Genomic DNA, 135,612 nt, shown 5'->3' with positions numbered 1-135,612 from the left:
TTTTCATTTAATTTTTGGTAATATTTTTAAAGTAGGAAAAGGCTGAAGAATTGTTCCGAAAGTCCTTCAGGACAAAGTGCTGTCATTCCTCCTAATTCTCTTATAGTTTTGTTACAGAGATAAACATATTCATGGGAATAGACTGAGGGTATCCTTAAGAAGTCATTCATTACTTAATAAGGTCATTTAATTGCCTTTTGTTAAGAAGTCAGTTTCCTAATTCCAGGTTTAAAAGGCCATTTCAGGAAACAAGTTAGGATTTTATTATTTTGGAATTACACATCAGACTTTTCACTTGAAAGAATCCTGAAATAGTTCCCTATAGTTTATTTGGATGTTGTTATCCAAATAAACTCATCAACCTGAATTTAATTCAGACGAGGAATAAAAGAAAACTTAACTCTTATGCTACAACTCGAACCACATGAACTTGTAATTTTATTGCCCTACATTGTAACTATTTTATGTTAGTTTTGCTCCCAAAGTAGGTTTCAGGAAGGAACAGGTAATTGGATGCCTAGTCAGCACCTGTGTGCCAGGTGCAGGGGAACAAGAAGACTGAAACAGAAGTAAACAAGCAATTGCAATACAAATTGAAGAGTGTTATAAGGATAAATCCAGAAAGCTAGCAATGGCAACAAATCAAGCTGCAGGTGTTCAACCACCTTCTTTACAGAAACCATTTGACCAGTTGTGGTGGCTTAAAAAAATTGGCTAAAAAATTATGTTACTCTTCCCATCATAAGGTGTGTGTGGGGGGCGGTGTTGTTCCCTCCCCATGAGACTGGGTGGGCTTCTGGCTGCTTCTAACAATCCAGTACAGCAGAGGTTGGGTCATAAGAGGAAAGGTGGTCCTTGTTCACTGGAACGCTTCCACTTGGAGCCCCAAGTCACCATGTGAGCAGTCTGACTACCTGAGAGTCATGTTGTAGAGGGGCCAGGATGCAGGGAGGGCCATGGTTCAGCACTCTGGCCTGCCCTGATCCTCACATCCTCCTGGTACAGGTGCCTGTTAGGAGTGAAAAACCTACTGTGATTGGTTATTATTTCTTTTCGGGTAGTTAACACTGTATACGTTTACTTATTTGTAGCTGATTGGCTAGGAAGCTGTAAGGCCATATGAAGAAAACTTAAGTTTCCTTTAATGTCAGAGTCAGCATTTTAGAGAAATCAGGACACTTTAAATTTTTGTTATGTGACTATGAATGTTTAGTTCAGGGGTATATTCAAATTGTGGTCTCCAATTTGTTTTTTTAACAGTACAAACGTAACAGAATGGTGTCAAGCTGCTGAGTTTTGGTATATGTTGTCATGCATCAATAGTAACCAGAACAATGATTAAGCTGTGGTCATGACAATGAGCCAAACTGACCAAAGGTTCCAACTGCTGCTATCTGAAAACCCAGTGCAGACACAAGGCTTCGGAAGGGCTGCTTCCAGGCCACGGCTGAGTTCTGTAGGAGACAAGGGACTCCTCAGATGGTTTGTCTTGGTTTGAGGACTTGATGGCCTTGTTGAGTGTCCCTTAAACTGTAACCACAAGCTTCCACTCAAACTTCCTTCTATCTCTTCCTCCCTCAGGTCAGATTTGCCCATGTGTCAGCTCTTCTAGTCTGTTCCATCTCCCTCATCATTTTTTACCCTACAGGCATTTTCTCTAATAAAATTATTTTATGTTTGGCAGTCTTGGTTTCTTATTCTCAGAGAACTCAAACAAACACCAGTGGTACCAGGAACGGTCCGAAAAACAGGCAGCAAAATGGGGAGTTAGTACTGGCTCTCCTGCTACCAGGCAAACTGAGGACTCCGTCCTCTTTGGTAGGTAGAACACACACAGTTCTGGCAAAAGGTAATGACAAAATCGCTAGATTTCATGACCACTCATGTGTGTGTTCCCAATGGCCTTGGTGAATGGTGTACTCTCTGGACAACATTCCAGTGGGGGGTGAATATTGTGACATGTGGAGATAATATTGGCATTTGAAAAATATGATGAAAACAATGCTTACAAAGATAGGGGACCTGGCTGGTTAGCACTAAGTTGTATGGACACCCTGCAGAGGGATAATAGCCGATGAGGGCTATAAACAAACAGAAGATAAATATGAGGGCCAGAAAGCCTACGTAATAGCTGACAAAGAGGCCCATCTCCTGCTGAGAGGCCAGGCACAGTTGAACAATAGACTGAAGACTTGGTTGTTCAAGTCCCAGGGTCCTGAAACATTTTAATTCTCAGCCAAGGAAGGTCGGTTGTGTGAAGGTCAGGGCCCTGGTGGGGAAAACCTGGAACCCTGAAACAGGATAGGGACATCTACTAGATGTCCTGAGGATATTGACTCTGTAAACTTCTAGACTCTCAAGGACTGCAAAAGTAGCATACCCTTTCCCAGTACGAACTAGCATTTCTGCAGCATCTCCCAGCACTGCAGGAGTTTTATCCTGACAAGGCAACACATGATACCCAGGAAGATCATCCCTACTACCTCTCTCCTGGCTGTGAGGCCAATAACTAGTGTTAAATCCCAGCTTAACACAGCTGGGGACATGCTGAGCCTTATAGGGAAGGAAAGGACTATGCACCTAAGGAATTATATAAATGAGCTGTCATGTATCAGCAGGAGTCAGGAAATTACTCCTGGAGGTGGATTTTGAAAGTGCCTGATCAATGGGGACAGAATGTACAACTGAATAATCCTAAATTCATTGACTTGGAGATACTTTATTAGGCCCCAGGGTTTAACACCCTAGCAAAGACCCTAGAGGATAGGTAAACTCACAGCTGGGGTAACTCTTAGAAGCCTGGCTAACTCTCAATACAGCAGAAATGTCAAGTTGCCCTAGCAGAAGGCACATGAAAGAATTAAGTAGCTAAGGGAAGTGGGAATGCGGTATGGATATATAAGGCCAGAAGCCCCACCAGAAGACTATGTTCCACAGGAGGAACACCATTCTCCAAGGCCATTGGGATGCACTGGTGAGAAGGGTACCAGCACCGCTAAGGTGTTATATGATTGCTTTCTTCCCCAGGCCAAGGATGTTGATACTAGAAGCAGACACATAGCTGGAATGGTTAATATCCTTGGAGATGATGGGGCATTGGAGTAATAGAGGCCAGATGGCAGCACCTGTCTGTCAGGAGCCAGGAGGCTATAATTACCATGACTGGAAAGGCCAGAGGGAAGTCAAGTTTGCCTGACCCACAGGGAATTGTAGAGATGGTTAATACAGCATGGTGTCTCTAGGGGCAAAACAGATGGGCAGCTAACAAGGGTGGTGTTGTTTAACATCACAACCAAAGAAAGAATGAAGGAGCAGGATGCTGAGAATGGTTGTCCAATCACTTGCTCAGTTCCCAGACCAGAACAAATTTTTACATCTGTAACTCATTAACTAAAGAAGGGGTTGGGGCCATAGGAGGAAAGACTCTGCTACACTATGGCAAGTATGTTCTATGACAACACTGTGTCTGGATACGTGATTTAAACTGATACACTTGGCAGCTGGGGCAACTCCACATTATGCCCCTGGACTCTGCAGTAAGAGCTATCATAATGGGAACAATCAAATGAAAACCTCTGAAACTGCCTCCAACAGGAGAGTAAATAAAATACATTATCAAATCCCGTGGAAAGGTGCAACAAAGACAAGTATCAGCATTAAACACTGGAAGGATGTAGCAATGGTGACCCCTATCATATCTTCACTTAATTTAATACTCTGGCCTCTTTAAAATCCAGGAGGATCCTGGAGAATTACTGTAGACTATCACAATGTCAGCCAAGATGTATCCTAATTGTAGCTACTATACCAGGCATAGTATTGTTGATAGAGCAAATTAATATAGCATCAGGTATACAATAATACAGCATTAATCTAGTGAATACATTCTATTCAGTCCCAACCCAGAAAGAGGATCAGAAACAGTTTCCATCCATATGGATGGATGACAGTATCCATTTATAATTTTCTGTCAGAAAATTATAACTATGTTAACTCTTTTGTCCTCTGTTAGCTCAAAGAGATCTACACCTTTGGCACATCCCACAGAACGTCATACCTGTCCGTCACATCCATGATATAATGGTGATTGATCAGAAGCAAGAGCAGGTTAGCATGCTGGAGGCCTTGGTAAATTGCATGCATGCTGGGACAGCCACAATTTAGATGCCAATCCCTTTGGTGAAGCTTTGAGAATCCAGTGATCAGGGGTGTGCTGGGACATGCTCCAAAGTGAAAGATGAACAACTGTTATCTTGCATGCTTATACAATAAAGGAAGTAAAGCATTTGGAAGGCCTCTGGAGGTGATATATTCCAAATCTGGGCATATTTATCCCACTCATATACTGGGTGTCATAAAGGCTTTGGGTGGGGTGCTGAGACTGCGTGGCAATGTAGACTGAGCTCTTCCATCCCTTTATTCTTCACTTGGGGTCAGTCTTGCACCCCAGCCTTTGCAAGCTCCCTTCCCATTTTCCATCCCAGGCATGTAACCTAATACAATTCTTGCATATCTAACCCCATTTTGGCCTCTGATTCTTGGAAGACTTGTACTAACACAAGTGCTTTGGAGAAGAGTTACCTAAAGAAAATATTACCATCTTTAAAGAGGCTCTAGAGGAAACAAAAGAGAGGAACCAAATTTGTAAAGTAAGTAGAGAGAGAATGCTTACATGGGGTAAGAAAAAATGAAAAAGTATATGTGGCCATTCTTATTATTCTTCCCTCTCCAGTCTCCAGTAAGTGGAAACCAGGACACTGTCTGGTGTGAGGAAGTGTTACTCATAGGTGTCATTAGCATGACTTTGGTGGTGTTAACTACAAAGCCAGACAAAGGTATGAGAAATACAGAATTCAACCAGCCATTATTAAGATATCATTAAGAACTGTGGCTCCGCCAGACAGGAAGACTGTTAAATAGGTATTTCAACCAGGTAGTTAGAATTAGTGAAGGAAGTTAGTTACTACCATGTAAAGAGTTGCAGTCTCAAATCATGGTTACATAATTTAACTAACCTTATTTAATTTAGTAATTTAAGAGTCAACCAAACTAATCTGAAAACTATGGACTCAATATTCTCCTTATTGTAGTGACTATAAAAGGTATCAACATGTCTGTTCCCATGTTGGAAAGAACCACCCTGGTCATAGCGAGCCACATGATTTTCTGTTCTTATCAGACATCTCTACACTAAAAGGGATCAGAATGTGCCATTTTGGCATAAGAATTATTTTGGGCTGAAGACAATTGAGAAATAGCAGATATCCCCCGCCCTGCAAAAAACACCTCTGTCCTCTTTTCAGCCAGAACTGCCATCTCCCAGTAATTCACCAAAATGACAAATACAAAGGGAAAGAGGAGAGACCCCCGCTGTATGTTCTCCAGGCCTTTTTGGGAAACAGAGTTGTGCCTTTGGCCACATACGTGCGAACCTACAAGAAAGGTGATATTGTAGACATCAAGGGAGCGGGCAGTGTTCAAGAAGGAACGTCCCTCCAATGTTCTTGTGGCAGAACCGGAAGGGTCTACAATGTCACCCAGCATGCAGTGGGCATCCTTGTAATGTACTAAGCATGCTAAGAGCTGAGATAGCTTCCTGAAACATGTGAAGGAAGTGATCAGAAAAAGAAGGAAGCCCAAGAGAAAGGCACCTGCGCCCCTCAGAGAAGCATAGTGTGAGAACCAATGGAAAGGGGCCTGAGCTGCCGCTGGGCCCATTCCCTATACATTGATGACATGGTAAGTATACAAAAAATAAAAGACCTCTATACTGTTTAAAAAAACAAATAACTCTCTGCCCTCCCTCACATTTGTTTAAAATCAAACTTAGACTCTTAATCACGAGACTCTTGCCTGCCCAGAGACAGCACTGAGAGAAACCTATATAATATGCCTTCCCCAAACAATCTTTATCTTCCATTAGTTTCTCCTATATATTTACCTCAGAAGCCTAAAACCCTTTTCCTTTGTTTTATCACTTCTTTACAAATGTATTGTTCTTAAGATGCTATGGTGTATAAGCCCAAGTCCTAATCACCCTTTTGAGTTACTACGCATCACTGAGTATGCCTCCCATATAATCTCTCTGCAGTTGTTAATAAACTGTTTTCCTCTTGTTAATCTGTCCTTTGTCAGTTTAATTTGCAGGGCCCCAGCTAGAAAATGTATAAAGTGTTTTGGGTTTTTTTTTTCAATTTCAGCAGGTCGGATACTTTATCCTGGTCATTATTTACTGACCCAGGAACCTTATCTCACTTGCAATAAAATAATTCCCTTAGTAGAGGCAGATATACCAGGAAATTAGTGAAAGTTATGCTCCAAGGAGCCTCACTTGCATTGTCCTTTCACAGGCCCTGTAGCTGATTTTGCATTCAAAATTTTATATTTCTTATTAAAAAGGACCCCCACGCCTAATTGAGTGTCAGGTCCCCCAAAGCCTGGGTCTATCCCTAGAGGTTTGTATAGCAGGATAAAAAAAATTGGATGTTCTCTCAAATGATGTGTGTTGGGGAGGGGGTCCATATATGAATGTCGGGTAGGCCAATGATGTGTCCATATTTGCATTTTAGAAAGATTACTCTGGGAACAATGTAGATAAAAGTACAAAAGAGGACCAGATCTGCAGGGAAAACTGTAAGGAAGCTGTCACCGTACTCCAAGAGAAAAGGCCATTTTCTTTTTATCTCATAAAAAGACTTGGTGTTTTCTTTGAAAGAGCAAGATCCTCTGGGGCAGTTCTAATTTTACTTACAGAAGTTCCCACCTCCCATTTCGGAAGTATTGTTCTTCCTCCAAGAGGCTGAAGAGATTCAAATCTTTTACAATGTAATAATCTGTCCTTGCCTTCAAAAAGTAAAATATGGAGTTTTCATACTCAATAGTGCTAATTTACTAGCATAAGAAAAATAGCAAGAGTTTGTTTTAAAATTTACTGTCAAATTAAAAAATGAAAAGAGAACAATTTTTCAGAGTCCTTTTTACCCCAAAAAGAGATTCAAATAGAGTACATGCTATCCCTGGAGGGTAAACTCAATATTACAAAACGTATTCTAAGAGTACATATTTTAACATTACATAAATTCAGAGTTCTTCTGGAGGAACAAATATAATCAAGAAGATTGAGAGAATTAGAGAGGTGGTTGTTCTACATGAGAATAAATCTTATTTTAAAGCCATGCAAACAAAAATAATTTAACAGGCATGAGAATAAGCAAACAGAAGTCTGTTAAAGGTTGAAGTCTAGAAATGGTCTAGATAAGTATAAACACTTCACATTTATAGGGAAAGAATGTGCTGGTGGATGGTTAGTCACTTTTTCACAGCACCATACAGTGAAAGGAAAACCATCAATTCCTAGTCTCAGGGGGGACAGTGGGAACGATTTTCCCTTCTTCATGTGGGCTTAAGTCAACCACACAGTCTATGTACCAACAATTGTGTACTCTTCCTCAGAAAGTTACTTTGACAAGTCCACACTCTGCCTTGGGATACTGGGGAGAATAAATCAAACTTTTTTTTTAAAGAATTTATTTATTTATGTTTAGAGAGGGAAGGGAGGGAGAGAGGGAGAGGGAGAGAGAGAGAGAGAGAGAGAGAGAGAGAGAGAGAGAGAGAGGCATCAATGTGCGGTTGCTGGGGGCTGTGGCCTGCAACCCAGGAATGTGCCCTGACTGGGAATCGAACCTGTGACACTTTGGTTCGCAGCCCACGCTCAATTCACTGAGCTATGCCAGCCAGGGCCGAATAAATCAAACTTTTACGCAGAGTTTATGAATATTCCTCTGACCTCTGAAGCCACAATTTCAAAAAATGTATACAGGGCATACAGGTCAAGCACAAAGACTTACTGAAAATGGCAAGTTATTATGAAGTAGTAAAACAAGTTTTCAATTTATGCTCTTGATTTAGGACTATATTAGGGTGAATATAATAAACACATTCTATCAAATTCTTAGTAGATGGCCCTCAGGTGCATATTCTTCTTCAGATTCTAGAAATATCTGACTATATATAAGGTCTGTCTGGAAAAATTCCAATCATTCTCAATATAATGAGAATGGTTTGTGCCATTCTCATCAATATAACCTGGCAGCTAACAAGAGTGGACTGGAATGTGCATTTGTGAACAATGATGACTTCACTGTACTAGTCAGTGGGGGTGGTAGATGCTGTTGAGCGAGCACATGTACTGTGTGGGCATTGCATTTGAAATGATTGAGTCATGAACTGCATCAAATTTTGCACTAAGCTTGAACATTGCTCTGTGGAAACTATTTGGGTGACTTACAAAGCTGCAGCGATGGGCAACTGATGATTGGCAGCTTCATGACAACAACCTGCCTGCTCATGAATCATGTCCTGTGTAGAGTTTCTTGGTGAAACATCCAACCACCCATAGGTGACTCAGCCCTGATACAGCCCAGATTTGGGACCCTGTAACTTCTGGCTTTTCCCAAAACTGAAATCACCTTTGAAAGGGAAGAGATTTCAGACCGTTGATGAGATTCAGGGAATATATAACAAGTTTATGGCAATTGGGAGAGCTGTGTGAGGTCCCAAGGTGTCTACTTTGAAGGGGACTGAGGTATCATTGTCCTACGTACAATGTTTCTTGTACCTTTTTCAGTAAATGTTTTTCATAATATGTGGCTGGATACTTTATGGGCAGACCTGCTATGCAGACCCCTTGCTAAAGTTCCTAGGCAGAGTGATTTATTTAGCTCATGCCCCTGCATACTATGCAGAAAGCTAAAGGGAATCAGCCCTACATTCGATATAAAGAAGAGGAGTCAACATCTTTGCTCTGAATCTTGGCTTTCCAGGCAAGAGATCTACCTTAATACAATAATATTGGTTCCTCTACTAATTTCCCCTAATTTTCCCAACCCTTCAGGCCCTAGGAGAACAAGGGGACCCAAGAAAGAGAATGTTATCGAGGGTATGGGGGTACAGGAGAGGCACAAGCAACTCTGTCTTATGTAAGGGTAGGATAAAAGAAATCTAGAGAGCCTTCTTCCAAAGACACTCTACTTCTCTACATCCTAGGTTGGACTTGCAGTTTACATGTATATCCTGCATTAGAATATATTTGAGCACAGACACCAGGCTCAACCATAGTGCTGAACACATTAAGTAGACTTAAATATTATCTGTGCAAAAAAAGTCTAGAAACTATTCTGTGGCTGTCAAAAGCAAAACACCGATCTCCAAATCTATTAGTTTGGGCTTTCACATTCACACTTTCAGAAAGAAAATAAGTTCTCTCATTGTCAAAATCTCACTAGATGCAAACAAAGGCAGGATGGTTTCCTTGTTCTATTCATGAAGCAAAATGTAAGTATGGAGTACGAAATCATTTCCACTAAATAGCTAGGAATAAAAACAAGACATTTGAATTTAATGTTTTATTACCATGTAATGGTTTGTGCAACAAGTTCCAAAGCCTCAAGATAAGGTGCCAATAAGCATTTGGGTAACAGGCTGTCAGAAAGCCTGGTATACTGTGCTGAGATGCAAGGCTGTATCAGGAAAGTGTTGCATTGAGCAGATTTTGCTTTTGTTAGGTTCTAGGAAGCCCCATTAAAAAATCTTTTTCTTGTAACATTTATTGTTTACTTTCCATCTTGAATTTAATTCTCCTTTGGGGGGAAAATGCCATCCCAGACAGTGAAATAAATTGAATTTTTTTGTAATCTAGACCTTAAAGAATAAACCTATTTCTATTTAATCTTCAAAAGTCTGACAAATAAGATCAATTCTTGTTAGTACCTGATACGTATCAAATCAAAGTGTTACTAACATACAAGATGGAACAGACCTCATCCAGAAACTGGACTAAATGTTTCAATATTTGCAGTTACTTATCTGTTATTTCCCCATCTGACATTTTGTGCAGTAACTGATGAATGGTTTATACTTTTACCAACTTTACTTTTTTTCCAAAAAGCTTATTTGAAGATCACCTTCATTATTTCAGCACACATCCCACATAAAGAAATTCAGAAGTACTGCAGTTTAATGTCAGCTATTGTAGTGAAAGCTGCTGGTGCCCACCCAGATCCCTTTTTACCAGGCTGAGGTACCAGTTCCTCAGATGCTATGAGTACTGGCTGCTCAGAGTTCACAGCTGTATCCATCTCCCAGAAATTACCATTGGCCAACAGAAGCCACCTCACACAGAGCCATCCCACAGCCAATGACCAAGTCAGATGGGGAATAAGGGCTAGCTTTCTTTGTGGTGCCATCAGTGCTTCAGAGAACATCTCATGGTGCCCATCACGAAGTTCTGTTGAATTTCCTTTCTAATATCTATCATTTTTTTCACCATTCCAATTGCTACTTTCCCTAGTCCTTCTGAATCAATTTCCACATTATAGTCCTTTCTCTACAATACTGTCAGAACACACTAAGATACAAATTTAATAATCTTCCACCCTCCTTCCCAACTCACACACCCCTACTTGAAATCCTTCATAACCATCTAGGACCACTTATCAGTAGCAGTAAACTGAATTCAGCTCACACATGCACTTTGCTTCTCTCCTTTTTCAAAAAATGAGACCATGAAGCAAAGCAAAGCCTTGAAATATGTACAATATAATTAAATGGCATTTATCTGCCATGAGTACTAGTTAGCTGAAGCAATTAACTATAATCTTAGTGGAGTTAGAAGACTTCCATTAGTAGAGAGGAACTACAAAACAAAGTAAACCCAGGAGAATGGGTTACAAAACCACTTTCCTTTCTAAGTTAAGGGATTTGTTATAGCAAATTAAGACTTAGCGTGTCTTATTAGTATTTTTGGCAAGAATCTCTTCTACCTCTGGTCCAGGAATCTCTTGTTACATTGGATGGAAAACTTCACACCTTCAGGTTGGGATGGTGATTGGTGTCCAGGTGGGTGACTACATTTTAATCCTGGAAAATTGTAATACTAAGTACAGTAATGATACAGTCAAACCCATAGTAGTCATAATTATGTTAAAGAATAATTGGTGCATATTTGATACTTAGCTATCTAATGTTTGAAAATTTGACCTATTAGAGAAGCAGACTGACTTGGAATACTTTATAATATGTAACTGAGTAACTGATTTCATTTTATATTGAGCTCTATGTTTACAAACAATGTTTGAATACTTGAATAGAATTTACTCCTCTCTCCTCCCACCTTTTTTTTTTAAGTCTTATATTAAGGAGACTAACAGCATCTAGAATGGTTTGTCAACAATATTAAAACAATTATAATAACCTTATGAACAGTTTAATACCTCTATAGGAATTTAACTTCTAAATCCCACCCCCCAGCCCAAACTTGACTGTAACAACGTTACAACAGTTACAAGTTTAATAAGCTTTTAACATAAAAAGAACAAGGTTTCTCAAGTTTGAACTGCAGTATTTTAATAAATCAAATACCTTTAACAACTAAAGTAGCACCTGAAATAATATTTTCTGTGTAGAAATGTTACCCTCAAGAATGTTAGAATCTTACATTGATGTACAAATCTAGGTTTAAATCCTTACAAAATCATGACACATGACAACACTGGGCCGAATTCTTGAATGGCAAAAATGTCCCCTCCTTGAGATGGTGCATACATTTTCTAGTTCACCATAGTCACTCCCCACACCTCCCCACCCCCACCCACAGGAGGGCAGTCACTCATTTACCTTTACATTCCTAGTCCTCATAAAGGCATTTGCAACTCATGCATCTAGTACAGTGATTCTCAACCAGCGGTAATAATGTCCTCAGGGGCCAGTTGGCAATGCCTGGAGATGTTTTTGGTTGTTACACCTATGGATGGGTGCTATGGGCATCTAGTGGGTAAAGGCCAGGAATGCTGTTAAACATCCTACAATGCACAGAATAGACCCTAGCAACAAAAATCATTTAGCCTAAAATATCAATAGTGCTAATGTTAAGTAATGCTCATATAGAAAAACACATCTAAAATCCTTCATCATGGCACAGAGATCTTGCAATGACCTACTACCTTTGTGTCCTGGAGAGTAATCCACTGGTATTTTATGGGTCACAAATAACTTCTTTTTTTATTGTTTATAGCACCCTCGTTTGTACCTAAGTTCTTAAATTTGGTGAGTTTCTTTTCTTCAAAATTTGTTCTTTATTTCCTTCAAGAAATTCTTCCCTTTAAAATAATCTGTTTTGTTCCCTTCTAAATATCCTACCGGTATTTCACATTTATGTCTTCAATCCATCTGGAATTTATGTGCTGAAATTCAGAGATGAAATTTGGTTTCCACACGAATAATCCATAGTTTTTTCTTTTTAATTTTTTTATTTTAATCATTGTTCATATACAGTTTTCTCCTTTTTACTCCCAATCCAGTCCCCCCTCCCACCCTCCCCACAAATAATCCATAGTTTTCAATAGCATTTATTAAATAGTTTATCTTTCTCTACTAACTGATAACACCAACTTTGTCATATACTGATTTTTCATATAAATTTTCATCTGTTTCTAGGCTATTTTCTGTTTATTCCTGTGATGTCATTCTAAGTTATACTTCTATCAGGAAAATTACCATATGACATGATTCCTTCCTCATGCTCCTTTAAATTTACTCTTACATATTAATTTCAGTAATAGCCCTCTTGGACTTTTAGTTGAAATTGCACTGAATTTACAGATCAGCTAAAGATAACTGACTTTTCTCACTCATGAACATTGTTTCCCTATTTGGATTTTTCCATGACTTTCAGGGAAGTTAAACACTTTCTCCATAATTATGACAGACTTATTCCTGGATGCTATATATGGTTTGTTTTGAGTTTTCTGTTTTTCTCGTAGCTTTAATTTGGATTTCATATACAGCACACTTGCTGAGGTATCTTAACAGCTTGTCTGTAGATTTTCTTGTATTTTTACTTAATCTTATCACCTACAATATTTTCTTCTCCAATATTTATTCTCAATTTTTTGCCTCAGTGTACTGGCTCTGATCTCTAGTTCAATTTCAGAGTGCATGTCTTCACCTTATTCATGGCTTTATAAGGTATTGCCTCTATGCTTCACATTTAAATGACTTTTTCTTTCTGTATTTTTGGCAGATACTTTTTATTAGGTTAAGGAAGTTTTATTCAGTTAGTGGTTTTCTAAATTTTTAACATACCAAATATATGGTACTAAGCCATTTATACAAAAAAAAACCCAGCTTTCTTCTTTAAGCCTGCCCAGACTTCTTGGAGAACTTGTCCTTATATTTGGAAATGCAGCTGGAAAGCCTTTCTCCACCTTTGACTTGTAGTAGGTAAACAACATTATTTATTTAAAAAGTAATTCTCAATGGCCTTCCCCTATGGGTTGTTTCTATACAAATCAGTTATTTTATGTATTATTTCCTTTCCTTGGTAAATAGAAAAGTATTTGTCTGTTTTTTCACTTTGATACCTTTGTTAGTATCAAAAATAAGTTAGGTCTAAACTGATAATGAAATGTGCTCATTTGCCCATTTTCCTAACAAAAACAAAAGATATTACAGATAAACTTCAAACCAGTTATGTCAAAAAATGTGACTCTTCTACACTGCCTAGTAGCAGATATGAAATCAGAGATCCCTCAGAAATTACACTATAAACACAAACACATGCTCAACCTCTTACCCTAAGTTTTCTTCTCCCAGGAAACTTCCATGCAACTATCACTTACCTCATTTTTTATATAGCTGTTACATAAACCTCTTAATACACAAGACTTTTTTTTTTTTTGAAAAGTCTGTGTTTTGTTTCCTTACTTGCATTTTCCAGGTCAATAGCTGCAGAGTACAGTAATAATACTGTCTTTAGCCACACTATAGCGCAGGCAAATAAATCCTTCCAGATTGTCACCTTTGTTTTGATTTTAACAAGGAACCCCAAAACGTTATACTACATGTAATGGGCTTGAAACAGATTATGAGCAGGATGTGAGTAGAATTCTTTTTTATGAGGCAGAACAGATCCTTCCCAATGCCTCCTTTTTGCTCATCCTCCCATTCTTTTCCCCCACACCTTCCCAACAAATAACATCTTTTGTAGCCCTGGTGTAATAACAGGAAATTATAATACTTCTACTCCGATAGTAATACTGTTAAATCAAACACAGCATTTCCTAATTAAAGATTAAGTTTCAGGGGGATAAAAAGACCCTCCCTTTAGAAAGTTGCTGAGGTAAGGGGAAACCTCAGGATATTGACTGTCTTTACAACTGTGAAAACTTTCAAATTTGCGAAAAAAGATAAAAAGAAATCAGTAGGCTAGCATAGCCTTCAATACCGCTCGTCTTCCTTCTTCCTTACTCCTGGAGGCTGCTAACAGCTGACTCAGAGGTCCCGCTCAGGTGCCCTTAACACCCAACCCACCCAGCCCACTTCTTGTCAAAGACCAGCAGCGCACCCTCCTCCGCCTTTAAGCGGCAGCGGTAGGAGGGCCGGCCCTAGTGGGGCACCGGACGCCACGCCTCCAGGGTGGGCGGGGCTGTATCCCCAGAGGCAGGGGAAGGGGCGGGCACTATGACGTAATCCGAAAAGCCAGATCTGGTTGGAGGAAATTCAGGAGAGATTGGGGGCGGGAAGGAGGCGGAGTCTAGTTTCCCTGGTGACCGGTTGCCTGGCGGTCGCCTGGTAACCGGTCGCGGCAGTCCTGGCGGTGGCAAAGCAGGGCGCGTAAATCTGTGGGCTGGACCCCACGTTGGGCTGTTTCTGTTTGTTCCGCGATGGCGGCCGCGGCGGCAGTGGTCACGCTGTCGGGTTTAGAGGATGGGGTGTCTCGGTCGCGTGGCGAAGGGGCTGGGGAGGTAGTCGTAGAGCGTGGCCCCGGCGCGGCCTACCATATGTTCGTAGTGATGGAGGACCTGGTGGAGAAGCTGAAGTTGCTCCGCTATGAGGAGGAACTCCTACGGAAGAACAACCTGAAGCCCCCGTCCAGGTGGGTGCACTAGTCCCCGGAGCTCGGGTGCCGGCTGAGCCCTGGGAAGATGCTTTCCTCCTGCCTCTCGGGGAACGCCGAGGGCGGGTTAGCAAGCACTTGCCTCCATCTGCCTGTCCAGGAAAGGCCACTTGGCGACGGAGGGCTGCCGTGGAGCTCACAGAGTTTTGTCTTGGTATTTTAGTAAAGAGAATGAACTTTTGAAACAGCAGAAAGCACTGGAAGACAGCTTCCCTGGTCTTTAAAGCACAAACGCACTCCCACAAATCACACTTTTTTTCTTTCTAATTATAAAAGTAATAAAATACTTATTGTAGAGAACTCAGAAAAGTACAAAGAAAAGTACAAGAGAATGTGTAGAAAAATACTAAAATCACCCATAACCTTATTCCCAAAGATGAATGTCATTATCATTTTAGATCTATCTTCCCGTTTTTGTTTTCCTCTGCAAGAACCCGCTCCTGCATCAGGTAACCCTGGGTATCTCGGACCTTGCAGAGCACTTTATATGAAGTTAGTAAACTTGTTGATTAATTGCTATGTTTCAAAGGACTTTTGCCTTTGCAATAAGAGTACTCAGATAAATTGAGAAATGGAAAAGACAAATGAAATGACAACTGCTGGAATTGTCTGTATCATAGAACCTAAAGTTCTGCTCCTCTGGTGGTGAAAAGTTCATCATATCCCAAAGCCAGTGCCTCTTTTGTTGTTTGCTGTGTCGTGTAAGAAACAATGTAGGTTAAAAATCTGTAGTACTTTCTCTTAATGGTTATAGCTAGGCTCAAATAGTTTCCCTCCACGGTTTTGATCCTATTCCCTGTTCTCTTTCTGTGACTTGAATTATAATATATGTAGGCTTTATGTAACTTGTCCATATTGTTAAGGCAGTCCACAATAGGAGAAAAGTTAGAGGAGAAAGTAGTGTTGCTTGATCCATGATAGAAATTGCAGGATTGGGAGTTACTACTTAAATGAACTGATCAGAATAATATAAACAAACAACATTTTCTATGTTAAAAAATGCATTTTTTTCTAAATATATTTTTCAAATTAAAAGAAAATGACCTAAAGAGTCTACTTATATAGCTTCTGTACTATTTCATCAGGAGCTTGGTAGAATACTTTGGATCATGGATTTGGATGGAGATATCCTAGTTTAATGGTTTTTAAAGTGTGGTCATCAGCATCACCTGGAAACTTCTTAAAAATGCAATCCACAGGTCCCTTCCCTGGTCTACTGTATCAGAAATTCTATGGGTGGGGCCTGGAAGTCTATCTTTTAACAAGACTACCAAGTGATACTGATGCTTGCTGAAGTTTGAGATACAATGTCATAGGTCTACAGAGTGTGTCAGTATCCATTCCTCTGTCCTGGAGTTCTTAGTCATTAAGGAAAAGATTAGTTGTTACCAGTACGTGCTTAAAGGGTTGTGAACATATACCTGCAAGGACTTCATGGCCTTTATTTCATCCCAGATTTCTGCTACCTTCCAGGACATTTATACTTATCCTGCAGGGAAAAACATGGGAAACATGGAGTGCTGATTTTTATTTAAAAATAGCTATGGCTATAATTATAAACATGATAATAGCTACACATAAAAAAGCAAAATAAAGTCTTTAATCAAACTGAATTGAATGTTATATTACTAGCAAATTTTATTCCTAACAAGTTTAGGTAAAAATCATATTCGTCCTTCCTCATAGGACTATTTTTAGTAGGCTAGGGGATTTAGCAAAGGTTAAGAAATGCAAATATTTGTTATACTGGGGGTGTTATATTTAGTAGTTCTCAATCCTGGCTGTATCTTAGATCTATCTAGGAAGATTTTGAAACATACTCCTACTGGGGCTTCACTCCCAGAAGTTCTTATTTACTTCATGAGGGAAGAAATGTTGATCAGGTGGCAATAGTTTGATGAGTTCCTCAGGTGATTCAAATATGCAGCCAAGATAAGAACAACTTTAACATAGCTGATAGACTATAAACAGTAAGTAAAGATACCAGTGACTTTGAAAAAAAAAAAGTAAAGATGCATAATGAAAAATCAATAAGGTCTTTTCTCTAACTTTTGAGAGTCTCTTAAATCCAAATTACCACTTTTAGAAAGTACTTTCTTATTTCTGACACATAAATTATTTTGGCAAGAGTTTATATGCTCAGTTTTTTTAACATATCCTGCATTTTCCAGGTGTAAGGTCTTTGATCTAATATTTCTTGTACAGTAGTTATTGCCCTAATCCTGTTGATTAAAAACTTTCATGTGAGTGCTGCGGATTACTAGAAACTTCAAACAGTGAATTATCAATGTCATGTTACTTTGAAGCTATTTTTAAAAAGAGTCTTTTGGCAATTTTGGACTTAACTCTCGGTTACTATAGACTTTGCAATGCTTCATATTCCACTCTCCCCTCTTGTTTTGAACAGACACTATTTTGCACTGCCTACCAACCCTGGTGAACAGTTCTACATGTTTTGCACTCTTGCTGCTTGGTTGATTAACAAAGCAGGACGGCCCTTTGAGCAGCCTCAGGAATATGATGACCCTAATGCAACAATATCTAACATATTATCTGAGCTCCGATCATTTGTAAGTGTAAACAACTCTCTTCTTTCTGTATGCTCTCAAGTTATGAATTTTAATATTGCTAATTAAACAACAGAAGTGCTAGCCTTTTAGATGAATCCACTGTTAATAACTATCTTTACATATATACATACACACATACACTTATACACACACATACGTATATATAGAAATATATATATATATAAAACTACAATTATATCGGTATTTATTTTAAGGTAAAACCTCAGAATGGTTGATATTTAACAATAATGCCACTTATAAAAATGCTTAGTATACACTCTTTATAGCCCAAAGTAATACTTTTCTTAATCTTGATCTATTTCAGAGGTAAATTTGTGGATATTTAGTTTTCCTTCTTAAAAATGATATAAAAAAACTACAAAGCTGAAACACTATGTTGAAAGAGAACTTTGATTTAATACTTTCATGTCTGCCTGTTCCTGGGTACTTTTTATTTTTTATTTTTTCTGGAGATAGGCAGTAAGAATTTTTTGACACACATATTATGTATGTTTGACAAGCGAATCACTCTGTCCTTCATACGGTTATTTGAAAATACAATACCAAGCTAGTAGTTTTATTGGTTTTTACCCTAACAATATCAACAATTTGTTCTGCTGTCATGACATGTTATTTCTTTTTAACTTGATACTTTTGACAATAAAATGTCTTTATTTTCCATTTTCTTTAGTTTTTTATGCATCAATGAATTAAAAAAACTAGAGATAGACTTTTAAGAAGCAATGTAATTACTGTTATTTTAAATCTTATTTGAAAAGTAGAAAAGTGATAAATTTATTTAGCAGTACTTCGATTAAAATATTTTGACATTGGAATATAAATAACAAATAATAATACCATGTTTATCTTTTGTATTTCAGGGGAGAACTGCGGATTTTCCTCCTTCAAAATTAAAGTCAGGTTGTGGAGAGCATGTATGCTATGTTCTTGACTGTTTAGCTGATGAAGCATTAAAATATATTGGTTTCACTTGGAAAAGGTAAACATTACCCAACAATAGTAGTTTTATGTGTATAGCGTTTTCCTGTATGAGTATAGAGCTATTTAATTGAACAGATAGGAAGTATTTCTTCTTGACTTTTCTAAATTGGAAATACCACAGGTGATTAGAAAAGCCAGTATGGACAAAATTAGAATATCTGGGATCTTCAGAGCCAGTTTTGATATTAATCATCCCTTTCCAGTTCAAATATATAATTACTAAAAGTTAACCGTGTTTATCCTTGTCAATTAGGAAATTTTTTAAAAGTCTGTTTGTGTGTGTATATATATATGTTTATATACACAAACATAATCTATACACACAGATAACTGATAGCTGCAGATTCAAGGAAAAAAAATGGAAAATAATATAGTACTTTAAATGGGATTTTTTTCCTTTGCTTAAAGTGACTGGGCAAGAAAAATACTGAAGAAGCCTGCTGACACTCTCTTAGGCATTGTTCATTGCTTTCTTATCTGACTTGACAATGCTATGTTTATATTTCTATTATTTATCAAATGTGTTAAAGTCATTTGTTTACAGGTCTGGTTTTCTTGCTAGAAGTTATGAAATCTTAATGTGCACTCTGGCTGTTAGCATTGTGTATTGGTGTATTATAGATGCTCAATAGATGGATGAAGGAATCAAGTATTCAGAAACTATTAATTTATATAGGTTATATAGGTTATAATTAGAAAATACAGATTTGGTCCTTTGAAGATTGAGATTATTGATAGGTTGGAGACTGTAGAAGGTTTTATTCAGGTAAAACATGAGCAACAGTGATTTTGGTTAGAACTAGCTTCAGCGAATAGTTTAATGTGTATTCAGCTACATTCTCCCAGGTACATTATATATTCTGCATTAATAGGAACTTTTAAAAACTTACTTGACTTGGGAATGTGGTTGAACCATAAGAAATTACTGTTATTCACTTATTTTAAACTAAAAAATGGCAATGTTAATGCTTCAACCAAAACATTACCACTTGTATGATATATAAAGAATGACTATGTAATGCACATTATTTTTTTATTAGATTCCAAGAAGTTACGTGTTGTGTTGCTCCATTGAGCACTTTTTGAAAGGATGAAATCTATTGCCCAGTATATTCTAAAGTCAACAGAAGCTATTGGTTTCCCAGCCATAATTCAATTTTGTACTTCCTTTGCTTCTGGGCACATCTTATTCTTGGCCCTGTATTGTGATATGGATAGTGTATAAGGACTGTATAGTATACATACGGAAAAGAAAAAGGGAAGAAATTGAAAATAGGCAGTAGAAAATATATCAGCTAGGTAATATGTAAATTACATATAATTTACATATTTATAGATTATTTAATATATTTAAATCTAACAAAATAAATCCTAGACTTATTTTTATATAGATATTATCATGAGATATTATCTAATTCTAATTAATAAAAATGTAGGAAATTTATTCTTTTTTTCCCATTGCCATCTAGTCCCTTTGTACTCCCCTGCCTCCCACAATCACCACACTGTTGTTCATGTCCATGAGTCCTTTTCCTTTTTGCTTGATCCTTCTAACCCCTAATTTCTCCACCAGAGCTGTCGTCTTGCTATCTATGAGTCGGTCTCTATTTTGCTTGTTAGTTCACTCTGTTCTTTAGATGCCACATGTAAGTGAAATCATGTGGTATTTGTCTTTCTCTAACTGGCTTATTTCACTTAGCATAATTCTCTCCAGGTTTTTACAGCCGAGTAGTATTCCATTGTGTAAATGTCCCATAGTTGTTTCAGCCACTCATCTATTGATGGACACTTTGGCAGCTACCAAACCTTGGCAGTTGAAAATAGTGCTATAATGAACAAACAGTGCTTATGTACTTTCGAATTAGTGTTTTGGGTTTGGATAAAAAGGCAGATCCATTTTTCATTTTTTGAGGTTTCTCGGTACTGCTTTCCATAGTGGTTGCACCAATCTACATTGCTACCAATGGTGCAAAAGGGTTCCCCATTCTCCACATCCTCACCAGCACTTGTTGTTTATTTATTGAGGATAGCCATTCTGACAGGTGTGAGATAATATCTCACCGTGTTTTTAATTTTCATTTCTCTGATGATTAATGACATTGAGCATCTTTATTATCTATTTGGCATCAGTATGTCCTCTTTGGAGAAGTGTCTATTCAGGTCATTTGCCCATTTTTTAATTGGATTGTTTGTTTTTTTGGTGTTGAGTTTTGTAATTTCTTTATATTTTGGGCCCTGACTAGTGTAGCTCAGTGGATTGAGCACAGGCTGTGAACCAAAGGGTTACCAGTTCGATTCTCAGTCAGGGCACATGTCTGGGTTGTGGGCCAGGTCCCCAGTTGGGGCTATGTGAGAGGCAATCACACATTGCTGTTTATCTCCCTTTCTTTCTCACTCCCTTCCTCTCTCTCTAAAAAAACAAAATCTTTAAAAATTTTTTGGATATTAACCTCTTATCATATGTATTGACAAGTATGTTCTCCCATTTTGTGAGTTGTCTTTTTATTTTGTTGATGGTTTCCTTTGCTGTGCAAAACCTTTTTAGTTTGATGTGGTCCCATTTGTTTATTTTTTCTTTTGTTTCCCTTGCATAGGCAGATATAGCTGATAAAATATTGCTACAAGCAGTATCCAAGATTTTACTGCCTATGTTTTCTTCTAGGATTTTTATGGTTTCGGGTCTAATATTTAAGTCTTTATTCCACGTTGAATTTATTCTTGTGTGTGCTGTAAGAAGGTGGTCTAGTTTCATTTTTCTGCATGTATCTACCCAATTTTCCCAACACCATTTATTGAGTAAACTATCTTTAGCTCATTTTATGTGCTTGCTTCTCTGTCAAATACTAATTGACTATACAGGTGTGGGTTTATTTCTGGCCTCTATATTCTGTTCCATTGATATGTGTCTGTTTTTATGCCAATATCATGCTGATTTGATTACCGTGGCCTTATAGTGTAATTTGATATGGGTAGTGTAATTCCTCCAACTTTGTTCTTCTTCTCAGGATACTTTTGCTATGCAGGTCCATTTGTGGTTCCATATAAATTTTTGAGATATTTGTTCTAGTTCTGTGAAATACATCGTTGGAATCTTGATAGGAATTTTGCTGAATCTATAGATTGCTTAGGGTAGTACAGACATTTTAATGATGTTAGTTCTTCCTATCCATGAAGATGGTATGTACTTCCACTTATTTGTATCTTCTTCAATTTCTTTCTTTAGTGTCTTAGAATTTTCTGAGTACAGGTCTTTTTCATCCTTGGTTAGATTTATATCTAGGTATTTTATTCCTTTTGAAGCAATTGTGAATGGGATTGTTTTCTTAATTTCTCTTTCTGTTCATTATGGGCATATAAAAATGCAACTGATTTCTGGATATTAATTTTGTATCCTTCTACTTTGCTGAATTAATTCATGAGTTCTCGTAGTTTTTTGGTGTAATCATTGGGGTTCTCTATATATAATATCATGAAATCTACAAATAAAGACAGTTTTACTTCTTCCTTTCCAATTTGGATGCCTTTTATTTCTTCTTCTTGTCTGAATGATATGGCTAAGATTTGTAGTAGTATGTTGAATAAGAGAGGTAAAAGTGGACATCGCTGTCTTGTGCCCAGTCTTAAGGGGAATGCTTGTAGTTTTTGCCCATTGAGTATGGTGCTGTCAGTGGGTTTGTCATATATGGCCTTTATTATGTTTATGTATATTCCCTCTATTCCTGCTTTGCTGATGGTTTTTATCATAAATGGGTGCTAGATTTTATCAAATGCTTTTTCAGTATCTATTAATATGATCATGTGGTTTTTGTCCTTCATTTTGTTTATTGGTGAATCACATTTATTGATTTGCAAATGTACCAACCTTGAATTCCCAGAATAAATCACACTTGATCATGGTGTATGATCTTTTGATGTATTGCTGTATTTGGTTTGCTAATATCTTGTTGAGGATTTTAGCATCTATGTTCATTAGGGATATTGGCCTATAATTTTCTTTTTTTGTACTTTCGGTATCTGGTTTTGGAATTAGGATGCTGCTGGTCTCATAAAATGAGCTTGGGAGCCTTCCCTCTCCTTAAATTTTTTGAATAGTTTGAGAAGGAGAGGTGTTAGTTCTTCTCAGAAAGTTTGGTAAAATTCACCTGTGAAGCCATCCAGTCCAGGGCTTTTGTTTGTTGGGAATTTTTTGATTACTGCTTCACTTTCACTAGGTATAATCTGTCTCGTCAGATTCTCTGATTCTTCCTGATTTAGTTTTATAAGATTATATGTTTCTAGGATTTATCCATTTCTTCAGGTTGTCCAGTTTGTTGGCATTTAGTTGTTCATATTATTTTCTTAAAATCCTTTGTAATTCTTTGGTGTCAGTTGTTATTTCACCTCTTTAATTTCTGGCTTTATTTATTAGGGTCCTCTCTCTTTTTCTTGATGTGTCTGGTTAAAGTATTGTCAATCTTGTTTATCTTTTCAGAGATCCAGCTCTTGGATTAATTGATCTTTTGTATCTTTTTTTTTTAAGTCTCTATTTCATTTATTTCTGCTCTGATCTTTGTTATTTCCTTCCTTCAACTCACTTTGGGCTTGTTCTTTTTCTAGTTCCTTTATGTGTAAAGTTGGATTGTTTATTTAAACTTTTTGTTGTTTTTTTGAGATAGGCCTATAATGTTATGAATTTCCATCTTTGGATTGTTTTCCCAGTGTCCCACCAATTTTGGATTGTTGTGTCCTCGTTTTCATTTGTTTCATGGTATCTTTGATTTCTTCCTTGATCTCATTGTTGACTCATTCGTTGGTTATAACATGTTATTTAGCTTCCATGTCTTTGTGTGTTTTTCAGTGTTCTTGTTGTTGATTTCTAGTTTCATAGCATTGTGGTCACAGAAAAATGGTTGATATGATTTCAGTCTTTTTAAATTTATTGTGACTTGATTTGTGTCCTAACATGTGGTCTATCCTAGAAAACGTTCCATGTGTACTTGAAAAGTATATGTACTCTGCTGCTTTGGGGTAAAATGCTCTGAAGACATCAATTAAATCCATTTGATCTAGTGTGTTGTTTAAGGTTGCTGTCTCCTTGTTGACTTTCTGTCTAGAAGATCTATCCGTTGAAGTCAATGTGATATTAAAATCCCTGACTATCACTGTATGTATGTTACTCTCTCTTTTTGTGTCATTCAAGATTTGTTTCACATATTTAGGTGCCCCTATGTTTGATGCATAAATGTTTACTAGGGTTATATCCTTTTCTTGGATTCTTCCCTTTATCGTTACGTAGTGTCTTTCTTTGTCTCTTCCTATAGCCTTAGTTTTAAAGTCTGTTTTGTTGGATATAAGTACTGCTACCCCAGCTTTTTTTTTCCATTTGCATGAAATATCTTTGTCCATCCCTTTAGTTTTAGTGTGTGTGTATCTTTCAACCTGAGATGGGTCTTTTGGAGGTGGCATGCATACAGGTCTTGTTTTCTTATCCATCCAACTGCCCTCTGTCTTTTAATTGGAGCATTTAAGCCATTTACATTTAAGGTGATTATTGATTGATATATATTTAAACTATTTTCCTCTTTTTTTTTCTTTTTTTGTTTTTTTTCTTTCATCTTAAAGCAAGCTTTTTAACATTTGTTGCAGTACTGGTTTAGAATTAACAAACTCCTTTAGCTTTTTCTTGTCTGGGAAGCTCCGTATTTCTCCTTCTATTTTAAATGATAGCCTTACTGTGTAAAATAGCCTTGTTTGTTGGTCCTTACTTTTCATCACTTTGAGTATTTCATGCTAGTCCCTTCTGATCTGAAATGTTTCTGTTGAGATATTGGGTGACAGTCTAATCCACAGGTGGCAAACACAAGGCCCGCGGGCTGAATCTGGCCCTCCACTTTGTTTTATCTGGCCCAGCACCTTGTTTATACCCGCAGCAGCATCGAGCTCTCACTTAACTGTTAAGGAGTAGTTACATTTATAGAGTCCTAAAATTACATTCAGCCCTTTGAAGGCAACCACAAGGCTGATGTGTGGCCCCTGGTGAAAATGAGCTTGACACCCCTGGTCTAATTGGAGCTTCCTGCTTTTCTCTTGTACCTTTTAGGATTCTCTCCTAAAAGGTACAAGTCTTTAAACTTTGTCGTTTTAATTATGATGTTTCTTGGTGTGGACCTCTTTGGATCCATTGTATTTGGAACCCTGTGTGTTTCCTGAATTTGTGTGTCTTTTTACTTCACCAGACTAGAATTTGGTCATTATCACTGTCCTTCTGGTATTCCCAAGATGTGGATGTTATTATGCTTCATGTTGTCCCAAATGTTTATTAAGCTCTCCTCATTTTTTTAAATTCTTTTTTCTTTTTGCTGCTGTGCCTGGGTGTTTTTTTCTGTCTTTTCTTCCAAATAGCTGATACAGTCCTCTGCTTTATCTGATTTACTGTTCCTTCCAGTCTATTATTTATCTTAGATATTCCATTCTTTCTTTATTTCTGACTGGTACTTTTTTATGGTTTCTATGTCTTCTTTTTTTTTCATGCTGTTGAGTATCCTTATAATCATTACTCGAAACTCTCTATCTGATAAATGGGTTGCCTCCATTTCATTTAGTTCTTCTCTAGAATTCTCTTGTTCTTTCATCTGGGGCCTGCTTTTTTTTTCTTTTTTTTTTTTGTCTTCCCATTTTGGCTGCTTCTTTCTATTTATTTCTATTAGGTAGATCTGCACAGACTCTGGTGCAGACCTAGCCAGATGCTGACTGTGAGTGGCCTTGGGCAACTTCTTTGGAGCTATCAGTGATCCATAGTTTGTGGCTCCCTCTGCTGGGCCTGTTTGTGTGCTGAAAGAACCAGGCTGTGCACCAAGGCCTGCTTTTACCAGTACTTGGACCAGGGGAGGGTCAGAGGTCCCAGAGATCTGCCTCAGTTGTTATACTTAATCACTGAGATAACAACCTCCAGCTATATTCAGCAGCTTGTGGAGTCACAAGGAGGTGCTATTGCTTTCCTTCAGGCTGATGCCACTTGGAGGAGATTGTTCTGCCTGAGAAAGAGCTTATGCAGTATGTGGGATGACTCAGTACAGGGATCCTGGTGGCTCTTCCTCCAGTTCTCTCCCCAGAACTACCAACCCCAGACTCTCATGCATCGCTAGTTCACTCTGCCCTCTGTCTGCCAGGGCCCAGGGTAAATGGCTGCAAATGAAATTTTGTGCATTAGCCCTTTAAGAGGCTCTCTGCTGCTCTAGCCATCTCACCCTGGCATACAGAAACCCTGCTGCTTTTCACAGCCAGATTTATGTTCCTTTCCCAGTTCTGGTGCGGTAGGATGGGGACCCCACACTTCTCAGGGGGAACCCCAGGCCACTGCAATATCCCTCCACAACTTCAGCTGTTGCCAGTTCCCAGCCAGCCCTCTCACATCTCCCCCTCAGTCATGTTGTGGTGATGTAGTTTCTTCTGTCCATGGTTATAAGGCTTCTTTCCAGCTAATGTTCAATTGGTTATTTAAGATGATTTCTCTACAGATTGGTTGTAATTCCAGTTGGGTCCTGGGAGTAATTCTGTGCAACTTCCACTTGATCCTCCATCATCTTGTCCAATATCAGAAATTTTTCTCTCCCTTCCTTCCTCCCTCCCTCCCTCCTTTCTTTCCTTTCTTTTTCCTTTCTTTCTTTCTCTTTCTTTCTTTCTTTCTTTCTTTCTTTCTTTCTTTCTTTCTTTCTTTCTTTCTTTCTTTCATTTCTACTCATCCTTATGCTACTAGTTAACTGTGTGCTTTTTTAAAAGATTCTATTTATTTTTAGAGAGAGGGGAAGGGAAAGAGAAAGAGAGGGAGAGAAACAGCAATGTGTCGTTGCCTCTTGCTCACCCCCTACTGGGGACCTGGCAGGCAACCTAGGCATGTGGCCTGACTTGGAATCAAACCAGCAGCCCTTTGGTTCACAGGCCTGCACTAATCCTCTGAGCCACACCAGCCAGGGCTGGAAATTTATTCTTTAAAAAAATTGGTTTTGTTTGCATTAGTTTTCTTTCTAAATATTGAATGTTGATTTTCATATTTTGTTAACTTGACTCAGGTATGGGTGTTTTAAACAAGTTTCCAGAAATGAATTAAATACTTCTGGTATTTTTAATATGGGAAATATATGTTCTTAATATTTTTTAAATATATTTTATTGATTATGCTATTACAGTTGTCCCATTTCCCCCCCTTTATTCCCTTTCTCCCTGCACACATCCTCCCACCCGCATTCCCCGCCTTTAGTTTATGTCCATGGGTCATACATATAAGTTCTTTGGCTTCTACATTTCCCATACTATTCCTAACCTCCCCCTGTCTATTTTCTACCTACCATTTATGCTACTTATTCTCTGTACCTTTTCTCCCTCCTTCCCCCTCCCACTCCCTCACTGATATGATAACCCTCCATGTGATCTCCACTTCTGTGATTCTGTTCCTGTTCTAGTTGTTTGCCTAGTTCCTTTTTGGTTTTGTTTTTGTTTTAGGTTCGGTTGTTAATAACTGTGAGTTTGTTGTCATTTTACTGTTCATGTTTTTTATCTTCTTTTTCTTGGATAAATCCCTTTAACATTTTATATAATAAGGGCTTGGTGACGATGAACTCCTTTAACTTGACCTTATTTGGGAAACACTTTATCTGTCCTTCCATTCTAAATGATAGCTTTGCTGGATAGAGTAATCTTGGATGTAGGTCCTTACCTTTCATGACTTCAAATATTTCTTTCCAGCCCCTTCTTATGTGCAATGTTTCTTATCAGAAATTAGCTGATGGTCTTATGGGAACTCCTTTGTAGGTAACTGTCTCCATTTCTCTTGCTGCTTTTAAGATTCTGTCCTCTCTTTAATCTTGGGTAATGTAATTATGATGTGCCTTTGTGTGTGCTTCCTTGTGTCTGATTTCTTTGGGACTCTCTGAGCTTCCTGTCTAGACTTCCTGGAAGTCTATTTCCTTTACCAGATTGGAGCAGTTTTCCTTTATTATTTTTTCAAATAAATTTTTCATTCCTTGCTCTTCCTCTTCTCCTTCTGACACCCCTATGATTCAGATGTTGGAATGTTTAAAGATGTCCTGGAGGTTCCTAAGCCTCTCCTCATTTTTTTGAAGTCTTATTTCCTCATTCTGTTCTGGTTGAATGTTTCTTCCTCCTGGTCCAAACCATTGATTTGAGTCCTGGTTTCCTTCCCATCACTGTTGGTTCCCTGTACGTTTTTCTTTATTTCATTTAGCATAGCCTTCATTTTTCCCTCTAATTTGCGACCATATTCAACCAGTCGTATGAGCATCCTGATTGCCAGTGTTTTGAACTATGTACCTGATAGATTGGCTATCTCTTCATCACTTAGTTGTATTTTTTCTGGAGCTTTGATCTGTTCTTTCATTTGGGCCTTTTTTTTTTGTCTCAGTGTGCCTGTTATGTAGTGAGGGGCAGAGTCTTAGATGTTCACCAGGGCGGGGCAACCCAAGTCACTGTGTTGTGACGCTGTATGTAGGGGAGAGGTCTGAGAGGGAACAGTGCCTCCTGCTCTACTCTCTGCCAGTTTCCAGTCACTTTACTTTACCCACAAGCAAATTGGGTGCTTCTGGTGCTGATTCCCAGGTGGGTAGGTTTGTATACATTCTAGGACTCTGTGGGTCTCTCCGATGGACTCTCCTGTGAGGTTGGGAGTTTCTTCCACTGCCTCAACCCCCACAGGTGTTTTCAGTCAGAGGCTTTGAGTCTTTATTTCACCATGCTGTAACCCTGGGTTGCTCAGTTTATTTCACTCCCCAGTTGTTCCTCTCAGTTTATCTGCACGAGAATGTGAGTCCACCCTGTCCGAAATCTGCCTTGCCCTCCCCGGTCCTCCAGCCACTGCTTTGCCACCCGTCCTCACCCCATTTGGCTGCCTGTCTCTATCCCTCTTACTCATCTGGATGAATGTTTCTTCTTTAACTCCTTGAGTGTCAGACTTCCATACCGTTCGATTTTCTGTCAGTCCTGGTGTTTTTTTGTTTTTAAATTTGTTGTTGTCCTTCATTTGGTTGTGCAAGGAGGTAATGGTGTGTCTACCTGCATCTCTGTCTTGGCCAGAAGACCACATGTTCTTAATCTTGATGGAGGAATGATTGTTCAATACTTAGTGTTAGGACCTCTGATTAGATTTTGGTAATTAGAATAAAGTTGGAGCTCTTCTTATTACTTCTACAGAAATAAATTTCAGATTGATCAAAGATATAAATATGAAAAATGAAACTGCAGTGGTACTAAAAAGCCAAAGGGGTATGGGATATGTTGTATGATGTTAAAATTATGATGGATGCATGAAAAGGTTGTAAAATCAATGTAATAAAAATTGTAACAGTCCTGAATAGCCAAGATTATAAGTAATAAACTAAGAAATTATTTTTAACACAGGTTAGGCCAATTAGTTTTCTTAATATACAGAAGGCCAAAGAATGTGAATAGTCATTTTCCTGAAAAAGAAACACAGATAACTATTTAAAACATGAAAAGGTATTCAGTCAATTCCATGTGAAGGAAATACAGTTAAAACAAAAATGAGAAATTTTCACGTAAATGATTGGCAAACATTAAAGTTTGTATACCATATTGGTGAATATGTGGAAATGGAGTCAGTGTTGCTGGAAGTGTAACATAATAGAAGTTAGTTTTGGCAATAGCTAGCAAAACAATAAAATGTACAAAGTTCTTGAACCAGCCATTGTAATGTTATACATAATGCTAAATATTCAGTGATGACCTCTGTAATATTGTCTAGTAAAAAAACTAGAAATAACCTCAATGTTCAGCCATAGATTACTAGTTAAGTCATATGATATTATTGTTAAATGTAATGCATGCAGGTGATAGAGAGGGGAGAGATGTATGTATAGGTACTTGAATGTGGTATATTAGTAAATGAAGAAAGTATATAGGGCAATGTGCATGATATTAGCCTATTTATGTAAATTCATTCTTTAAATTTGGAGATAAATATTTTTGCTTCTTTATACAGAAAATTTTAAGAATACGTGAAACATTTAACTGATTATTGAAGAGGGATGGAATAGGACAAGATCTGTTGTAGAGGAGATCCTTAATATTCACACCATATATACTTTTTTGTCCTACTAAAATGTTTTGTTTTGTTTTGTTTTGTTTTCAACTCTAATCTCATATTAAGCTTTATTCTCTTAGACCAACATATCCAGTGGAAGAATTAGAAGAAGAAACTATTCCAGAAGATGATGCAGAATTAATGTTAAATAAAGTGGATGAAGAATTTGTGGTATGAGTGTTACTGAATTTATTGTTGATTTTCACCTGTGGATTTTTTCCTTCTTTTAATTCTCCCAGACTTCTATTTTCTGGAATATAATTTATTGCATTATTCTAGAGATGAAAAGTTTTTAGAGTACCTACCATGTTCAGTTGTTTAAACCTTCAGTTAAGTTAGTGTTCATGTTCTATATATAATGATTGAGGTTTGGATTTTAGCAGAGGTTCTTTAATTGTGGACAGGAGGTAGTAGATTACTACTTATATGAGCAAACATTTTATTAACAACTATTCATGACCTTAAATAGTCATAAATAATACACAATTTAAACAGAATAATAGAATTTAGGATTAATGCATTCTGCTTCATAAGAACACCATTCATTTCTCAGGAACTACATTATGCTTCCAAACTGAGGATAAATACTAATTTTAAAACTTAAAAATTTTAAATGCAGGAACTTTAAAAATACTTGTAAACATCAGTATTATTTAAATTGTTTGGCAACATCTGAGCTTTCCCGTTCTTAACATTCTATTAATAGTGTAACTCTAAATGATCAAGTCTCGACAACAGATTAGACTAGTCAAGTCGCAGAAACAGAGAGCTTTTTCTCAGAACCAGAGATGGATTAACTGTGGTGTTTTAGGAAGTATTGCTATGATCTGAAATCAAAATGACGGTGTATTTTACTCTCATAAGTCAGTTAAATTTTCCAGGTGATTTTAAAAATTAATGTAGAATAAGTATTATATTTCAGCTTAAAGTAATTTATTAAGCTACTATATGATACAAAGACATTAATCACTGCATTGTTTTATAGCAAGTGCTGAAAATAACCATTAAGGAACTTAAGCTATATTCAAGTAGTAGGGTATGGTATATCCATGAAAAATTGTTTTTTAATTGTTGTTTGTAAGAAGCACACAGTTACATCTATAAGTTACAAGGGTGTAATGTACAACATAGAGAATATAGTGAATAATATAAATATATATGGTGACAGATGATTCCTAGACTTACTACGGTGATCACTTCCTAAGGTATATAAATGTTGAATCACTATATCATTCATCTGAAACTAATATAATATTTTATGTCAACTATAATTAAAAATACATTTTAAAAAACTGACTCTGCCCCCCTACACCAAATATATACCACTGGGTACATATTGTCAAATTACTAGGTTTTAAAGTCATGTGAAATGAAATACTTCTTCATAGAATGACTATGCCCCAAACCAAATATACATTTTTCTAATAAATAAATACTATTTAAGTAAAATAAAATTGTTGACAGAAAAATGTTAGTGACATGGGCATGGTAACATACTATATGCATAAACTCAACTATGTAAAATGTTCAAAAAAAGAAAAATAATGTTAACATGTTAACATTAGTTATATATAGGTAGCAGGATTGTGAGTAATTGTTTTTTTTCTATGCTTTGTATTTTCAAAATATTTAACATGTTTTACTGAAGGAAAAACACCATTGTAAAATAAATCAATTTAAAAGATTCTTTTTTGACAGAATATAAATTTAAAGTTAAGGTAAAAATTCATTCATTCTGTGTGTGTTTATTGAGCACCTGTTATGTAGCAGACAGTGGGTAAGACCCTGGTGGTACACAAGCTCTGAGGCAGAAAGGAACTTAACCATGATCAAGGCGCTGAGAAAAAACCCTTGTGGTCAGATCTCCTGAGTGAGGAGGAAGGTGGCTTAAGATGAACTGGGAAGATAGGCCAGGTACTTACCATTTGGGGCATTTTAGGAATTTAGATGTTATTGTTTGCGTAATAGATCTTTCCATTCAGGCTCAGAAAATTTTAAGATCTCACATTTTCCTAGGTGTTACTTCATTTTTTTTACTCTGATATATTTCTCATCTTGTCTTTGTAATAGCTGTTTATTAGTTACTAGTTTATTGACAGATACCTGGTCCCAGTGCATCAACATTTAGCTTTAAAGAGATATAACTTGAAACTGCCAGTTCAGAAAAAAAGTATAAAAACATACTAGTCAGAAAAATAACCCTATGAGGGCAGAAACAATTTTGTGCTTTTTTTTCATCTCCAGCTTATTGTTCAGGGCATGGTGCACAGTAGGTGTTTATTAAATATTTGGCCACAAAATCATCTGTCAGCATATTGCTGTGTAATTTTAGAAATTATAGCTAATTTTTTTCTGAGAACCTTTTAAAGTTGAAAGCAGCATTATGAGGCATGTAAATTAGAGAAATAAACTAGAAAGCAGTCTCATCACACATTTTTTCCCAACTGTGAGGTAAACACCTTCTGCTGTCATAACACCAAACTCAAAGACCTTCCTCAAAAGGTTGCCTCTGAAGCTATTAGTTCCCTTAGTCATGTCTCAGGAGGTTTTTTCCTTCCTTTCTTTTCTTATTGTCATTATATTCTAAGGAGTCCTCTTACCTCTCCCATTGCTCAGGTTAAGGAGAACTGGATCAATGCTAAAAAGCATTTGGATGATTAGATATTACTTCATTTTGTTGCCACAGTTTGTGGAGTGGCTCAAGGGTGAATGATAAAGATAATTTCTGACAAAGTTCTGCTATAATCATCTAGGAACTAGAAACCTTCAGTTTTAGACTGGCCAAATCATGATAGGATACAGTAACTGTCAAAAAAAAAAGTAAGTATTGGTCCTGACAGAATATTCTCACCTACTGTATTTAATCATGTCCTTAGTAATTGGCAGTAACAGAAGTATGAGGGTGCATATAAGGCAAAGAAATGATAGGAAATTGTTGAGTGCCTTCTAAATTACTGAGATTAGAATTCTCAGTTTATTTTAAAACTTTTTTCCTCTAAGTCTGTTTATATTCAAATTCCTTTTGAATGCTCTCTTAATAATGTTTAGTAACTTAAATACTTATCCTAGTACCTACTATGAAAGCTTTTTGCCTATTAATGTTCAATCCAGTACAATTCAACAAGTATTTATTGATCACCTATGTAAACAGTACTCATTAGGTTATTGCAAAAGCATTATAAACTTGTCTCTTCTCCCATGAGCATTTTTAGTCATTGACGTTTCAATCATTTACTCTCCTTGTTAAGTAGACTGTCATTAGTGCAAACACAGAATAGACCGAGCTACTTTTCAAATGTATGCATCTGCATATAGGCTTAGGATTTAAGATGTAAACAGATCAGTTTTGTCTGCAGTTCTATGCCCCACTGCCCTCTCCCTAAAAAAAGCAAACATTAGCATAGTTCTCACATCTTGCTCTAGTGGCCCCACCACCAGAGATTCTGAGTAGATCTAGGATGGAGCCATAGACTTTGCACTCTTACAGGCTCCCATGTCATGCTGATGATGTTCATCTTAAAACGACTTGGAATCTACCTGAACTGCTTTTTTAGATAGTTAATATCTAAGACACAAAGTTAATGTCTTAAATTATATATTTCATATCTTTAAATAGATTTGATATTTGCTATCTTTAAATAGATTTAGGAACCATGGGCCAGGCACTACTGGTGACTTAACTTATTAATTGATTAAACTTCAATATATAAGGTGAAATATCAAAAATATTCATTAATGTGATTGGTCTGTGGAGTATTCTGTCTGTCAACCTCTCATTTTTGTCTATTTTAGTCATGTTACTCAAAATTTGTTAACTTTTTCCACTATTTTAGATATGCTACTTGGGACTGTTTCTTGTTTTTATGTTTATTTATCTGTAGATTTACAGTAATTGCACCTCCCTCCTTCCCTTCCCCCCACCACCTTCTTTCTGTAACTGCTAAAAAAAGGCCTATTTTAAATGGCACCATCAAAACCTCAGAGACAGATGAGCTGCTAATAAGTTTACACACATTACTAGGCTTTCAAATACCCTTTCCTGCATTAGTCTGTATATAGAACTTGTATATGTGAAAGTTGGAAATACATTTTTAAATGGTACCTTTTATAATTATTAACTTTTAAAACTCTTTATTTTTCTAAGGAAGAAGAGACAGACAATGAAGAAAACTTTATTGATCTTAATGTTTTAAAAGCCCAGACCTATCGCTTGGTAAGTGGCATGGTATATATACAGGAACAACAAGCAATCGGTACACTTTTTCTGCTGGAAATTGAAACAAGTACCAACCATTGTTGGCCATTGCTTAGTGTGTCATTTGAAAAGTTGATTTCAAAACTGCTTTTCTAGATATAAAATAAAATAGCAAATATAAAAATCCAAGGGTGCAAGGAGGGCAGTTAGCCTCCTGTCTATACCATGAAAATTAACACAGTGCTTCTCTGTAAACTGAAAATAATTTATTTGCCTTATTATGTCATGGGTATTAAACTCATTTTCAGTGGAGACCACATTAGCTTCATGGTTGACTCCAAAGGCCCGAATGTCATTTTAGGACTGTATACATGTAACTCTAGGGAGCAAGGCGCTCTACATTAGGCCCTTTGAAAGCAGCTGCAAAGCTGATGTGGCCCCCCCCGCAGTGAAAATGAGTTTCACACCCGTGCCTTATGTCATTTTTTATTGTGGAAACATACAAGGTCTGTCCAGAAAAGGTCCAGCCATTGTTAATATAACAAGAACAGTTTGTGCAGCATTGATGTAACTTTGCAGCCAAAGAGAGTGGATTAGAATATGCACAAGTAAACAATGACAACTTCACTGTACTAGTCACTGGGGATGGTAGACACCATTGAGTGAGCATGTGTACTGTGTTGCCATGGCATTAAAGTGACTGAATGAGTAGAGCATGAATCGGCATCAATTTTGCATTAAGCTTGAACATTACTCCACTGAAACTATTCAGATGATTCAGAAGGCCTTCGGGGATGATGTAATGTGTGCAGTGTGAACAAAAATGGCACAAACACCTCAAAGAGGGTCAAAAATCTGTTGAAAGTGATCCATGTTCTGGAAAGCCTGCAACAAGCAGAACACCTGAGAATGTTGAACATATATGGCCATCAGTCAACAAAGATCGGCGACTGACAGTGCGAGAACTTGAAACTGATCTGGGAATTCAAAAGCTACTGTTTCTGAGATTTGACACAGGACCATGGCCTGAAACATGTCATGGCAAAACTTGTTCTGTGGCTTCTGCTACCAGAGCAGAAGGAACATCATGCAGTTGCTAATGACTTGATTCAAACCATTACCAATGAACAAGATTTTCTCAAGAAGGTCATAACAAGAGATGAATTGTGGTCTACAGCTGTGATCCAGAAACAAAGGTCCAGTCATCCTAGTGGAAGTCACCTGGTTCTCCACACCCAAACCAGACTCAGCAAAGTCGCAACAAGATCAAGATCACATTAACTGTGTTTTTTGATTAGGAAGGTGTTGTCATCACAAGTTCGCCCCTGTTGGCCAGACAATAAGTAGTACAACCTCAATGTTCTTTGTCAGTTGAGGGATGCAATACGATGAAAATGGCCACAGATACGGGAAATGAGTGATTGGCAGGGTCATCACAACAATGCACCTGTTCATGCATCACATCTCACATAGATTTTTTTGGCAAAACATCAAATCACCCAGGAGACTCAACCCCTCTACAGCTCAAATTTGGTGCCCTGTGACTTCCGGCTTTTCCCAAGCTAAAACCACCTTTCAAAGGGAAGAGATTTCAGGACTTTGATGAAATTCAGGAAAATACAACAGGGCAGCAGATGGTGATTCCAACAAAGGATTTTGTAGAATGTTTTAAACAGTGGAAGAGACCCTGGAGAACTGTGTGAGGTCCCAAGGTACCTACTTTGAAGGGAACTGAGGTGCCATTGTCCTATGTACAGTGTTTCTTGTATCTTGGGTCTTCTTCAATAAATGTCTCTATCTTTTGTACTACATGGCTAGATACCTTCTGTACAGACCTCAGTATATTATTTGATTTCAACTTATTTTTCTTAATAATGGGCTAGTGCTGAAGTGTTCAGTGGTCTTGATATGGGATAATGGCAATTGGTAATTAAATTAAATATAATTCTCTGAAATAAATGGATTAAGATTGGTATGTGGATAGACAGGCATTGCCGTAAGTCAGTTTTTGCTGTTTCAATTAGGAAATACAGTATTTTGCCATGTAATATGTTCCCATGTATCATACACCCCAATTTTTTACCCAAACTTACAGGAAAAAAATCTTCCTTTTCAATTTTCTAACTCAATTTTTATTTATTTATATTTAGATACTTGTTTTCTGTATTATAAAGGAATTTTATAACTTTTTGTATTAGAATTTTAAAGGAGTTATACTTTTAACACATAAGCATAAATAAAAATTAAAAACATTTATATACTACCCATGTGTAATGTACACCCTTATTTTTCTTTCACTCAAAAGTTTGGGCAAAAAAAATGTGCATTATACACAGCAAAATACAGTAAATCTAGTCTATAGAAGAGAACCCACTGAATGAGATATTTCCCAAGTTAATATGGGACTTTTGTATTTTTTTATATATGTGATATTTCAACAAGGTGGTACCTATTGCATGCTCAAAAAAGTACATTCAGTAAATATTATTTGTATTTTTTTTTGGTCTAAACTTTTCAAATGAGTTTGAATCTAGTTTTGAGTTCATATCATAAAGACTTCGCCAGTCACCCCACCCCAGGATAATCTTTTCATTTATCACTTCCTCCTTTAGTATTTTTAGTCAGCATTAGTTACTATCAATGATATATGTACTTTTTCTGCCCACTTGAGGTACAATATAACTAAATGATACAGCTAACTTGCCTGAATCTGTGAGTTGACTTGAATACTTTTAATACTTAATAGGTGTCTGAACTTGCACAGGTTTCCATGCTTCTTGTGCTTATCTTTCTCATCTGTAAAATGAGGATTAAAATATTCCCTTTTCACAGGGTTTTTACAGATTAAAAGAGTTACTATGTGTATAGTGTTTAGAACAATATCTGGCATCTAAAAAGTCCTGAATAAGTATTGGCAGAAACCAAAACCATATCTCTCCCCAGTTTCCCCTCTCTCATAACAGAGATAACTATCATTTTTTATTGTCTTCGTAGTATAACACAGAAGATACTGAATAAATAATTCTTAAATGAATGAATATTTTTTATTGCTCAATTGAAAATTTTATCAGGAGAGAGGATCCAAGATAGAGGCACAGGTGGTCGCACTGTACCTCCTCGCTAAACCAAAACTAAGGACAACAAGAATTTACAAACAAAAAACAACCAGAACAGAGAGAAATGAACCGAATGGAAATCTGAATACCATAAATCCAGTCCGGTAAGGAGAGGCAGAATCAGAGGTCTACGAAGAGGGATCGAGGGGTACCAGCAGGAAAAATCAGTGGCTGGCAGATGTGCGCGCAGGGTGCAGACCTCAGACCGAAGACTGAAGCTGACGGACTGGTGGCAAACCCTGGGCATGGAGGCAACCAGCAGACCCAGTGAGGCGCGCAAGGCAGCTGTCTGCGGCTGCATTTTCGTGTGCAGAACTTAGCGAAAACGTGCGGTGCAACACAGACCACACATCCCAGGGACCCAGAGCCGGGAAACAAAGCCTGAAGGCACCGATTGAAAACACCTGTGAAAGTTGAAGCTGGGAGATTCTCTCAGCCTCACAGGAGGCTCCTTGGAGAAACCCACAGAGTCCGAGAGAGTGCACAAACCCACCCGCCCGGGAGCTAGCACCAGAGGGGACCAATTTGCTTGTGGGAAGCAGCAAGGGGGACTGGAGTCCTGGTGAGAGCGGAGCAGGCGCTATTGTTCCCTCTCGGACCCCGCCCCCACATACAACGTCACAACCCAGCGACTGAGGTACCCTGCCCTGGTGAACACCTAAGACTCCACCCCTCATATGTAACAGGTGCAACCAGACTAAAGGAAAAAAATTAAATTAAATTAAAAAGATGGCTCAAAAACAGAGTTAAAAGTCCCAGAGCCATTTTTTTAAGCGACCGAGAAATAGCCAACCTATCAGATGCACAGTTCAAAGTACTGGTGATCAGGATGCTCACAGAATTGGTGGACTTTGGTCATAAATTACATGAAAAAATGCACATTACAGTAAGTGAAATGAAGAAAAATGCACATGGAACCAATAGTGATGGAAAAAAAAAAACTGGGTTTCAAATCAATGGAAGGGACCAGAAGGAGGAAAGGAACAACCAAACAGAAAAGAATGAAGAAACAAGAATTCAGAAAAATGAGGAGAGGCTTAGGGACTTCCAGGACACCTTTAAACGTTCCAATATCCGAATTATAGGGGTACCAGAAGGGGAAGAGGAAACATAACAAGTGGAAAAGTTACTTGAACAAATAATAAAGGAGAACTTCCCTAATCTGGCAAGGGAAATAGACTTCCAGGAAGTCCAGGAAGATCAGAGAGTCCCAAAGAGGTTGGACCCAAGGAGGAACACACCAAGGCACATCATAATTACATTGCCCAAGATAAAAATGAAGGAGAGAATTCTAGAAGCAGCAAGAGATAAGGGGACAGTTACCTACAAAGGAGTTCCCATTAGAATGTCAGCTGATTTCTCAAAAGAGACCTTGCAGGCAAGAAGGGGCTGGAAAGAAATATTCCAAGTCATGAAAGGCAAGGACCTACATCCAAGATTACTCTGTCCAACAAAGCTTTCACTTAGAATGGAAGGGGAAATAAAGTGCTTCTCAGATAAGGCCAAGTTAAAGGAGTTCATCATCACCAAGCCCTTATTATATGAAATGTTAAAGGGACTTATCTAAAAAAAAAAGATAAAAAATATGGACAGTAAAAAAAGACAACAAACTCACAGTTAGTAACAAGCACACCTAAAACAAAAGCAAACTAAGCAAACAAAGAGAACAGGAGTGGAACCACAGAAATGGAGATCACATGGAGGGTTAGCAACAGGGAAGCGGGAGGAGGGGGGGAAGATATAGAGAATAAGTAGCATAGACAATAGGTAGAAAATAGGGGGAGGGCAGGAATGGTATGAGAAATGTGGAAGCGAAAGAACTTATGACACATGGACATGAACTAAAGAGGGGGAATGTGGGTGGGAGGGGGTGGGCAGGGGGTAGGGGAGTGAAGGGGGAGAATGGGACAACTGTAATAGCATAATCAATAAAATATATTTAAAAAATTTTTATCAGAATAGTATGTTAACATTTACATCTAAACAAACTCCAATTGTAACAATACACTTACAGATTGCTTTATAGTTTTCAAAGTAGTTTATTTACTAATTTTTTTAATTGTTATTCTATTATAGTTTTCCCAATTTTTTCCCCTTTGCCCTCCTCTGCCCAGCCCATCCCCTGCTCCAACAGTCAATTCCCATGCTGTTGTACATGTCCATGGGTCATTCGTGTTCTTTGGCTAGTCCCTTTCCCTATCCACTATTTTCCTCCCCCCCCTCTTGCCTCATTAACTACCCATCTGTTTTCATATTTCCATGTCTCTGATTCTATTTTGCTCATTAGTTTATTTTGTTCATTAGATTCCTCTTATAGATGAGATCATATGGTATTAGTCCTTCACCAACTGGCCTATTTCACTTAGCATAATGTTCTGCAGTTCCATCCATGCTGTCGTGAAAGGTAGGAATTCCTTCTTTCTTTCTGCTGCATGGTATTCCATTATGTCAATGTACCATAGTTTTTTGATCCACTCATTTATTGTTAGGCGCCTAGTCTCTTTCCAGCACTTAGCTATTGTAAATGGCTATTGTAAATGGCTGTAAGTTCTTTTGAATTAGTGTTTCAGGATTCTTAGAGTATGATCCCAGCAGCAGAATCACTGAGTCAAAAGTTAGGTCCATTTTTAGTTTTTTGAGGAAATTCCATACTGTTTCCCATAGCAGTGTGCCAGTCTGCACTCCCACCAACAGTGCACTAGGGTTCCCTTTTCTCCACATCCTTGCCAGCACTTGTTTGTTGATTTATTAATGATGGCCATTCTGACAGGTGTGAGGTGATATCTTATTGTGGCTTTAATTTGCATCTCTCTGATGGCCAATGATGTTGAGCATTTTTTCATGTGTCTTTGAGCCATCTGTATGTCCTCCTTATAAAAGTGTGTATTTAAGACCTTTGCCCATTTTTTAATTGGATTGTTTGTCTTTCTGGTATTGAGCCAGGTAAGTTCTTATGTATTTTGGAAATTAAACCTTTGTCTGTTATATCATTGGCAAATATGTTCTCCCATATGTTAGGTTCCCTTTTCATTTTTATAATTGTTTCTTTAGGCGTGCAGAAGCTTTTTAATTTAATGTATTCCCTTTTGCTTATTTTTTTCCTTTAGTTCCCTTGCCCTACAAGATATATCAGCAAAAATATTGCTACGTGGGATATCTGAGATTTTACTGCCTGTGTTTTCCTCTAGGACTTTTATGGTGTCACGACTTATATTTAAGTCTTTTATCCATTTTGAGTTTATTCTGGTTTATGGTGTAAGTTGGTAGTCTGGTGTCATTTTTTTTTTTTTTTTTGCATGTACCAGCCCAGTTCTCCTAACGTCACTTATTAAAGAAGTTATTTTTAGTACATTGTATGTTCATGCCCCCTTCGTCAAATATTAATTGACCATGGAGACATGGCTTTATTTCTAGGCTCTCTGTTCTGTTCCATTGATCTAGGTTTCTGTTCTTATGCCAGTACCAGACTGTTTTGATTATAGAGGCCCTAGGTATACTTTGATATCAGGTATTGTGATCCCTCCTACTTTGTTATTCTTTCTTAAGATTGCTGAGGCTATTTGGGAACTTTTTTGGTTCCATATAAATTTTTGAAATATTTGTTCTAGATCTGTGAAACATGCCATTGGTATTTTAGTAGGAATTGCATTGAACCTGTAGATTACTTTGGGTAGTATGGACATTTTAATTATGTTACTTCTTCCAATCCATGAACACAGTTTATGCTTCCATTTATTTGTATCTTCCTCAATTTTTGTCATCAGTATTCTATACTTTTCTGAGTACAGATCTTTTGCCTCCTTGGTTAGGTTTATTCCTTGGTTAGGTTTATTCCTAGGTACTTTATTTTTCTTTCTTTTTTTTAAAGAGTTTTTAAAAAAGATTTTATTTATTTTTAGAGAGAGGGGAAGGTAGAAAGAAAGAGAGGAAGAGAAACACCAATGTGTGGTTGCCCCCCACATGCCTCCCCACTGGAGACCTAGCCTGCAATCCAGGCATGTGCCTTGACTGGGAATCGAACCAGCAACCCTTTGCTTCGCAGTCCAGTGCTCAATCCACTGAGCCACACCAGCCAGGGCTACTTTATTTTTCTTGTTGCTATAGTTAATGGGATTTTTTTCCCTAGTTTCCCTTTCTGATATTTCAATGTTGGTGTACAAAAATGCCCTTGATTTTTAATATTGACTTTGTATACTGCTATTTTGCCAAATTCATTTATTAGGTCAAGTATTTTTTTGGTGGAGAGTATAGGATTTTTTATGTAGACTATCATGTTATCTGCAGATGAGTTTTACTTCCTCCTTTCCAATTTGGATGCCTTTTTTTCTTTTTCTTGTCTGGTCACTGTGGGTAGAACTTCCAGTACTATGTTGAATAAGAGTGATGAAAGCAGATACTCATGTCTTGTTCCTGATCTTAACGGGAAAGCTTTTTAGTTTTTGCCCATTGACCATGATGTTGGCTGTAGGTCTCTCATATATGGCCTTTATTATGTTGAGGTATGCTTCCTCTACCTCTACTTTGTTGTTTGTTTGTTCTTTAATCATAAGTCGGTTCTGGATTTTTATCAAATGCTTTTCAACATCTGTTGATATGATCATGGGGTTGTTGTCCTTTATTTTGTCTTTGTGTTGTGTTATATTTATTGATTTGTAAATATTGTACCATCCTTGCATCCCTGGGATGAATCCCACTTCATTGTGGTGTATGACCGTTTTAATGTATTGTTGTATCTGGATTGCCAATATTTTGTTGAGGATTCTGGCATCTACATTCATCAGAGATATTGGCCTGTAGTTTTCTTTCTTTGTTGTATCTTTACCTAATTTTGGAATTAGGATGATACTGGCCTCATAAAAAGAGTTTGGGAGTCTTTCCTGTGCTTGAATTTTTTTGAATAGTTTGAGAAGGATAGGGGTTAGCTCTCCTTTAAATGTTTGGTTAAATTTGCCTCAGAAGCCATCTGGTCCAGGGCTTTTGTGTGCCTGGAGTTTCTTGATTACCGCTTCAATTTCACTAATTATTTTCCATTTCTTCAGGCTTTCTGCTTCTTCCTGATTCAGTTTTGGAAGATGGTATGTTTCTAGAAATTTGTTCATTTCTCCCAGGTTGTCCAATTTCTTGGCATATAGTTGTTCATAGTAATTTCTTACAATTCTCTATATTTCTGTGGTATCAGTTGTAACTTCTCCTCTTTTGTTTCTAAGTTATCTATTTGGGTCCTTTCTCTTTTTTTCTTGATGAGTCTGGTCAAAGGTTTGTCAGTTTTGTTTATCTTTTCTAGCTCTTGGATTCACTGATCCTTTGAATTGTTTTTTTAGTCTCTATGTCATTTCATTCTCTAATCTTGATTATTTCTTTTCTTCTACTCACCCGGCCCTTGTTTGTTGTTGTTCCTCTAGTTCTTGTAGATACAGGATTAGGTTGCTTATGTGTATCTTCTTTAGGTAGGCCTGTATTGCTATGAACTTTCCTCTCAGGACTGCCTTCACTGGGTCTGATAGTTTTGGGGTTTGTTCTGTGTTTGTTTTCATTTGTTTCCAGATACTTTTTGATTTCTTCCTTGATCTTATTGTTAACCCATTCATTATTTAATAGCATGTTATTCAGTCTCCTTGAATTTGAATGTTTTTGAGTTTTTTTTTTCTTGAGGTTGGTTTCTACTTTCAAGCCATTGTGATCCAAGAAGATGCTTGATATGATTTTAATTTTCTTGAGTTTGTTGAGGTTTGTTTTGTGTTCTACCATGTGGTCTATCTGAAAATGTCCCATGTGCATTTGAAAAGAATGTATATGTTGCTTCTTTGGGATGAAAGGTTCTGTATATATCAATTCCATTTGACCAACAGTGTCATTCAGTGATACAATATTCTTACAATTCTTTATATTCTTTGCTTGAAAGATCTATCCATTGTTGACAGTGGGGTGTTAAAATCCCCAATGATGTCCTATGATGACTACGTTGCTGTTGATATCTTTCTTGAAGTCCTCCAAGATATTTCTTTTATATTTAGGTACTCCTATGTTGTGTGCATATATATTTACAAGGGTCATATCCTCTTGTTGGACTACTCCCTTGAATATTATGTAATGACCTTCTTTGTCTCTTGTTATGGCCTTTGTTTTGAAGTCTGTTTTTTTCTAATGTAAGTATTGCTACCTCAGCTTTTCTTTCATGTCCATTTGCTTACAATATATTTTTCCATCCCTTCACTTTCAGCCTGTGTAGATTTTTTGTTCTGAGGTAGTATCTTTTAGAAAGCTTATGTATTGATAGTGTTTTCTTATCGACTCAGCTATCCTGTGTCCTTTGATTGGAGCATTTAATCCATTCATATTTAAGGTTATTATTGATAGGTACTTATTCATTGTCATTTTTTCCCTTTGTACCTCTGTTCCTCTCTCTCTCTTTTTCTTCATCTTCTTAAAACAATCCCTTTAGCATGTCTTCCCGTTCTAGTTTGGTGGAGTTGTACTCTATTAGCCTTTTTTTTTTTTGTCTGGGAATCTCCTTATTTCCCCTTCATTTTAATTGAGAGCCTTGCTGGGTAAATTAGCCTTTGTTGCAGGCCTTTGCTTTTCATTACTTGGATTATTTCATGCCATTCCCTTCTGGCTTTTACTGTTTCTGTTGAGAAATCAGTTGATAGCCTTAGTAGAGCTCTTTTATATGTTACTAGCTGTTTCTTTCTTTTTGCCTTTAAGATTCTCTCTTGTCTTTAAATTTTACCATTTTAATTATGATATGCCTTAGAATGGGCCTCTTTCAGTTCATCTTGATTGGGATCTTCTGTGCTTCCCAGACTTGCATGACTTTTTCTCTCATCAAGTTAGGGAAGTTTTCAGCCATTTTTCACTTGATCTTATCCAAAAGACCTAGAAGTGATAGCCATTACTTTTTCAAACAGATTTTCTATCCCTTCCTCCTTTTCTTCTCCCTCTGTTTTCCTGTGATGCAGATATGATTATGCTTCATATTATCCTGCAGCTCCCTTAAACTATCTTTTTTTTTGGTCTCTGTTTGTTTTGTTGCTCTGCCTAGGTGTTTTTTTTCCTACCCAGTCCTCCAACTTGCTGATTTAACCTTTTGCTTCATGTAGCCTACTTTTAATTCCTTCTAGTGTATTCTTTAGTTCAGATATTGTATTCTGTATTTCCTCCTGGTTCTTATTCATAGTTTCTATGTCCTTTTTCATGCTGATGTGGTTTCCACTAAGTTCCTTGTAGTTTCCATAGAGTTCCTTGTAGTTCTCCCTGAGTTTCTTGAGCATCCTTATAACCATTATTTTGAATTCTATGCCTGATAGATTGCTTGCCTCAATTTCATTTAGCACCCTTTTGAGGTATTTCTTCTTTTCTTTCAATTGGGGGTGGTTTCTTTGTCTCCCTATTTTAGGTGGCTTTTTGTGTCTGCGTATTAGATTGATCTGCTTTGACTCCCTGTCTTTGTGGTGTGGCCTTATGTGGTAGGAGACCTGTGGCACTCAGTGATACAGTCTCCTTGATCTCCTGAGTTGGATGCTCTTGGGACGCCCTTTATGCCATTTATGTGGGCTCTCTTATTGTAATTGGATTTTGGTTTTTGTCCCATGATTCTTTGGTGAGCTCTTCTCTATGGCTGCCTGACTGAGAGTCACACCACCCACAACTTCTTGTATACTGTTGTAGGGGTGCAGATGGTGCAGAGCATCCTCTATACTCCTTGGCTTCAAAAATTTGTATCAGCCCTGGCTGGCGTAGCTCAGTGGATTGAGCTCAGGCTGCTAACCAAAGTGTCGCAGGTTCGATTCCCAGCCAGGGTACATGCCTGGGTTGCAGGCCATAACTCCCAGCAACCGCACATTGATGTTTCTCTCTCTCGCTCTCGTTCTCTCTCCTTCTCTAAAAATAAATAAATAAAATCTTTAAAAAAATTTGTATCAGCTGAGATGCTGTTGATTGTTCAGGTCACTTTTCGGAAGATAGCTGAAAGTTCATGCTGGGGGCACAAGCAAGTGGGCTCAGCTTCCACCTACTTGGCTGCTATCTTCTGAATTATTCAAGGTACTTTAAAATACATATTTCACTGACCTTGTAGGGTAGTTAGATAGGTGTTATCTCCATTTCACATGTACAAAAACTGAAAATTATAACCCTAGGACAGTTACTCTTTTAAAAAGCTAACAAATTAAAGAAGCTAAATTTGAACTTAGTTTCTTCAAACTCTCAAGTCTATTGTTTTTTCCCCCCTTTACATCGCTACAAGAGTTCAACAGGGTAAGTATGGTTTGATTCCTGACTTAAGCAAGGACATAGTGGCACTTGGTATTCGTGTGTGTGTGTGTTGAAGATGATGATGAGAAAGTTCTCCTAAAGTATGAGGGAGAAAAGAAAAGTAGAGATGCATACATAGTTATTCTCAGGAAGAAACTGGCATTTGTGTTATTTATTCTTATACTGATGACATAAAGGCTATCTGGGATTCACTTTGGACCAAGTAGTTTTGAGTGTTGGGAACAAAGTAATTTAATTTGCCTCTACCACTACTCTTAAGTCCCTGTTAGTCCTAATTTCAATTTTTCACTTCAATTAAGCTATGTAAGGAAAGGTTTTCCCCCTACCTGAACCTTTATAAATTAATTGTCTATGTATTATACTCTTTGGATAAAGATTATAAAATGTATACCCTTTCAAACTAAGACTTTGTATGGTTGCATTTTCACAAGAGGAAGTCTGAACACAGGTGTTTGTGAGTGGTCAGCCATGAAATACTAATGAGACAGAAAACCCCTTCATAGTTTAAAAAGTGTGGCAAGCTTTTGATGTTGCCCATAAAGCCATCTGCCTGAGACAGTTGTATCTGACCCTAGCTTATGATGGCTCAGGTTGCTCTTTCTCCAAGACGGAATTGCTGTTAGGTTAGTAACATAGATCTCAGATTTATGTTACATGCAGCAGGTGGACTCATAATGCAGAAGAAATATTATTTTAGTAAAGTTGAATGTGATGAAGTCTTCACTAGAACGGGAATGATATGGACTGTCTAGGAAATTGATGTACTAAATGTACTCGTGCATGTGACTGTGCCAGCCCTGCAGTGTATGGGTTACAGTAGTCCCTCTCCACCTGTGGTTTTGAAATAATAGATGCTGCTCCAGTCATTCTCCAGTCCCTCACCCTGCTTTATTTTTCTTCACAGGCCCTGGCATTATATTAATTTCTGATTTGTTTATTATCTATTCAAACTACTAGAATGCAAACTCCTCAAGAGTGGCAGCTTTTTAACTTCCTTTTCACCTGTGCCTGGTGTTTAGAAAGTGCTCAATATTGAAAAATACTGGATGAATACAAATATGCATGAATGCTATTTTATATTTAGAATTTTATAGGCAATCTATAGTTTAATCTTCATGGAAAAAAGAAACCTCTTAATAATAATTATAAGAAAAACCTACTTATATTCCTTTCTTTCATTAAAGTGAAGTCTGGACCCTGGAAAGTATGCTTTTAAGTATCATGATAATTCCAGAAAATGGGGGGGTATGCACAGGCATTTTTCTGAGATTTGTAGAAAATGGATCAAGAGAGAATGTAAATGAAAAAGATGTGTTGCAGATTGTGTTCTCTAGAAGTAGACACTGAGACAGAGTTTGGGGTGTGAGACATTTACTGTGATAGGAAGGGGGGAGGCAGTGGCATTGGGCCAAGGGAGAAGTCTAGCTGTGATTTGGGCCTGACAAACCCTAGGCCAATCTGGTAAGGAACTCTGGAGCAAGTGTTGCCTTCTTGGCTCAGTGGAGACTGCTCTAGGAAGGACATAGCTCGTAGGAAGGACAAGGTGGCTGTCTACAAGTGAGGCAGAGCTTGAGGGAGCTGATGGCAGGAACCTTTTTGCTGGCCACCTTTCCTGCAGCTGAGCAGGAAGTTCTTCCTTGAGAGGTGACCTGATGGTCTGTCTTCCTGACTTCCACAACATATTTAAAGCCTGTAAACTGCTAATTTTAGCAATTTTAAAGGGAGTGTGTGGCCATTGACTAAACTTCGTACTGTCTCCCTAACTGGATCCAGTTAGGAAGACACAGGCTTGTCTTCCTACTGGAAGCATTGACACAGCAGCGATGTTTCATGAATGTTGGAAAATGTGTCCTAAGAAAGCAGTTCCTTCCACCAATGGCGAATGCTTACAGTGATGAAATTGATTTGTTTTGGAAGCAGGTGGTTTTCAGAACATTTATTTACTTTAAAAACTACAAGGTGGGGCAAAGGTAGGTTTACAGTTTTTTGTATGGAAATTAATACAATAATTAGTAAATAATAATACAAGAATGAACTCTATGTTTTGCATACTCACAACTGTAAACCTACTTTTGCCCCACCTTGTATTTTTAAAGCCATTCTCACTGTGTGCTTTCCCCCTCTTTACTCTCTTATCCCAGTTATGGTTTTACCAAATCTAATTTTCAAGAAGATAATTCCTACAATTAGTAAGAGATTGTTTTATGTTCCAAATTTCATTTTCAGGTTAGTTATTCAAATTTCGATACAACTTTTCTTAGAAGGAAAAAAATTATCGATGGATATAAGGCTTTAAGGCTAGCCCACAAATTTTTACATTCTCTCTGTTCCTCTGATTCCTGGATGTTTTTGAAGTGTGAACTTTAGCCAAAGCCTCTCTCAGAGTGATCCTGGGGGAGGACACTGGTGCTGTATTAAAGCTCTGACAGTTGGGTGGGGCCCCCGATGGGTAGGGTGTCATAGAATGTTCAGAGATGTAAGGGGTGGGGGTAGGAAAGGGAGGACCTGGTGGCAAGGTGTTAGGGGGTGTTCTAGTCATTTCTGTTTCTATCTTGAGTGTGTCTACTAGAAACTGCCTGCATGTTTGTGGAAGTGATGCTGTGATTATGAGTGGTCTTTGTAGCTCCCCTCCATTCTGAAGCTCAATAGAATCATAGCAACAGTGTTCTGGCAGCATAACACAGATGCGTCATTCTCCTCCCCCAGTGAAAAAAGATGGGAGGGAAGCTGTGCACTCCCTGAATTCTATTTTTAAATGCCCATCACTTCATTTCAAAACATTTTTTAAGCATGCCATAGATACCATTCTTCCTTGAGGTGCTAAATTTGAGGTTTTAGAGACCAACTCCTGAGTTAGACAGCATAAAACCAACTATCTCAAAAGATTTGAACACAATCGGTTTTTAATTACTTAGCAAAAAATTTATTGTACCAAGAATGAGAGAATTTTTAGCTTAAAAAAGCAAAAGCTGTAAGGAAGTAAAAATCTGGGCTTAGAATAAAAGGTGTCATCATGGCAGGTCTGCAATATTGTAATCAAAAGGGGGAAAAGATGGATACTTTGCTTAATATCTTAAATACTTTAAATTTTCTTCATTTTACATATTACTTACAATTCTTAGCAAAATGTCTTTTCCAAGTAATATAGGGGAAAAATACTGTTCTACAATATAACTTGCCCCATGGTACCACTGGTTCCGATTCCTGCTTGAGGAAAATGTTTTTACTCCTCCTTCCCTAAAACATTTGAATGTTAGTCCTACTTTCTGTATTGGGACTATGAAAAGTCTATTATTTCACAGGAGAAACAATGAAAACACCACATGTTTAAGTGTGATGGAACACACTCTGACTGAGTAAATGCTTTTATTTTCCTGGTAATTAACCTGCACCACCCTATCAGTTTTATATCTGGAGATGAATAGGAAATGTAGGTTAGAGAAGAAAGCTGTAGTGCTTCCTGCACAGAGGAGGCTCAAACAGCAGTTCTTGCTGGGTGTTAAAGAGAATTTTGCTTGATCTTTGTATAGTTTTGAACCTACACTTGAAATAAGATAGATCCTTATTTTCATCCTGGTATTATTGTGAGCCTATCAAGAACTAGGGCAAGGACTTTTCAAGGTCCCTTCCAAATCTGAATCCATAACTTCAAAATAGTTGCTGTGGCTGAAATAGCAGCCATAGGTAAAATCCAGGCTGCACAACTGTAGCCACATCACAATAGCAAATTAACCTCTCTGTGACTCTGCTTTCTTCTCTGTAAAATGGGGACACAGTCCTTCCCAGGGTTGTTTTGAGATAACCATAACAACTTGTGCACAGCACCTAGCATGATGCTGGCATAGATTATGCCCTTGATGCATTTCTTAAAAATTTTTCACCATTCTTGGAGACTGGGATTAGTTACATTATTTATTATGTGCTGTATAGCAGAACAGAATAAAGAAGCCCTCATCTCTCAATACTTACTAGTTTTTAGGTTGCCATGATTATTTTTGAGTAAGAAGCTTTGATGTAAATTAGTAAGCCCTGGTGATGTCATGGTTTTATTTCATAATCAGTAACATGGATTGTTATTGAAGGCCCACTAGAGTAAATCCGCTGTCACATAAGGTCTCCCCTACAGAAATAACTAAGGGTAATTTGAAGAAAAGTGATATAATGATTTTTCCAGCAATTATTTAAGAGTTATCATTTTATAAATAGATAGGCTATATTTCCTGAATCAACACAGTAGATATTTCTTATGTAATTTAATATGCTAGATGGGTACCCAGACTATGTGCTTTTTTTCAGTTCTTTATAAACCTATAATCTTGAAGCCCGTGCATACCTATTGCCACCCACCCCTACCAGTGTCAGTGCTTTGAATATGTGCCTGGTGGATGATTCATTTTTATCCAGGACATCTAGTTAGTCACTGAGACCTGTGGATGCAGCCTTTATAATACCTCTCATACCCATCCCTTCAGCTGTCCGTCAAAGTCAGGCCTTCTTCCTCTCTGTCTGGACTGTGTGACAATAACAGTCCTAAATGGTCTTTGGTCCTTATCCTTTAATCCCACCCCACCCTTTTTAAAAATAGTTTTACTATACTCTTCTATCTTACCAAAACATGACTTTTATCAGGTCATTCTGACTTCAGTAACTTTTGATAGCTTTTCAGTGTCTACAGGCTCATTTAGATAGATTATAAAATGGTACCTCTTACGTCTGGCCTTCAAGATCCTTTGCAGTTGGGTAACTGTTCACATAACCAACCTTATGGTTTTCCACTGGTATAACTTTGTTCCAGGTAAACAGGTCCTCTCAGTTTCCAAACAACTCACAACCACATGGGCTTCCATTCCATCATCCTCTTTTCCTTTGTCTTTTCTCTAAAATGCCTTGCCATCATCTTTCTACCTGACTTAAAATGCTCAAGTTTTAGTTCAAATTCTGCGTCTTAAGTGATATCTTACTTTATCACCCAACCCGTTTTAATTCTATGACCCACAAATTTTCATAAAACATCACTAGAATGTTCTTTTGTAAGGATTTTTATCATCTTATTCCCTCTTCCTAGAACAAAACAGTACCTGGCATATAGTAGGCACTAAATAAAGATCTGTTGGATAACAAAGTCATTGTACCTTGCTTGCAACTCTTCTTTGCCTCCCCTCTGGCTTCGAGGACAATATTCACATTCTTTAGCCTAGTTTTAAGGCATTTCACAAGCTATTCAACTCTTTTTATTTTTCTATCCAGTATTCTCCTTTCTAAACCCTAGTCTCTCTGTGGTCTTCACAGGCCATGCTTATACATATTTTATTGTTTTTGTTTATGATGCTTTTCTGCCTATAAATTATTGGCTTGTCTCTTTTCTAGTTATTTATATTCCGTGAATTTTTATGAGGTTAAACTGAAACCTCACATTGCCATTACAACACACTTCTGTCTTACTCAAACACCTATAGCATTTACCACCTGTAGTTTTTGGAAGTGAATCAAACTTATAATATTACCTGCTTTTATTGGAAAAAGTACAAAGAGATGTGAAAATTTCTCCTAATCTCAGCATCCAGATGTGAACATTGTATCCCTTTATGCATAATTGTTCTGAGATTATGTAAGATGCTAATATTTGGTGAATCTGATGAAGGATGTGGGATTTTTTTGTGCTATTTGTGTAATTTTTGTCGAAGTCTGAAAAAATTAAACAAAAATGAATGAAGTAATACAGAATTCATAATGCAAATATGTAGTGATATTAATATATGAAGCAATGCAAATCAGTGGGGAAAACTGAACTATTCAATTAAATGGTGAGAGGATAACAAGCTATTCATTTGGAGAAAAAAGGTGGACTCTTCCCTCATACGTTACACAGAAATAAAACCCCTGTGGATCAACAAATTAAAGAATGATGAGACACAAAAACAAAAACATGAGTGACAAGTGTTATTGTCATGGGTTGAAATGGGCATGATAAAGCATGACAAGAAACCTAAACACTGTAAAAGAAAAGTTCTTATAAATCTGAATAACATAAAAATTAAAACCTTGTATATGTAGGGGTGAGTTGGGGTGGGGAACACCATAAAGTTAAAAGACAAGTGATAAATGAGGGGAATATAGTTGTAACCTATTGGACAAAGGATCAGTAGGCATACAGTAAGATGTTTCAGAGTTTGTGCTGTAGAGTAACATTGCCTGGGCCCTGACACTTACTAATGATGTGACATTGGGAAAATTCCCTAACAACTTTTTAGCTCACTTTATTCATTTGCAAAAATGGGAATAAGACACCCTGGGAATAATAACACCCTATGGTGTTATGATTGTGCATCTAACCCATGCTTGGCGTATAATGATGATAAGAATAACTGCTGTAATGTATGGGCAGCTAGCTTTGTATTAGGCACTGTGCAAGTCTTTTAAATGCATCATCTAACATAATTCTCAGAGCAACTGTTCCATTGAGTGGTAACTGTCATTATCCCTATTTTACAGACAAAACCCCTGAAATTTAGGGAGGTTAAGTAACTTGACCGATGGCTAGTAAGTGACAGAGGTGGGGTTTGAGCAGAGATGGGACTCATCCTCTTACCGTTTACACCATAATGTGGCGATTTTCAATCCAACTTAGTTCCCTTTTCCTTGAGTCTTGGGACTACATATTCAATCTTGACAGTTAATTGGACGTTCATGCCCCTTTCAGAAGGTATATGAATTGAGCTCTTAAGAGCTATTTGGGCACTGATATATCCAAGAAGTTGCCATCTCAAAGAAAAGAAGTTTTATAGAAAGTCAGGCCATAAAGAATTAAACTTATTTTGCATAATCTAGATCACCAAGATAATGTCTATAGTAGTTTCTCCATATATACTTCTTAGAGTACTTTCTTTTGGTTTTATTTTGAGAAAAGTAAAAGTCCAGAGATGATTTTACCTTACCACAGAATGTACATTAAAGTAGCTAAAGTAGTAGCAAAGTTAGGTATCTGATATATTAAATAGAAATAATACTGGAAGTTGAAGTCTCATTCAACAATAATTTGACATTGTCATTCAAAAATAATTATTGGAAAATTAAATTTGTGTGAATTTGGGGAGCTTTTTTTTTTTTTTTTTTACTTTTTAAAAAATTTGTCCCTGGCTGGCATAGCTCAGTGGATTGAGCATGGGCTGCGAACCAAAGTGTCTCAGGTTCGATTCCCAGCCAGGGTACATGCCTGGGTTGCCGGCCATAACCCCCAGCAACCTCACATTGACGTTTCTCTTTCTCTCTCTATCTCCCTCCCTTCCCTTTCTAAAAATAAATAAATAAAATCTTTAAAAAATTTTGTAGGAGTATAATTTTTGCAAATCTTAGTTCACATTATAAGTCAGGATACAATTTTTTGATAATCTTAAAATCGAACTTAAAAAATGAACTTCATACAAGGGGAGACCTCCAAAAACCCAGAATTATCTTCTGGAGGGTGGGTCCTTTGTTGTACAACAGGCTTCCCCCACTGGGAGAATGTTCCAGGAACCCATCTGTATCAATCTACCAGCTGGTGTTGTGAGAGTGTGTGTTGGGCTTCAGTGAATTTTTTTTTAAAGATTTTTAAAATTTATTTTTAGAGAAAGGGGAAGGGGAGGGAGAAAGAAAGGGAAGAGAAACATCAGCGTGTGGTTGCCTCTCACATGCCACCTATTGGGCTGCAACCCAGGCATGTGTCCTGATTGGGAATTGAACAGTTGACCCTGTAGTTCATAGGCCAGCACTCAGTCCACTGAACCACAGCAGCCAGGCTGAAGACTCGGTGTATTTTCCCATTTCATGATGGGTAATTTACAAGCACACCTGCCCACATGGGGCTGAGTGTTCAGTAGTTTTTGACCAAAAAATATCATGACCCCCATGCCCCACCCTCCCTATTCAACCAATCTCACCCCCAGTGACTTTTTGTTTGTTTGTTTGTTTCCCTGATGAAAAAAGACCTCAAAGGTAAACGTTTTACTGATGTAGAAGAGGTGAAACAAAAAAACAGTAGAAGCACTAAAAGGCATCGAAATTGGCAAATTCAAAAACTGTTTTGAGCAGTGGAAAAAACGTCTTGATAGGTGTATGGGATCAAATGGAGAGCACTTTGAAGGTGACTGAAGTTTAAACATGTAAGAATACATACACAATTTTTTATAAATGCTGGTTTGGGGGGGATGTATTTATTTTAGTAGATTATAGGCAAGGTTTAATTTAGTTATTCAGAACAAATGTGAAAATACTTTTTGTATGGTATTAAACATTTTTCTTTTTAGTAATGTGTTAAATCATGTAAAACCTAATTTGGAAAGATTGAATGAATCACACTCATGAGTTACGCTCCTTTAATCATGAAGTAGAATTGACTTGTAGGGACATGAAAGGATTTAACTCTCTGCCTTAACTATGATTTGTTAAAGTCATTGGATTTTGAGGGAACACTCTCCTTGATTAAAATAACTTATTATTTATCCCTCTAGCTTTTCGTTTATTGATAGATGGTAAAGAAAGAGGAGCACTAGATACCCTTAGGAGAAACACCTGTTGATTAAGGTAGCACCATCCATATTATATTTACTACTTAGCTTTTTGTCCATCTAGCCTATCTTGAACAAAGCATCAAATGAGGAAAGGTCTAAAAAACAATGCCTGTGAGCAACCAAAATAAATATAACCACTTCCATTTTTTAAAATGTTTATGCAGAATCTCAACCTCCCACCCTCTGCCCCCAGTGCTCTCACTTTTTTCCTCCTGGATTCTTAATTTACCTAAATTCTAACAAGCCTGGGTATTAGGGTTCTAAAGCCACAGCTCTTTAGGAGGAGGAAGAGTTACTCTGCAGGCAAGCAAGGAAACATCCAAAGGTGATCCCTTGGCATCTTGGTAACAGGAAAAGCTACTGGAACACTTTAAAAGCAGACAAGAATGGAGAAAGTTGTAGCCATCTGGTGTCATTTAGTGTGAGATCAGTCATATTCAGATTTCTGAGCCCTGAGGATGTCATTGTATTACAGAATAGTACAGCAAGAGACATCAAAAAAAGGTGGTATTATGGTCAGTAAATGTCGGCCTTTACCAGTGTCCAGTATCCAGTCTGACAGTGATGCCTCATCCTTTCAAGACACGGGATTTGACTTGGTAGTTGAAAACAAGCATCTCCACTTGCTTCATTGCTGGTTTAGTACTGGGATCATCTGGCCCTCTCTTCATATCCCATTTTCACTTGTAAGTCTGTGAATTCAGTTTCTGCCCTGGACATTGTGATCTAGGGTCTACTGGCCAGGCTCCCACCTGAACTTGTGATCTTTCCTTAACTTCTAATTTGGGGTCTCCATGTCCAAGCAAATGTCTTCTCATGGATGCTTGAGCCTTTGAGCTTCACTCGGATTCATCCATGCAGCCGTGTATGTTCCTTTTTGTAGACAAGGTGTTTCTCAGTGATCAAGGGAAGTATTGTAAGGTATTCATAATTAGACAAGTTTTGGAAATACTTTCATTTACATATTCACACACACACAGACCCAGAACATAGTATTTCTTCAGATGTTTAATCATCCCATTAATTACTGGGAAAAGGAGGGATTACTTACTAGAAAGAATTCTGAGCAGACTATTAACATCACATGTTTGGTCCTTGAACTGGCTTTCGTGGTATGTCCCTCTATGGAAGTCCAGGGTTGTCAAGGAATGGTTTAGATTGGTATCTTTCATTTTCCCTTTGGCAATGTCAGAGTCAGTTCTCATGAGTCTCTTTTATCGTAGGACCAATTTTTACCCCCGTTAACTAGCCTCAGACTCTTCCTAATCGGCTGTAAACTCTTTGCAGACTTGGATTAAATCCTTTTATTTTTCCACACTGAGCACAATACCTGGATTCTCACCTCACATCTTATGGAAGCTAAACAAATGGCTTATTGGTAAACTAATTAATTGTAAATGAGACTTCTGGATAGCCTGTGTATTATTGAGCTTCTAATTGTTTTTTCAGCAGCATTAACTGAAAAACACAATTTCCCAAGAGCTATGCTTTATCTTAGTTAATCTTGTCTCAGAGAGGGACTGTGTCATGATGATAGAAAATTTTGATTAAATGGAAACAACAGTTTATTTCTCTTTTACTAATAGCTCCACATAAAATACCATTTGTTAAATAGAGAAACAATGGGAAAGGAAAGTTTTTCTCAAAGTACTATAACCAAGGCATGGTATAGTTTTAAAATGATTTGTACTCTGTATATAGAGCCTGTTCAGTTAATGTATCCACTTATTGGGCCTTTGGAAATTTTGAGTGAGGACCAAGGTTATGAAATAGATGTGTAAACATGGAAGTAGAAAGAGACTCTATAGTTTGAATGAGTTAATGCTGCTCTATCAAGCCTAATGTTCTCTTTTTGCCTTGTCTTCATTTAGTAACTGGGCCATTTCCCCCAGTATATTGACTGTGGCCCAGGAGTAAGTGAAAACTTTTGAGCATTAAAACATTTTAGAACATTAGGAATAGGAGTTAGCAAATCATCACTTAAGGGGACCAAATAATAAGCTAAGAAGGATAAATGCAACTTACTGAAGGGCCCTGTGTAAAAACAAATAGCTTATGCACTGAGATACCTTAATGGAGTGTTTGATCTCCATGTACCCTACTCTTAGATTATGAGTCTGATTCAAACAGGGCCACTGCTAACCCATCTGCATTTGAGAAAGTTAGAGAAATGTGCCCTTCTTTGAGTAAAAGTTTTGAGTATGTTATGTACAACTTGAACACCTCTATGTTCAGGCCTGAAGAAAGTGAGAATCTGCATGGGTACCCTCTCTGGCCTAATTTGGGGATCGCTACTCCACCCTCCTGTACGGAATCACACAGAAGGATGAGTGGGAATAAGGGGACAGGATTGTGAGTATTGCTCAGGAGTTAATCAGTAGCATCCAGCTTCAAGTCACCCAAACAGTGGTTCCATAAATCAGATTTATTTTTAAATCAGTGACCAGCATATCTACCTTCTGTTAAGATTCATGCAGAACTGCTGCTCGGAGGATATGCCCCTTTGGCTCTGCCTGGCTCTGTGCAATTGGAATATGGGGACTCATAACTGCAGGAACAAACTCAAGTGTATACCACCCACGTGCCCCAAATGTCAGGGCTCACATACCACTAGCAACACATACATCCTCCCACTCTCAACCCCATAAGTCTTTCTTGTTTTCTTTGGAAAGTGAGCTAGTCACAATTGGGCCTCCTAGAGCCAGAACAAGTAAAGGGATGTACCATAAGTTGCATTACCTGGCTCCTCGAAGTATATGCATGTTAAGGATGTCCATGTGGAGTTGCATGACAAAGAGCTCTCGCCATGGCTCTAGGTTTTAACTGGAAGACCCAGTATCTCTTTTCCTGCCATCACATATATTCATATAACTTCACGCATGTCTACTTTGTGAATGCTGCCATCCCTTCCTAGCTGTGGTGTTCTTATGCTACCCTGGATTCAATTTGTAGGGATGCACATAGCATTCTAATAAGTACTCAAAAGAATCCAATGTTTCTCTATTCAAAGGAGTGCTGGAATGTTTAAAAGATTATCTCGAACATTTTTACTTAGAATTTCCACATTTTACTTCTCTTAAATTAACACTTATATTTTTTAATACTCTGTTTAAATAGTATGTAACAATAAATTCAGACCACATATTATAAAATATAAAAGCATGTATTACTTGTCCATCTTCTAATTGTGTGATTAGAACTATAGAGACCCCTGAGTTTCTGAACAAAAAACAATATATGTTCCTTTTAAGGCTCTAAGTCCACTCAGGACTTGCTAATGTGAGCTAGGAGGTGGGAGAAGAAAGGCTTTATGTCAGCAGTGCCCTGGAGACTCAGTTGGGAGTGAGTTCAAAGCTCCTAAAGACCTCAGGCTCCCTTTAAAATACAAATGCCAATATAAGGTTATTCTTGTACTTAGTGTTAGACTAGATTGGGGAGATTAGTCAATGAGCATTCATCTAAGAAAATGTCTTTTAGTGATGTAAGTTAACGTTGAAAATATAATTTACCATGAGGTTGTTTATACAGTGTATAGTCTTTTATTTTTAAATTTTATATTATGGAATATTTTAAACATGTACCAAATTAGAGAGAACATGGTAATGAACCCTTATGCAGCAGTACCCTGTTGCAGTGGCTAACATCTGGACAACTGTGTTTTCCCCCGAGCACCCCCCCCCCCCCGTATTTGCCCTGTAATGTTAAGTTTCAGACATCATGTCAACTCATCTGGAATATTTCAGCATTTATCTCTAATTTATAAGGGCTTTTTAAAAGTATAACCACTATGTCATTATCATATCTATAAAATTAATAGTTCCTTAATATCATCTTATACTCTTCCACATTCAGATTTCTCTGATGGTCTCAAAAACATCTTTTTGTAGATCATTTGTTCAAATTAGAATCTATATAATTTGGCTGCTTATGTCTCTTGGCTTTCTTTTTTTCTGTATTATTGTACAATAATAAATTTTATATTTTTCCTTACATTTTCCTGTAATTTATCAAGGTAACTAAATAGAAAAATTGCTACTGAAGTTAATGCTTTAGACTTTATTTTAAATCATTGATTTATATATTTTTTACATTTTCAGGTTTATATATACTCAGTGCTGAAATGTGAAGGGCTCAGAAAATGGTGGGTGGGAGAGAAAGGTTCCCTTTTTTATTCAAAAACAGGCATGAATTGACTTTCTTACTCAACAGCAGAAGCCAAGTGAAGAAATTTGGCCCCCACTCTGTTTGAGTTCAGATAGGCCTACATTAAATTACATTTTTAAGCTATATTTTACCCTAACCAGAATATCACTTTAATTATGAGTATAAAAATCTATAAATGATAAGCCCTTCGTTTTTAGGATCTTATCTTTTTTTTGTTAGTGGTCACATTTCATTTATTTTTTATTTTATTTTAATTGTTCAAGTACAATTTTCTATCTTTTACTCCCATCCCAGCCCACCTACCCAGCCCTCCCCACCTCCCTCCCATTTCCACCCACCCCTAGTTTTTGTCCATGTGTCCTTTATACTTGCTCTTGTAAACCTTTCCCCCTTTCCCCTGAAATTCCCCTGAAATTCCCTCCCCTCTCCCCTCTCCCCTCTGGACACTGTCAGCCTGTTCTTTATTTCAGTGTCTTTGGTTATATTTTGCTTGTTTGTTTGTTTTGTTGTTTAGGTTCCTGTTAAAGATGAGATCATATGGTAGGTGAAAGACAAATACCATATTATCTTATCTTTTTTGTCTTTCAGATTGGGAGTTTGTGTTGTCAGTAAGAAAATGTTTTCATATCAAACGTGTGTATCTTCTCTACTGTTACCAAGTGACACACAAAAATGGCTTCTCCATTTGATAGTATTCCCATTGAATGCACTATGGTATCTCAAAAATATAAAAATAGTTAAATGGTAATGAGAAAACTACAATAAAATTTATTTAAAAATAGTTGAATCATGTATTTGCTTCTTTTAAAAATATACTTATTTTGCTGTTCTACCAAGTTGGTGCATTATTTTCTTTCAACATGGATGAGGACAGAAAAGAATTTCTGCTGCCACTATAATTTTAACACTACCATGCTTGGTATAAATTGTGTAGTCCTGCTAAGATGCCTCACAATTTTACTACTTCTTTTTATAAACTCACCATCTTGTGATATCTTTCCTCTCTTAGGATATGAACGAGTCTGCCAAACAAGAAGATATTTTAGAATCCACAACAGATGCTGCAGAATGGAGTCTAGAAGTGGAACGTGTACTACCACAACTGAAAGTCACGATTAGGACTGACAATAAGGTATAGAAGAGAGAACACATTTTGTTCAAATAGACTTTTATAAGGCAAATTCAGGGTCAAGGGCACTCTCATACCAGTGATTTAAGAAGGGTGTTAGGGTTCAGTTTCCAGTTATTGTGTTATTGCAGACTCAGTAAATTGACATTGAATGAATAAATAATGTAATATGGTCAAAAAAACAAAACGAGGAATAGATCTTTAAAATGTTTTGTACCACTTCATGTTTCCCTGGAATTGAAAGGTATTTTCTCAGTATATTTTGATATATATTTTTTGTGATTGTATTTTTGTTTAGGTGAATAGTGAATAAAATTGAAATTCCATGACTGTATACCAACTGAGTAGACTTAGTAGATGATTAAGAACTCTGCTGAATGGTAAAATAGACGACTTTCTGGAAGCTGCCTTATATTATCTATTAACTACATATGATTAGAAGTTAAATATTAAGAAAATAATTAAGAAATTATGTGCAATAAGATTTGGGGATTAAGCCAGGTGAACTGGCCCATTTAATCAAGTTTCTACTTTCTTTTTACCTACAATTTATAAGTAAGAACTTCAGAATGAGTTGATAAGTGACTAGACAATGTTATTCTCATTAGTACTATAATACAGTATTCTTTACAGAAGGGATTAGAGAGACATCTAGTTAAAGAAATTAAAGGATTTTCATCCTTGCAGGCTGGAGACAAGCCTTAGCATTATGGAACAATGTTCTAGGGAAGGGTGTCACTCTGAAAACGAGATCCTGTGTCTGCCCCCTAAGTAGAAGCCCTACAAAAATTCCTGTTTTCAGAGTGCCCTGGAAGCTGATTTATTCTTAGTATGTCTGGACTTGGATTTGTGGAACGGTATCCTGGAGCAAGTAATAGGTAGCCTAGACTCCTGGGGGAGTCGTAGAACAGGATAAGGAGAACAAAGGTATTGCTAGACTGTGAATAGCTGTGAAACAAACTTTATACAAGTAAGTGGGCAAATTCTATAGCCTGCTTACCATACATTCAATCATTGTGGAGGACAACTATTATTTGACTATGCTGAGAGTGAATTCATTGTTTACGTGTCCCTTATCTATAAATACTCACTAGTAAGAATTTCTTCACTGATTAGATCTGTGTTGAAAGTTATAAGCTGCAAAAATATTTTTTTTCTAAAACTCACATTTTCGTTAGAACAAAGACTCTTCCTAAAATTAAAAATGACTACTGTGAATTAGAATGACATGTTAAAATAATTGTGTGGTGGAGAACTCTCAAGTACATCTTAATCCCACAAGGAAGCAAGTTTAATTTGTTTTCTTTAAAACTAAGTAAACTCTTGAAATCAAATATTTCATTTAGAACCCAATACGATAACAAATACCATATTAGTGAGTAGAGAAATGTTTTTAATGAAATAACACAAGAGTGTTATTTTATTTGTTAGTAAATACTGTCATTAATTTACACATAATAGAAGTAACTGAATAAAGAAGACATATAAATGTAACTGCTGACATGTACATTTTTACAAAATTAAGCGCAGGTTAGATTCTATTACAAACCAGTATCATAGTAATCAAAATTGTGGGTTCATAGAGAACAGTGTTCTGCTTGAGGAAGAATTAACCAGTTGAAAGTTGGACTCTTAGTCTCATGCCATACATGACTAGCCTTGATCTTATGAGAATACACGGTGGCAAATTCACTGCAATCAGGCTTTATAGGCAACATTTCAAAATGTCAGATAAAGTTTTCCATATTTTTATAGCATTTTTTACAGTATGTGAATATCACTTTGAATTTAGATTTTTGTTCTAAAACATACCAACCTAAAGTCATATTTGATTGAGACTTATCATTGGATCTTTGTGTCCAGTATTTCAAAACCTTTTCTTTTGTCTAAGTATGTCAGGTGTAGCAAATGGGAAATACAGCTTTATGGGCAACTTTGTATTCAGCTTCTTTAAGGAAAATAAAATCATACACTGAGTTGAGAAAATACCATATTAGTGAGTAGAGAAATGTTTTTTATGTCTCAGAAATACAAAGAACCTGGTTACATATGAGGTGTCTCAGACTCATTATCCTCCTTCATCAGAGCTGACACTTTACCATGGTAGTGGATCCCATTCTTCCTCAATCTTGCCTCTACCAAAACCAAAACCTCACCTTTATTTTGGCCAAAAAAATAACCTTCACTCAAATGAGGCTATTTTGGACATTTAGGGGTTTTAACTTGGTGTTTGAGGGGAAAAAATGAATTATTTTCAGATCAATATATTTTACTAATCACTGTTAGATTAATTTTTAAGGAGCATAGATATGTGGGAGATAAATTATAAAGGGCTTCCATTATTTAAATCCAATATAAATTTCTTTTAAATGATCTTGTGTTAGTAGTAAGCCCATATTTATTTGGCACTGAATCAAATATTTGTTTTACTTTACTTTTAAGTTCAGTATTCCTTGTATGCTACCTAGCAGAGAATTACAAAAAAGTAAATCTCCTTTTCTATTCTTTTTGCATATTACATTATGTATGCTTTGATGAGATCCTATAATGTATCAATATTTTACTTTGTATATTCTCCATGAGGTTGCGATCAGATTTTCATTGCAGGCTAGCTTGTCCCTGTTTCTGGCATCACTTGTTACTGTTGCTAGTTCTCAAGAATATAAACATATTTTATATTAGCTTAAACAAATTGCAATTAGGAAAATAAGTATATTGTCCAAAATACAAGTAGTATGTACCACAGTGGGGATAAAAGATTTTTGTCATATGCTAGCTTGAATGGACTATATTAATAGTTCCCTTTTTACAGTTGGTTATAGAGGATGCTCCTGGTGGTCACTTGTAGAGTCGTTATACACCCAGAGACCCAACTCAGATCTGCCCAAACCAGGAATAACGTGGCTAAAGGTAGAAAAAGAAGTTTTGTTATGAGAGTCAATAAATTCAGCCAAATCCTAGGTCATTCCACTCTAGTTAATACCTCATTTATGATTAAGTGAATAAGGCTCAGGAATTAATTCCTTAGAAGGGCTGTCTGAGGACATCTACTAGAGTAGATGTCAGAATCACCTGACATTATAAAATCATCTACAAGTATTATTGTTTTACTGTGACTCTGTATCTTTTACTTTTGTTCTCTCCCTCCTTATTTTTTTCTGTTTATTTCTCTTACACTTTTCTTTGCTGGTGTGTTTTTATCTTTTGGAGTGTTCTCTATTAGACCCAATAGTACCCACAAGTGTTACATTACTACTCTGGTGGAATTTAAAACTAAAAGTAAACATGTGTGATTATTATCAGAATAGATTTAAATCTGTAACTAGTCAAGAATTATTCTAATCTCTGAGTCTTTTTAAAGTACAATTTTGTTTTTGATTATAAAAATAATATGAAAACAATATTTCAAGGGGAGAGGGGGCAATCAGCATGCTGTGAATTAGAAGGTAGCAATCAGCCCTGACCCATGTGACTCGGTGGGGCTTCACTCTGCAAAGCAAAAGGTCGCTGGTTTGATTCCCGGCTAGGGTACATGCCTGGCTTGTGGGTTTTGCCCCCAGTCAGGGCACAAGAAGGAACTGATCGATGTTTCTCTCCCTCTCTTTCTCTCTCCCTCTCTTTGCCTCTCTGTATTTGTAAAATAAATAAATTCACCTCAATTTGTATTTGTAAAATAAATAAATACAAATTTTTAGAAGGTAGAGATCACACATTTAGTCTATCAGTTTCTCATTTAACTCAACAAAAGTTTCAGAAACTTAGTGGAACTGTGCTAGCCATAAAGACCCAGAAGAAAATGGAGCCTATTTCACACACCTTCCCTTGGTGCCCAGGATTTACATTTATACGACTTACTAGTCATGTGACACAAGGCAAGGTGCTATATACCTCTCAATTCCTGCTTTGCCTCATCTGTAAAATTGGACTAATTATATTACTTACCTTACAGAGTTATAAAACATCAGGTTCAGTGTCTGACACAAGTCAATACCTAATAAATGTTTATTATTATGTAACAATATTGCTATGATGACATTATTGTTTTCTATCATAGCCCTTTTATGTTCAGTGTCTATATCAGTATTTAGGAAGAATTCACAAAATTTCATATGCTTTCATCACTTAAAGGAATATTTAGAAACATCAGTCTTATATTCTTACATGTGGATATAATCAGATTCATGTAGGTGTTATTTTGGTAAATCTTCCTAATATGATGATAATAATAGTAACTGATACTTACTAAGTGTTCACTGTGTGCCAAGTGCTCTTCTTAGCACTTCACATATAGTAACTCCTTTAGTTCTTTCCACAGCCCTATGAGATGCAGGTACCTGTACTACAGATGAAGAAACAGAAACAGAGAAGTCACTTGCCTTTGCCTCCTAATAAGTGACAGGTAGATACTGCAACCTACTCCAGGCTTTTACCAATTTGATTAGCAACAATATACCATACTGGCTAAAAGCACAAATTCTGAATACAGTTTGCTTAAGTACAAATCCTGGCTTTATTTAGCTCTTAAGTTCTGGACACTGTGGGCAAGTTACTCAAACACTCTGTGCCTCATCTGTAAAATGGGGTTCATTATAAAACCTGCTTCAAAGAGTTATTAAAAGGATTAAATGAATTAACATATGTAGATGACTTATACTTGTGCCAGAAAAATTACTTAAAATATTTTGAACATTATTTCTGTGTACTTTTGTGTATATAGTTGAAATTATACCTCCTTTTTTTTAACATAACATCTTGGGTATTTGCACATACCCTTAAGAATTATAAACCATAACTTTAGTGGTTGTCTGTAATGCTGAAAGGTTACCATGAATCTCTAACTGAGTACCAGGTAGCAGACATGGCTTGGCCATACTCAGCAGATCAGGGTCAAAACAAGAGGTCCATGGTCTGGGTGGGAGAATGACAGGGCGGAGTCATGCAAGAGCTGGTGGTCACAATATGGGCAAACATAGAAACCATAATATCTAAGAACACAAAGCAATGGCAAGAAATGGAATGTCATTGAGTCATTTTTGAGAAACAAATGGTTGTTGAAGTTACAAGTCCAGTTAAAAGGCGTCACATGGAGAGCAGGACGCAGAAACGAAGAAATGAAGATTAAAAGAAAATTAGATTTGGAAATCTTGTGTAATTACTTATCACTGCAAGAGTGTACAGTCAGATCCGCCTGTAGGTTGTAACTGCCGTTACTTTTTTTTCAACTGTGTGAGGGCCTCTTCTCCAGGGTATTTTATGACAGTTATTGGAAGATAATATTTTCCTACATAATTGAAATATTTTTAACTCTTTAATAGTATATTTTTATAACTTTTAAGTGAATCAATTGACAGTTAGTAAGTTGATTAATAATAGTTGAAACTGAGCTGCCAAAGAATTCTACATGTCCCATGTTTCTGGGGCAGTAGAAAATGTGGAATTATACACACATATACACACACACATATATATTTCACTTTTTGTGTTTCTGATTAATTTTGAATCACTAAATACTTAGTACTATTTCTTGAAGAAAATTATTCTATCTCTTTGAGCTTTCTTTTTACTATAAAAAAGAAGCCTTTATTTGACATATACACGCACACATATATATTTCACTTTTTGTGTTTCTGATTAATTTTGAATCACTAAATACTTAATACTATTTCTTGAAGAAAATTATTCTATCTCTTTGAGCTTTCTTTTTACTATAAAAAAGGAAGCCTTTATTTGACCTTGTGGAAATAAATAGAGACCACCTAAATGAGAACAAGCAAAGGCTATTTATTCAGAGCTTGCTCTATAGCAAGGGAGCCATCCACCATCACTTGTATTTGGCAGAGATTCAAAGGCAGGCAGGAGAATTTATGGTGGGGAAAGGGGTGGCTTCATGTATGTTTAAGTGACTAGAAATTTGGAGGCAGGCTATCTAGTAGCAGCGCCTCCTCTGTGATTGGTTAGAGAGTATATTTGCCCTTGTCTGATTGGTTTTACATTGGAAGTGGTCTAGGGGAAGGAGAAAGCTGGCATTTATTAAGTCTTGATCATTTGGGACCTATTGCTACAGAGCTTGGCTTTCTGGACTAGTTGCTACAGATTGTGGGTCAGAATTCTATTTTGTATAATGATCTGGCTGTTGTCTTTTGTCCATTTGTGTATAGTCATGTGCAATGTTTCAGTCAATGACAAAGTACGTAAGTGATGGTGGTCCCATAAGATTACAATGGAGCTAAAATATTTCTGTGGCCTAGTGACTTCGTAGATGTCATTAACAGAGAGGTATGTTCGTGGTATATTATCTGCTTACAAGCAAATATATGATGAGAAAAAACAAACCAAATCACCATGGACATATTTCTGAAAAAAGTGATGCCTCCTTTGGAAGAGCCTCAGGTTGCTCCTTCAGAAGGTCTTCCAGAAAAGGGCGTTGTTATAAGAGCTGACAGTTCCATGTTTGCCATTACCCCTGAAGACCTTCCAGTGGGACAAGATGTGGAGGTGTAGGTCAGTGATATTGATGATCTTGACCCTGTGTAGGCCCTAGGCTAGTGTGTGTCTTAGTTGTTTTTTTTAACAAAAAAGTTTGAAAAGCTAAAAAAACTAAGTAATTAAAAAATTAAAAAATGCTTATAGAATAAGGATTTTTATTTTAAAATGTTTTTGTGTAGTTGTACTATGTGTTTTAAGCTGCATTATTTCAAGAATTGAAAAGTTAAAAAAAAATTAAAACATTTGTAAAGTAAAAAGTTTGTATAGTAAGCTTAGTTTACTATAAAGAAAAATATATTTTTTATAAATTTAGTGTTGCCTAATCATACAGTGTTTATAGTTTGCTGTAAAACAGTATGTTGTGTTACATCAACAGTGGCCTCATACATCTTGTTCTTGATTTAATGTCATGCTGTTTTGTAAATTTAGTGTGTCTTAAGTGTACTGTGTTCATAAAATCTACAGTAGTGTCCAAGTAATGTACAATAATGTCTTCGCCTTCACATTCATTCACCACTCACTCACTGATTTACCTAGAGCAACTTCCAGTTCTGCAAGCTGCATTTATGTGTCCTGTACAGGTGAATAATTTTTATCTTTTATACTGTATTTTTACTGTACACTTTCTATATTTAGATACACAGTACTCACCATTTTGTTATAGCTGCTTACAGTATTCAGTACAGTAACATGCCGCCGTACAACTTTATAGCCCAGGAAGCAACAGGAGATAGCATATAGCCTAGGTGTGCAGTAGGCTATACCATCTAGGTTTGTGTAGTGCACTCTGTGATGTTCGCACAACGATGAAATAGCCTAACAACACATTTCAACATATTCAGGTCATTAAGCAACACATGACTATATTCAGTTTTCAACTTCATTCATTGAACCGAGGAACAGTGGCTTCTGAAAATGATTAGACTTTATTAGTCTTCATCAGGAGAACAATTTTCTTCAAGTCAAGTGTTTTTATCTTAACAGAAACCAAGTAAACATTAATAAATATTTTTCTTCCCCAGACATAAGAGCAGAAAGTGCGAAATCAGTTTTCAACTAAACCTTACCTTTTTCTTCAATTATACAATATTTAGGCCTAAAAGATTGTGTAATGATTTAACATTAGGTATTTAATGCAATGAACAAATGTTCTATCATGCTTTAATGCCTTGTAGATAATGTAATTAAAATTTTGATTAATGACTTAGATTTTTTTCACATTATAATTAAATGTTTCCTGCTTTGTTGTTTTAAAAGATAGTTGGCTAGGTACTTCCTCCATTTCACTAAAAACTAAGTCATTATGTAAATCTTTAGCTTCATTACAAGGGATTTAAATAGAGGGGTTTTTTTTTAAGGCTTTGGAAGTACTACAACATGTGTTTCCAATTATTTCAAGCCTTTGATTCATTGAACTGCTTTTTTTTATATATCCTTACCTGTTCTTCAGTGTCTGCCTTTCTCGGGGTACAGTTGTAAAAAGAACCTTAAACTTTAAATTTCAACTCCAAGCAATTGGATCTTTTTTTAACATAAATGAAACATATAGTGGTACCTTAGGTGATTCACAGGAAGAAACCTTTTGGGAAGAGTCATTGCACTAAGGGAGGAATCATTGCAGTAGTCCTGAGCCTGTGGGCTCTCTAGTCACTTTGAGAGCTAAAACCTGGGAGGGAGAAGCAAGGCCATCATTAATCAGCAGGTGGAATTCCATTTAAATGAACCTGGAGGGACTGCAAAATTGCCATATTAGATCTAAGTCTCTTCAAATTGGAAGCCAAATCCTGCAGAAATGTACAATGGTAGACACATCTGTATCTGGAAGCAATAGAGGTTATTTTTCTCATCCCAGAGCAGTGGAAAGACTAATTTGCTTTGACCTTCTGCCACCACTGTGTTTGGATGCAGTGTAAGAAGAGTGTTAATAAAATCTAGCTTTCTCAATATTTCTGACTTGTAGTGATTTATAAATTGTTATAGTTTGGGAATAAAGAACATTTCTTAAGATTTGTACGCTGGTTGTTAAATTTAGTCTATATTGACAGGATTCTTGTATCCATGAGCAAAAAAGTATAATATATTCTGTGGGCTAGGATATAGGAATGTATTTTATGTATATATTAGTCATTAAAATGAGATTCTGCTATGTGAATAATAGAGAGACTACATTTATAATTCTTGTAGATTTTCTGGTGGACCTTTCATTGAGAAATAAAAGATAATTTTTAAAAAATAAGGCACAAATTTTTTAAAATCAACTTTTACAATTACCAGTAACAAATGTAAATACAGAGGGCAATAAGTTGGTCTCCATGAGACTTCATGCAGGAGTAATAGCTCCAATTACTACCATAAATGTCTGTAATTTTATCTATTGCTGCCAGGCAATAAATGCTTTTTAATATAGTAAGGCCATAAATGTACCTGCTGCTGTTGTTTAAACAAAATACAATTTCCAGCAAATTTATCCTTGAAACACCTGCTATAATCAAAAAGAGGTGAATGCTATCAAAATAAACTGCCTAAATTAACTAGACACATACATTTTTAGAGCAGCCTGCATGATTACTCAACTGCCACATCGTCTCAGAATGAGGAGAAATATTCACTGATGGACTTGTACAGACAAGCTTTCTTTGAAGGAGAACAAAAACAAAACAAAATACTGTTTTGGATTTTTAAAATTATTTTTAAAACGTGGTGTCATATTGTGGACTTAAAGTTGTATTCACAAAGTCAGTTGTTTTTTCTTTGTAGCATGTGGGTCAAGGACAGATACCAGAGTTGTAGGGGAAAAAATACTATGCTTAAAATTATACATATAAAAATACTGCAAAGGGGTGGAGAAAAACCCAGCCATCCTTAAGCAATTGGAAAGGTTTTTTAGCTGCTTCTGTCACAGTCTTGTTGAACATTCACGATATTCTGTGTTTAAACATAGTTGATGATGCCTTCCTTCTTATTTACCCTGAGTGTGATAAGTGTTTCAAATGGATCAGGGAAAGGTTTCATTTATCACAGTGGAAACAGAACAAGTGTTTGTGCTTCAGAGATTACTATCAGCTCTAACTAAAGAACATCAACAATAGTAGCAGATTTTAAGGAAATAACCAATAAAGACTGCATGCTGTATATAAGTACTGCAGAGGGAAGTTACTAATGCCTCACAGCAGATATGCCTCAAATAGACATTTGTGATTGAGAGCAGTGAATTAATACATATTGATTATAATTAAAATTTCTAGACTGCCTAAATATTTTATTATTGCAAAGTATGATTTAATGTTTCCTTTAAATTACTTAATATAAAATCTGAGCTGAAGCAGAAACCATTTGTCATTGGACTTCCCTATAAAATGTACTTATTAATTGGCTTGACTCATTTTTCCAATCTATGATACTAGAGTAGTTGTCACTATCACTGTGTTTTATTACAAATTTCTTACTATTTGGACAAATTTTACTCCCATCACCTTTATTCCATTATATTTGTTAACTTATGCCAAGGTAAAACACATGTTTTTTGGTTTTTCAAGTATACAGATGACTTTTATATTTTCAGGTTTTTATTTGTTTTTTGAATATCAGTATGAGATCAAAGTTTTGATTAGCAGATTCCTAAAGTGGGAGGAACTGTCAAGGTCATGCCTTCCAACTGCCCGCCATGGTCATTCAGTGTCCTGTGAAAGAACTGCATTCTGGGTTGTGCCTGCATTCTCAGCAGGAAGGGCCCCATCGCTCCCTGTCTGCCTTGCCAAATCTCTTCTCTGGGCGTTTGGTTCCTCCTAAAGTCTAGAAATCCTCACTCAGATTTGTGGTCATATAAAAGGGGTATGGGTAGAATAAACATGAATAACAACTCTGGATGTACATGTGAAAATGCTTTAGTAACAGGTGGTAATCAGTAAAGATGATCTCTGAGCACACATTAGAACTGTATCTAATGAACAAGGTATTTTACTTAGAGACCATGGATTTCCAGTTTCAGTTCAATTATAGGCAGATTTGAGGATACCAGTGATTGTCGTGATGGCCTTCGCTCATAACTCTGTGCACACTGTCTTATTTTCCTCTATAATGGGAATATCTAGAAAACAGGAACTTCCTGAAGGAACATGTATTTCCAGCAATTATGATTCCTACACCCCCTGCAACAAATACTCACATACAACATACACCACACATACATACTCAACTCTTCATAAATCATATGTTTAGTTCTTTGAACATTTAAAAAGAAAAATGCTTTCACACCACAAACATATATCACAGAAGTCTCTAAGCTACTGGCAATGAAAGAAAAATGTCTCATTTAAAAATTCAGGAAAGCCGCAATCTGTAATTATCCCACAACCTAATGGTCATTTTTCATTAAGAAAGTAATTCAATCTCATGAAAAGGTTATTTACTTTAATGGGCCATCTCATTCTTTCTCTCACACATATACATACAAATGCGCAAATGTAAGCAGTGTTGAAGCTGAAAATGAATAGAACAAGAAGAGACTGCAAAACTGCAAAAAGAGAATACAGATAATGTTCTGTTACTAGGAAAGGGAGTGTTCTCCATGGAAAAGGGAAATATGTACACTATTCATACAGGATAAGTTATCAACCAATCCCAGAAATAGTTGCTACAGTGAACTTAGACACATATACTACTTCTGTCAAACTGTCTTCGCTGCCTCTTTCACTTAACCTGATTTCCTACTATCAGATTTCCAAAGAATTTTATTACTTTTAAAAAATATATTTTATTGGTGATGCTATTACAGTTCCAATTATTCCCTCTTTGCTCCCCTCTGCTTGGCACCCCCATCCCTCCAGCAGTCCCCAACCTCAGTTCATGTCCATGGGTCATGCATGTAAGTTCTTTGGCTTCTGCATGTCCTATACTATTTTTTTTTAAGATTTTATTTATTTCTTTTACAGATGGGGTGGGGAGGAAGAAAGAGAGGGAGAGAAACATCAGTGTGTGATTGCCTCTAATGAGCTCCATTTGGGGGACCTGGCCTGCAACCCAGGCATGTGCCTTCACTGAGAATCAAACAAGAAACCTTTTGGTCCACAGGCCAGTGCTCAATCCACTGAGCCATACCAGCCAGGGTCTTATACTATTTTTAACTTCCCCCTGTCTATTTTGTGCCTACCAATTATGCTTCTTAATCCATGCACCTTTTCCCCCTCCCAGCTGTTAACCCTCTAAATGATCTCCATATCTATGATTCTGTTCCTGTTCTGCTTGTTTGCTTCGTTTTTTTAGATTCAGTGGTTGATAGTTATGAATTTGTTGCCATTTTAATGTTTGTAGTTTAGATCTTTAACATTTCATGTAATAATGTCTTGGTGATGATGAACTCCTCTAGCTTTGTCTTGTCTGGGAAGCACTGTCCCAGTCTGTCCTTCCATTCTTAATCATAACTTTTCTGGATAGAGTAATCTAGGTTGTAGGTCCTTGCTTTTCATCACTTTGAATACTTCTTGCCAGTCCTTCTTGCCTGCAAAGTTTCTTTTGATAAATCAGCTGATAGCCTTATGGAAACTCCTTTGTAGGTAACTCTCTGCTTTTCTCTTGCTGCTTTTAAGATTCTCTTTATCTTTAACCTTTGGCATTTTAATTATGATGTGTCTTGGTGTGTGCCTCTTTGGGTCCAACTTCTTTGGGACTTGCCGTGCTTCCTGGACTCAATATGTCTATTTCCTTCACCAAATTAAGGAAGTTTTCTTTCATTATTTTTTCAAATAAGTTTCAGTTTCTTTTGCTTCCTCTTCTCCTTCTGGCATCCCTATGATTCAGATATTGGTATGTTTGGAGACATCCCAGAGGGTTCTTACACTATCCTCGTTGGTTTTTTTTTTTCTGTTTCCTTGTTGCTGTTCTAGTTGAATGCTTATTTCTTCCTTATGTTCCAAATTGTTGATTTGAATCCCAGCTTCTTCCCCTCCATTGATGGGAAATTTTTCTTTATTTCACTTAGTGTGACCTTCTTTTCATTCCTTTATGCTGTTGCCGTACTCAGTGATTTCTTTGGGCAGCCTGATAACCAGTGTTTCGAACTCTATCTGATAGGTTGTTTATCTCCATTTTGTTTAGTTCTTTTTCAGGGGCTTTGTTCTGTTCTTTCATTTGAGCCATATTTCTTTGTCTCCTTAATTTGGCAGCCTCCCTTGCTGGTTTCTATATATTAGGTAGAGCTACTTTGACTCCCTGTCTTAGTAGCATGGTGTATTGTAGAAAAGTCACCTGTAAATTTTGCGTGGCAGAATCTTCAGTAATTGCCCTGGCTTTACCTGCTTTACCGCTTTGTGGCTCTGTGTGGTGGGGAGGGCTCAGAAGAGGGGACAGTGCTGCTGCTTGGAGGCTTACCAGGTATTCACCCCATTTCCAGTCACTTCATCTACTTTCTGTATGCGACTGGCACCCATCCAGCTGTTGCCCTGGTGGTGAATTCCAGAATGGGTGGGTTTGTATACAGTCTGAGTTCATGTGGGCCCTTTAAATGGAATATCCTGAAAAATCTCCTGAATCCAGCAGTCTCTTCCCACTGCCCAAATCCTCCCTGTTTTTTTTACAGCCAAAAATTATAGGGATTTATCTTCCTGGCACTGGAACCCTGGGCTGTTTGGTCTGGCCTGGGGCTGGGATTGCTCTCTCCCGAGGTATCTGTCCTGATTTTGGTCCAGCATATGTGAATGTGGAACTGTCCCTTCTGCCACCACCACTGCCTCTCCTGCCTCTGCACCAGTCTCGGTGACTCCACCCCCCTACCAGTCTGGATGAATGTGGCTTCTTTAAATCTTTGGTTGTCGGACTTCATGCAGCTCAATTTTCTAACGATTCTGAGTATTGTTTGATCTAGCAGTTTTCTCTATGATTGCACAAGGAGGCAAAGCATGTCCACTTACACCTCTATCTTGACTGGAAGTCCCAAAGAATTTTTCATTGGCCACAAATGGGGTATTAAACATGTCATGGGAACAACAGTGTTCTTCATTGAAATCTCGAGGGTGATCATTTTTGGACTGCAGCTCATACCTGGCCCTACCTCTCTATCACTGCATCTACAGTTATAATTTTAACCACTGGTTGAAACGCATGAACTGTACAGATACCCTTATAATCAAGGACTTGCTGTCCAGCCATAGTGTGGTCAATAGACAACCTCCAGCTCTCTGCTCCTGCAGTAGCAGAGAGCTGCCTAACCCCAGGTCATGTCCTTCCAGAGTAGCCTGCATCTGGACTTATATGAAGTTTGGAACTATTATAAATAATACTGCTTTGAAAATTCTTGGGCATGTCTCTTGATAAACATGTACATTTTGAATTGTTAGGTCAGAGTATAATGTGTACATTCAGCTTTGGCAGACCCTGCCAAATAGTTTTCAAAGGGGTTATATAAATTTATTCTCCTTCTAGCAGTGTATGAAGTTCCATTTGCTCCACGTCTTTATCAACATTAAGGGTTGTTTTAGTCTTTTTTATTTTAGTCATTATAGTAAATATATTGTGAGAGGTCTTATTTTCATTTTAATTTGCATCTTCCTAATGACCAATGATGTTGAGCCCCTTTCCATATGTTTATTTGGCATTTGAATATCCCTTTGGTCTTTTATTATTGGATTATATACTTTTTATTTTGATTTATAGAAATTTTTTATTTATCCTGAGTATGAGTCCTTTGGTATATGTATTGCAAATATCTACTCTTTAGCTTCCTTCCCTTTTCACTGTTATTGGTACATTATGATAAATAGTGCCTTAATTTTAATGTACTCAAAATGATCTTTTGGGGGGAGGGGATTATAGCTAATATTTATGTTTTATTTAAGAATCTTTGTTTATCCCAGTACTACGAAGATATCTTCTTATGTTTTCTTTTTGAATCTTTGTTGTTTTACCTTTTACATTGAGATCTGCAACCCACCTAGCACTGATTCTTGTGTATGGTGTGAGGTAGAACTTAAGATTTATTTGGTTTTCATCTGTATATGCAATTGACCCAGTTCACAGAAAAGGTTGTCCTTTCACCAGTGTACAGCTTTGTCATAAAAAGTAAGCATGTACGCGTGGGTCTGTATCAGGACACTACTTTATTGCATTGGTATCTTTGTTGTTAGTTTATGCTGTTGAATATGGTATCTTTTTTAGTTATTCCCTGTTTATTTGTGGCTTATACAATTCTGTGTGCCTTTGTGTGTGTAGTATACATACACACATCAACATAATTGCTAAATTCACTTATTGTAAGAGTAGGTTTATAGATTCTTTTGCATTTTCTGTATGTATGATTGTAGCATCTGCAAATAAACAATATCAATCTTCTTTATACACCTTTTATTTATTTTATCTGATAGTTCACTTAAGCACTCTATACTGGAATTAAGTAGTATTAACAGGAGGAAAACTTTCGGTATTCCAGTTTGCCATTGTAATGATGTTAGCTTTATGACTTTTATAAATATCTTGTAATAACTTAAGGAACTTCCCTTTTGTTTCTAGTTTGCTAAAAGTCATTATGAATGGATGTTAAGTTTTTCAAGTGACAGTTTTTCTCAGTCTGTTGAGGTGATCATATGGTTTATCTTCTCTTTTTCTCTCTTGCTATGGTGAATTATATTGATTGATTTTTGAGTAACTAACCATGCATTTTGGAATAAATGCGAGTTACTCATGACATATTATGATTTTTATATATTACTAGTTTCAGTTTCCGGGTATTTTTTGAGAATTTATGTATCTATTTTACAAAAGATATTGATCTGGGATTTTTCTTGGGTTTGTTTGGGGGTTTTTTGGTGTCTTTGTCAGGTTTCAGTGGCAGGCTCATAAAACAAGTTGGCAATTGCTTTCCTTTTTTTTTCTGTTTTCTGATAGAATTTGTTCACGCTATTTTTTCTTAAATATTTGGGAAATTGCACTGATGGAGCCATTTAGGTCTGGATATTTCTCTGTGAGAAAGTTTTTAATTACATGTTTATCTTAAAAATGTCTTAAATTCATTTTCATTATATAATTGATATAAAAATTCATTATTGCAAAAATTCAAATATTACAGATAAAAACTAAAGCTCCTTTAATCATTAAATTAAAAGTTAAATTAAAATTTGAGTCCCTTTCAAATTTTTAGCTACACTTTACTGCATTTCATCAGGGAACTGACATAGTACAGCAAAGCAGACTTGAGCTCTGCCATGCATCTGCCTGCGTGAGCCAGGGCTTTGCCTCAATTTCTTCATCTTAATAGGGTTTCAGAGAGAATTGTATGTGACGATGTTTGGATAGTGCTTCTTAGCCTTGAATATCAACACTGAAGTCGTTACTGTTAAATTTAAAAAGGTCTCAGAAGGATATGACTACTGGGGATCATTATACACCCGAAGTAGGAGCTAGAGAAGGGCTTCCGGTAGCCAGATAGTTATCACAAAAAACTCTCTACTAAAGCTCACGCATTTTATTTGTAGGAAAGTCCTCCTGTAAATCCTTATTTGGAGCTTATGTATACTTGTTTTAAAGATTATTCTGACAAGTTTCACTATCCAGATTGTTCATCCACAGAAGATTAGAAGCAGCAAATTTCTGTAGCATCTATGCTTCAGCAAAACAACCAAGCTAAGAAACATGTATTTAATGTGCAGACTTGAACTGGGACTGGTCAGAGTTTCTTGTGCTTCTCACTGAAATTGGGTGGCAAAGTTAGGAGACAAAAGCAGCAGTTGTACAATGGAAAGTGTGTAAGTGTGAGAATGGACAATAGGGTTCCAGTTGATTTTGCGATGGATAGTGTAAAAATCACACAATCTCAGTTTGTTACCCAGTCTGTGAAATGGACTATCTCCCCAGAGTGGTCTTGAAAATTCCTAGAGAAAGTAAATTCAGAGTTGAAACAAAAGCCTAATAAGAAAAATGGGGTTAAGCACCTTAAATGGAGAGAGCCCATAAAAGCCCTTGTAAATACTTATATATTCACTAAAATAAGACTGTAAAAACAGAACATTGAATTAAGATTTCATTAGTAATTATTCATAACAGAATTGAGGAAGGAGCAGTAAGAATAGAGGAGAAAGGTAGAATAGTTGGCAGAAGTAATATTTTGTGATATAAGCAATTCAAGACACATCAGAGCTGCGGGTCCCAGCTCACGGGAGCTGGAGCAGAAGGGGCCAGTAGACCTGAAACCGATACAGTCAGCTGTACTCTAGTGTGGACTTCTGAGCCCAGGAAGAAACATCCCAGTACACACAAAGATGCCTTTTTCTCCTAAATGTCCTTTGACACTTCGCCTCTACACACATAGAAGAGGCTCAAACTGGGGTAAAAAACACTGACAGTGTGACATTTCACAGGTTGTAAATTGCTGAAATATATGCATATATATAAGTTCCATTTGCCATCCCTCGTTCATGTTTCAGCCTCTTTCCCTGCAGATTCAGAGAAAAACTTTGAGTCTTAAGTTGGTGATTTGGATAAAGAAACAAAATATCTCTGCGTATGCAAAGGAAATCATTCAGGCATTATTCTGTTAAAGTAAAACCCAGAGAGCCATATAGTTTTGCCAGTCACCTTAACAGCTGCAAGTAGACTTCATACATTTTGATTTTATGGTATACTGTGAATCATCATCTGCAGATACATCATCTCAATCCTCCAGCTTCTGAAAGAAGGAGATAATATAATTTGGTTCTTAAGAATTTGGAGTGGGGAGGGGATTGTGGTTATGTTACCTTTGCTATCTACCTCACAAGTGACAGAGAGAATTATACATGAGAATTTTTATGAAAGGACTTTGAAAAATAGAAAGTCTGAAGAAAGGATATTCAGTGTTATTAGTCTTCTCATTTCCATAGAGAGAGGTGAATAACTCAGCTTTGATAGAGAGGAAAAATGATGTTTAATAAACACACTTAGATCACTTTAGAATAGGTGGCCAGTAAACTCCAGTGACCAATGGGAACTCACCTGATGTATAACAAAAAGAATTCTTGGTTTACCTTAGATACGCTTTGGTAATTCATTTGATCACGAAGAATGGCAGCATATAATATGTGGAAAATGCACTAGTTTGGGGATGCTTTCTATTTTCCAGACATGAAACTTTGGAAAGGTCATTTAACCTATCTGATCCTTGGTTTTCCTCCTATCTGATCCTTGTACATATACTCAGCTTCTCTGTATCACAAAGAACTCCCAAATTACAGTGGTTTATGATAATAACATTATTTTCACTTAAGATACCTGTCTGTTGATGTGTGGCTCAGCTGCCATTCCACTCCAGCAGTGTTCCATATTTATTTATTCCCAGGCCCAGACTAAAAAGCCAACCCTTATGTGGGACATGGGTGTTATCATAGCTGAAAGAAAGGGCAGGAGAGCTGATGGATGCCTCCTGCAGCTTCTGCATAGTCTTGGCATAGGTCATGGCCTGTGCCACCATAATTCCACTCACCAAAGAGAATCATGTGGCCAAGGTCAGCATTATTGGAGCCGGGAAGTTATGTGTACTCCTCATACAACCAGCCAGCAAATCACACAATCCTCTTAGAGAGAAAGGATGGGGGAAAAGAAGCATGGTATTGACAGGACAGACATGCAGACCAGTGGAACAGAATTGAGAGCCCAGAAAGAAACCCATATATACATGGCAAATAATTTTTGACAAAAGAGCCAAACACATGCAGTAGAGAAAAGAAAGCCTCTTCAATAAATGGTACTGAGAAAATTGGAAAGCCACATGCAAAAGAATGAAACTAGACTAATATTTGTCACCATATACAAAAATTAACTCAAAATAGATCACAGACCTAAATATAAGACTGGAAACAATAAAATACATACAAGAAAACATAGATACCAAATTTAGACCTTAGTCTTAGAGGGAATTTAATGAATTTGACCTCAAAGGCAAAGAAAGGAAAAGCAACAATAAATGAATAGGACTATATCAAAATATAAAGTTTCTGCACAGCAAAAGAAACCATCATCAAAACAAAAAGGCAACCAAAGGAATGGGAGAAGATATTTCCAAACAACACCTTTGATAAGGGGTTAATATCCAAAATATGTAAAGAACACAACTCAACAACTCAACAACAACAACAACAAAAAACAAGCAATCCAATTAAAATGGGTAGAGGATCTAAACAGGCACTTCTCCCAAGACAACATACAAATTGCCAATAGATACATGAAACCATGCTCAACTTCAGTAGCTATTAGGGAAATGCAAATCAAAACCACAATGAGAGACCACCTCACAACTGTTAGAGTGGATTTTATCAACAAGACAAATAATTACAAGTGTTGGAGAGGTTGTGGAGAAAAAGGAATCCTCATTTGTGGCTGGTGGGAATGTAAACTGTTACAGCTGCTATAAAAAATGGTATTGGAGGTTCCTCAAAAAATTAATAGAGTTACCCCTCTTCTGAGTATCTACCTAAAAATTCAAAAATATTTATTTGTAAAGATATATGAGGCAGGGCCCAAAAAACAATTTATAAAAATTGTGTATTTATTATTACATGTTTAAACATCAGTTGCCCTCAAAGTATTCTCCATATGATACCATACACCTACCGAGATGTTTTTTCCACTGCTTAAAAGTTTTTAGTCTTGTCAATTTTGATGCCTTTTAGTGCTTCTGCCATCTTTTGTTTTACCTCTTCCACATTGGCAAAACATTTCCCTTTGAGACTTTTTTTCATCTGGGGAAACGAAAAGAGCTGTGAAAAAAGAGCTAAGAAATGGTGAAATTGGGTGAGTAGGGAGAGTAGGGCATGGGGGTTGTGCTGTTGTTGGTCAAAACCTGCTGAACACTCAGTGCATTGTGGGCAGGTGTGCTCATAAGTCACCCAGCATGAAATGGGCAAGTGTGTTGAGTCTTCAAAAAAAATTCACTGAAGCCAAATGCAGCTTCTCACAAGGCCAGCTGGTACACTGATACAGATGGGTTCCCAGAACTCTCACTAGTGGGAGAAGCCTGTACTACAAGGGGCCTGCTCTCCAGAAGATAATGTCATTATTTTTTTGAAGGGGGATCCCTCTTGTGTGTTCCAGTATGTTCATTGCAGCATTATTCACAGTGGCCAAGACAGAAACAAGCAAAATGTCCTTCAATAGATGATTGGATAAAGAAGATGTGGTACATATATACAATAGTATACCACCTAGCCATCAGAAAAGAAGAAATACTGCCATTTGCAACAACATGGATGAAACTTAAGAATGTCATGTTAAGCAAAATAAGTCAGAAAAAGTCAAGAACCGTAGGATTCACTTATGTGTTATATAAAACTGAAAGCAAAAGATAACAACACAAACAAAAACTCATAGATTCAGACAACAGTGTGGTGGTCACCAGTGGGAAAGGGGGGTTGAATGGAAGGTAGAAAAGGGTAAAGGGGGTCAACTAGATGATAGAAGGAGACTTGACTTTGGGTGTTGAACACACAATGCAGTGTACAGATGATGTATTATATATAGAATTGTACACTTGAAACCTATATAATTTTAGTAAGCAGTGTTACCCTAATATGTTTAATAAAATTTAAAATAAATTTAAAAAGAAAAGAAAAAAAAGGGATGCAAATACCTACTTAGTGATCCAAACCTTTGTGAGTGTCAGATAAGGAAAAGTATATAAAAGTATGTTGTAACCTAATGGATTGTCTACTAACATAAGGCTGTCATTGCTGAACAGTTGCTTTTACTATTACTTACTTGGGGGATCAGTTCCTTAGATATCATTAAAACCCATCACTTCCTCATTCTTACCACCAACCTTTAGAAAATTTGTAACCATTTCAGTTGTAGTTTTTTAAAAGCTATGTATTTTGCCTTTTTGTAGTCATGTTTTTAAAATGTTACAAGTATAATCATTTATATTTTCCACTATATTAAACCCCTTTGAAGAATTTCTTAGACATCCAAAAGTTTGTTGACTTTTTTCCCTTCTGACTAAAGTAATAAAATTCTTTTTTAGGAAATTAGGAAAAATTTGGAAAAATAAAGAAGTTGTTTAAAACACTAGTATTCAAATACCTGTCTTAATACACACAGACAGACATACAAATATACACAAAGACTAATTTTTATTAAATTGACCACCTCATGAATACTCTTCTTTGGAATTTGTTTTTACTTTACTATATGCTGGTTAAAACATATATTTTACATTTTAATATACAATATTAATGTATACTATATGTAATACATCTATAATTATTAAGCCCAGTAATAAAGCATGCTCTCACAAACCCACTACGCTACTCAACTTGAGAACTAGGCGATATGACACCTTAAAGTCACCTCTGTGCTCCTCGACTGCGGCCCCTTCCACCTGTGGGTAACCACTGTCCTCAAGTTCGTGTATTGTCAACAGCTTTTTTTTTTAAGTGTGTGCATATATATATTTCCTCTACAAACAGTATATTGCTGTGTGTTGCTTAGTTTAGAGCTTTATAAGAATGGTATTATATTGTATTATTTTTAGTGGTGAAATGAATATTGCAAAATTAGTTTAAACTGTCTTTTACTGTTAGATATTTAGAGGTTTTTTCTACTATTTTACCTTTACAAAGAGGTTGTTCAATCTTTGTGTGTATACCAAATTATTTTCTTGGGAATAATTTGTAGAGATAAAATTGCTGGGCTAAAGGTTAAGAATACTTTTAAGGGTTTTTTTTAATAACTATACATCAGAAAATGTGTCCATCTTGAAGATTTTAATAAAACAAGCATTGAGATTTACCTGGCAGATAATTATAAATCATTACTATCTTTCCATTTTAAAAGGCAATAAGAAACACAAATGTCTCAGTATCTTATTAAATTAAAAAGTCCAAAACAAAATTCCTCAATATGTCTGACTCCCTGAAATCTATTCTGTTCCATCACAGGGTGATATTATTATCCCCTTAGTTCCTAAGGCTAGAAACCTTAAAGACACCTCTCTCTTCCCCACCTGCACTTCAGCTTCCCTCATTCAGTCCTCAAGTCCCACTGGTTCTGTCTCCTCCCTGCCCAAGGAACCCACCCCTTCCCTTCCATTCTCACAAGCACTGCTCTAATCCAAACCTGCTGATGTGTCACGTGGATCATTATGCAGCCTCTTCACTGCTCTCACCTGTCTTTAGTCTCCTGCCTCTCCAAGCATTCCTTCATGCTGTGACTTTTCTCAAAACATAGACTTGTCTTAGAAACTAACAAGAAAAAAATCCTTGATAGCTCTCCATTATCCACATGATAAGATCCACACTTCTTAGTTAAAGCCCTTGATCTAATTTAATCTCCATCTCCAGCTTTGCTTCCCTGTAATTCATCCTCCCCACTCCCCACTCAACCCCGTCCAATCCCAAGAACTCTGTGTTTTATATTCTAGACAGCCTGGGCTACTCGCTCCCTATATATTTTCCTGTTTTTCCATGTACTTGTTACTCCTTCAGCCTGCAATACTCCTCTTCTGCCCTCCTGGATGAAGTGCTGCTCTTGCTCCAGGGTTCCACTGCAATGCCAACTCCCCCATGTAGTTTAACATCAGTGTAAGCTACTGTAGTTACGTATAGATGAGTCAGGCATGTTTGCGTCTCTTAAAGTACTTTGAATGTCAAAACATGAAAAAAATGCTGAGTAGAATAAACAGAACACAAACTATTTTAAACATCAATTATAATACAACTATATGTAAAATGTATATATCTGTGTATGTGTGTGTTTATACATATATGAGGACAGACACAGAGACTGATAGGAAGTCAGTCTCTTCCTTCAGCTTAGGTGTTGAAATTCTTTTTGGAATTAGGCAGACTGAATACTTTTTTATAAAATTAATTATAAAATGATACTTGTTAGGTTTATTTTCATTAAGGAAGATGCTTGCTTGAGCTTAAACAGGTATCCATTTTGAGGCTTACCCCATATTTGGTCCAGCTGCAGGAGACCAGCCAGTTGCTTCTCCTCCCTGTACCAGTGTGGACTGGCTGGGTGGGAGGGGCCTGTTTCCTGGCCAGATCTGTCAAGTCAAAGACACAGGTGGTGAACAGTCCCCTCAATTGTAAAATGAAAACATTGCACTAGAACACTATTAAATGGATGCGTAGATGATCTTTAAGGCCCTTTCCAGTCCTCATATTCTGGGATGTCTTTGGTTCATGAGACAGAACAATGCTTAAGAAGAAAGGAAAGTGCTGATTTATCTCTGTTCTAGCACCTTCACTGGTGTCAAGTAGCTGGTTGCTCCTTTCATCACCTGTGAACTGCCAAAATGTGTTGTGTGGGAAGTTGTATATTTGGCCTCTGACCAAAGTGTACTACTCACTACCTGTGTGGCTTTAGGTGTGTCCCTTTCTGTCACCAGGTCTCTGTTTGCTTATCCGAGAAATGATAAAGGTGAGACTAGATGCTCTGTGAGGTTCTTTGCAGCTTTCCTGTGATTTTATAATTGATGTGTGTGAAAATACCCAAGGATTTTTTACTCTGTTCACTATCCCATGTTTCAAAGTTAGGAAGTCAGGAGCATGGGACTACTAACAAAATATTTTTCTCATCACAAAACACTGCACATAGCAAAGTGGAGCATCAGGGTTTGCAAATTGATACATGTGATAGAGGAATGTCTTGGCTCCGTCACTTACTTCAACATACCCTAATATTTGCCCTCTTTTACTGGGTATTTCTCCAGTCTTAAAATGATAATCTTTGGTAATGTAAACTAAAACATTTTGAAGATATCTTATAGGAAATTAAGATGTTGAAGTAGGTTTCAAATACGCACACTAATTCAGATCAGTCTAGTAGTAGTACAGTATATCTCAAAATATATGAACTCCAAAAATCATTGTAGACATCCTTTTTCAGAAAGAGACTCCAAAGTCTTACTGAAGAAGAGGGCTCCATTTTAATTTCTAAGGGACAAATTCATATTTTATATATGAGACTGATTCCAAAGTTGCTTCTGGCAGACATAACTGTGAGTGCTTAAACAAGTATTTCTTTTCCAGTAATTAGATTTTTTTTCATTTTGATAGTCATAAATATTAACCACCAGCAGTGCAGGAATCATTTATATTCAAATTGTCATACATCACTTTGTGAACACATAAAACAATTTACATTTATTTAGAACCTTTTATCCTAAAGTGCTCTACATGTATTTCTTTATAACCTGTTTGCCAGTTATATGTAGGACTCCCACCTGAAATAGGGGAGCAACCAAAGTAATTAAAGTATAAAACTTAAAAAAAATAGAGGAAAGAAGGAAATGTAGTTTTTTACTTGTTCTTATGTACTCTTATGACTATAGGATTGGAGAATCCATGTTGACCAAATGCACCAGCACAAAAGTGGAATCGAATCTGCTTTAAAAGAGACCAAGGTATGTGAATTACTTCAAATGAATCAATGTACATTTACTCATCTGTGGAACACCTGTTAGGGAGAACATGAGGAGCTTACTAATTGGAATGTAACATATTATATTTCAGCAGCCCTGACACTTAAACCAACTAAAGAAAGGTAACTTTATATAAAAGCAGTACAGTATATATTACATATATTAGAGGTGTATCTAATATATGTATGTATATGTATAGCAAGAGGAGCATTTAATCATTCTTTCCTCCAAGGGATAACAGAGCACCAGGCCAGCAATACCTAGAATCCACAGCTTCCCCAAGCTTGCTGCCTTGCCAGAAATACGGACCTTTGGAGGATAGCACAAAGAAGCAGAATTAGAATGAGAATTTGTGGGTCTCAGGCTAGAGCTATGTATTTAATGATCTCCTTCCAACTGGAATATTCCAGCCATGCTTGAATTGTGCTAGAAGAAAGTCATGTTATTCCCTTACCTACTTTAATTGTGAACTTCACATAAAGCAAATTTCACTCACATCTATTTTGGATATGCATAAAATGAATGAGTTAACTAACACTGCCAGGTGCTATTTTATTTTAACATTCTGCAAAGTGACTAAACTATTTTTCATCACAGACTTCTTGTGCTATTAAAAATTTTAAACTGTCTTATTTTCACAAGTGGTTGTGAATTTGTGGGATGACTGAAGGTAGACTTAACCCATTTTAAACTATTTTTGAAAATATATTTGTGAATTTTTTATGTACTAAAATGTCATGGAACTTCTAGGGATTTTTGGACAAACTCCATAATGAAATTGGTAGGACTCTGGAAAAGATCGGCAGCCGAGAAAAGTACATCAACAATCAGCTTGAGCACTTGGTTCAAGAATACCGTGCAGCTCAAGCTCAGCTGAGTGAGGTAACTTAAGAATGCTGTCCAGGGATTTATTCCAATTAATGACTCTAACCCCAAAACTTGACACAGCACTTTCATTGGAGAATTGTGAAATATGTTTCACAAACAGCAATACAATGTGTCCACACTTAACATTGTTGACAGCTGTTTGGAAAATGTAATTTTTAACAAAATGACATATAAATGAAACTAATTTTTTACCATAAGCTAATTGATATACAGAAATATGCCATAGAAACGTAACTCTTGTTTTTATCAGTTAGCTATGATAGAATTGCTTAAAGTTGTAGAGAACCTATCGACGAATGACATCAAGTGAGAACTTACTGTATATTGATTCTCTGCCCACTTTAGAAAGTCAAGTGAGGCAATAAAACTTGTTTCCATTTTACATGTGATAGAAATGATCTCCTAGAAGTCTTTACATGCATTTCTTCATTCGATTTAAATAAATGAAGGCATATGTTGTTGGGGATCAGGGCCTGGAACAGGAACAGGGTGTCAGGACCCCTTGTTTTGTTCCCACCTGCTGAGTGAGTAGGAGGAAGAAGAGTATGCGTTCAACATGTGTCAGGGGGAAAGACACCCTTGCCGTAGTGGCTCACTGCCATGTAATGGGGAATGTGAAAACAAGACACATTCAAAGACAAGCAGTTTAATTAAACGAACAAATATTTTAATCCTTCCAAAGTTTTAGAATTTCAACCAAAAAAAATAAAACTTCCAGCCTTGGAAAGAGCAATTCCTGTCCCAGCGGTAGGGATCTAAAGGCTTTTCTTTGAGACTCATGCCTCCTCTTTCCGCATATTGAAGAAGACCAGTAAGAACATTTACAAGTGTCAGTTGAAGACATTTGGTTGGGTTTGTTTTTTTTTTTGTCAGAAGAAGAAAAAAATGGAAATAAACTTAAAGTAAGGTATTTTCAGAAGTTCTCAAAAACCAAAAGGAAAATAATTTTCATTTTTTTAGTTATTTGTTTAATTATTTCCTAATATGCATATTTATTCATGGATATTTTTACTTTTAAAATGCTGTAAAAATCTGATTAAAGCCACACTGTATCTCTCAAACTTTGCTATTAAATAATTGATTATTCGATCAATTATTTAATAGCATACTGTCATACTGTTTGTTAATCCTTATTAATTGCTATCCTGATGCTCTATTATGATTGATTTTTTAAAACTGGTTTTGTCTGCATAGCACACAAATTAGATCGACCGAGAGCCACTCTCGTAAACTGTATAATAATGGCTGAGGACAGTTTTTATTGTGAACCATGCCCATGTGAGTTACAGTCAGTATATGAAGGTTAAAGTAGTTCATCATTTTATAGTGTTTTAGTTAAATACATGGTGCCTATTAGGGAAATAAAATAGCTACAGTTAAATGTCACTTTCCCAGATGTGTTCACAAGTGAGGAGGGAGGTTGTCATAAAATGATATGCACAAATTGCAAACACAAAGAGGTCATATTTAAGTAATCTGCTTCTGTGGTGAATTTGTCATTAAATAAAATGTTTTCTCCCTCAGGCAAGGGAGCGATACCAGCAAGGAAATGGTGGAGTGACTGAAAGGACGAGACTGCTGTCTGAGGTGCCCGCCATGTGCTCTTGCAGACCTCTCACTTGTCAGCGGGGCCCTGGTTCTGAGCCTGGATGATTTAGTGCTGCTGCACCGTGGGTTGTACCAGGCATTGTTTCCTTTGAATCCTTTTCTTTAGAAGATCCCTATTTTCTTATCAGTGAATCAGTTATGTGTGTGTATTCTACTTGTTTCCATAAAATGCCTGAAGTTCTATTAAATTGAACGTAAAACCTGGTAATAACATTAGCAAATTCATAACCTTGATTTTCTTAAACATAATAATTTTAATTGATATGTAGAAGAGTAGGTAAAGCACTGGCTTAATTATCTGTAAAAATTTTAATATTAGTCTGCAAGATATAAGGTTTGTTTTAATGATTATTGGTAACTTGTACGTAGTACTATTTCTCTGTCTGCAAGTTGGGAGTGGCTTAGAACCCTTTCCTTCTGAGAACTTCTAGAATATTTACATATATTGTTGTATTCATGTTCATCATTTTGAAAGAGAAGTAAGATCTAATATGCATTCCCATTTTTTCACTGAAAAGCTGAGAGAAAAAATACCTTTATTAAGGTCAGTAGCCAATGTGGGACTAAAATCCAAGATTACCTTTGATTACAATCCAGTATAATTGTTACAAATTTTTCTGTATAATATAATTAAGCTTCTTTTATAGAAATTATTTGGGGAGTAAATAGTTATTTTAAAATATGAAAAACATAACTTTAAAAATATTTAGCATTTAATCCTGTGGTTCTTCTAGGCAAATAAAACATTATATAGGAATAAATTTCTCACTTAGGTTGAATAAATTAACACTCGAGGGGAGTCCAGGGAACCATTTAGTTCTTTTGGAGCAGGTAGTTATCCTCAGTTGTAACATTTCAGGTGCTGGAAAAAAATTAATTTGCTTTACTTGGATGAGCACTTTATTCCCAAGGAAGTTTTTACTCACCGGTTTGATAAAAAATAAAGCCAACTAAGTTGTAATAATTACCGCTTAGTTCTAGATCATAACAAAAATTTTCATTTTTTTAAAAGATGGTATTTCCCTACATATATTATCTCTGGCTTGAAATTTTGTTAATAATGGTCATATAAGTTTGAGGGTGTAATTTTATAATTTTGAGTGTCATGTGGAGTACAGATAAGAACCAGTCCAATACCAGTGTGCCTCTTGGAGTTAATGGTTTGGATAGAGCAGTTAGAATATTTTCATATATAGCCCTATGGTATAAACATTATTTTAGTGTGCTGTAGAGATAAAACTATAATGTTAAGAAAGACATCTAGTAAGCCTATAGAAATCCCAGGTAGACTCTAGGGTGTTCACACCATGTTAGTGAATAACTAACTGTTAAAGACTGGCCTGGGAGCCGCTGTGGGACACCTGAGTGTCTGAACCTACAACTGGCAGAGTTTCTGTCTGTCATGTGACCACCTGGTACCGCTGATGAGGAAGTGGTTTGGGGAAGTTCGACCTTAGGGGCACTCTCAGGAGATAAAAAGCTTTGTATGGCTGCATATTTTATTATTCAAATTATGTCCCAAGTACTCCTAGTATCTCTAATTCTTTATGCATATATTGTTTCCAAATTAATTTTCTTAATACATCATTCAAAAACTTAGAAAGTTTATTAAAATTCAGTGCTCATGAAAACATTTTTTTTAATGAAAGGTTACCGAAGAACTAGAAAAGGTAAAGCAGGAAATGGAAGAAAAAGGTAGCAGTATGACTGATGGTGGTAAGTACACCCCCATTTTAAGGAGAAAATCAGCAAGAGAAGAATATTTCCTTGAGAAATCTACTTTAACAAAATGGTATTAAAATAGGGAGTTTGCTTTTTAACATGAATTTGTTGAGGAGAGTTGCATGGTGCCAAAATGATGTCTGATAATCAGTATACAGTTTTCCTTATAAATCAGCTGGGAAGAGCCATTTTTTTAGCTATAATTTAGGATTTTTTATATTCAAATGGAGTGAGAAATATGTATGCACTTTGTTGTGCCAATTTAAAAAAGTATTTCATTCTTTTTTCATCAAATGAGCTTCATTATCCCATTTTATGTACCAAAGAGCACTAAGTATGATGCCCAAATGACACGAAGGCCATGATCTGATGGCCTCTGAGTTTTCCCTCTGCCCCGGTTGACCTGACTGGTCAGAGGTCAAATAGAGAAGAATTAATAATCCTTCGGTAATCATCCTCCATCATGAGCTAGTTATTTTGACGTGACCCAGTGGTGACTGCCTAAAGCCCTTCTGTGCTCTGGAAAGATTTTCTAATGGTATGTACTGAGCCATCTTTCAAATGGGACATGTAGGGGTTTTGCAGCAGCATTGAATGAGCCCATTGTGTATATCTCAAAGATAATTCTTTCTTTTCTTTTTTTCCCAGTGTATTCCCTTTCCCTTCAGACAAATGTACCAGCCCATAAAAATATATTGAAGACACCCCTAAACTACCTCTTTAAAACTCTTTCCCTAGAAAAGTCAGGAAGTTCAGCCTCAGTACTTCAAATGCTGTGTCATTGCCCATCCTAAAAATCTCAGGAGGTTAAATGCCATAGCAAAAGCGGTATGAATGTCAGTAAGTTGTTGGCTGTGTTTTTAACCCTATTTTTTGGCTGATGGCAAAGTGAGGAAAATGTTATACAATTATGTAATAGGATGCTACTCCAAATAAACATTTTTATTCCATGTTATTTTCATTTGGTAGCTCCTTTGGTGAAGATTAAACAGAGCTTAACAAAGCTGAAGCAAGAAACCGTTCAGATGGACATCAGAATCGGCGTTGTGGAGCACACACTGCTCCAGTCGAAGCTGAAGGAGAAGTCCAACATGACTAGGGACATGCATGCGACAGTCATTCCAGAGTCTGCAATGGGTGCTTATTAAAACATACTGGGTGTTTGTGTGTGCTTCTGGTTAGCTGGTTTTTTATGTCAAACATATTTCATGTTGCACATTTCAAAGCACAATTATACCTCTAAAAGCATGTTCAATGGGTATTTTTATATACACAACATATTGTATCATGGTGATTATGAATGGTTAAAACCTTTAAATGAATATAATATTTAATAAAGTATTTAAAAATTCTCACTTTTAAAGAAGCTTTCACTAATCATTACATACGTTAATGTAAGGTTAACCCCTACCTGGTTGTTCCTTTTTCTTCTTGTTCTTTTTTTTTTTTAAGATTTTATCTATTTTATTTTTAGAGAGGGAAGGGAGGGAGAAAGAGAGAGAGAAACATCAATGTGCGGTTGCTGGGGGCCGTGGCCTGCAACCCAGGCATGTGCCCTGGCTGGGAATCGAACCTGTGATGCTTTGGTCCACAGCTCACGCTCAATCCACTGAGCTACGCCAGCCAGGGCTCTTCTTATGTAACCCTGTGTGTGATCCCTGCTGTCTGTAAGTTAGTTAGCTGCTCTCACTATGTGGACCTTTGACACAGGCCCAGCCACCTTTGGTTCGGTCCACTCTGCAGGTCCCACAGGCAGCTAGCTGTGGCTGCAGATTCCTTCCAAGAACCCGCACTACCATTGCATCAGCTTTATGGTCACCTGAAATTACATTTTAAAAAAAGAAAACTTCACTGTCCTTATCAACATTTGAAGTTTTATTATTTATCATGAGTATTTCATGACTAAAATGACTTTATATTTTTGTGATTTAAGGCCAGCTAATAAGTAAATAAACAAATATTTCAGTCATGTGCACTCAGCTCCTGTAGTGACAAGAAGGTATATACATGTCACAGTTCTACTTTTTTCTGTGCCTTTGGTGTAATACAAAGGAATCCTGTTGTAGCTAAAGGAGGGAGAGCAAGTCCGTTTAAACCAGCATCCTGGTACTGGTGATGGGTGCATGCCCATCTCACTGTGCAGCTCTGTGGACCCAGATTTCTGAATGATAAAATATGAAACATTACAGAGAGCAGATTTACGACTAAGGGAATATGGTGCAGGAGCACTAACCAGAAGACAGTCCACATTTACTTTTGTATAAGTTTGGTGGTAAATTTTGATAAGGATATTATATATAGAACAACAAAAACAATAAAATTCCTTTCTCATTTTTAACCTAATGTTTTCTACTTCAAGTTTTTTTCTTAGCCTTTACTCTCTAGACATATACTCTAACACACACAATTTTTTTCTTCAAGCTCTCTTAAGTTTAGATAAAAGAAGATCTATGATTAAACTACTCTGTTACTCAAGAGAGTGGCAATGAATACAATGGCAAATAGGATGGTTTATCTAATTTATAAAGAAGAGGGGGAATCCACCATGCGATTATAGGCAGTTTGAAAAAGTCCAAACTTTTCCTTTACAGTCACTGGGAGGGGCCGAATAGAGTTGAAACCTAACGTTGGTCCCACAAGCTAATAGTGATGCCCCTGGAGTTTACTTACATAAGTGTTGTCAGAGCTGAGCAGTGTTTTTTCTTGTTGCTGCTGGGTGGTGGTGGTTTTTTGTTTTTTTTTTGTTTTTTTTTTTTTGATGAATTCAATCAGTGTCAAGAACCCTTCTCAATAAATCAGAGCTCTCCATAAAATGTATTTTCACTCAGAAGAAAAGTACACTCTCCATTTCATGCAAACACGCAGTAATCTAAGCACCTTTCCAATGAGTAGTGTGAGCAGCTTGTTTGCCTTCTCTGAAACAATCCAGTTTGCTCTGGGTGCCCTTCCTCTCTGTTCCCAGGGAGCACTGTGAATACCTCTAATGTAGGATTTCCTGTACTGCGTTAGAATTTTCTTTTTCTACCCTCTCTAGATGTAGCTTCTTGAGGACAGGGAGAAAGTCATCTTCATTTCCATATTTGTAGTCAAGTACCTAGCACATAGAGTGTGAGTTAGTGAATTGAGTGGATGACTGGCCTTGTGCAATTTCAGAGTTTCGAAAGCATGGCATGTTTAGTGACTATGAGTTTGACACAGTTTCATTGAAGTAATTATAAGTGATGGATTTTCCTCTGTGTTATTGCATTGACATTGGAAGCATCAGTGTGAACTCATGGTTTTTTCATACATATAGGTTAATAGTAAATATGCATGTATGTCTAGTTATTTCTTATTTGGTCCTCTGAGAGGGCCTAGAAGCAGTGATATCCCAGTAATAATAAGAATACCTGCCATTCAGATATTGGTTTCTAAATTTTCTACTAAAAAAAAGGCTTATTAAAAAATTACTGCTTCCTGGCCTGGAGCAGAGAAAGGACAAAAATGAGCCTGAAATATCTTGCTGTCAGAAAGCAAAGAAGTGCTCAAAGAATGATGGGAAAATGGCAAAAGGACACACAGATTGAGGGGTATCCCTCCAGCCAAGTTGGGACAATTGAGCATGAAAGTAAACGATTATAGTGATGAATCTAACCCATATAATAAAATAAGAAACCATGAGTCTATAAAGATAGAAATAAATGAATCAAAGAAGAAAAGTCTTCTTTACAATAGAATAACAGCTAATTTAAAAGCAATACTATATTTAGAAATCACCATCTGGCAACTACCCTAGTGGTAATTTTGGGGGGCAAGAATCAGCAATGGATGCTAAAACTAGTAGGTAAAAGTTCAGTAAGAAACTGAATATTAACATTGTCTCAAAGTAAATTGTAACCTTAGAGATCAAAAGTTAACATCACTCCTAGTGGAGCAAACAAACATCACGTGTCTCCTGACAAGGGCATGCACACCCTTGTGCTATCGCTGCTGAAAACACAGAACCTGAGTCTCACGGGGGAAGGGTCAGGTGAATTCAGGGGGATGAACACGGTAGAAAATGGCCTGTATTCTTCAAAAATTATAGTAAGGTCATGAAAGAACAAGAAGACAGAAATTCTCCCAAATTAAAGGAGACTAAAGGGACATTATTAGATGTCCTGGGCCAGGACAAAAGTTTTTTTGTTATAAAGGACATAACTGGGATGACAGGTAAAATTTTAGTAAGGTCTATAGATGAATATATTTAACAGTATTAAATCAATGTTCATTATTTGATATTTGTACTGCAGTTACATAAGGAAATGTCATTGCTTTTAGCAATGCACACAGAAGTATTTGGATATAAAGAAGAAGAATGTCAGCAATTTACTCTCAAATTGTTCAGAGAAAAAAATACATGTTTGTGTGTGTGTGTTTACTGTGTATCTAGAGAAGGAGAATGATAATGAAAATGAATTGTTAACATTTTAGAGAATCTGGACAAAGATATATAGAAATCTATTATACATTTTAAAATATTTTCTATAAATCTGAAATTATTTCAAAGTGTAAAGCTTAAAAATAATGGTCTTAGAAATTACATACTCAATATAGAAGTTAGCCTCCTCTGAATCAAATAATCAACTTGAAATCATATGACCTTCCAAATAAAATTATATGGCCCATTGAATACATCTTAAACTCACAATTTTATTATCATTGATTTATTGATTATAAAACCAAGTAGGAACAATTTTTTGACAACTCTAAGGAAGTTTTTTTCTGTTGCCCTCTAATTTATTTCAGCATTTCCCATGACTTTGACAAAAAAGCTAAAGTTCCTATAACTGTCAAATCTTAGAAATGTTAAATAAGTTTCATTTTCTTCACATCTTCCCAACTACACTGTAAATCTAAAGGCAGCAGATGTAGTTCCATTTTTCACAAATATGTAATCACAGACCTTTTTTTAAAATGTTACCCAAGGACATTTTTTCATTTCTTTTAGAGAGGAAGGGGGAGAGGGTTGAGAGAGGAAGTGAAACCAATATGACACAGAACCATCGTTTGGTTGCTTTCTGTGCACACCCAACAAGGGTCCAAACCTGCAACCCAGGCATGTGTCCAGACCAGGAATCAAACCCGTGACCTTTCAGTCTGCAGAATAACGCCCAACTAACTGAGCCACACTGACCAAAGCCACAGACCCCTTTAACAACCGAACACACTTTGAGAAAGCAAATTTAGGTAAATGAGCATGTGAAAATCAGTGTACAAATTTGAGATTATTTTCCAACCTTTTATTAGAACCAGCCAACCTATGTAGGAAGATAAGAGACATGCTACGCTGATTCATAACTTTCCTGCCTGGATGTCTAACAAGCATGTGATGCTCTTTGGATGTCAATAAACTTCAAAGATGTGGGAAACTTCATAAAGAACCTAGGATTACATGACCAAACGTTTTTCTTCTTGAAACTCATCTGTGTAGCCCTGGCTGGTATGGTTCAGTGGACTGAGCACCAGACTGCAAACCAAAGTGTTGCCAGTTCAATTTCCAGTCAGGGCACATGCCTGGGTTGCAGGCCAGGTCCTCAGTAGGGGGTGTGCTAGAGGCACCCACACATTGATGTTTCCATCTTTCTCCCTTCCCCTCTGCCTTAAAAAAAAATCTTTTTAAAAATTTCTTCTGTGCAAGTTCAAAAAATTGTTTTTCTTTAAAGCAGTCTTTATTATAACAATGCAATTAAATGTAGTTAGAATATACTGCCCTACTGTGTGGTCAGATAGCATTGTCATCGCTGTAGATTTTTGTAAACTTAATGTGACTAACAACCAAGTCATAAATCCACAATTTTTCTGCTTAAAAAGGAGGAATGGTATTTTAAGGGGTAAAAGCAATATTGGATTCACTAGATTTGGAGGAATTTTTTTTGGTGAGGGTTTTCTTTTAAAAAATGAAAAATACAGGAGAGGAGAGGAAGAACTATGCTCATCTTAATGTATTATAAATTACACATCTCATGTTAGATTTTCATAATTATGTGTTTTTAATAACAGACTTGCAAAACTCAAATCTGATTCTCTGACTTACCATCACGTTGTTTCAGGCCCTCCTTAGGCCCCTCGTACTTTGTTCTTGCACTGCTAAGTGCTACAAGGACACGTCCAGTTGATGACCAGATAGTACCCTGTGGCCCACCACCTGCTTCTTCCCACGCCCTACTTGAGAAGCTATCAGAAAGGCTCCAAGCTCTCCATACATAGCCCCTCCATACATGGGGCAGTTGTTAACAACTAGATAACCACTTTCTTACCCTGCAAAGCATTCTCTAGACTAGCAACCTACCAAGTTCCTAACTATGGTTGGGCATCTAACTCAAATAGCAAACTTTTTAAAAAGTACCCAATTTCTGAGCCCTCTTCCCCTCAGTTCTTAGTAACTAGGTTCTGGGTGGAACTGGGCGGGGGGGGGGGGGGGGGCGGGCAGTGAGAAACTTCAAAAAGCTTCTCTGGTGATTGGTCCAGCTAATCTAAGAATTACTGTGGGGTCCTACCCCTCCAGAAATTTTCCCTGCCTGTAAGTACATAAAACATCTTAGATCTAAAAAGTTACTTAAAGAGGATCAAAATTAAACTGTGGCCTATATACTATCTTAACAGCCCCACCTGCGGTCATTTTTAATAATTACCCTAGATTATTTAATATATGCTAGAATTTGGGACATATTAATATTAAAACTGACGCACACACAAAAATCGTTAAAATGTGCCCCAAAAAGTTAAGGGGACTGCTTACATACAAATCAAGATTATAAACTGCAGTTTTCTACATGGTTCTCAGTGCCATCTGTGGCAGCTCTGTGGGACTTCACAGTCACAGCACTTGTCCCCCATCCCCACCCATCACATCCCAGAGCCGTATTGTACAGCCGTGTCTCCGCTCCTGCCCACCGCCTGTTTTTTCTCTACTGCCTGTGTAAAGGCTTTTGCATGGAAGAGTGCATGGGGAGTCCAGACATTGATTCCTCCCAAACCTGCTGGTAACTTTCTGCACGACTGTGAGGACCTCCCCACAGGGATTTTTCTCACTGAGGAGAAAAATCTCCTCAATGTTGAGATTTTTCTCCTGCAGAGTTGGGAGAAGGGCTCAAATATGCTGAATGCTTCTGGCCCTAAAATGCATGATTTTAAATCTTTAGCAGGCTCTCCTCCACTGTTCATAACTAGCAATGGTGTACCAGCTCGGAATTGCTGATCATCAGATATCTGGAAACTTTGAGAGCAGTTGTTAAACTGTTTGTAGCTTAGAACCAGCCCATAATGGGGATATTTACACCGTGAAATAGGAAAACACTAAGAATTAGGGTTTTAAAAAGCAAAACCAAACTAAACAGCTGGTTTACCAACACACCACCGATAGTAAGTATACCAGAACCAAATGCAGTAAATATATAACAGAATGTTCCACCATATTTTAAGGTAGATTATTACAGTACTAATTGAATCACATCAGATTTGTAGATTGTTCTCAAAAATCATTAAGCTTCCATAAAGCTACTCAGTGTGTCAAATGTGCATCCCCTGTACCATTTTATTGATGTTACCTTACTGCCTGCACAACTAAACCCAGGCCCTTTCAGTGATTCTCAAATCAATAGGCTAAAGCAGCCCAAGCATCTTCCTACACGATGGATTCAAAGACCATGCTTGTATGACTGAAAAAATGGGGAATGCACAACTAGTTCAATTACCTGACTATAAAAAAACAACTAATTCAGTTCACTGCATCATTGATCCCTTTAATTGTATAGCAGCTTCCTATTGATAACAGGAAATGTCCCTGAGCCAACCATGCTGAAACTGAAACTGGCCAGTTTTCCACAACCATAAATTTTAATAAGGATTCTATTATGCATAATACACAGATACTAAGAATCACAGCCGGAGCTTATTAGATTTTTTAAAAATTTCACTGACCTATTTCCCCTGCATATGACCCAATTTCTCTTCTGCTTCCTGGACTTTGTTAGTCATTAAATGTTAGCCTCTACTTATGTGCATGCCTGGATACTTTATTTCACATAGAGGCTGTGATACATTTTAAACCATCTATCTATTTGGTTTTTGGAAACCATTCAGCCACCCATGAGCTTTACAGAAGGTTCTGCTGACCTAGAAGTGATAACTTCAGTCACATTCTGACCTCTTGATTTAGGCAGATGCTATAAATGTGTATTTTTTGTAGTAAAAATACAACAAAAATGTGATGGCTAGCTACTGTACCTTGAGCACAGTATTAGGTACTTAGGGAAACAACTATGAATAAGCTATAATCCCCCCTTCCAAGAGCTCACAGCCTAATGGGGAAGATGTGTGCATGACAATCAAAGGTTACAGTGGTAAGTTCCATATCACAGGATAGGCAGTGTTATTGGAGCTTGGTGAGCAAAGAATTCCAACTTGGAGAAAACAAGAATTCATAGAGGGATGAGTACGATTCCAGTAGCAAAGGAAAATGGGAAGCACCATCCCAGGCACAGGGAAGGGACACAAACCAAGTTACGGGGAAAGGTGGTAAGGGATCTGGGGGTCAATAGAAAGAGTTAGAGGAATGCTGGGAGAAAAAAACAAGGATGGAGGGGTTTTGTTTTTCATGGCAATACTTATATTTATTTTTGCAATACCTCAGGTAAACCATTTAAACAATGTTGGGTAAGGTGTTATTTTCACAAAAACATCTTTCAAAACAAAAGTATTTCTATTTTCCACAAGAATTAAAATTACATGCTAAAACAGAATTAAGTGCTGAGATAACATGAAACAGTATCAGGAGACTTAAGGAATAAGACCAAGTAATGAACTTTATCATTAAATAATGACACAGAACTAGAAAACTGATCCAGCAGTAAAATATAAAAATCTACAATTACAAATATAAATTTGGCTCATGGAGACACTAGAGCAGTGTTTACAGTATCAGACTGTTTCCTACTCGAGGTGAATACTGCAGTTGTAGAGTGTCGAACATCATAGGGAACAGCATTTTATTTACCCGATCATCACTACAAATACAGCTAAAATCTCAACACTAAAAACAAATGTGTTTTCTGTTGTTGGGAGTTCTTTTTATCTATAAATTGAAAATTTCTGTTAAAATAAATATAAAAACTCATAACTCCATTCTTAGAAATGCTATAAAACTCACTCATTTTAGTTGAAACACACTAAGTAAATTACAAAAAGTTTTGCACCGATTGTTAATGATATAAATTCGACAGCAGAATCCTGTGTCACGGAAGTCACTGTCAGGTGATGGGGGAAAAGCAGGTATCGAAGGCTGGACTGATTCTCCAGTCTCATTTTAGAAAGAGAAAAACAATGCTCGAATACGGACTTTCCTCTCCCTTCTGAGAGTGTAACAACTCTCAGCTCTCGGCTGTATTTTCATCAGGCAATGCTGCTCCATTACCATCCAGAGAGGTGGACAGATTCTCTTCTTGCTCACAAGGTGAGGAGCGCTGTATAGAGAAGCTGATGTTGCTTGATGTCAGCAAAGACTCCTGGCCTCATCAAATTAATCAACATCCATGGCATTGTCTTTTTCTAGTTGGAACAAAGGGTTGTCAGAGCACAGAAAGTTCATGGGCCCACCCCTGCCAGAAGCTTCTACTTTGATAACACTTAGAAGTTCAGAAGTGTTACTAATGGGGCTACTTGGGTTTGGCCATTTGAAACACTGAAAATGTCTCTCTTCAAGTACATAATCATCCACGATACAAGAGGCATCGGTGTATTCTGTGCCTTCCCCACTCAGGGAGGAAACGCCACCCCTTGACCTTTCCACAGAGATGATGGAAGGAGTTCTGTTCTTTTCCCTGTTGCGTTGCTCTAGGGCTGTGGAATAATCACTCCTCTGTATGTTTGACTGACTCAGCAGTTTGAATTGTTTCTCTAGCTTTGTTTTTCCTGCCAGTCCAGGAATGAAGAGCATGTTGACATAGGCGTGAATATGACTGTCTGGCACCTCAGACTCTTCACTAAGTATGGCCTCCATCAGTGCATCATACTATTTCTCAGTTTGCACCAAATAGTTTCTTTGCAAACGAATGTGTTTTAAGAAGCCAAACATGTTGACAGTGCCTTCGTGCTGAATTTGCAACATACTGTCTAGCACAATGTATGTTCCTGTTCTTCCAACTGCAGCACTGCAGTGGGCAACCACAGGCTCCATTGCACGGTGCTGAGCATGGGACATCTTTCTCTGGAAATTCAGCACTGGTGGCCAGTAGTGTGGCTCTCCTGTGTCAGGCCACTGCATGTGGTGGCACTGCATGCCCATCCCCACTGGATTTTCCTTTCTGGGAGATCTTTTTTTTTTTATCCTTGTGTTTCTTTCTTCTTTTAATCTTCACTTGAGGATATGTTTTTATTGATTTTAGAGAGAAAGGAAGGGAGAGTGAGAGAGAGAAGAGAGAAAACCATCAATGTGAGAGAGAAACATTGATTGGTTGTCTACCATACATGCTCCAACCAGGGATCAAACCTACAACCAAGGTAGGTGCCCTGAATGGAAATTGAACCTGTGAAATTTTGGTGTATGGGATGACGTTCCAACCAACTGAACCACCTGGCCTGGGCTATCTTTGTGTTTCTTAGAGTAAAATTCCTCACAGTACAATAGGAAAACATTTGAAGACTTTTCTGAGTGACCAGAAAGTTCCCATACTCTTCACTATTATTGGCAGGCCAATGCTAGTCACATTGCCTTCTTCCTTTCTCCATGAGGTCTGTGGTCATGACGGTGACCTCCACATTGTGTTCCTGTATTATCCTCCAGAGATTTTTGGCTGTGGATTTTAGTGGGCCTGGGTCAGCAATGCAAGCTTTTGGCCTGTTGTAACCATCAACATAACTGGCACTGATATCATCAGTCAGTTTGCCACCTTTCCAGCAAGTTAGCGAGTTTAACCCTACTATGATTACCTGGTAAAACTCTTTTAGTGTCTCAATTCTTCAGGAAAACCACTGTTTGCCTGTAAGTCTGCAATGTGCTTTGGAAAGTGTTTGATTGGAATTGCTCCAACAGCATCTGAAATTGGAAAGATAGGTGTTGGAGCTGAGGATATTACTTGAGGGGAAATATTGTCCTCCAGATAGAAAGAAGTATTCAGTCTACAAGCATTTCCCTGAGCTCCAGCAGAGGAAAGACAGAGGGGACTAGAGTGGTGGGAGGAGAGTCTGGGGTTGGTGGCTCTGGGGAGAGAGCTGAAGGGTCAGCCACAGATCCCTGTGCTGAGTCATTCCCCATACTGAGGAAGCCATCTTTCTCATGTCAGAATGGTATATTTTGAATGCAAGGATAGGATCAAGCAGGAAAAGTGGTACATCAAATGTGCACAGTACAATAAAATATAATAATGGGCCTGGGTGCAGTGAAGCACAGTTGAGGAAATATGACTCCAGTGAAGGGAAAGGGTGTTTCAACCAGGTCTTCTAGGACTTTGCAAAATGGGAGAGAGGAGAAACAGCACTCCAAGAAGGACTGACATGAACAAAGTCACAGAGACAATGGTGATGATCATTATTACTGTGTGTGCCAGGCCCTGTGCTGAGCACTCTATCTGTATTATCACACTTTATTTTGCAGCTGAGTGTAGGAGGTATTATTTTCATTTCACAGACATGAAACTGGGATCCAGAAGAGCTAAGTAACATGCCCAAGGCCACATAATAGTGGAGTCAGGATTTAAACTCACTATGTCACAAAATCTTTAATCTGAAAAAAAAGTAAAGATATGTGATGTAAGAGCACAACAGTCAAGTTATGGTATAATATCTAGTATATTACATATACTTACATATGTATACACACACACCAGGGGGACCAAAAGAACATAAGTTATTTATGAAAATTGTGTTTATTCACACACGTTTAAAATTCAGTCATCTTCAAAGTACTCTCCATTTGATGCAATACATCTGTAGAGACTTTTTTTCCTACTGCTCAAAACAGTTTTTCAGCTCATCGATTTTGATGCCTTTTAATGCTTCTACTATTTTTGTTTCACCTCTTCCACATTGGCAAAACTTTTCCCTTTGAGGACTTTTTCCATTGGGGAAACAAAAGAAAGTCACTCAGGGTGAGATTGGGTGGATAGGGAGGGCTGAGCATGGGGGTCATGCCGCTTTTGTTCAGAAACTGCTGGACACTCGACACAGTGTGGGCAGCTGCTCTCATAAATCACCCATCATGAAATGGGCAAACACATTGGAAGAGACTTCAAAAAAATTTACTGAAGCTGAATGCAGCCTCTCACAACAACACCAGCTGGTGCAGTGATACAGATGGGTTCCTAGAACACTCACCTGGCACAGGAAGCCTGTACTACAAGGGGCCCATCTGCTAGAGGATAATTCCAGTTTGGGGGGTGGTCCTTAACATGTAATCATTTTTAAAGCTTGTAATAACCCTTTACTGAGCAGCTACTATTTTTGCAAGAAAGTTAATTTAGGTATTAAATCATCACACAACAGCTTGACGAAAGTCACCAGTTAGTGGCAAAGCTAGAGATTCCTGCCACACAGAAAGGACAGAGGGGGCTGAGGAAGAGGGAGAGAGGATGACAGTGACAACTTTCCAGGGAGGTATCAGTGGAGAAAAAATAAGGAAGTTTCAGCTGTTATGAATGACAACTACGCTATCCTAATTCTGCTGCCATTCACTCTTCTTCCTTAATACACATAGAGAAGGAATGAGGGTCTCTACAGAGAGACCTTACTTGATTTAAACATTGCTGAATTTGAAATATGACCAAAACATCCATGTGGATACACTCAAATAGCCACAAATACTGGTGGTCAAGATTTGGTATGAGATATCTTGCAATGGAAGGTAGTGGAGGAAGCCATCCAGAATCTAAAATAGACTACAAGAAAATAGATCAGCTTCTGTTTTCTTGGGCAGGGCCAGTATGGCAAAGATCAAGTCTGCCCAGGGATGTCACAATTTAGTCCAACTTGGAATGGGAGCTAGCAATCCTGGAGTTTCAGTCCAGGGGCAACTGGCCAGGGATCGGAGCATTGTTGGTATGATGCCACATGCTAAACTAGGTGAGGATGTCAGGTGGTGCAGAATGAGAGTAACATCTGGCCTTCCCAGGGCCCGAGGCCAGTAAAGAAATGGGGTAGAGGTAGGAACACTGAATGGGGTTCCCCCTGCAGTGACTATACTTTAGAAGGGGTCCAGAAATCCAGGACACCAGAACACTGCACGGCCCTTAGAAACTATTCGACAGCCCCCATTGTTTTCAGGAGGTGTTGTTGATCCAAAAGTGCCCCTTTTGGTCAGATTTCTGATCTCTTCTTGGTTTAGACAGATGTTATTTAGTCCTGATCTCACTGGAATTCTGGAAGGAGCTGAAGTGACTCTGGTCTGACACACACCGCTGACCATGATCACTGCAGCTCCACTCACTGATGTGTACAGGCGGCAAGCCGGGAGCCAGCCAGACACAGTTCTGGAATGTAGGACAGAAATGGGCAGAGATGGGAGTCATCTACCAGTAGGCTGGGCCTCAAGCCTGCCGTGTGTAAAATCATTCAGAAGCATGGACTGGAAAAAGGACCAGAGATTGGAAATGCTTACCTTTAAGGACCAGTCAGAGGAAGGACACTAAGAAAGATTAATCAGATAAGTTAAAGACAAGTGAGAATAATGTAACTTCTAATTTTCCCTTCTTTTCATTCTTCCCTCATTTCCTGTGTGACACTTTTATTTTCTACTATGATTTGTAATTGGAACAAGCCTTCAAAAAGAAAACTCGCTTCATGGCAACAGGGTAGTAACGGTTCCCCCCGCTGGGGTTGTGATGAGTATTAACTGGGATAATAATGCACACGACTGAGTCTACTGGGGACTCCACACGTGTAGATTCTCACCACCACTGGCTGCTGCTCACCCTCCCCCTTCCCTGGGGTTACAGGGCTTAGCTTCTAAGTCTTTTGATTTCACCATGAAAATTGAAACAGCTGTGATTAAATTAGGTGTGGTCGATTTCTGCATGCAGGCTTCCCAGTGAGAGAAAAGGAAAGAATCAAGCTTTGGTTTCCATCATGTTTTCAAAGCTTTTCTTTGGCTATCCCGTTTCATGGGTGAGAAAATTGAAACAATCATCTGAACAGAAGTGCCTTCTCCAAATTCATAGCTATAGTCTGTGCCCTGGCAGACACTTTCCTGTTGGTTGCTTAGCATTTGGAAAATTTCACAATTTGAAAGAAGCATGGCAATGAATCATTTGGTAGTACTTATCCTTCCAATTCTGAAGCACACCAGTTCCCCACAATCATCTTATAGGTGGTCTATGGCTTAGCTATTACATTTCAGCTCTGCCATTTTCTAAGTGCAAAGGTGATAATCTGTTACCTTTCCCCTTGTAAGGAAGAGGTAGCCTGTGTTTATGATTATATGGGTCACCATTAGTTCCACCTCCTGAACCCACATTTCCTGTATGGTCACACAGTTTATCTTAGAAACTCACACAGCTTTCAAAACATAGTTCCATTGTCTACACAGTAGCTCCTTTATAGGCTGGGGGACCTGTGATCTTTGACAAATGAAACGGAAAACCTAAAACAAACAGTTCCAACATAGTCTTCCGGAACTGCTCAACCCAGAAAATTGATAGATGTTTACTTCGCGGTCCAGAAGCTTCTCCACCTCCACTTTGGAGGTCCGGCAGGGCTCCAGGAAAAAACTCGTGCTGGCTTATAATTGGCTCTTCCTCCTGCCTATGACACCCTCCCCTCTGCACCACCTGAGGGTTCAAGGACCCCGGGGAGAATTTGTTTAACCTACTAGGTATGTGCATGTGCATGTATGTGTGAGTATGTGTGTAGACACACCAACATTCAAAAATGGGGGGACTGCACATAAAACGCAAATTTAGACCTCGGCTAAAAGTCAGAGACTGCCACAAAAACAAGGCCTGCACTTCCATCGCGACAGGCTGAGTGGAGTAGTGCTCTTCAAAGATCGTGCCTCCGATCCCACCACTACTGGTGGTGTTCCCAGAATACATTGGTTGCTGTCCCTAATGCTAAATATGATGGCACTGGATTTTAAGAAAGCTTATCTTTACCATTTCACTCTTTTGCACTACCTGCGGAGCTCAGTAGATACTTCCGGGAAGGTGGTGCATTCCCGCTGCCAGTTAGTCTCCAACCACCAGCACAGGTCGACCCGCCGGTCGTCCCCAGGCCCCATTAGGCTGTCCGCTTCCTGGAGGGGTGGGGGAGTGGAATCAACAGGGTCCCCCTCCTCCCACCGCCCCCCAGTCTCCAGAGCTCTTAGAACAGAATATGTCCATACTCCTGAGGTCATCCAAAGGCCCCGGGACAGCTCCCAGGGCTGGAACGCATGGCGGCAGGATTCGGAGTTGGGCACTGGGCCCCTCCGACACATCCTAGCTCCTCCAGCTCCCCTCCTAGAACAGTTCAATGTGAGCCGGCTGAAAGGAAGACTTGTTGTTGTTGGAAGGTTGATACTTCTATATTTTATATCCATATATGCATATTTCACATATATACATATGCATATTGTACATATACATAGGCATGTATGATTTTGATATATCACAGTAGAAAATTTAGGTGTGTTATTGATCTATAGTTCAGTTGAGGTGGGGAAGGCCTGGCCTGGAGTGTGTGGACCTTGTTTCCCGATATACCCAATTTCTTTCTAATTTGAGAAAGTACCCTGTATAGACACTAATGCTTATATTACTCTTTCATGAGTCTTATTCTGTTGAACAACTTGTACATCCATTCTCGCTTACTGTCCTTTCCTGTTCATCCTCAGAGAGGCACAGGGTAGAAATCATTACCCTGTGTAATGAAAAGGAAAGCCAGGAGCCGGTGAAGCAAGCTGCTGGCAGCCAGCAGCTGCATGGGGTGGAGTCAGGGAAAAGCCCGCCTCCCAGCCAGCAGCCCAGAGCTCTTTCTGAGACGGATGCCTCCATCAGGATCCAGTGCACATTTAAAGCATACCTGTGATTGAATAAACTATCCACAGTCCTAGGCATTTAGTACATAGAAAGATAAAGCAGAATATGAAAAAGACATATGCACTGTACTGGAAGTTTCTAGCCATTGTATTATAGTAAGAGGCTTAGAGCAGCTGTCAAGTTACTCTGTAATGAAAAATGGTCATGGTTGGAATATGCTCCTTTATCTCACTAATTCTATAACCCATTTTTTTATCAAGGACCTCAAGCCTGAAGAACTCAAACTGCGTTTTGAAGCTTATCTCATTAATATGCACCACCATACCCTCAAAGGATGTGGGCCTGTATCATTATCTTCACGTTTCAGATGAAACATGGCCGTGGAGAGAAGCCCAGCCATACATGTCTGGGTGAAGGATTCAGAGATGGCTTCCTGGTATCTCCATTTATCCACGTCTGATCTGGCTTTGCCCTCGCTTGTAAGAAACAACACTGCGATAAACCAAGTGGAATGTTGCCATTTCAGCCTGACGTGCCCGGTGTCACAGTCTGACCAGCACCACGAGATCAGAGCCCTGCGGCCGTGGTGAGGACGGGAGGCTGTGTGGAAGCCAGGCCGGCAAAGAAGCCATTATGCAGTGGCCTGGATCCTCACATGTCTTTGGAAAAATATGAAAAACAAAGATGTGAATTATTAAACAGTGACAGTTAAAACCTACATCTCACAGGGAAAACAGCCAGCTCAGAGATCCAAGCAGAGGCTATGCCAGAGCTGGTTTTGAGATCTGAGTCCAGTGTGACCTCTCACATGGTATAGTCTTGGGCATCTGTGTGATTTTATGGCTTCCAACACTTCTCACCATTTCTCATTCTGCAGATCTCTCTGCATTTTTTAAAAAAGCAGGCCAAAGACACTTGCCATTAGTAACTCAATGACCACTAAAAAGAACATGAGCAATGTCATACTGGGAATACCAGTGGTCCATCTGACCAAGAATTCTGTCACCATTATCTGAGACACTGTGGGGAGATGTGATGGTAACAGGAATTACCTGTTGGGAGAGGCAAGGACTGGACAGATGTCAGACAGATGCAAGGAAAAGAAAGCAAGTTTTCACTGGATGGCCTTTTGTAACAGCGTACAGCCAAGGGGGGCACCCCAAATAGGGATTTGTAATGGGGTCTAGAACTTGATGTCCAGGAAATATTAGGAAAAAAATGTATATGATGTCCTCATGCACACAAGCCTGAGCTTGGAGATGGGATACATGGAGCAGGGCCATTGAGAAGAGCTTGGAGATGACTGGCTCCACACCACAGGGCCACACCTGCTCGGACTTACTATGGCAGCCCAGTAAAGCTGGAAAACTATGGGAATGCTGGTAACTGTGGCCAATTGTGGGAGGAGTCAGAAATGGTGCAGCAGATGGAGATTGGCGCTGGGATTTAAACCCAGGTATGGCAGCCATATGACATCTTTTTGGGACCACACAGCTTGGGCAGAGAAGAACCATGGACTTCTAGTTCTTTTTCTGAGATACAGTACCCCAGAATGGGCAGAGGGGGAAGGAAGGGCTGTGCATTTGTGGGTATTCCAAAGGGCTTTGGGATCTCATTGAAGACATTAAGTTATTACTTTTAAGTTTGTATAACTTTTTAAATAAATAATCCCTTTCCTTTCACCACTCTCTGGCATTGAGATACATCTTTCCCTGGTGGCAGACAAGGTGAACCTAGTACAGGGGCGGCAGGGGGGGAGACCCTGGAGCACAAGGGTGGGTCCATGAGGCAATAGAATATAGTTCACCCCACCCCAGGTCTGTTCTGTGACACTTTCATATCTTCTAAACAGTTAAATCAAATAAAATACAAATTAAAAAAAAAAAAAACAAAACAGAAAAATACTAAGTGTCTTTTCTTATTAATCTGATTGATTTTCACTCACTAATTTATCCAAACCTGTCTTTGACCCTTTTACCTATTTAGCCAAAGTATTACACTCTGGGACATGACATCTTTCATATACTTACTCACTTGAGGAATTTAAATAAAATACCATTCTTTTTTGTTTATCCTATAGGCTTTTTGCTCTTGGTTGCAAAACTCCCCTTTCATCTAAAATTCTGATATTAAATGAATATATTTACGCTTATTATCCTCAAACCATTCATTAACCTATAAGCATTAATGAAATCTCCCCATTATCTTCACTTTTACTCACTGGAGTTCTCATTTCTGTTAATAAATTTCTTATTTCCATTCTGTTTGCAATATAAGCCAGCTTCTTGACTTTTAATTAAGGTGATTAGAACTCTATTTCTTTCCCTTTTAGTACCACCAGCCACCAGCCTCTCCACTCCCATGACTAGCTTTCACCTTCATTTTTATCCATGAATTCCTTTCCCTCAGGAAACATCCAAAAATGAGCATTTCAGAACACTTTATTTTTAAACAATTTCTAACAGTAAATTCCTTTCTTTCTGTCCCCCCCACTTTTCTCTAACTCCCAGTTTTCCACATGTCTGTCATTCCCTTCACACCCTCATCCACAGGTGACTCTGCTGTGCGCCATTGTTGAGTTTCACATTCCAGCCCAGCTCCTAGTCCCACCAATGTGCCCTCTGACCCTCTCCTCTCACCCATGCCTCTAACTGCCAAAATAAAAGGTGTTTCTCCACTTTGATCATCCTCAGACCTTTTCCAGTGTTTGAAACCCTTTGAAAACATCCATACCTATCATAGGTCACAGGCTGTTACATTAAAATTCTCGCTGGCTGCTTATTGACCACCAGTATCCCTGGCCTCTTACAAGAGACACCCCTGGACAGTGCTATGGACTCTACTCACTCCAGCTTGGGGGCAGTCCTGCACCCACCACAGCAGATACCGTCATGTCCTACCCAGGTCCCCAGGGGTCCCTTTTTAGAGTGACCAGCTGTTCAGTTTGTCCAGAACTAAGCAGCTTCCCAGGATGTTGGACTTTCCATTTTAAATATGAACAGTCCCTAACAAATTGGAATGAACTGGTCACTCTATACTTACTGTCTTACCCATACAGCTTCTTTGTGCATCCTGACCCCCAAATTTCAGCACCTATGTCTCCTATCAGGGGGCTGCTGCTAGCATCCCCTACACCCCCTTTCCCAGAGAGCCAGAAGTGACAGGGAGTTTGAGCATCCCTGGGGACGCTCTTACTGAAGGGTAAACCCTGAGAGGACCAATACTGAGTTATGACTTACATTGTATCCAGAGCTCCTTACAGAATCAGGTCACACTTACCATCCATAGCACTTTGTTTGGATGTCTTCCCTTTGGTGTCTCAGTTCCCCACGCCACTTCTTGCTTTTCCTGGGAACACATCCTAATAAGTCACTTTCTAATTTCAGGGTCTGTTTATGGGGAGCCCAAATGTTCTAGTTGTCTATTGCTAAGTAGAAAACCACCCCCAATGTAGTAGTTTAAAAAAAAAACACTTTACTACTGCACAGTTTGGTGGGTTGACTGGACTCTGCTGGGTGGCTGGCTCTTCTGTTCCACGTGGTGACAACCAGGGCTGCAGTAACCTAGGGCTTTACTGGTCTGGGATGTCCAAGGTGTCCCACACCATGGACATTCAGGTGCCCCTGGCCCCTTGGCAGTTCTGCTTGTCTCACTGGGGGTCTCTTGGGTGGAAGACAGCAGCTAAGGCTCGAGTCATCTGGGTGATCAACCTTGAATACCGAATAACTAACTAGTCTTCATTCTCTCTCTCCACATAGTTTCAAGGCCTCTCCTCTTGAAAGAGTTTTCTAGAGTTGCCATAACAAAACACCACAAAACGATGGTTTAAAACAACTGGAGGTTGCTGCAAATCCTTGACATTCCTTGGTTTGCAGCTGCACTACTAAAACTCTGCTCTGCTATCACATGGCCTTCTCCCTATGTGCACCTGTATTTTTATATGGTCTCCTTATAAGGACACCAGTCATGGGGTTTAGGTTCCATCTAATCCAGCATGACCTCAGTTTCACTTGCTTACATCTACAAAGAACCTCTTTCCAAGTAAGGTCTCATTCGCAGGTTCTTATGGGCATGCAATCCCTCCCTCAGAATAGCTGGACTTCTTATAGGCAGCTCAGAGTTCCCAGAAACACAAAAGTAGAAGCTCCTAGGCCTTCTTAAGACTTACCAAGTACTTGCAATATGCCTAGCACTGTTTCAAATGCTAAGGTTACCGTGGAAAACAAGACAGACCAGTACCTGGATCACACAATTTCCATTAGAGTAGAGAGAATATCGTTGACCATTCCCACTGCCTAACTCACACTGAGTTAACAAGCTATGATGAGGTGGGAGGAATACTGAGCTCCACCTGACACCTGGACTCCAGCTATACTTTGGGTTGCAGACACAATAGGAGATAATGTAGCCTATCTGCTGGCTGATTCACATAATGTCACTGGGCTTACATTTCCTCATCTACACAACAAAGGTTTTGAATCATAGACTCTCAGGACCTTCCAACTGAGGTCTCCACCATTTATACCATTGCTTCCCTTTGCTTTAACAACTTAAAACTTTCTTCCCCTTCATAAAGTCTTTAGAAGTAGCTAATGCTTTGGGGATGTGTAAAGAAGGGATGAGAACTTGTGAAGGGGATGAATGAAAATGAGGTTCCCAGACAGTTGAAAGCTGCCTCTCGAGCCCCACAAGATATATTCCATACTCTTATATTCTTTCTTTTAAATTGCGACACTTCTCTAAATTATTAATACACATCTGCTCAAATTGTGGTTGCCATCTCAACTGGTCCATTTGGCAAGAGTGACAAGCTGCAAATTGTGATCTGGGCCAATGTCATATGATTTTTTAGCATTGCTATCTCAAGCATGCACCTGTTACAGAGAACTCCAGGTGTTAGACAACAGATGTTCTTGGGATTCACAAAGAAAAACAGGTAACTGCTCCTCCATGCTTCTTAGCATAAAGACACAATGATATCCATTAATATACGTTGATGGAAGGGACCAGAGGGTCAGCCCACGTGGCGGCCTCTGTGTATCTTGTTCCAAGCCAGTCAGTAGTGCCGGGAATACAGGTTTGTTTTGGCATTTTTGTTTTTGTTTACAGAGTAAGTATTAACATTGCTCTGAATTAAAGGTGCTGCTATGCCAGTGTTTTTTTCAAAGTGCAGTACAGGAAACACATGCTTCAAAATGACTTGGGCTGCATATTAAAATGCAGATTTCTGGGCCAATTTTGGAAGCTCAGAGTTAGAAGGCCTGGCACTTAATCATTGCCCCAAAACACACTGAAAATAAGGAATGCTGCTGACATCTTTTTATGCAACTCCCACCACTCCCTGTGCTTCCTGCTAGGCAGCTTAGATTCCAGATCAGATATTCACAAGTTCCCCTCCTGGTAGTGACCATAAATTGGAACAACCATCACTATCACCACCACCCCCCCATCACTTCCATCCACTACCACCCCCATTTCCTACTCCTGCCAAAGCTGTGGGGACAAAAACTCCAAGGGTGTAACAAAAAGTAGACTCTAGAAAGTCACCCCAACCAAGGGCCGCAATGGGCTCTGACTTGAAGGAAAGGTGGCTGGGAAGTCCAAGGCTGGAGACGTGTGGGAGCGTGGTGAGCATGGCAGAAGGGGCGGCCAGGCCCAGGCCCGGGGCCCCGGGGCAGCATGCTCTGGCTGGCACAGCCACAATGGGGCCAACTTCAGGACCTGGGGGTGGGTTTCCAGACCAGGTCACACACTTTTGTGATATTTCACTGAGAAAATTAAAAGGATTATACACTGAGATATTCAGAGTGTTGAGAATCTTATAGTAGAAGACGGAAGTTTTGAATAAAAAAATGTAACTATCTTAAAATTTAATATATGATCTATCACTCAACAGAAATGTAGTTTCTACCACTTAATCTGTTACTTATAAAGTTAATTCTGTTGTGCTTTTAGATTGATTCATCTTAATCATTCAGTGAATATTTATCAGTGCCTGCAGAGATACAATGTTCAGCAAAAACTGACTTGGTCTCTGCCCTTATGGAGTGTATTTTATTCCACTGGGGAAGAGAGTTATTGAATAAATAATCACATGACAAAAGGCATAATTACAAACTGAACTAAGTGTTATGACAGTGAGGTTCATGATGTTGCATGGTTATATTACAGGACAACCTGCCACAGTCTTGGGGTAAGGGGTAGGGCTGGTGTCTCTGAAGAACAACATGTGACTTAAGAACTGAAGAATGAGTAAAAGTTATCCAGACTTGGTCTGCATGGGGGAGAGTCGGGGAAGAGAGAGCATTTCAGACAGAGGGAATAGCCCCTCTGCGCAAGAGCCCCACCGTGGGCTGAAGTTGCCCAGATGAAAGAAGGCTGGTGTCCTGAGTACAGAGAACAGGGAGACAGGATTCATATTAGGCTGGAGCTTCAGGCAGAGGCCAGCCTTTGCAGGTCCTTGCCGGTCTGCTAAGTAGATAATTCTTTGTCTGACAGTTCTTTATCTGAGAACAGGAAAGAGCTTAAGCAGGAGATGATATGGTCTGATTTGCATTTTGAAAAGGCCACTTTGACAGCAGAGTCAAGAGAAGATGAGAAGGGCCATGGCTAGATGTGAGGAGCTCAGTTAGAGGCCTATGGCTCCAGGTCAGATGAATGACAGCAGGACTTGAGTGGAGGGGGTAGCTGTGGAGGTGGAGATAGGGGATTGCTCCGACACATGTATCAGTGGCATCAGTGGCAGTGCTTAACGATGTACTGGACACAGGATTGAAGGATAGGAGAGGAATGAATCCAGGATGATGCCCACGTGTTTGGGCTGTTTTTCTAAATAGAGGACTGCAGGGAACTGATGCAGGAACACTTAAGGGGACTGTGTTGGGGGGTGGGAAGGATAATTGAATTAACTTTTGGCTGTGTTTAGATTGAAGTGTCTTTGAGATATTGTAATGAAGACCTTGAGTAGGTAACTGAAGTTTGGGAATCATCAATGCTTCGATAGTAATTGAACTCGTTAGTGTGGATGTGATCACCTAGAGGTTCCATATAAACCAAAGGCAATGCACAGCAGTGCTTGAAGACAGGGTTCTTAGAGTAAAGCTACCTGGATTTTCAGCCCAGCTGCGCTACTTGCTAGCTGTGCAACCATGAGGAAATTACTCATACACTCTAAACAAAGTATTCCTATCTGTAAGACAGAGACAACAGTATTTCAGACTTTATAACGCTGCTGGGAATATGAAATGGCATGATACATTTAAAAGTCTTAGCATGGTTCTCAAAATCTAATAACTGCACTACCAACCAGCCCATAGATGTGGGCCTCCCTTCTTCCAGAGAGCACACAAAGTTAGCAAGCAGGGTCTTAAGCCTTGAGGAAATCCAACGCTCAGTGGCTAAATAAAGAAGGGTGAGGGAACAGCCAAGTTATGGTCTGAAACTGTTCTGTGCAAATCCAACCACCAGAAAAACCAGGTCAGCATCTGTGTCTGGAGCTTCCTAAGGTGAGTTATCCCTTTTAAAGCCACTAGAAAGGGAATCAGGAGTCCTTGAAGAGGACCCAAATCAAAGGTCTGATCCAAGGAATAAAGGGAGACAGAGAGTAGAGGACAATAAAGCCGAGTCAGGAGCAACCTGGAAATAGTATGCTAGAAGCAGGTGAGAAACCAGCGAGCTAGAGGCTGGGGAACACCTATTAACTGCAGGATGCCCACCCAGATCATCTGAATAAAGGTGGGGGGGGACAGGATGGAAGAAGCCAGAAAATTTCATAACATTGTTGGATGATGCCTGCTATTCAAAATCACCGACCCTAGAAATATTTAGAATTGTTCTATATATAAACAAGGAAACTGCAGAATTTGGTAGTCTTCCTACTTAAAGAGTTTAAGAGTATCCTATGTTATATTAGTTTAGTCATACAGCATCAGATTTTGATACATAACACATTATGTTAATTCAATATGTTACTTTTAATTATATATCTTCTCTGGTATTCTTAATTAGTGTTATTGTTTGTAGATGGAACATACCAGGCAGGAAGTATTTACTTTATCTAAAGCACAGTTGATGGCTACATTTAAATGTTCACTGATACGATAATGACGGTATAATGGCGGTGTCGCCAATGTTTCCAGTGACAACAGGATCTGGTCAGATGTGACACCTGTACTATGAAAAAAAGCACAGGCATCACATGTGTGGTGAGAGAGAGAGAGAAGCATACAAAGGCAAGAAAACTTAATTAAAAGAAAATTTGGACTGAGACTGAATATGTAGCTATAGAATTTGCATTATTAAAGTATTGGTATTGGCTCAAACTCCTAGAACTCTATTCTCATTATTTCAATAGCTTCTATTTCTCCCATTAGACTGATGAATTGCTAAGGAAGCAAAAAGTGAATTTGTCTCAGTAAGTAAAAATCGTTTCACTGAGCACGAATTTCTCTTGGTCCAGCCTCAGTACTAACGTAGTCACAGGTTGAATATTAAATGGTGTTTAGCCCAGACTATTCTCAGTCAAAGGCAAACATACACTGCTTGTTCAAAGAAAGGAACATTATTACCTGAAATTTAACAAAGATCTCGGGAAATATTTAAATAAACTGAATTTACCTTTATTTTTTCCCCCTGAGTAGCAATGTTGTTCTGAAAGGTCTTTGGGCTGACATGGCCTGCTTACTTATTGATTGCAAGTTTCCTACAATGCCAACAGCATTATAGTCCCTGGGGTCATTTTTGAATGTAGCTTTTTTAAATTAGGGCATCGTAATGTATTAGAGGCAGGCAGAAAGTGAAAAGTACCTATCTCTCCACACACCCATACGCACACATCCACCTTAACAATAACCTCTCACCCCTGGCCTGTACCCCCAGTCTTCCTCTTGCTGCCCTTGGTTTCTATTGGAATTTGGGGGCAGGGTAAAAATCACTCATTCAATCATCGCCTTCCAATTCCACACAGTTAAGAAGTTGGCAAAGAGAGCAAGCAGAGAGAGAATGAAAGCACGGCATCGGCTTTACCATCAGTAAGGCTGGGTCGAGTAACACTGTGTGATCCAAGCCTAGGATCAACTTGATGTTATGGGCCAGAGAGCACAGGGTGCTCTGTTTAACTGTGGGGAAATACAGCCGGGCCTGCCAATACTTCTGTGCTCCATGTCTGCATGTGGACCCCCACCGAACCCTGACATGTCACCCAGCTTCGAGTAGAGAAGCAAGAACAAGAGCCTTAGCAGGGCCACAGGCTAACCACCTGGAGACTTGAGATGGGCATATGCAGCCTCTAGGAGCATTTGGGTCTATAAGACCAAGAGAAAAAGATCAATGACCTATCAAAATCTACCTTTGCCCAGTAAAGAGATATGGCCACGTAGGTGGCCTGCTGTCCCCAGTCTCACCAGTCAGAAAAATCATCTTCATCTCAAGATTAAGCCAGAAAGGGCAGGTCAATGGGACTTTTCCTAAGGGAGCCACTGACCATTCTAGATGCACATAGAGAAACTATTATATTTCATTACTTCTCCAATGGAAAGAATACACTATTTTTCCCTTTTCATATCAATAACTGGTTATAGATGACCCAGAAATCCAAGAACAGAAAGGACTTTATGGAGGTAAAGTTTAATTATTCATGTTCACCATTTGGGTGATTATTAACCTTCTTCAACTGGCAGCAAAGGAATTCTAGAGATCAGCTCACTCTCCTTCTCTGAAGAAGCGGATGCAGTTTGTTGTAAATGTGTTTTGCTTCACAGACAATAGTGCTGTGATGGAATGCTTAGTCCATGAGTCTGAATAAATGAATAAATCACATACCTGTTAAATTGTGTGCTGCACATAATGAAAGAGTTGTGATGTGTGTACATGTTTAAAGCAAAATGTGGCTTCTCTCCATTTGCTTCTCTTGAGCAATTTCTAAATGCAATGTCTGTGTAACTCTCCTTTTAATGAAGCTCAGGGTACTTCATGGTGTTTGTATATATGAATTATAGCTCTGTTTATTCTCCTTATCAATTCTCAGAATTGCAGATAAACACTGCAATTTGGCATATGAGCAAATTAAAATATATTAACATCCTGCCCTGGCTGGTGTGGCTCAGTGGACTGAGTATGGCCTGTGAACCAAAAGGCCACTGGTTCAATTCCCAGTTAGGGCATGTGCCTGGGTTGTGGGCCAGATCCTCAGTTGGGGGGCACACAAAAGACATGAACACATTGATGTTTCTCTCCCTCCCTTCTCTTCTCTATAAAAATAAATAAATAAAATCTTTTAAAAAATAAAATAAAATAATAAAATGTATTAATATCCTGTACCAGTTTATAAGTCAAATATAGAAAAGTGGGAACAACAGATTCTGAACTGGTGCTATGATCATGCCATTCACCTGGGTGGGCACCCTATGGAAGGGTATAAGGTATACAGGATCCTGGAGGAGCCCTCCTAAGCCTTGGGCCTCAGGCGCAAATTCAGACACACTCACCGTGATGAACTCTCCATGCCAGGCGTATGGCCATTGAGTCCATCACCAGGCCAGGCCAAGGGAAGAGAAAAGACCATGAAGCTGCTGGGTTTAAAACTCATGCATGGATAGCTTCTGAGTCTCTGGTTGTGTTTCGTAGCCTTGACACTCCTCTTCAACTGTAAGGAAATGTCCTCCATTATGAACAGAGGCATTATGTCTTTATCAAAGCTAAACAATAATTGCAAGGTTGATTTTGTCCCACTTCATAGCTATTATCTTCCAAAATAGATGAGGAAAAAAGTATAATATTTGGAACCAGACAATTTAGCTTTAAATTCATAATCCACATTCAATTTTTATTGGCCAAGGTACTTAACTTACCTGAATTTGTTTGCTCAACTAAGAAATGTGCATGCAAATATTATAGTGTAGGGCTGTTAGGGAAATTAAATGAGATTGTGTGTGTGTGTATGTGTGTGTGTGAAAATAACACATGTAACACACTCAGATTGAAATAGATCTGTAAGCCCTGGCTGGCGTAGCTCAGTGGATTGAGCACGGGCTGGGAACCAAAGTGTCCCAGGTTCGATTCCCAGCCAGGGTACATTCCTGGGTTGCAGGCCATAATCCCCAGCAACCGCACATTGATAGTTCTCTCTCTCTCTCTCTATCTCCCTCCATTCCCTCTCTAAAAAATAAATAAATAAATAAAATCTTTAAAAAAAAAGAAATAGATCTGTAAAAGTTAGATATTTTCACAGGATTTGGTCACTTTATGTAATCTACCTGGTCCATATATATTTATCTGTAACAATATCAAAAGAGGTTCTTTAACTTGAATTGTCATAAAGACAGAGGAAGATGGGAGAGAAAGAAAGAGGGATGGGAGAGAGAGAAGAAAAAGAGAAAGAAAAAAGGAAGAGAACTGAACATGACTGAATGCCGCATTACTAAGAACTACATACAGTTGATTTGGCTACATTTGCTTTGATAAACTGCATGTTATAAACAGTGCAGTTCTAATATAACTTATGATTCTGCCTCACTAGGAGCTTAAGAAGACACCCACCATAAAGATTAATAGAGCAGTCTCTGCTCTGGAATAAACCTTCCCTGCTTATATGAATTTAGCTGAGCCTCTCCTGCATGTGCTGAGAGGCTACGTTCTAGCTCTTCTCAGTGTTTTCTCATTCACTTTCTCCAAGTTCACTTTATTCTGAAAAGAGCTCTGTCACTGTGTTGCTAAGGGGGGTCTTGTGCACTAGTAACTGAGTCAAAATGCTAGCCACTACTTACTTGGAATGTCACTGAAACACTTCTTTTTTTATTATTTTTTTTCCTGAAGCCCCCTGTCTGTTTTTCACTGAACATTCTGTCATACTGTAAAGATGGGGAGATTTTACTTCAGTTTTGTTTTTGTTTTTGTTTTTGTTTTTCATTCTCTCATGCTGTGAGTGGGAGGAGTAATTTCTGTATTAGTTTCCACCTGAACAACAGATTCCCTCACTAAGTGAAACATGGGTACCATGGCACTGTCTATATAATTTCTGTGCATTAAAGGTTCTTGTGGCTGCGGTATGTCAAGGCTATACTCCTGGACTACTTATATCCAATGCTGGGTAGGTTTCTAGAGGATTTAAAGTGATATTTAAATCTGTACCTGTTTTCTTCAAGTGACATTTTCAAGGGTTGCCAGCATGGTCTTCCAGCCTTATAAAATAACTAAATAGGAGGCATTAATGAAAGCCACCTGGCCTCTAAAATACTGCTTTCTATTCCCACACCCCGTCACTTTTCCACGGGTCCTGAAATTCTCGGCATTTTTTATTTATTCTTCAGTCCACAAGTATTTACTAAGGTACTTCAAGTATTCCATCTCAGGCCTAGATGGGGGGAATCAACATGTGTATGCACACACACGAGGCTGTGCGCACGCAGAGCTCACAGTCCACCTGGAAGGGCTGTTGTTTTGCAACCTCAGAAGATTCCTGGGTGAGACCAAAGAAAGAGGCAAATCACTCCAGATTGGTAGGTGGCAGTTCTGGTAAGCAAGAGGACTGGCATACAAGACTTGCCCTGGATGGCTGCAAGATGAGCCGAGCTCCACAACCTCCCACCAGAATCTTTAGATTTTATACAGAGGCCTTAACAGGATTCAGTCACGTATTCCGTCCAGATGGTCCCAACAACGCATTGTTCTCTCAAGGCTGTGTCATTTATGTGGCTCCTGGTGCAGGAAAAATGGGCACATGGGGGAGTGAGGAGCCTCTGATTGCCTAGGTTCAGGCAGCGGGTCAACCAGTGGTCACGTCCTGTTGATGGCCACCTCCAATAGAGGGACAGCTAAACAAGTGATCTCACTTATGCGTGCTACATGCCGTAACAGGAAAAGTGTCCTTTACTTAGGAGCCTTACTAGGAACTTCTAACTTACAGGGGTAAAGTGAAGCTGGAGAAAGCGGGGTTTTAACAATCCCATGGTGCCATTCTTTTGAACTAAGGCATTTTTTTTTAACTCTGTTAAAATTCAAACCACTTATTTAGAAGAATAACACTTTTAGATCATAAGAACTGTGCTATAAGCACAGATAAATGTCCCCAAATTGGAACCATTTGGAGATAAATATTAGAATTGTTACATTTTAGATGGCGACAAAAGGAAAATGAAGCCCTGGGCACTGTTTAAAGAGCAAAGAGACAGTTCTGTGGGTGATTTTGTATCTGCAGAGATTTGGGGTGCCTAGGGGCGAGATTAGGGTTTAGACTCAAGTCATTGAAACAAAATGCAGCTACAACAATAATTTGCTCCCACATTACAGTTTTGCCTAAAGCCTACTCTACTCTCAAGCTAGTCCCTGCAAGTCCCACTCATCAAAGAAAATGCCTCAACTTGGCTTTTAGGTAGTGAAAAGGAAGTGTGAGAGGGAAAATACCTTTATAAAATCTGACAATATGTCTAAAGCAGTTACGTACCAGCACAAGTTTGACTGGTAAAATCTACGTTGTTTTACTACAGGTTCTCTCTGTGACCCACCTTTTATGTGAATTATTTATGACTGTAAGCTTCTGTACTCAATGAAAAAATTGGTCTTTTGTTATTTCATTGCATTACATGAACATACGCCGACACTTCCTCATTCGTATAGCATTTCAAAAGTGCCGTAAATGAGTTTCCTGTTTATTATTATCTAGAAAATTTGAACTAAACATCAGTGCAACATAATTTACATAAGTGTTCCGGATGAAATAAAAATCTCTAACTCTAATCTCAACCTGTGATCTTTTTAAATCCAATTCAAAACATGTGTCAATGATTTGCTTCCTTCTCCTAAGCAAAGAATAGAAAGTGTTTTCTTGTGAAAATGAATAAATAACCAAAATAAGTAATAAGTAACCAAAAGTTTGTTGAATAAGTAATAAGTAACCAGAGGTTTTGTGGTGAATCCCCTCCCTGCTGTGAGAGATGTGAACTTTGTGAACCAAATTTTCTGCTTCCCCTCCTCACCCTGACTGTGTGGGGGTGTGTATTTGCATGTGTGCACATGTCCTCACATGTTTAGAATGCGAAGAAATTAAGCTTAAAGTTCCCCCCTTTGCTGTGGGACAAAGATCTGTCCCTGGTGTTTGAACATGGAAGTGTGGAAATGGCGCATGTTTCATGGGAATGATAATAAAGATCTGAATAACGTTTTACAGTTTCGATTTGACTTTATCCTAACAACACACCCGTGAAGAAGATGGATTAGTTACAGTCACTCCTCTGCTCATCCACTTTCAACCTATGACCACTCACAGATGAACACGAAGCTCCCCTGTGAAAACACTCTGCACGGTTCCAGTAGATGATGCTGGGATAGTTGCTGCTGGCTTTTCCCTCTCAAACTGTGCCATTCGCCATCAGTGCATTTTGCTTTGTGTTTGTTTTAAGATGTTTCTCCAGCAATATTAACCACAGCAGGTCCAATAAGTCCAAAAGCACTGAGAGTTTTAAAGGTTCTTGTCAGAATGCACAACTACCGTGGGAACAGAAGAAATTTTTTAAATTTTTGAAGTGGTGATAAAAGGAAGAATGCTCATGTGAATATAGAATGAACTACTGAGGAGTAGAAAAAATTCTGGAAAACAAAGAACAAATCATGTAACATATAAAGGTGTTGTGCCCGCACCAAAGGACAATATCAACAAGACAATGAACGAGACACGCCATGGAACCATCTGTAGGCACGCAGCTAGATACTAGGTGGGTAGGAACCTTGTGTTAATTCTAGGCATTGGAAAAGTTTAAGAGTTAGCAGAGGGTCCTGCTTCTGAATCTTCAGTCTCTAGCAAAAGAAAAAAGCCTCTTCCAGCCTGGATTACATCCACACATAAAGGTGAGGTTGTGAGAGTGGAGACTGTCTTCTAAGGGACAGCCCAGGACATCCCGAGGAGGGCGGTTATCTGCCTCCACAGACTCCCAGGAGGCACAAACAAAGATGATTTGGGGAAAGGATGTCATTCGCTCATTCAAAAAATATATATTCAATGCCAAACATTATTCTTTGAGGTAGGTATACCTGGAGTAGGACATGTATGAGCAAGAACACTAGCCTTAATAAAAGGTTTGAAAACGGATTCATGCTCCTGCTCTTGGGAACTGTGGCTGCAAGCTTAGTCACTTTAAACCTTCCAACAAATAGATTCACTCACACCCTGATTGTAAGTCGAGTTTCTATGTTATTGTTTTCAGTATGTTGATGAGGAAAGTAAGCTTTGGAGAGGTTACATGGCATGCCCCAAGTAGTCCAAGGTGGAGTAAAAATTTAAATTCAGCTGTTGATTTCAAAGCAGTGCTCTCTTCTACTGTATCTTAACTCCTTAAAATGTGGTCCAACATATTATGCAAAAATGGATGAAAAACTGATTCCCCAAATTGTCTTCCTTCAGTTCTTGGAAGCAAACAACATGTAATGCCTTAGGTTTTCTTTTTTACACATGTAGGTTTTACACTTGTAGGTTTTCTAGTAACCTACAAAGTATGTTACTAAGGATTACTAAAACACGGTATCATCATCTGAAATTGACACATTATTAGAGTTACCAAGGATTTCATTCTATATTCTACTAAGAAGATTGAATAACACCAAAGGATTGTCACTTTGGCATGTGACCTGCTTAAAGACGCGGAGACAGTTTGGGCCTTCTGTAGCTGTCAGTGAGCATGCTGCACATTTGCATCATTATTATCATGAGTGGGCTGGAGATTTCACCTTCTGTCGTTCTCACCTTCAATTACAATCCATCGTTAGTTTAATTTTAAAATTTTCATTTTCATTTGTGGTGAGTCATTGGGTTAATCCTATAGCAAACAGGAATGTATCAGCAGTATTTTGGCTCAAAATTATCCAGTGACTACGTTTGGAGACATGGGTTCTTTGAAGCTTAAAGTAAATTTCATTTTGCTAAAGCACATACAGGTAGAATCCACCTTCACCCAGGAAATGTACTTGTACAGAGACACTTCATTTTTTTATCAAGTAATTTTTTATTGGAAAGTGGGAGTGGGGAGAAGAGGAAACAGAGTATTTTGCACCTGTGCTCAAAAATATCTGAGGGTCACTTTAACCTCTGGAATCCATTACTACCATCCTTTATATGTAAGTATAAATCCTTCACTACCTTTGCTTCACTACTGATTAGCTATTTAAGAGCTGCTCCCCATTCTTTCTCTCTTGCTGCCTCCCACCATGGAGACTAAAAAGCAAAAGACCTGCTTTCCCCATTTTTCTTGAAGCTAGAGATAATCATGTGATCCTGTCAAAACCATGAGAAATAAACGGAAGTCTTCTGGGGGAGGTGACTAAAGAGCTTGTTCTCTTCTTATGAATAGGGACAACCCCACTTCCAAATTCTTCTGGCATGGAAGGCAATGCTTGGAACAACAGCCATTCTGTAACTATGAGGAAAGCAGCAACAGAATCACAGGATGCATTGGTAAAATCCTGAACCTCTGCGTACAGTTGCCTGTATACAAACTTCTTATTATAGGAGAAAACATAAACCCCTATTGATGGGGTCTGTGAGCATTGGCTTTGTTGTTGTTGTTGTTAGGATATAAAAGCATTTGCAATGGGATTTGTGAATACACAATACAATGCACAGATGATATATAAAAGAATTGTAAAACTGAAATATATGTAATTATACCAACCAATGTCACCCCAATAAGTTCAATAAAATAGAAAGAAAGAAAGACAGAAAGAAAGAAAGAAAGAAAGAAAGAAAGAAAGAAAGAAAGAAAGAAAGAAAGAAAGAAAGAATTCACTAACACGTATGGGAAACTAAGTTTTTAAATGCTTATGTTTATGTGTAATTCTTATTCATAACATTATTTCAAAGCAGGAGTGAGGTGGTATTCAGGGTTCAAACAGACATAAATGTAAAAAAATTTTGAAACATAGCTCCTGTAGGGGAAGTCAGAGATGCAATATGGCTCCCCAGCAAAAGCATCTGGGAAATGGTGGATTCTCTGTTTAACTTTCTGTAACTTTAACTCTCTGTAGCCTCAGGCTTGGCTGACTACCCTGAGAGCCTGAAGGCCACCCACAGGTAAATGTCGTGCCTCCAGAAAGGAGGTTAAGGAATCTACAGAGTGTGATATCTGCCTGATGTTATCTGTTAGCTTTGGAACGCATTGTGCTTTCTGGTGGTCTACGTGACCACCCACCATATCGTTTTACCACTAACCCCATCTAGAAAGGGTCCTTGTCCTGGAAGGGGTGTGGATTCCTCCCGCCGGCCACCACAGGGAGTAGCTGCTTTGCCCTCCTGTGTAAGTTCTTCCTATTAAATCTTATAAATTTGAATAAGGCTACATGTTAGTTCTTTAGAATCCATCCAGAATTTAGACTTTTGGGGCTCTCACCCAACAGGTCCCTAACTGATAAATTCAAGTGTTCATTTTTGTTATATTTCTCTCAACTCCACACTCTTGTTGGCACTCACACACACGTTTGTGCACACACACCAGCTCAGAGACCTACATTTGCCCCTATTACCTAGTATTGGGATGATAAATTGCTTTCATCTCAGGCAGTAACACTGATAGATTGGAGTGGCTGCCTGGATCACTACGCCGAGAATAATTTTGAGGCAGACAACACAGCTCGTGAGGAAGAGTGTTGTGATCAATCGGCCACATCTGCCGTGAATGTGCAAAATGGGAGTGGCAGCACTTGCGTTTTTGTAACAGTTGACCTATTCCAGCCTATCAGGATTTAAGCACTCAACCTACTGTAATCCCCTCTTCTCTTCACCTTATATGCAGGAATTTCATATTTTCAGATTGGGACATTTACCCCTTATGTTGGCTAGAATTTACTAACTAGAAAGTCAGGATATGCTAAATAAAACAATATCCAGCTAGGATACTTAGGTTGGGATTGTAGAGAAAATGGCATATCTTAAGAAAAATTAAATGTATGCTGGGCTGGCCATGGGGTATACCACTTGTTTTGCCCTTCAAGAAAGACCTTGCCATTCAGTGGCAAGAAGAGCAGTTTGCTGACAGCATCCAGCTGCTGTGCTTGCAGAACACACCTCAACTCTCAAGCCAAAGCCATGTGCTTGCTAGGCAGACCTGGGCATTGACTGAGCATGGTGGGGGGTGGCAGCCTGGCCGTTTCTATCTGGTGCGGGGCTTCACTGTAGGCAGTCTTTGCTCTGGAACTCCCACTGATGTATTGGTTAAGACTTCATCAGATCTGCATCACGGTCTGAGGCCTCCCAGCTTGATTCTGCTTCCTTCCACCTGTTCGTTCACAAATGCCAGATCAGCATCCCTGCACCATCCTGCTCCCTCTCCCTTTATGTTTCACAGGTGATAACTCTTCTCTTCATGCACTCGCTCCCAGCTCCATCAGAGTGCCTGCTTCCTGTTGGACCCAAACTGCTACCCATTCCTACTATGGATATGGCTACTTAAATTTACAAAGCATTTACATTCAGTGTGCAACATTTCAAAAGAGGCAAACTGCTATATTGGCTTTGGCATCAGAGAGTATGGATTAAAACCCCAGCCACGTACCACTGAGCACCATTAAACTAGTGCCCTCACGTTTAAAGAGGGTGTTAGTGGTGATACTTGATGGGACGGTGTGAGGATTAAATTAAATAATAGCCATGAAATTGATTTCTAAACTATTAAGCACTGCATAAAATTTAAGTATCACTATTATTATTATTATTCTAAGTAATATAAAGATCAAGTGCCAGCTGATCACATTCTTTCACAAGTCTTTACCACTCCCTCACCAGGACCCTGGTGCTGATGTTGGAAATGAGGTGGGCTCAGTCCCTGCTCTATCTACCCAAGCTTACTTTTTCTAAGTGAACCAAGTAAATATAAATTTCATTTTTAAAATACTAAGCAGCAGTTCACGCACAGGAGAGGCCATTTCTCTGGCTTGCTTCATCTCTAATAGCAGTTTGGTCCTGTCCCAGGATTTATCTTTGTTGATCTTTCCTGCTGAACTGCCTTTCTTTCTGTTAGTTTCCCCACTGTGATGCTGTGAATCCTGCAGGGGGCTAACAAACTAGAGCGATAGCTTTGTCCTCCACCCACAGCTCAGCTGGCCCAGCCCCTTGCCTCTTACACTTGCTGTATTTCTCTTTGCCCTTTTCTCCTGTCTGAGCCTACCCCCTTTCCCCAAACATTTGCTACATCTCGACCTCTCTGCTCCCTGTTTCTCTTTTCCTCACTTTTGCATGCCAGCTTTTGCTTTCAGCTTCAGTGAAAAAGCCTCTTTTTGTTTCTTCAGAAGGCCTGGCTGTTTTGGCAGGAAAGAACAAACTTCTCGGTGGAGATAACAGGAAGTCACACCTCTCAGGAAACATGACCACTGCTTACTGCTTCCTGGGGCCTCTTGATCATAGAAATCAGCATGTGTCTCTCCAGCCTCAACAAGGCACAGGGATGTAGCTATCCATTATGGCTGTGATTGGGGCAGCAGGTCAGCATCCACCAGTGAGAGGCTGGCTGGAATGTGTCTATGTGGTGTCCCCGACACCAAATGTCTGCATAAACCTCAACTCTCCAGTCTGGCTGGAAAAATAAATATTCCATCATGTTCTACACCCATAATTTTTTAATGAGTATTTTTAGTTTTCACCCTAAAGGCTATATATAAGCCTAGAGAGAGATCAGTGGCTATCAAATTGTTGGTCATGCCCTACTGTTAGAAACAAATGTGTGTGTGTGTGGATATGTATACATATACATATCTGAAACCGTTTCACAAAATAATACTTACCCTTATTACATGTAGAGCTCAGTGTCTTTATATTTCTTTTTAATCTAGTCTATCATAACTTGTATTAAATACTGGCCATCACCTAGGGATTTTTATCCTGTGTGTGTGTGTGTGTGTGTGTGTGTACATGCCATTTCTATCCAATGTGGTGATGCTTCTGGATCCCTTCTTAGAGTGATGTTTTTAAATGCATAAAACAAAATTCAGAGGATTATATTGAAATGCAGGCCTATCCTTGGGCATCCGGAGGGAGGCAAGCCATGTCTGTGGGCCCCAGGTTAAGAACTCCTGCATTCCTAAACTGATTTCACAACCTGTTTTCACAACCTGCAGTTTGGAAAATGTGGCTGTGCTAGACAAAGCCTCAGCACATTTTGTAGTAGTTAAAGATTTCAGATGCTTATTATCCTGTCATGGGGCTTTTCTTCTCTCTTTCTCCTCCCTTTCCCCATGCTTCCCCTTCCAGTCACACCCGCTGGCCCTGCCAACACCAACGTTCCCCTCCCCCACAAACACATGCAGATCTGAGGGCGAATGTTTGAAATGAGAGGATGCGGTGGACCACTGAGCCCAGCCACTGTCATCTTGCGTGTGCCCTACTACCTATGGGTCCCAGCCCCTCTGGCTTCTGCCTCAGAACAATTTCATTGGTCGTTATCTCTTCAGGCCAGTGTTCGCAGTTGTGGCTTTCTGGGTTTGCTGCCTGGCAGTGTTATCCAATAGCCTTAGAATAACGGTGGAGGCTGCTGGTGAAACAGCCCAGAACTCTCAATCCTTAGTTTCCTGCGTCAGCAAAACTTCGGGACAAGTGTTTCCTTTTGATAGGCAGAGGCTTCGCATCTCAGCACCAGGCAGTTGCTGTGGGTCACACACCAGCCCCACCCAACCCCGCCCGCAGCCGAAGCCCTAACTTGGCTCACTGCAACCATGCTGAACAAACTGCATCCCCAACGCGGAGCGGTGTGGGGAGGGGCTCCGGGAAAAAACAGAGTTGCTGCCACACTGCATTATGCGGGTGCTTTCTCCAATAGCTCGCTACTCTGGTTTTTCACAGAAATATTTCACACTTACATGAACAAAAAAGAAATGAAGGAGGAAGAAAAGCATTCATTCACTTCCTTGTTCTGACAAAGTTCTGACATGAGAACAAGACTGCTCTAGAATGATTATAATGAACATCTCCACTAAACCCAACACTCATAATTTCAAAAGTAGATTTTCTGTGCTTTACCCTAATGTCTATTAGTCAATAGGCAAATGACTATAAATTTTTTTAACATGTTCTACAATTAGAAATGCAAATATACAGACTAGGGCCTCACAGGCATTCAATCCACCTGACTTATTGCAGATAGGAGGTCCCAGGGCCCTGAGAGCGATGGGAGTTGCCCAAGGTCACACAGCCCAAATTTGTCCTCTCCTCCAGAGGCCTCTGTCGCACACCACACTAAGGAGATTTCTACTATAAAATCCACACCCTAAAAATTAATTTTTAAAATTCATGCTTTATCATCTTTCCCCCAAACAAATGTTTAGAAGTTGAAAGGTGACAAAGGCAAAACTTACCCAGAAGAATTAAAAAGGAGTTTGATGACAGTATTTCAAAATCTCTGTTTTTGATGAAGACAGCTTTTTTCCCTCAGATAAATTTAAGTTTTCTCCCCCTGCCCCCACCCCTGGCAATGTTCTTCTAATTGTGTCTGGGCCTGAGCTAGGAGTTTCTTTCTGTACATTAATTACCTTACAGTGCCCCCTTTTTTAGCAACAAAAATTCCGAAACATTTTTTTGATCTTCATTTTTTCAATCCTTAGTTCTTCTCCCTTATCATAATTCACTTTTCCTATCCTGTTTAATAATTATACAATTAATTATTTTCTCAGCTTCCAAATGGTTTTCTATTGTGCATGTCATAGTTTTCTTCTGGATAAAAAAAATTCTTATTTCACACAATAGTGCCATTGCTTTTATTATTCTTCCCATTACTGGAGGTTGTGGGGGGGGGGCAATGGATCAAGAACAAAACAATAAGACTTTTATGTGCAGTCACTGCAGAGCTGTCCTGAAGGTCAGCACAAGCCTTGTCATTGTGTGTGTTCATCTTGTGCGTGTTGCCTGAGGTGCATACAAGGGCCAGTCTTCAAGACCATGATGCTTAATTGCTTCACGTCACAGGAGAAACCGAGGTAATGAAGGCCACAGGGCCAGCTTGTGGCAGATTCAGAACCCAACCCGAGGCCTCTGATGCCCAACGCACTCACTATCTTTTCCACCACCTGGTAAGTCCCAGCAATTCCTCCTGACTCCTTGAGTTCATCCCAAGTGAGGATTGCAGTACATCTGTGTTCATCTCAGCAGTATGGAGGAAAGGGAATGTAATGACTCCTGGCTCAGTGACAGGAATTTACATAATAATTTACATAACCTTACTGATTAGTTTCAGCTTCTTTAACTCCAACTTTCAGTCTACCTTCAGAAGTTCTTCCACCTATCAGAATTCAGAAGCTGTCTTTACAATGCTGCACATAACCTAGTGGTGGCCAGAGGATGGGCTCTAGATTCAAACCTGGACAAGTTATTAACCACTCTCCACCTCAGTTTTCCTATAAATAAAATAAGGATACAGGTGGTACCTGCTCACACTGCTGTTGCTGAGGTTTAAATGAGATAATGCATGGAAAATGCTTGATAGTCGTAATAACTCAATAAACATTAATATTTACTATTCTAGCTACCAATAAGGAAATATGACTTGACAGTGTTTTAATAAAAATGTTTAAAGAAATGTAAGAGTAATTAGTGCAATTGCAACAATTGCAGTGCAGTATAGTGGCAATCCTCTTCATCTGTGATTTGGGAAACCCAAGTACCAGCTCCAGCTCTGCCACAAACAAACTCCGTGGCCAGTGAGAAGCAAGCTCATCTCTCTGGCTCCTCATTTTTTTAAATCAGCAAATCTAATTTTAATCTCTAAATGGGAGAGAGCTATTCCCTGAGAAATACAATTTAAGGAACTCAGAACCAGTTGAAGAAACCCCATCTCAAACCAGAAGAAGGTGAACCTCTGCCAAGAATTACCGTCGTCTCTGGAGTGAGGAAGTTGGTGCCTTGGTCCACCTCCACCAGAAAACCAGTCGCTGGGACATTGTTCTGAAACACCCTGCCCTGCAGCAACCCAGGAGTGATTCTAGCCTTGCTTTCCCTCGAGCCACCTGCCTGATCTCGAGAAGAGAGCAAATGGACAATGAATGTCATAGCAATTAGTTTTGGCAATTAGGCAGGAAATTAGTTCTATGGCATGTAGAATGGGAGAAGAAAATAAATCAGTGCTGAGAGGTGACAGGGAAGTATGATTAGGACATCAGGTTCCAGTGACATCCGGGCGTGCACCAGGGTCTCAGCCTCCCCTTGGCCATCCCTGCCATGACACCGGAGGCCTTTGAAAACACCTACTGGAAGGGAAGGGGCTTTCAGCTCACTGTTCTAGCTCTTTCTCAGGGTCGCTTACACCTCCATTGTTCACTTCAGGCTAGTTTCTCACCAGGAATTGTGCTCACAATATTAAATAAATGGACCAGAAGTTCCCTGGGGATTGTCTTCTCTTAGCTGAGAGTATGTTTGGATTTTTGTTGTTGTTATTGTTGCTTACTTGTTTTTTTGTTTGTTTGTTTTACAGCTCCAGTAGTTTTTGTTTAGGGACAGATTAATCCCACATTTTGGGGGATTAGAGAGAAATAATATAAAATTGTATTATATGGTGAAGGAAAAAATCTGAATTTTAAAGTCACAAACCTGGACTTGGATTCCAGCTCAGCTACTTGCCAGACTCCAAGCTGTAGTTTCATCAGATCCAAAATGGGCATAATAATAGGGTTGCCAGGCATCGCTCCTCCCAAAATTCAAATTAACTTCACATTTTAGGGGGAGGGCACATTTATATTAGACAATTACTTGTTTTATCTGAAATTCAAATTTAACTGGGCATTCTTTAGTGTGTTTGCTGTATCTGATGACAGTCGATGATAATAACAGCACCAACCTCAGAGATTTACTGTGAAAATTAAATGAAACACTGTGCGAAAACCCCTCACAGCATTCCTTGTAAGGGAGTAGAGGCACAGCTCAAGTTACTTTATTTTCACTTGCCTCTGCCAATATCATCAGAAAGGTTAGGCTTGTATAGAGTCCATTAGCATAGAACAATGCCAATAGTGACAGGTTTTGACTCCAGACCTGGGAAAACCTTTCTAATGTGTTGCTTCAGGCAACAGGTTAGAGCCCAGGCCCAGGTGCCTTGAAGAGGAAAATCCAGAAGAAGAGGGGTACCTGGACGGAACCCTCAGGTAGGTCCCTAACAACCCTGAGATTCTGAACTGGTATTTCTGAGCTGATTTTCTCATGATTAAGAAGTAATAGAACCACTTAGGAGGAGACAGAAGAGAAATCAGGAATGTGGTGATGCACAAACCCCCAAGAAGAAGAGCAGTTTGTCTAGCACTTATGCCATGGTTCTTGGGGAATAAAAGGGGTGGAATTCAGAGGTAGATTTCACCCTTCACATTACTCAGTTGCTGTTCCGTGACCCACCTCATCAAAGGCACCTTCAGGCTCTGAGATGTATGAAGGAAGCTTATACAATTATGGGAGCTCTCTAAGAAAAAGAACGCTAATTCACAAATACAAAATTAGGCATGGCAGTGAATATTACTTAGAATGAGAAAATAGATCATGACAAATTAGAGGAGCGCTGAGGAATTAGGTACCTTTCTTCTGAGATTTCTTCCAGTGATTTACCAGAAATGCTGACTAGAAACTTTTCTGATTGTAACACGACTCCTCTCTGCACCTGCAATGTGCTACACTCTGAGCTACTCAGGCATTCACAGGGCCCTTGCAAGTGAGGGGGCCTGTAGCTTACACTTGATTACTTTCACTGCACAGCTTCTCCTGCACCTAACTAAATACTCCCCCTTTTACAGCTATATTTCTTACACAACAATATTGTAAGAGTGTTCATAGACAACTAAAAAAATGGGAAGTATTCTAATAAGCCCACCATTTTAACCCACTGTCTGTTTCCTTTTTCCATATTTCTTTTTCAGTCTGTTCTCATATATGCATAATTTATGCACTCAGAATCACAGTATGGCTACACTTAACATGCCATCGTTTCTGTAGTGTGCTTCGTGTCTCAATCAACATGATCTTTCCAGACTGCATAGTAATGCACTTTCCTAGCATTGTTCAAAATTTGTATTATACCAATGAGAATTTTGAATGTGGAAACAGAATTTTAGCCTGACTATGGAAAATTTCAACCTCCATTTTTTTTAAGGAAGAGAGACCTTAGCAGCATTGTAATTCACAGGGGAAAAAAATCAATCAAACCAATTATTAGGTATGGGTAGATGAAGAAACTATCAGCAGGTTTGATCTCCACTGTTCAACTAATTTCTTCAGTGAAGCAATTGAAAATCCAGTGTGAATGACCTCTCGCATAGGGTCACTGAATAGAATAAATAGAGATTGCCACATGACTGAATACTACAGTGAACATTTCTTCTTCCTAAGGAGAATTTCCTAACAGATTATTCCAACTAGAATCACACCGTGTCAATTCTATAGCAATAATTTAATTATGCCAATTAGAATACAAATTATTCCACAAAACACCGTGAGGAGCCCCTCAAACTTCTGAACAAAACATTTCAGTAGTGCGCAGTGGTTTTGCCTTCCCGGGTGGAAATTAGGAGTCGATTATAACATGATTCATAACCTCACAGAGCAGTTGCTGTGGGTGGACTGGTGTCACTCACTCCCCCTTCCGCCCATGGTGACACCTCCTTACCTTTTACTTTCTCAGCTTCTCAGTGGGGTGCAACAGCCAAACCGCCCTGCAGAGGGTTGACTTTTCAAAACACCAATATAAAAAACTCAGGTGGTAAAGATGTGACAAAAGAATCAAAAGTTCTTATTTTAAATTCTTTTAGTGTCATATCAGTTGGCAAGATCAGGTTTGAAATGTTTTTTCTGTGGTTTGGAACGAATTCCATAGCCCATTCAATTCATAAGTAAAGGTGATTACAGCTTGCCACAATTCACTATGGCATATATTGAAATGGGCATAAGCTACGAAAATTATGGCTAAGTCATTTTTAAAATGAGCCCTCACATTAATTGTTATGACTCCCCTTATTTTGAGGGTCCTAATACACCACAGGTTGTTGCAAAGGTCCCCTATGAGGTTTTAAATCTGCTTCTCTCATACGATACGGGATCTGAGGGTATCTGAGTGAGGCCGATCTGGCTTTTAGCTGAAAGTGTCTTGGATTCTATGATGTGACAATGTTGAGGCATAGGCCCTCTCCATGCCACAATCTGTAACTTCCTCTCAGAATTTTTGGTTTTGGTGTCCTGTCACAAGAAGTAAGATTTGGGTGGTAACCACAAAGAACTGATTTCATAGTCTCCAAAGGCATTAATCTTCCTTCTGCATCTGGGACTCACCTAATGTCACGGGGATGGGCATGATCAAAGGGTTTCTGCCTGGCAAAGACAAAAATGTGTACATTTTTAAAAAATTTTATAAAAGCCAACATTTATGTGAACCCAAAACAGGGAATGACATTCTGACCAGCCAACTTTCTCACTGAAGCTTTTGTAAAATGAAATTTTCTTTGCTTCCTATTTTTATGCTGTCTTCTAGTGTTGCTGGCACGGGTAACAACCACACTTGGCGCTTCTGTCATGCTTTTCATCCAAAGATTTCAAAGTGCTCCACAACAGGATTTCATCCTCACTGCAGGGCAGGGAGGAAGGTCAGTTCTATTATGCCTAGTGAGCAGATGGGATGCCGGGAGGTGACGTGACATATATGCATGCCCTGCAAAGCTGCAGGGGCAGAACCAGGTGAGAGCCCAAGCTTCCTAATTCCTAACTCAGTCTGCTGCTCACTTGTCCGGGCTGATGTGGCCTCTCCTTTGAAGGGCTGATCATTAGGCTCAGCAGGACACATTATGAACAGCTTGTTAAGTGTTTTCCTGGAAAGCCACCATGCCAAGGTGACTGACCTCAAGGAGAAACCAGAAGCCCAAATCAAAAGAGGTTCGATCTGTTTTTGAGAACTGCTTTTTAGTCTTTAAGAACTTGGACAAATAAACCTCAAAACTTAGTGCAAATCTCCTAAGTGAAAAATGACTACCAGATTTCAATACTTGCAAATATCAACATATTGGCAAGGAAGGCTAGCAACAAAAATCTTTCACTCTGCAGTTGGGAATGTAATTAGTATAACCACTCAGAAAAACAATTTAGCAATAGCTTGTAAAATTGAACATGCATGCATAGTTCAACCCAGTAATTCTATTCCCATGTATATACACGTATATATATGTATACATTATATATCTATATACAATAAAAAGGCAGAGGAAGGAAATATATATATATATATTTCATTAAATAAAATGTTTTCTGGGGGAAAATAAATGAATTATATCTTCACATAAAATATGGATAGATCTTATAAATAGTACTTAATAGAAAAAGAAAGATTGAGAATATGAGATAAAAGATGGATCTAATTTTGTAAAGCTCAAAATATGAAAACTAAACATATGTTTCAAGGCATAAACATACACAGTGTGTTATATGTATACACAGGGTAACAGTGTTTTTTCAAAAAAGCAAGGGAAAGGCAATGGCAAAAGCATGGTGGTAGCTACATCTTGAGGAAGGCAGAGATCTGAGGTTGGGGGTGCATTCGGGTTCTACAGAGAAACAAAACCAATAGTGCATATATAGTAAGAGATTTATTATAAGGAATTGGCTCATGTGATTATAGTTCTGTGATCTGCCATCTGCAAGCTGGAGACCCAAGAAAGCCAGTGGTGTGATTCAGTCCAAAGGCCTAAAACCAGGAAGATGATGGTATAGATCCCAGTTCAAGGGCAGGAGAAGGCCAATGTCCCAGTTCAAGTAGTCTGGCAGGAAGCAAAAAGGATGAATTTTTTCCTTCCTCTGCCTTTTTATTGTATTCCAGGCCTTTAGCACATTGGATGTGCCCACCCACAGTGAGGAGGGCAATTTACTTTACTGAGGCCACCAATTCAAAGGCTAATTGCATCCAGAAACACCTTCACAGCCACACTCAGAAATATTGTTTAATCTGGGGCACCCCATGGCTCGGTCAAGGTGGCACATAAAATTAGCCATCATGGGGAACACAGTGTGGTTGCTATGCTTTAGTTCTTGGGTTGGGTGGTGATTTTGCTTCACAATTGTTTTCCAAAATGACATAGATGTTACACATATTCTTTTCAAATATAACAGAATAATTTTAAGTCTGATGAGCTAAAAGATGAGTGAAAGAAAAGATTTTTAAAGGGAAGTGCAGGCCTCCCCCAAGGCTTGTGTGTGTGAGTGTGTGCAATTTAGCATGCTGCTTAAAAATCATGAACCTCGGGGATGTTTAAGGGTCAGTATTTTAAAAACATCTACCCAACCACAGATCATGAAAAGTATTTGAAGAAAAAAGCATTTGAAGCAAAGTGTGGCCTTAAAAAGTTGTTAGAGTTTATAAAAAGTTTATACAAATGAGAAGACATTAAGACTGAGCATAAAATCTGGGGAAGTATATGAACAAAATTTATAGGAAAGGTCAAATGAGAAATCTATGAAAGGTTTGCACTTCATAAGTAAACGAAGAAATGCAGATTATTTAGGATTATTTTTTATCCTACTCCTTTTTTTAAACCGATGACATTGGTGGAGACTGGAAAAATATTGAGCGCTGGCAGGCGCTTACTGGGGCAGGCACAAATGCTGCTGACCTACAGCACCTTCCAGAAGCATTTTGGAGACAGGATCCGGTAGCTTTAACTAATCCCATAACTGTTGACCCAGTAATGCCCTGGAAACCTTTCCAAAAGAAATAATTAGAAACCCAAGGTGTTCACTGCAACATTATCATTAACAGTAAAAATTAGCCTAAATGTGGAACAACAAGAGAATGGTTAAGTAAAGCATCCTTAATGAAAATGATGCAACCATTAGCAATGTTGTCTTCGAAAAGTATTTATTGAAATTGGAGAATGCTCATGCTAAGTGAAAATCAGGATACAGAAGTGTTTGTACTGCACTATTTTAGTTGTAGAATATATGTACACACACACACACACAGAAAAGCTCATGGAAAACATCAAAAGAGGTCTTTGCATTATGAGTTCACATGTGGTTTTCAGTTTCTTCTTTATTTCCTTCCATTGTTTCTACCTTTTGATTTTAATAATAAAATACAAATATTTTTGAGATAATAGAAAGTACCTACACAGAGGAGCAGGTGTATCCTGTAACATAAACATGCTGGATCATAAAATGTCCATTACAGGGTGGTCACTCACCCAGGTTGCCTGCACCTTCCCAGTTTCAGCAACAAGAGTGTCACATTCTGGAACCCAATCAACCCCAGGAGAAACCAGGACAGGTGGTCATCCTACTGTTTGGCCTGAAAAGCTTCATAAGTAAACGAAGAAATGCAAATTAGTTAGGATTTTTTTTAACCTACTCCTTTAGTGGAGTGGAACGATCGCTCAGCTGTGAATTGCACCAGTAGTCTTGAAAGTCCCTACAGTCTCCCTACAGAAGTGGCTATTTTGACCTTACAGATTTATGAAGATGGTTGTTAAATAAGTCACATCTTAAAGAGCTTGTTGAAAGCAGAGCAGAATGCATAAATGCTAAATAGGCTGGTTAAACTACATTATACAAGCTCTGCATGTGTACGCAAATAGGTCAGGAACAAGAAGTGCCTCTCAGGAAGAGAAGCTCATTTACCTGTCCTTTTGTGTGTGTGTGTGTGTGTGTGTGTGTGTGTGTGTGAGTGCTCTGCAGATTCTTTTCTTTTGCAAGAGTGAGAGTGGCAGGCGTATCATGTCACCAGAGGAAAACTGAGCTCTGGGGAATCAGCTTAGAGGGTGAATTGAACTTCCTGGTTAAGGCTAAAGCCCAGTGGAAGAACAGGGATTCCGATTACAACTGCTTTTACCTGTCTTTCTTGCACAATCACGACAAATCCCCTCCCATGCTCAATCTCCAAGAAGTTTTTCTACATCTTTGCTTAGGGAAGCATCTTGAAGATACAATGGATATGATAGAACTAGAATATAGTGTGTACTAAGAGCAATCTCTGTGTTACAGAGGAGAGCCATGTGTGGCAGATTGGGGTGGCAGGGACTGTGAGATGCCTGTGTCTGCATCAGCCTTGACACGTCCCAGTTGTGTAAGTACCATTGGGCAGCTACTTAGCCACTCTCTGAGTCTCAGGTTGCTCACATATAAAGTGGGGATGTGAATAGCACCTATTTTATAGCATTGTAAGGATTGTACATGTTTATAGATAATAAGAGCGCAGTACTTGGAGATGGGCACGTGGGTGGTGTATTAGGGAACACTCTGAAAATCAGCACCAGGTGTAGCTAAAAGGAGGAAACAGGACTGAGCAGAAGGAGAGGTTGACTTGTGATGACGTCTTGACAGAGCCACAGAGGGGACTCTCCAGATATGTCCTGAATGGGGGGAGAGGGCACTTGGTCTTGATGCTCCTGCAATCAATCAGATGAAGACCCAACAGAGAAGGGGAAATGACGCTGGCGTGTCAGCCCATTAGTCACCTCTCTGGACGCCTCCAGCAGTCCTAGGGGCTGGGATCTGAAATCCATTGCTGTGTTTTGCACGCAGGTATATTTAGGCAGGTCCTTTCTTGGAGGTTTAGAGACTGACCTGATAGCTGATTTTGTCTGGAGAAGTTCCTGATGGCCTTGTTGAAACTCCCTTAGATTTCACAGTGTTCCATGATGATCCCACACAGCCTTCTGTCTCTTTCTCTTCTATTTATCATCTGATTCCTTAAAATTCATAGCGAACATCGTGACGTTCTGCCCCAATCTCCTTTTAGGAATACATTTTAAAGCTTGGTATATTTGAGTTCTTTTTAATTTTATTTTAGGTTTTGAATATGGAAAACTTTGTGATTCAAAAGCAAAAAATAAAAATATGAAACAAACAAAAACAAGAGCACAGTCAGAAAATTCTGATGCCCAACTTGGAAGGCAGAAAGCAGGGAAAAGGAATTGCTCTAGACCAAAAGGGACTAAAGGAACTCGGCGACCAGCCGGGTCAGGGGGAACATCAATCTGCCGATAGCAAGATGCCAAAGTAAATGTAGCAGAATGCTAACAGTTGTTGAACAGGGTAAGGACATTGTATTATTCTTTGATTCTTTCTGTGGATTTTGCAAGTTTTCAAAAATATAAATACAGAAGAAAAGCAAGAAATTTCTCTGGGTTGAATTATCCAGCACTTGGGTTCTTATTCATCAGCAAACATGTTAAAACTGAAAAGATAGCAATGTGGCCTGAAGGGAACCAAATAAGTCAGACACTTAAGTTATAATCTAAATTCTTATAAATCAAACAGGCATTAGTAGCGGGAGAATCCTGGGTTTTGATTGAACACTTCCTTTAATTCTCAATGAAATTCTAGACAGAGGGATTAAACACACAATCCAGGAGCACTTAAAAAGGAAAGCAGTGATCACTAGGAGACAACACGCTTGTGAAGAATAGGTCACGCAGAATACACATTTCCCAGCAGGGAACATCAAAGACACAATATAATTTACTTACTACAAAGTATTGGAAAAAGTCAGTCATATTGGCTGTGTCATTAAAATGGAAAAACATAAACTGGGTTATTAGCTGAGCTTTCCCTCGTGTCCTTCATTTCTTTATCTTTTCACAAATTCATTCAGTATTAATTACATGTCCAGCACTGTGCTAGACGATCGCCCTGTTAGAATTAATGAACACATACTGTCAACTTACACTTAAAGGAAATTCAGAGTGTCACCTAGGACCAAAAGCATCCGAATCACATGTGCTTCTTAGAAACACACATTCCTGGAGCCCATCCTGCACTTAATCAAAATTTCTAGAAATAAAATTTAGAAATCTGCATGTTTGAAAATCACCCCAGATAATTCCCTTTTACACTCAAGTTCTCTCTTCTCTGTCCTGAAATTGTAAATGTAAATCAGTGAATTAGGTGAATTTCAATATAAATTTTGCCTAATTTGTAGATGACTAAAAGTTGAAGTAAAAGCTGATAAACCATATTAAACAATCAAACTTCAAAAAGACCTTGACAAAGGAGAGGGATAGAATAAAATTAACAATACACAACTTAATAGGGTTAAATGGTAAGTTCTGCATCTAAGTTCAAAGAGTCAACTACTTAAATATAAGGTAGGAAAGCTCTGAACTGACAGCAGTTCACTTAAAAAAGATTTAAAGTTCACTGAGAGTCAAAAATGTGGTATTATTTCTAAAACACTAATACAAATTTTAGGATGAATTAATAGAAATTGAAATTAAGGAAGGGAGGGGTGAGGTTACACCCATTATATTTTGCACTGACAGAGCACATCTATTTTTAAATATTTGAGTTACTATTTTTTTAAAAAGACTAGAATGTGTCCAAGGGAACTAGAATGTGTCCAAGGGAAGGTGACTAGATGGTAAAGTGTCTTAAGCCCACATCATATGAAGAATTAATTGAAGAACAATGTTTTACATAGAAAAATGAAGGTTCACATGTTATATAGCTGACTTTATGAGATTGAAAGGCTATGGAGTTGAGAAAGGAATTAATTTTTTTTCTGTGGGGTTCCACAAGAAATACCTGAGAACATTGGGGCAGTCATAGG

The 135,612-nt window shown here is 38.3% G+C and overlaps 1 protein-coding gene and 1 pseudogene across 1 annotated transcript; one reads left to right on the top strand and one right to left on the bottom strand.

The window, feature by feature from the left end:
- The first annotated feature begins 14,664 nt into the window (after positions 1–14,664).
- IFT57 (intraflagellar transport 57) lies at positions 14,665–88,494 on the top strand. Its single transcript, XM_028505137.2, has 11 exons — positions 14,665–14,932; positions 17,361–17,523; positions 18,405–18,523; positions 29,698–29,788; positions 33,762–33,830; positions 58,925–59,047; positions 82,824–82,895; positions 83,664–83,795; positions 85,326–85,388; positions 87,059–87,125; positions 88,101–88,494. The coding sequence occupies exons 1-11, from the start codon at positions 14,721–14,723 to the stop codon at positions 88,277–88,279; spliced, it is 1,290 nt and encodes a 429-aa protein (XP_028360938.1). The 5' UTR covers positions 14,665–14,720; the 3' UTR covers positions 88,280–88,494.
- An 8,158-nt stretch (positions 88,495–96,652) lies between these two features.
- Positions 96,653–102,555, bottom strand: LOC114488583 (annotated as a pseudogene).
- Between the last annotated feature and the right edge of the window lie 33,057 nt (positions 102,556–135,612).

This window comes from Phyllostomus discolor, chromosome 2 (genome assembly GCF_004126475.2).
Source record: "Phyllostomus discolor isolate MPI-MPIP mPhyDis1 chromosome 2, mPhyDis1.pri.v3, whole genome shotgun sequence".
NCBI classification, from domain to species: domain Eukaryota; kingdom Metazoa; phylum Chordata; class Mammalia; order Chiroptera; family Phyllostomidae; genus Phyllostomus; species Phyllostomus discolor.
Note: the sequence above shows the minus strand (reverse complement) of the source record. Positions and strands in the feature narration are given on the sequence as shown.

Coding starts and splice junctions, on each gene's coding strand:
- IFT57 (XM_028505137.2), top strand. CDS start 14,721: ATGGCGGCCGCGGCGGCAGTGGTCACGCTGTCGGGTTTAGAGGATGGG. Junction 83,796..85,325: donor CTCAAGCTCAGCTGAGTGAG/GTAACTTAAGAA, acceptor TTTCTCCCTCAG/GCAAGGGAGCGATACCAGCA. Junction 85,389..87,058: donor GGACGAGACTGCTGTCTGAG/GTGCCCGCCATG, acceptor TTTTAATGAAAG/GTTACCGAAGAACTAGAAAA.